The sequence below is a fragment of the Trichosurus vulpecula genome, chromosome 5, assembly GCF_011100635.1.
Source record: "Trichosurus vulpecula isolate mTriVul1 chromosome 5, mTriVul1.pri, whole genome shotgun sequence".
NCBI lineage: Eukaryota > Metazoa > Chordata > Mammalia > Diprotodontia > Phalangeridae > Trichosurus > Trichosurus vulpecula.
In genome coordinates, this window is record NC_050577.1 from 276,016,240 (window position 1) to 276,126,319 (window position 110,080).

The 110,080-nt window shown below is 43.6% G+C and overlaps 2 protein-coding genes across 6 annotated transcripts; one reads left to right on the forward strand and one right to left on the reverse strand.

Moving 5' to 3' along the window:
* Window positions 1–12,542: 12,542 nt before the first annotated feature.
* Window positions 12,543–91,419, forward strand: FMNL3 (formin like 3). Of its 3 annotated transcripts, XM_036761360.1 has the most exons (27): window positions 12,543–13,123; window positions 58,744–58,827; window positions 60,469–60,549; window positions 60,819–60,895; window positions 71,064–71,147; window positions 73,230–73,385; window positions 75,249–75,357; window positions 75,704–75,780; window positions 76,100–76,193; window positions 76,724–76,798; window positions 77,832–77,942; window positions 80,139–80,288; window positions 80,836–80,937; window positions 81,613–81,889; window positions 82,400–82,468; window positions 82,834–82,958; window positions 83,168–83,370; window positions 83,803–84,037; window positions 84,200–84,268; window positions 84,383–84,463; window positions 84,571–84,700; window positions 86,863–87,023; window positions 87,953–88,054; window positions 88,372–88,464; window positions 88,949–89,072; window positions 89,240–89,357; window positions 90,105–91,419. In XM_036761360.1, the coding sequence occupies exons 1-26, from the start codon at window positions 12,998–13,000 to the stop codon at window positions 89,329–89,331; spliced, it is 3,087 nt and encodes a 1,028-aa protein (XP_036617255.1). In that variant the 5' UTR covers window positions 12,543–12,997; the 3' UTR covers window positions 89,332–89,357; window positions 90,105–91,419. The 3 variants fall into 3 exon arrangements, with proteins under 3 accessions (XP_036617255.1, XP_036617256.1, XP_036617257.1); XM_036761361.1 differs by lacking the exon at window positions 89,240–89,357 and having other exon boundaries at window positions 12,747–13,123; XM_036761362.1 differs by lacking the exon at window positions 73,230–73,385 and having other exon boundaries at window positions 12,748–13,123.
* A 372-nt stretch (window positions 91,420–91,791) lies between these two features.
* PRPF40B (pre-mRNA processing factor 40 homolog B) lies at window positions 91,792–108,858 on the reverse strand. 3 transcript variants are annotated; one of them, XM_036759785.1, is made up of 26 exons: window positions 108,679–108,858; window positions 102,901–102,981; window positions 101,871–102,014; window positions 101,294–101,359; window positions 100,577–100,604; window positions 100,314–100,339; window positions 100,099–100,209; window positions 99,659–99,731; window positions 99,472–99,496; window positions 99,065–99,241; window positions 98,723–98,837; window positions 98,563–98,627; window positions 97,947–98,111; window positions 97,722–97,830; window positions 97,205–97,355; window positions 96,255–96,388; window positions 95,659–95,773; window positions 95,417–95,508; window positions 95,017–95,133; window positions 94,433–94,570; window positions 94,153–94,239; window positions 93,823–93,909; window positions 93,491–93,665; window positions 92,932–92,993; window positions 92,591–92,737; window positions 91,792–92,455 (listed from the first exon to the last, which is right to left on the reverse strand). In XM_036759785.1, the coding sequence occupies exons 1-26, from the start codon at window positions 108,679–108,681 to the stop codon at window positions 92,363–92,365; spliced, it is 2,586 nt and encodes an 861-aa protein (XP_036615680.1). In that variant the 5' UTR covers window positions 108,682–108,858; the 3' UTR covers window positions 91,792–92,362. The 3 variants fall into 3 exon arrangements, with proteins under 3 accessions (XP_036615680.1, XP_036615679.1, XP_036615681.1); XM_036759784.1 differs by having other exon boundaries at window positions 99,611–99,731; window positions 108,679–108,720; XM_036759786.1 differs by lacking the exon at window positions 108,679–108,858 and adding an exon at window positions 105,473–106,106 and having other exon boundaries at window positions 92,363–92,455; window positions 99,611–99,731.
* Between the last annotated feature and the right edge of the window lie 1,222 nt (window positions 108,859–110,080).

Sequence of the window (110,080 nt, forward strand, 5' to 3'; positions counted from 1 at the left end):
AGACTGTAAAAATTGAAAGAAGTTAAGGTATACTCATGGGAAAAAGAAACTGACCTGGAAAACAGATCAAGAAGAAAAATGTAAAAGAATCAGTGAATGACCTGAAAGCCATGAACTAAAAATGAACCTGGACATTGTATCTCAAGAAATCATTAAAGAAAACTATCCAAACCTCTTAGAACCAGGGGGCAAAGTGGAAATAGAAGGAATTCACTAGTCACTTGAAAGAAACCCCAAAATGAGAACTCCCTCAAATATTATAGCCAAAATCCAGAGCTTCCAGATCAAAGGAAGGTGACCAGAAAGAAAGATTTGAAGTACGGAGGAGTACTAGTCAGAATTATACATGATTGAACAACCACTCTACCATAAAGAAGCAGAGAACTCCTAGACACTTGAATGTGACTCTGATCTGAACTGATCAAAAGAGGAAAGAATACATATGTGTATACACACACACACACACACAGACACACACACACACACACATACATACACGTACATACACACAACTGGTTCCAGAATATATTTCACTAAAGAAATAGGAGGGAAACAAAAGGAAAAAGGGGAAATAAGTAGGAGGGTGGTACTAAGCAAAACAAATTCTAAAGATGTTAAAAAATATTTATAGCAGCAATTTTTTGGGGTGGCAAAGAACTGGAAACTGACAGAGTGCTCATCACTTGGGGAATGGCTAAAAAGTTATGTTATATAGATGTGATGGAATACTATTGTACTATAAAAAATAATGGAGATGATTTTAAGAAATTTGGGAAGATTTCTATGAACTGATGCAGAGTGAAAGCAGCAGAATCAGAACAATTTATGCAATGACAACAAAAAGTAGCTAAGCGGCTCAGTAGAAAACACCCTATACCTGGAGCCAGGAAGACCTGAGCTCAAATCCAGCCTCAGACACTTACCAGCTGTGTTACCCTGAGCAAGTCACTTAATCTCTGCCCCAATTTCCTCAACTGTAAAATGGGAAATAATAATAGCATTGATCTCCCAGGGTTGTTGGGGAGAATTAAATGAGATAATGTTTGTAAAGTGCTTAACACAGTAGGTGCTTTATACATACTTTTCCTTTCCTTTCCTTTCCCTTCACTTCCCTATTGTAAAGACAAATAACTTTGAAAGACTTCAGAACTATGATAGAGCAATGGCCAACCTCAATTCTGGAGATCTCTTGTTGAAACATGATACTCCTTCCTGATAAAGAGGCGAAGGATTTAGAATACAGAATAAGACATAAATTTTTGGATATGTCCAGTAAGAAAATTTGTTTTGCTTGATTACGCATTTGTAACAGAGTTTTTTATTTTCTTTCTTTCTCAATTAGTGGGCACAGGATGAGAGGGAGAGCCGGATTTTTGCTGATAAAATAAAATAGAATTTTAAAAAACCCAAAAGATTCATATAGTCATAGCAGGAGAAAGATATTTAATGCATTGAGATTATTCAGTTGAATGAAGCTACCCTGCCTTTGAGTTGCCCTATGTGGTCTGCCAGACAAACCTCAGAGTGCACCTAAAACTCTGGCTATTTCAAACTGTGTTCAGGAAACCAGGAAGAGATGTCAGTCCAGAGACTTTAGTCCCCTGAGCCTTTCTGGTCTCAAGAAGAGTTTCAATATCTTTTAAGAATGTTACCTCACTTACATGGGATGCTGGGGTGGGGGGTGTTAGCTTATTGCTCCCATAACAAAAAGGATATATAGCTTATGAATTTGGAGAACAGAATTCAGAATAGACAAGGAGGGAAGAGAAATAAGGGTGAAACAAAGGAAAACTTAGAAAAGGGCACCACCAAAGGATGTTTATTAAACTAAGGTGTGTAAGGGTGGAAATTTTGAACCATATGCTTAGCTGGGCAAGGAAAGAAGAATCAAAAGAGGGGGCAAAATGGACAAATAAATAAAGTTAAAGATACATTAGTTTAAATAAAGTGAAAGAACTTGAGATAAATGTTGAAGAAACAATATTAATACTATATTCTGTGTTTTAGGCACAAATCTGTGAGAAACAATTCTTATTAAGTGTATAGCTAGGGAGGTGCATTGGACAGTGTTGGCCTTGGAGTCAGAAAGATTAGAATTCAAATCCTGCCTCAGACAGAACCTAGCTCATCAGTAAAATGGGGGATAATAATATCAACTCTCTTACAGGGTTGTTATGGGTATGTAATGAGATGATGTATGTAAAGTGTTTTGCAAACCTTGAAGTGCTATATAGATGCCCCCTATTATTAGTAACATTATTCTAAATCTGAATATTTCTAGTTTAGTTTCTCCCCCAAGACAATTTGAAGTTATTATTAGCAATCTTGAATAAGTAAAATGCCGCAGAATGTCAAAACCCAGTTTGGGGTTAACATTCCACTTCATCTAATAGAACAATAGTTACTTAATCTTTTGGAACACACCTGCACAACAATCCTCCTGCTTGGACCACTCCCCTCACTTAGTCACAAGTGACCAGACCTAATCAAGAAGACCACTTCTACCTGATCATACTCTAATTCCCTTCTGAGGTGAGGGAGGAGGGGAACACCCACACATGGGTCAATAGCCCCAGTCACCTCCGGCTAGGGAAGGCAATGTTAAGGAGATGTGAGATATTTCTCCTCAATTTGGTTACCACCTTTAATTTATATTCCCAGGATCATAGCCTTTTTTTTTTAAACGTAAAAGGGTTTTAGGCTAGAGAAATATTTATGTCTTAATATTTTCAGTTGAACTAAAAAAGGAAGCTTTGCTTCCACATAGGTAAATGAGAGCAAGAGGTTTTTCTTCCACATAGGAGCAAGAGGCAAGGGAGAGAGCTTGTGGAAAGGGCATCAGTGTACTGTAGTATAAATAAAATGTAATGATAAAGCGTGCCTAAAAGATAAAGGGAATAAAATTATTTAAATAGGAAATAACCTAATAATGTGTTGCATGCAAGAAACGCATCTAAAAAATACATATGGAATGAAAATGATAAGCTGGAAACAGGAGGTTCCAAAAAAGCAGGAGCTGAAGTTATGCTATCAGACAAAGCAAATATATGGTCAAGAAAGATAAACAGGAAAATTATTTAATGTTAAAAGTACCATACAGGGAGGCGGAGCCAAGATGGCAGCTGGAAAGCAGGGACTTGTGTAAGCTCCCCACCAGGTCCCTCCAAAAACCTGTAAAAAATGGCTCTGAACAAATTCTAGAACTGCAGAACCCACAAAATAGCAGAGGGAAGCAGGGATCCAGCCCAGGACAGCCTGGATGGTTGCTGGATGAGGTCTATAGCCCACGGAGCTGGGGGCTGAGGAGAGGGGAGCCCAGTGTGGGCAGCAGCAGGACCAACCAGACCAGGAGTTGGGCGGAACAGGCCCTAGCACCCTGAGTCAGCAAGCTGTGGCAGTTACCAGACTTCTCAACCCACAAACACCAAAGACAACAGAGAAGGTTAGTGGGAAAAGCTGCAGGCAACAGAGTGAAAAGAGTTCACAGTTTGGCCACTGCCCCGGGGGAAGCAGTGGTGGTACAGCTGCAGAACTACAGCTGCAGTTGCTTCGGGCCCCAGGCCTACCTGGTGGGAGGAATTAAGTGGCAGATCAGAGCAGGAGTGCACAGCCTGCTTAAGATCCCAGTCAGGTCCTGGCTGGCAGTTATTAGGGAAGGAGGAGTGCTGGTGTGGCAGAGCTGGCTGTATAGAAATAGCTCTGAAAACAACAGCGCATCTCCCCAACCTTGGAACAAAGTACCCTTTACTCTACAAGCAATCATACCCTGACAAAAAACTCAAGGGTCAAGTACGTTGGCTGGGAACATAGCCAGGCAGTGAAAAAGCTCTCAGATTCAGACTCAGACTTTGGAATCTTTCTTTGGTAACAAAGAAGACCAAAACATAGAGCCAGAAGAACTCTACAAAGTCAAAGAGCCTACATCAAAAGCCTGCAAGAAAAACATGAACTGGTCTCAGGCCATGGAAGAGCTCAAAAAGGATTTGGAAAAGCAAGTTAGAGAAGTAGAGGAATAATTGAGATGAGAAATGAGAATGATGCGAGAAAAACATGAAAAACAAGTCAGTGACTTGCTAAAGGAGACTCAAAAAAATACTGAAAAAAATATTGAAGAAAACAACACCTTAAAATATAGACTAACTCAAATGGCAAAAGAGCTCCAAAAAGCCAATGAGGAGAAGAATGCCTTGAAAGGCAGAAGTAGCCAAATGGAAAAGGAGGTCCAAAAGACCACTGAAGAAAATACTATCTTAAAAATTAGATTGGAGCAAGTGGAAGCTAGTGACTTTATGAGGACTCAAGATATTATAAAACAGAACCAAAGGAATGAAAAAGTGGAAGACAATGTGAAATATCTCACTGGAAAAACTACTGACCTGGAAAATAGATCCAGGAGAGATAATTTAAAAATTATTGGACTACCTGAAAGCCATGATCAAAAACAGAGCCTAGATATCACCTTTCAAGAAATTATCAATGAGAACTGCCCTGATATTCTAGAGCCAGAGGGTAAAATAAAAATTTAAAGAATCCACAGATCACCTCCTCAAAAAGATCCCAAAAGTACCATACAACAAACATCTACTTTTTTTCTGGATTAAACTTGTGATTTCATTGGCATAGAGAACACTCGATGAAGAGATTCCCTTTACCAATACACAGAAGTTAAGTGACCACAAAGGGACATAATATGTCGAAGGCTCAATTTGAGCCCAGGCCTTCTTAATGCTGCGGCTGGCTATCTCTCAACTCTAATCTACTGCTTTTCTAAACATACATAAACCTAATGACACCGCACCTAAATTCTTAAAGAAAAGGCTAGTAGGATTGCAAAAAGACACAAAACAACACAATGTAATTATAGAAGACTCTAATGTTCCCCTCTCAGAATAAGATACATCTAAAAGAAAGATAAACAAAAGAAAATATGGTGCCAAAAAAAAAAAAGATTGGAAGAGTTAGATTTAAAATGCTTATGGTATCTCCTGAATGGGAACATTAAAGAACAGACAAATTTCTCTGCACTAAATTGTACCTTTACAAAAATAGACCATATGCCAAGGCCCAGAGAAATTAGAAATATATGTAAAAAAAAGCAGAAATGCTAAATGCATCCTTTATAGATCATATAGGAGGATAAGGACCAAACCTATGATTTCATTGGTATAGGGAAATCCCAAATAAAGAAACTCCATCTAGCAATGTGATCCACATATGCTATGCAATTTATAGTCTTTGAGATTTAGGCACTGAGAGGTTAGGTGATTTAGGGTCACACAGCTAGTATGTGCCAAAAGCGGTATTTGAACTCAGGTTTTCCTGGCTCCTAGGGCATCTATCTACAATGCCAGTCTGCCTCTTGGACAATAATGTAACAAACAAAGATAGTAATTAATAATACATGCATAAACAAAAGATATAGACATAAAAGGATATGAGGGGAGCTGTGATCTAGTCTACAATATTTCATTTTGTTTCAATGGCAAGCACGGACACTGAACTGACTTGAATCAATCCTGGCCCAGAACAAGTTGATTCTTGGGTATTAGTCCCTAAACTCTAGAAAAAAGTTAAAAAGAATGTTGACTGTGGAAGTAGGGGACCTGATTTTGAATCCTGTATTACTTACTACCTGTGTTATCTTAAGCCAGTCACCCACCACACCTGTGTTTCCTTATCTGTAAAATGAGTCCTAAAACTATGATCCTATAAGTTGCTGAGGGTTTAAATGCTTTGTGGCATTGTCAGGATAGATTGTGGATGGTGTAGAAGGCCTCCTATAGGGAGAAACACACCCCAGCAGCTAGTTGGCCAGTGACTCAATTCCAACAAAGGCAATGGACAAAGGCCCATGGACCCAGCTGTTAGTCGACCCTATGAAAAGTGACAGCGACCTTGTAGGGGAGGGAGACATGCTTGCTTACTTGGAGAATAATACACTGAGTCCTGGGTAAGACATGCAAAGCTAAAGATAGAATTGCTTGAATAAGACTTTCTCCAAAGGCACCAAAATTAATAATTAATTAAAATAGTAAAACACTTTCTCCCCCCACAAGTGGCTGCACCCAAGGTAAAATCTTCTCCAGGGTGGGCCATGCCCTACTCCTTTCCGTGGTGGCAGTTTTGTTGGCTCAGAGACTGTCTCCTCACAACAGAGTGGTGTTCCAGGATGCCTCTTACCACAAGGCTTTGTGTCTTGAGGTATGAGGTTTCTCCCCAGGATCCATTCTCTCCTGTTCACTTAACTGAATTTTTCTTAAAAGTTTACTTTGAGAAGATCTTTTCTGCTGCTTGTCTTGGATGCCAAACATGCCACAGAAATGAGGCAGAAGACGAAGGCAAAGAATGTAGGATGCTAATACAGAGCCACAGGGAAAACACCTTTGATATCCTATGTACCCTAAAGATACAGTGCCCTAAAGAAAGAGTAATCTAATGTTTGTGGGTACTGAGGAGACAATTTGATGACACTATGATTGCAGAGAATAACTATGTAAAGTTCTTAACCACCTCCCAACAGGAGGGAGAAAAGGACACAAACATTTTACTAAGTTTGAAAAGGATGTTTTTAAGAATAGTAATCAAAGGGGCAGTGACTGTGGATCTCGCGGAGTAAGCTGGCCCAAGTGATCAAGGGGATGCTCATGATGAAATGTTACATTGCACATAATGCTGTGTGAGCATTGAGAGCAGAGCTGGTGTTATCAGGGAGGAAAGTGGAGATTAAATCAATGGTCAGGTTAGGGAATAATTTAGAAGTCTAAACACTTTGATTAAAAAAACAACAAAGAACAGAGCAATGAACTGGACAAAAACTAACAAACCCAGAAAAGTAACAGATGAAAAAACCCTAGCCATAAAAACAGAAATTCTGAAAGACAGAGATAAACAAAATTAAAAATACTCACAAAAAACCCACTGAATTAATAAATAAAACTAAGACCTGTTTTTTTTTCAATAAAATGATTATTTTATGTAGTGTTAATACAATCCTTAATGTCAAAGCTCATTTCAAAGAAAGCAATCTTCCAAACTAATGCTTCATGGCCCTAGGAACAACACCAAATAGTGAGAAAAGCACTAGATTGGGAATAAAAAAAGAATGGGTTTGGTTTCCAACTCTGCAGCTGACTGCCTAAGTAACTTTAGAAAAGTAATCTTATGACCCTTAGTCTGAATTTTTCCATCTGTAAGATGGTGGCTCTAGATAGGGTGGTGACATTCCTCCTAGCTCTCAGTACTAGGATTCTTGATCCACCCTTTATTACAATTCCTTGTCAACAAATCTGTCTTGGAACAAAATTAGGAATTAGAAAATTTTTTCTTTATCACCTGCCACTTCCTAATACCTTTCAATTCCTTCAATTCCATTCTGGGTCATCTCCAGTCATCTTGATGACTATCTGGTCACTGGATCCAGGTGACTCTGGATGAGAAAGTGAGGATGGTGACCTTGCACATCCCTCTCTCCCTCAAATCAAAGTCAACTGCATCATTTCCCCGATGTCAGGATTGTCTTCGAAAAGGAAGGACGAACACAACCTGTAAGTAGACCGAGCTGCCTGAAAAGGGGACCCAGCTAGTCGAGTAACTCAGCTCTTCCTCTTCCTCTCCCTTCTCCTCTTTCTCCTCTCCAAAGGAAGGTAAATTTGGATGGCCAGAAGCTGCTCACTTGGCGTTTACTGGCTAGATTTCTTTCTTTTTTCTTTCTTCCTCCCTTCCTCCCCCCCCCCTCCCTCTCCCCCCCTTTTTCTTTCTTTCTTTCTTTCTTTCTTTCTTTCTTTCTTTCTTTCTTTCTTTCTTTCTTTCTTTCTTTCTTTCTTTCTTTCTTTCTTTCTTCCTTCCTTCCTTCCTTCCTTCCTTCCTTCCTTCCTTCCTTCCTTTCTTTCTTTCTTTCTTTCTTTCTCAAAACCTTAAACCCAGTTCACTCTGAAGCTCATAGATTGGACCACAATAAGTCTCTGCACAAGCTCCACTTAATGACTGTATTTTGGGCTCTCCTGCCTTAGAGTGAACGTCAGTGGTAACTGTTTCTCTTTGGAACAGCAACCCTGAGAGTCTTCCCCTCCCGGAAGCTGGATTTTTTTTTCCTTTTTTTTCTAATTAAAGGGGCCATCCCTTGACTCACTTCTTAAAGAGGCCTATTCACTGGATGGGCATTACCTCACTCTAAGTGAGTACACGAAAAGGCCTTAGCCTAAAAGGGCCAGGTCTCCCATTGCATCCTGGGTCATCTCCAGTCATCCTGATGGCTCTGGAGGAGAAAGTGAGGCTGGTGACCCTGCGCAACCCTCTCTCACTCAAATGAAAACTGGCTTCAAGTCAAGTCATTTTTCCCTGATGTCATGGTCCTCTTTGAAAACGAAGGACAGACACAACCACCTTACTTCTTGACCCTAGTGAGCACATGTTAAACCCCCAGATACCCAGAGATTATCAAAGCCCAGTGTTTCAGACATTTCACTTGTTTCCTTCCCTATTACCCTCATCAAAACCTATCTACTTTTCCTAGGGCAGATGTTCTATTAAGAAATCGAAACATTGATTCGGCAAACTGTCAAGTACCCCCATTTCCTTTTATGTTTGCAAAGCTGACTTTTTGAACCCAAACTTATGAATTTATAGTGATCCCCATTAAATGTCATCCTCCTAGATTCAGCCTGAAGTTCTTTTTGAATTCTCGCTCTACTATAAAGTGTTAATCATTCATCTCAGTTTTGGGTCATATGCAAATTGGAAATTTATACCTTTATCCTAAGAAATGTATGCCTAAATCCAAATAATAGCAGTGTTAAATAGTGATAGGGCAAATCATAGATCCCTGAGCCACTTCTCTAGATTCTTGCTTCCAAGTCAACATTGAATCAATAATTACTATTCTTTTCCTACCACTCTTCAGACAGTTAAGAGCTCACCTGTGTACTATTGCATAATAACTATATTTCTATCTCATGCCTAAGAATAGCAAGAGTGCTTTGAATAAAAATTTGAATAAAACCTTGGCTAAAGTATTCCTAATTTATATCTGCACCATTTCCTTGTTGATTTAGTTGAAAACACATCAGAAAAGGAAATTATTCTGGTCTGATGTGCTTTGGGTGAAGGAAAAAGAACGACTTTGTCATTGTTATTCATGCTTACCTTTCCATACAGTTCACTACCATCCTTTTAACAATGCATTCTCAATTAATTAATTCTCAATTAATAGAATATTTTAATAGAGAATTTAAATAACCTGGTATCAGAAAAAAAATTGAACAAGCCCTGAAGGGACTCCCAAAGAAAAAGAAAAGCTAGTACCAGATGGATTTAAAGTGAAATCTATTAAACATTCAAAGAATAATTAATTCCAAATTATATAAATTCTTTGCAAAAAATAGGGAAAGAAAGGATTCTACCAAACTCCTTCTAGGAGATTAGTATGGTCTAGGGGCAGCTAGGTGACACAGTGAGAACTAGGAGAACCCTAGTTCAGAACCTGAGTTCAAATGTGATCTCAGATAATTACTAGCTCTGTGACCCTGGACAAGTCACTTAACCCCCATTGCCTTCCCCCCCTCAACCTCCCCTCCCAAAAGATTAATATGGTCTTTTATTATTTTCATTTTTCAACATTTACTCCTTGCATCAGTCTTTGGATTTGACTGAGCTTCTAGTAAGCATAACTTAGGTTTTGATTAAGGGTCTCTAAACAGCAGATAAATAGGGGGTCATTTCCCAGCCATGCAGGGCTAGGTTCAAACATGCAATAAGGTTTTCTCCCAATTCTCGCAAATGAATAAAATTTTCCCACAGGACAGAATTTGGACTAGACCCATAATTGAATGGAAAGGGAACTGAGTTAGCTCCAGAATTGAGTCATAAAATGGAGTCAGTGTGGTTTACCCAATTCCCATAATTAATCACTTGCTATCCTAATTCCCTCAATTCCCTCACCAGCAGTAACAGTAGAGTGCCTGTCCTTGTGTCCTTCTGCTATTGTCATAGTTCTAGGGCTGGGGACTTGCAAGCTTCTAGTGCCTCTAAAGTCGTATGTTTTGGGGACAGTTCTGTTCATTGCTTTCCTGGTCTGAGTTGTGCAAGTTCTTGACCCAGGTTTGGGGCTATTGGCTTGATTCTAGTTGGGAGTTTCAGTAGATTTCAGCTAGACTCAGCTACTATTGGCCTGCTAGGAGGCTCTGAACTGTCGACTTCTTTTTGGTCTGGGACTCTGCACTCTAGTACTGGGATTGGAGCCACACACACAAGTAAAGTTTGCTTCCTGAAACTTGTTTCATGTTCAGTACATAGCTAGGGACAAACCTCAAAACTACTCCTTTCTCTCCTGGATCTGTGACCTGGAAATGAGTAGCGGGTGACAGAATTGCCAGATGGTACCTTTCCTATACCCAGTAATTGCTTAGGGGTTCCCTGGGATCTTTTTTTTTTTGACCCAGTGTTTTCTGCACTGCTACCCTGTCTTGGAATCCTCTGCAAACACAAGGTGCACTCCTGGCCAACTGCAGTCCCAGGATCTGCCTGTAGATTTCTCTATACTTTTCCCTAAGCTTCCTTGGGGTGGAAAAATGATTCATTGTGACTTTGTCTTAGGTTTTCTGATCATAATTCCATCTGTCTCATTCTTTAGTTAGAGGTGTCAGAGTTGTGGGCCTTGACCTGGCCCACAAAACTGAGTGGGCCCCAACCAGATTAAAATGTAATTGGGAAATGATTAACAAAATAAATTAAAAAAAAACAATAAAGCCTAGATAATTTTAATATGTGGTTTTCTAAGTCAGCATGCAGTCTGGGTCTGTTTTTATATGAGTTTGCTCTAGATCTTTGTCAAGATGATGTTTGTATATGTGTGTGTGTGTGTGTGTGTGTGTAGGGGGGGAGGAGAGGTGTTGGTGTGAGCCAGGTTCCAATGCTTCTTTTCACTCTGCCATGTTTATTCTACCTCCCAATTTTGCCTTTATATCATGGGTACCTCCCACATAGCTTGTTGCCTGATTGGCAGGAATAAAAGAAAGTCAAGAAATGCTAAGCTGGGTACTCAAGATCAAGTTATTATGAAATAATGTTTCTTATTGTCTTTGGGTGAATTCTTTGTTAGGTGGATGTAACAACAATTTGGCCAGCAGTTGCTGTTGAGGTGTAAGACCCAAGAAGGCCAGCAACAAGAGCTGCCAGTGAAGGTTCTTTGATCTGTTTTACTAAGGAAAGTAACTTTAAGGGGTTAACAATCTCACTTTAATCAAACATACAAATATAACTCATTTAGTTCAGGAGGAAAAGCCAGCAACCTGAACTTCAGAACAAATACAAACAAATTGCAAACATACATTATATAAACAGAGCAAATACAAACTAAAATCTGGGTTAGCAAAGCCGGGGGGGGGGGGGGCAGTTACAACAGCTTGCCCAAAGTCTCAACACTCCTTCCATGAGTGAGCCCCAAAAGAAAAAACACCAGCTTCTGAGTTTACACATTCAACTCAAACCCACTCAAATGAAGCTCAAAGCCTAAAAGCTTCTGGCCAAAACATGTGACTCAAACCCATGTAAACTAGGCTTTCCCTTGAGGCAAAGAGGTTATCAAAGACTCCCGATTTAATCAAAGAAACAAAGGCTGGAGTTGTAAAGGCCACTTGATTAAAAAAGTGCTCCAAAAGAGAAAACAGTAAAAAGGTCCCACCTTAATTACTGATACAGTGGATAGGCAGAAAGGGGTATTCTAAGTTGTTGGAATGGGGTGAGATGGTAATAATTAAGTCAAAGGAGTATGAGAGTGAGCAAATGTTATCTGGAAGATAGTGAATAAAGCACTCTGGTTGTATTAGAGAATTTTTGTTGTGGATTGTAGGGAGTAAAATTGGAAATGTAGATTGAGGACAGACCACGAAAAGAGTCTGAACTCATTCTGTAGACAGAACCAGAAGAGTTTAGATTACACAGCTTTCATGGAGGAGATGAGTGTTGAGGAATTTAGAATGTAAATAGGACAAGGATCACTGGGGAGAGCCGGCAATATCAGAGATGACCTGGTTTGGAATCCCCACTTCTGCTATCTCCTCTAGGTAAATAACCTTTCAAGGCCAAAGTTTCCTTTTCTATGCAAAAAGAGGGGATTGGAGCTTTAGGTTCCCTTATTGCTTGAAATCTTAGTATTTTGTTAGAGAGATTTGGGGACAAGATTAACCTAGTGGTAGTAAGTATGGATTGAGGGGCCTGGAAGGAGACTTCCATCTTCTAGGCAATTTTCAGATATAACGGGGCTCCTGCAGCGGCTTTCCCAACAGACGCCGCCAGGGCGCGCTCCTGGTCCCCTGGTGGGAGGAGACGGGGGTGGGGTAAGGAGAGATGGAAAGGCTTTATGTCCTGCGATTGGCTAAGATTCTAGTCAATCAGCTACGAGAGGTGAGACGATCCGTCCAATGACCGAGGGAGGGAGGTGGACCTCGTATGAATGGGTGGCGAGTGGAGCCAGGCTTAGAGTGGAGTGCTAGGGAGGCTGAGTCTAGACTGAAGTGGGTGGGAGAGAGGAAGGGGAGGGCAGGGGAGGGGAGGGGAGAGAAGAGGAGAGGAGGGAAGGCGTAGGAAGGGAAGAACCCGAGGAGGGGGTGGCGGGGGGGCCTCGCGCGCACGGATGCGGTGCTGGGCTCCGGCGGGGAACCCCGGGAGGCTGCGCATCTGAGCGCGAGCCCGGAGCCTCGCGCCCCTCGCGCCCCTCCTCCGTCTTCCCCCTCCCGCCCGGACCGTCCGCGAGCCGCGGGCGGCGCGAGCCCCTCGCGCCCCCACTTCTCCTCCTCCCCGATCCCGCCGGGAACCTCTTCGCGCCCCGCCCGGGCTCCTCAACCTGAAGGGAGCGAATCTGCCCCCCTCCCGTCCACACCGCCCGGGACCTGGCTGAAGAGACGGCGGGGACGGCGTGGGGTCTGGGCACGGTCGCCGGGGACCCAAGCACTTGGGGCTGAGGATTCTGAGTGGAGTGCCAGGAGCTGGGGGCTCCGCCGGGATGGGCAACCTGGAGAGCGCCGAGGCCGGGCCGGGAGAGCCGACCCCGGTGCCGCTGCTGCTGCCCCCGGGCAAGATGCCGATGCCGGAGCCGTGCGAGCTGGAGGAGAGGTTCACCCTGGTGCTGGTGAGACAGACAGACCCCCTGCTTGCCACCCCCCCGCTCCGACCCTCCGAGTAGAGCCTTGCCCTGCGCTCCCGCCCCACCAAGTCAGCCTTCCTCCAGTATGAACAATCTCAGCACACCCCCCGCCCCCATCCTACTTCCAGGGGAGCCCGGGGTCGGGGGGAGTCCCTCCTTTGGCCAGCCCTTCCCTTCAAACCTCCACCCGAGTCCTAAGGGTCCTCCTCCATCCCTAACTGCTGGGGACCTAAGGCAGAAGTGTGGGCACCTCCCCCTTCCCCCCCGGGATCCAAAGATAGCCTTCACTAACCACTTCCTTCAGTAGCCTCGATTCTCTCCTCTCTCTCCTCCCCCTTTGCCGCCCCCGTGCTTCTTCCATTAGATCCTTAGGCTTTTACTCATTTAAGTTCAACCAACTTTTATTATTCACCCATTTTGTGAGAGGCTCTCTGCTCCAAACAGATGCAAAGAAAAGGAAAAAATATAGAAGATAGATTCCCTTGGACCTAAGAAGCTTCCTTCTCTCCCTAATTTGGGTTGGGGTATTGAGAAGCCTAATCCCCAGTCCACTTTTCTGGGTTATTCGGGTCACTTTGACTGGATCAGTCTGCTAGATGGTAACATGGAGGTTGTCAGAGTGGGCCCCCTCCCAGTTTGAGGGAGGAAATGGAATGGATGGTATTGCTTGGGGATGTGGGAGAGTGGAATGAGGAAAGATGCCATTCTGCCTACAATCATTCTAACTTTTTAGCAGTTTTGTCCCCAAAAGATTGTGCATGTGGACCAACTTAGACTTTTCCAATTGAAACAACTCCGTCATACATCCCTCTTTTTCCTTCTTCCCTTAGGCCTGTTTTTTTTCTTTTATATTTATTTTTAGTACTACTGTAGAGATACAAAAGTAGATGGGGCAGAAATTGGGATTCTACCCTGGTGGTTGCCCAAATTCCTGGAGGCTCTCTGAACTAGAGGGCCATTAGGAAGGGACTGGAAGCTAGATTCAAGTTCAACATGGAGCAGTGAGAGTGTTTGAAAAGTGAACTGGAAGATGGAGCAGTTACCAATTGAAGCAGGAGCTAGGGGAAGTAGGTTCTAGTTCACCTGGGGTCCTGGGTGGCTGCAGGGCAGCTCTAAATCTTGTATTGATGGTCCTGCTGGGCAGACCTTTGACCATGAGTGACAAACTATGGGGTTAGCAGCCTTGATTACTGTCAGGCTTGAAATAGGGACAATAAATCTGGTGATTTACAGTGGAGCATCTAGAGACCTTGGACATCCAATTGATATAGTTCAGAAGAAATGGGTTAGCTTGGCTTGGATGAAAACATAGCATCAGTCTGTTTGATAGCAGAGCCAGACCAACGAAGGCCCAGCCCATTCCTAAAGGGAAACAATATATGTAGAATTAATTTACTTCATCTCCCTACCTTTTAGAACTAAAAAAGTGGCATAAGGACACTGGGACTGCCTCACTATATCTTCTGGTCCTCCTTATTCTTACCCCCTCCAACCCTCTTCCACATCCCGGTTTCCATAAGCCAGTGGGATGACTAAGTAATTACTAATGTCCTGTGGCCATCTCAGAGAAGGAGAGACAGAGACTTCATGCCCAAGAACAAGAGCTCAACTGTTGGGGAAAAGAATGGGAGGGAATCTGAGCTCTTGGGTGCCTGGAAATCCCTCCTATGCTGAAATAGGGTATTACCCTGAGCAAGGAACTTGGAATTCAAGGAACCCAATACATAAACTTCTAAAACTGGAGGAAGAGGATGGGCTTTAAAAGGATGGACTTTATTAGATTAGGGGAATGCTTTAAGAAAGTGACCATCTGATCCAACCTCTTTATTTTTACATGTGAGGAAACTGAGAGGTCCAGTGAGTTACCCATCATCTCCAGCTAGTTTATGGAAAAGCTAGAACCAAAACTCAGGTTTTAAAATTACATTTCTGTGTTCTTTCTAGTATATTCTTCTGCTCAGCGTATACAGATTTCAGCAAGGCTTTTGTCAAAATTTTGATATGACTGACTGTAGACAAAAGAGAGAAATGCAGGTTGTATGATATTTATAGTTTGTTGGATTCATAGCAGATTTGAGCAGCATTATCCCAGGTTGTATTGATAAGTGTATCTCATCCTGGAGAGACATCTTTAAGGACTCTATACTTTCAAATTAGAGAGCAACCAAAATAGTTAAAGGACTTGAAACTTATGTCGTAGAAAGAACAATGGAAGGAAATAAGGTTATTTAGCCTGGAGAGGAGAAGATTTAGGACAAATATGATAGCTAGCTGTGTCTAAATATTAAAAAAAATTTGTCATGTGGAAATTGGGAGATGGAGATTATAATTATTCTTTGTAGTTCCTGAGGGGAAATTTCAGAGTCAGACTCTTGGCTCAGTATAACTTCCTACCAGAACTGTCTAAAAATCGAATGGGCTGCTTTGAACACTCTAAGTGTTCAAGTAATAGATATCCACTTGTCAGGGCTGTTGTAGAGGGGATTTCTGTATTAGATAGGATTCTCGATTGACAATGTGAAAAAGACAGGAGAACCAAGATTTAGTCTGTAACTAATTGCTTTCTGCAAATTGCTAGTGTTGGACTAGATCAGAGGTTCCTCACCTGGGCTCCTGGAACTTAAAACTTTTTTTTGATATGACTTCAATATAATTGGTTTCCTTTGGAATACTATGCATTTTATTTTATGGATTTAAAAACATTATTCTGAGAAGGGGACTGTAGACTTCACTTGATCGCCAGAGGGGTCCATAACCTAAATAAAAGTTCTTGGAATAGATTATTTCTTGGGTCCTCTGTAATTCTGTAATTCCATAGATGTCCTCTAAAATTCCTTAGTTCTTTAACACAGGGAAGGGAGTGGGTGTTGTGAAGGGATGGTCATTTGCCTGAGAAGAGTATGGAATTTTTCTTAACCTTACTAGCCCAGAAAAATAGTAATTTCCTGGGGTTTTGTATTCTCTTTTCATCATCAGGAATTCTCAAAGTTTCCTCTGGCGGGGGGCAGTGAGAGAGCTTTAATAATTGTTCTAAAATAGGAAAATTAAGATATAAAGTGATAAGTCATTAGGTGATAGAACCTATACAACAGAGCTAAAATTCATCCTCAGGAGTCCTGGTGTGCCACCTCACTCTAATCATTAACAAATATTGCCGAGCGAGAGTTAGATGTTTGTGTTTATTGGCTCTGAAATCTCTGCAGATGCTTCCTTCTTTGTCTTTTTAAAAGTATATTTTTATTCTAAACTTAAACATTAAAAATCTGTCCATTTCCATATACAAAGTAGAACAGAGAGGATTGCCTATGAAGTCACAAATATTGCATACATCTTGCTTTTTAAAAGTGTATATATTCAACCCTCATTTTTGAAGCTGCCCTGGGTTTCTTTTTGAACTTCTTTCTGTTATCTTCTGAGCACTTAAAAATGTTTCATTGACCCTCTTTTTTTGGCGAGGGAGAAGAAAAAAAAACCCCTTTTAGCAAATAAGTACGATGAAACAAAACAAATCTATACATTGGCCACGTCAGAGAACACTGAGTCCATCACCTCCATCCAGAAGTAGGCAGCATGCTCATCATCTTTCCTTCGGATAGGTCATTGTATTGATTAGTGTTAAATCTATCAAAGTTTTTCTTTACAGTGACGTTCTTGTATAATTGTATAAATTGGTTTCCTGTTTATGCTCACTTCCTCCTCCATCAGTTTATTCATGATTTTTCCCAGGCGTTTCTTAAATTGGCCCTTTGATGGGCATCCTCTTAACTTTCCGGTTCTTTCTTATAACACAACAAAATTGCTATAAATTTGGAACAGATGAATCCTCTTCTTTTCTTGATTTCGTTGAAGTATAAGTCTAATAGTAATATTACTGAGTCAGAGGGTAAGTAACTTTTTGGGTATAGTTTCAAATTGCTTTCCAGAATAGACATAGCTCTATCAGCACTGAATGCATTTGTGTGCCTGTCTTAACACAGCCATTCTAAAAACTGTCATCTTCCTTTTTTTTTTTTAAGTCATCTTTGCCAATCTGATGTGAAGTGGAACTTCATAGTTGTTTTAATTTATATTTGTCTTGTTAGAGGTAAAGTGGAGCATATTTTTCCTCTTATTGTCGATAGCTTGCCAATTTTCTTTTGAGAATTCCTATTCGTATTTGTCTATTGGGGAATCAATTCTATTTTGGATAGCAGCAAGTCTTTTATCAGAGAAACTTGCTTCAAAGATGTTTTCCCAATTGTTTCTCTTCTAATTTAAATTTATTGCTTTTATTGGTGGAGAATCTTTTCATTTTTATGTGATCAAAGTTTTCCATTATATCTACTTTGATCTTTTCTATTCCTTGTTTAAGCAAGAACCTCTTGGTCCGTTAACATTCATTAACAGGCTCCCTCTACAGAGTACTGAGAAAAGGTTTCTCAGCCTTGGTTCTTTACTTGGTCAGTTTCTTTGGGAATCATTTGGCCTGAGAAGACAGTTTTTGGTGGGTAGGGGTTGGTTTCTGTGGTATCTCTGAGGTCACTTATGTTCCCTAAAAGGAACAGAAGTCTGAGTGAATCCACTTAGCTTACTACTTAGTGTCAACCCCCTGCTTCCCTTTGCTGGGGAAATGGAGGTGTTTGGTTGAGGTATCTGCCACCCTAGCTCCTGGACTAGCCCATTAAAAACATCCTTGTGATGGGAAGCAAGAACAAGCACGGGTTCAAAACCAGAGTACCCTTTCTGTAAAGGTTTGGGGGTGGTAGTGAAGAATGTGATATAATAGCTATATGCTGTCAGTATATGTGTGTATATATATATATATATATATATATATACACACACACATACACATATATATGTATATATACACACACACATATATATATGTGTATGTATATATATATACTATATCAGTATATATATGTGTGTATGTATATATGTATATATATATACTATATCAGTATATATATATATATGTATACTATATTAGTATATATATCAGCAAAACCTGGGTTCCAATCCCATCTCACACCCTCTTTAGCTATGCGGTCAACGGCCTAGTCACTTAACTTTTCTAGGTCCAAATTTTTCTCATCTGAAAAGAGGAGGTTGTACTTGATGACCTTTGAGAGGTTCTCCTCCAAATCTAAATCTATGGTTCTGTAATTCTTCCTAGCTCAGAGATATGCTTCTGATCCTCTGAGTCAGGGAGAGTTAAGTAGGAGAAACTGAGGTAGGAGTTATTTTTTCAGGGTTAACCTGATATCACACAACCTCCTAAGATTCCTTACTCCCATTTTGAACAACACCTCCCCATTGTGTGTCTTGATCTGTTGAGTGTTCAGTCATTTGGGGTATGGGTGTGGTTCTTTGGCCCTTTCTAACCCTTCTCTTGTCCCAGAAGGAGAGCCATTCTGCGCTCCCAAGTTTAGGAGTGTTGATTCCAGCTGGAACAGTCTTACACTGGCCCAGTGCAGAGGCTAAGATTATGTTCATCATTGAGCATGCTATAATATTAGTATAAAGAAGTTAGAGGGGCTTATAAAATCAACACTTTGGAGTGATTTTCACCTTTACTAAGTGCCTTGCAGACTTGAACTTGAATCTGAAAACCTTGAAACCAGGCAAAGACTTAGCACTGCCTCTATCAGGAAGATTCGGGAGCCATAATTGGGGAGTACACTTGCCAAGACCCTAGCCTAGCAAGGTTGAGATCAGGTAACCTTTCAGAAGAAAAGAAAGCAATGTCGCTGTTACTCCTAGGTTCATACAACTTTTAGTACTGAAAGAGACCTTCACATCGTCTAGTTCAACTCTCATGTTATAGATGAGGATACTGAGACATAAAAATATTATAACTCTTCCCAGCATGATCCATTTAGTGGTAGAAATGGGAGTAGAAGAGAGGTCTCCAGATTCCCAGTCCAGTGTTCTTTCCCATGCCCAAACTATACACACTGCCTTTGCACCATACATACTGCCCTTTGGTTGGCCAGAGTGGGAGGGCACAGACCTCTCCTCAACTAGAACCTGGGATAAAGATCAGTTTCCAAATCTGCATTTTGAAAATTTATTTCCAGCTGTGGGGATTATAGTTGGTTGAGATAATGCATAGTGGGAAAAGGACCTTGACAACATCTTATTATAAAGGATCCCCTTTCTGGCCACAGACCTCACAAGGAAGTAACTTCGACTTTAGAGAAAGCCCTTCTATTCCTTTAATTTACAAGTCTGACACAACTTTAGGCTTTAGTCAAGAGTTATTAGGTTGTGCAGTGCGATGGGTTGGTATTGTTAGAGGTTGACTCATTCCTGTTATTTGCAAATTTTTTTTTTGCTCAATATTGTATTTTTGATTGAGATAGAGGGATTTCTGTCCTATAGGAACTGTCCAGTGTGGTTCTTTCCCCCTACCCCCCACAAAGCCTTTTCTGAATCTATGGGAATTTCCATCATACATCTTGTCTTTGCTTTTGCTTGTGAAGAAAAAATTTGTTTTAGCTTCTGAACAGTTGGGGTGAGTATACTGGACTGTAGCCCAGGCTGTCCAGGTGAGCTGCTCTTTCACAGCTCCCCCCCTTACCCCACCCCCAGGGCAAAAAAAAAACAAAACAAAAAACACAGCCCCAGCTGGTGGGAAAAGGAACTTATCTTGGCAGAAAGACCTAATCCTTTCAGTGGAGTGACAAAGGAAGCTGAGGTGGAGAGGAAATTAGATTGCAGATATCTTCCCCTGTTCCATAGAGTTGCCTGGGGAGGACAGAGCCTGTGCTCCTTTCTTTTGGAGAAGGCAGAGTCAACTGTCACCCTCCAGAATGACAATGGAAGTAACAGACCTAGGGACAGGAATTGGAATCTGATTAATCGTATGTGAGTTTTGCTGTATTGGTCAAAGCTTAGGATTTCTTCGTGATTACTTTTAGTTTTCCAGAAACTTTGCATCCAAAATGAAATGAAGCAGGGTCAGAGAGAAACAAAGGCATCATTCCAATTTGGAAATGAGGAAAGGAAGAATCCTTGCCTTCTGGGATGAAGGAGAACTGCGTCTGTACAACCTCCCTGTAATAACATAATAAAACTGCCGTTTGCATAGTAATTTACACACATTAGCACCTTCACCACAACTCTGTAAAGGGAGGTACTGCATCTGTTGTTACCCAGTTTTCCATATGAAGAAACTGAGGCTTAGAGTGATTTGGCCAGGATCATAAAGTGAAATCCATGTCTGTCTGACTCTAGACCCAGCCCAGGATCCAGTCATTCTGTTGCTCCCCCTTTGCCATGTACAGCCTCCTTGCCTATTGCCTGCATGCCAGGGGGGTGACCTTAAGAATCCTGAAGCTGTGGTCCTGAGCTGTGGTCCGTGAAGAGGAGATACAGATTTGGGAATAAAGCCAATCAGAGGGAATCAGAATTTCAGAAGATTATTTTCAGTTCTTTTTTTGGTTCCCTCAGACAAACCTTTTCTGAATGACCCACTTAGCCTTCTTGCTGTGATTGAGGTGGAGAATAGCTTGAAGGGAGGGGAGGGTGACTGCTTTGATTCAGGTCTTATAGGTGTTGGATTCCTAAAGCTCTGGAGCTCCTTCTGCCTTATTTCATTTTATTTTTATCTTCTTGATTTTTTTTGTTTTTATTATCTTCATTTGAGATGAAGAGAAGGGGAGAATAGGAACTCTGGGTGAATGGCTTTTATTAGAATATATTGTTTAAAAAAATGTTGGTGATGAGTGAGGCAGGATCCTAGCTGAGAGAGTAGGTAGTGGGAGATGTCAGTAACATTTATTAACCACCTGCCATGTGCCAGGCACAGGGTCAAATGCTAGTGATCCAAAGAACGGTAAAAGATAGTTCCTGCTCTCAAGGAGCTCACAGTCTAATGGGGGAGACAACGTGCAAACTATGTGCAAACAAACTAAACAAGATAAGCTGGAAACCATCAGTGGAGGGAGGCCGCTAGAATTAAGAGGAATGGGGAAAGGCTTCCTGTAGAAGGTGAGATTTTAGCTGAGACTTGAAGGAAGCTCCAAAGAAGAGATGAAGAGGGAGAGCATTGCAGGCATGGGGGACAGTCAGTGAAAATGCAAGAGTTGGGAGATGAAGTTTCTTGCACAAGAAACAGCAAGGTCATTGGCTCAAAGACCTTGGGTGGGTGGGTAGGGTGTATGGATGTTTGAGGAGAGAAGAGAAGGTTTGAAAAAGCCATGTAAGGAGTGGTTTAGGGATTGAATTAAGGAGTAGTAAAAGGATAACCTTGTTGTAGTGAAGACTTGAGCTTAGATGACAAGATTCCTCCATTTCAGATCAGTAGCATGTAAGTAGGTGTTCATCACCATGAGTTATTAAAAAAGTGCAAAAGATTAGTTAATCAAAAGGAACTGTGTATAACTATATGAAATATTCTTGTATGAATGTATGAAATATTCCTCAGTCAGTGAAGGCCGTGTTAGGGGAAAGAGGGTAATATAAATTATTATGGTTTTGGAGGAAAGGTGTTCTATGCAGTTCCTTCCTGTTTCACTTCCCCTACTTCAGATCCTGGGGAACAATTATTAACATATACAAAGTGTGCTCTGAGATCCTTAAAAAGGTATGTATTTGTGAGGTGATAACTCTAGGGAGAGTTATTTATATTGATTTTGCAGCTGGGAGAAGGAGTCAGACTGAGGTGACTCATTGATGGTTCACATCCGTAACCCTGGAGCTTTACAGGTGTGTGTGTGTGTGTGTGTGTGTGTGTGTGTGTGTTTGTCATGGAATCAAAAAATCTGCTCTGGAAAGAAATGAAGCTTGGTTGTGGCAGCTGCTCTAGAGCTTTTCATTACCCTGATATGCTTCCTTGCCCAGCTTTGTTTTGGGCCTTCCTTTCCCAGCCCCAGGTACTCCCAGCTTCTGTATTTCTTGGGACTTAAAAAACCTCTTCTTTACACCTTGCCCCGCTAGAAAGTGGAGAGAGGATAGGTACAACTCCTGCATCCTTCTTTCTTTGTATTCTCCCAGTTCACCAGTACACCCTCTTTGTCCTCACATATTCATAGTCCTTAACTTCAGGCTTGGCTTGTGTGTTAGGTCCCAGACTTTTTTAATCAGAGGTAAGATGTCATAGGTAGTAGCTAGCTGGTTCAGTGGATGGAGTGTTGGGCCTGGAGGTCAGGAAGACCCAAATGCAAACTTGTGTTCAGATCCAGCCTCACACACACACATGCACACACTTACTAGCTGTGTGACTTTGGGCAAGTCACTTAACCTCTGTTTGCCTCAGTTTCTTCAAATGTAAAATGAGGCTAATAACAGCACCTGCCTCAAAGGGTTGTTGTGAGGGTCATATGAGATGATAATTGTAATGTGCTTAGCACTATATAAATGCTTATTCTCTGTGTTGACTTGGTTTGCCATCGACAGTGATAATTTTAGACCCATTAGGGAGTCTTAGCAATCATCTTTTCCAACCCTTCTAATTTTTCAGATGAAGAAGCTAAGAGACTTGCGTATGGTCACACATTTGATTAATAGCATGCAGTACAGTACTTCTTAAACTTTGGGTTGCCACCCCATAGTTTAAGAAGTGCTGAAGGGGTTGCGAGGGGAAAAAGCCAAGCAGTAGGACATAAAATCTCATTTGTCTTATTCTGCTCCTCTTTCCACAATACCACAAAGTCCCCAACAACAGTGCTGTATACTTGATAGGCATTGTTTTTAATTTGTAATAAAGAAAAAAAAAGTTTATTCTCTTTTTCTGGAGGAAACTGTTGGAGAGATCAAGTGACTTTAAATAGACTAGGTCAAGGGTTCTTGCCATTTTTTGCATCCTGGATCCCTTTATTATTGTCTGTCTGGGGAAAACCTATGGAACCTTTCTCAGAATTATGTTTTTAAAAGCATCAACTAAAATACATAGTTACAAAGGAAGCCAATTACTTTGAAATACAGTTATCAGAATTTATTTTTAAAAAGCAAGCTTTTTGGACTTCAGACTAATCCTATAGATTAGAAGTGTCAAAATTGTATCCTGTGTCTGGAGTATGGGTAAATTGGGAAATATTTAACAAAATAAATAAAAATATAGTACAACATAGATGATGTTAATTTGTGGTTTTCTAAGTCAATCTGTGGCCTGCAGGGATCTGTTTCTATTTGAATTTTACGTCACTGGACTAGAGGAACTGAGAATTTGAGCCATGTGAGGGAGGCTAGGTGAAAGGGATGGTTTAAACTCTAATATGAATGTAGGATTTTTACAGTACATAAAATGCTGATGATACTAACCAATGTTAACAGATGTGAACTTTTCTTTGTACACAGTACAAAGAAGAAAAGAAAAAGAGGACTGTATATGAAATATAAAACTGAATCTCTATTATATATAACTTGCTTTAAAAAAGTGTATATATACATATATATACACACATACATACATATATGTATATATACATAACAAAAGTATCCATCTTGCCTTGCTTATCTGAGTCCCTTTCTGAACTCTGCTCTTTTCTATTTTTATTTCTATTTTTAAAATGTTTCATTGACATTCTTTTCTTTCTTTTTTTTCCATCATCAATATCACTGCCTCTTTTCTCTCCAAATAGAGGTCCTCCTTCTTAACAAAAAAGCATAATCAAACAAAACAAATCCACACATTGGTTGTAGCTGAAAACGTATGTCTCGTTCTGCACCTCTAGTCTATCACATCTTTGCCAAGAAAAGGGAAGCATGCTTCATCAGTCTTCTTGAACCATTATTAATGAGTTCTTAATTCTTTCACAGTTGTTTTTCTTTACATTATTGTAGCCATTAAAGAAATTGTTCTTCTCACTTCATTTTGAATCAGTTCATACATGGCTTCCCATGTTTCTCTGAATCCAACCCTTTTGTCATTTTTTTCACAGTGAAATAATTAATATTCCATTATAATCATATTTGTTCAGCCATCACCCAATTAATGAAGTTTCCAATTCCCTTAGTTTCCAATTCTTTGTTGCAACAGCAACAAAAAAGTTCTATAGATATTTTTGTACGTATGTATCCTTTTACTCTTCATTTGATCTTTTTGGGGTTTATGCTGACTTTTGGGCTATAGTTCCAGATTGGTTGCCAGAATGTTTGAACTACTTTACGTTCTACCCCCAATAATTGTCATTTTCTTTTTCCGTTATCTTTGCCAATGTGATGGGTGTGAATTCATATCTTTTGAACCTTATGACTTAACATTGACTAAATAGGCATCTTAGATGCTATCTCTATGCTAAGTGGTCCTATGGGATCACTTAGAGAAAGGAGCTGAGGTGATATCGATAAGTGAGAAGAACTTGGTGTGATTCCCTTTTGGGGGCAGGCCACATTTTTCCCTGATGGGCAGGTGTTAGAGGAAGGAATTTCAGTCAATTTTCTCTGGCACAGTGTGATACTCAACCACAAATTTCACTTTAGAGGATACATAGCACAGCTTTCTAAGTTCTTCCTCCTTCCAAAGGTGTGTAGGTAAAGTGTTGTTATATACTGCTCCGGAAAGGCCCCTACCTATGATGGGTGCTTGCTTGCCTGGGGTATCTCCCTGAGGTGAGCTTCTTTATTAAGCTGCGTATCTATCTGAATATAGCCTGACCCAATTCCCAGACTACTACAGTCCTTACCTCCTTACCTTTGGCTATCAGAATCTAGGTGGGTATGGTCAGTAATTCTGGCAAATACTGATGGTGCTTCAAGAATTGTTAAATATTGTTAAATCTCACGTGTGCTACATGTGAATGCCAAAATATATAAACATACAAGTCCAATAGACTGTGAAGTCATTGGCTGGGATAGAAATGGCCACTGGAAACATTAGTCACAGGGTTGATATGGCTTGAGATCTTTATATAAAATGCCTTTTGTTTGTGGCCAGTTCTAGAGAATTGGTTGGCATTTAGGATGCACTCTCAAGGCTACCCACTCCGTGTTCCCTAGACTCATAGGCTGTGTCTCAGGATCCCTCGACCCAGACTTCTTTCTAACATGGCTCTTGTCTGGTTACACAGATTGGAGGATAGGAAAGAAAAGTAACTGGGCTGTCCTTTCTTTTTCTTCCTTAGTGTATTCTTTCTTGCCTGAGTAACAGTACTCTTATTTTCCTGGGAAAGTGAATAATTTTGTCGACTGACACCACCCTTTGCAGGGCCAGACTGAAGTGAGACAGGATCTGCCCAAACCAAGATTGGGTGTCAGGGTATGAGTGAGATGAGATTTGAAACATAAGGTTGGGGTCAGGAGGACCTTAGTGTTGCTTTCGGGAAGGATGATTCTCAAGTTAGGTTCAGCCAGTGCTGCCTGGCCTGGAGATGAAAGATAGTTCGGTCAATCCATGAGGTAAAATGTGTGCTAAGGATCTCTTCTCCACCATCTCATCCCAGGGATATTTTTTGAGGCATTTCAGAGGGCCCTCATGGGGATGACTTGTGAGCTGGTTCTGTGAGTGATTATACAATCCTTCCCTTCTAGTTATATGGGGCTCTCCCAGATAATTATAATTTAGTCTCGGAACCAGTAATCAGGGGGCACTGCCATTTACCCTCCTGCCCCTCTGTCCCCTTTGCCCTTCATCTTGTTCCCTAACCTATAGGTTCCCCTTAGGGCAAGGCCTCCTGTTGTTTAGCATGCTATGGCTTAGACTTCTGCTTCTGCATAGAGCTTCTGCTCTATGGGTTATAGTATAGCCTCATATACTTTGCTTGTTTTTCCTCTTTAGCTCTGGGTATAGAAGCATCAGTGGGCATGAGGTTTTTGAACCTCTCTCTTTATTGCTCAGAACTCCTCTTGGGACAAGGCCTCTTTTTCTTTTATTGTACAACTAGGAATTTGTCCTGGGGTTTCTTTGGCCAGGTTACCTTCACCATCATGATGTGCTGTCCAATACTGCACCATGTCCTGCACCCCAGGGGTGTCCATTAGAAACAAATGAGGCCTTAGGTAGGCAGAACTCTTACCAGGAGGCCCTGGATCTTTTCAACCCTGTGGTGAAGGTTGGATTTATGATCATATCTGGGAATTTTCATAGATCTAGCCCCACTATCCTAGTTTCTAAAGGAAGGCTGCTTTTTTTCAGGGATTAGTTCACTAGTCTAAGTTCAGGGAGAAAAATCTCCCCTTTGGAGCCATTGAATTATTAATGATACCTCTTAATATTGGAACAGGGTGAAGATGTATATAAAGCTTGTTTGTACCTAATTGTTTGCATGTTGTTGTCTTTGCTATTCCATGAATAATACACTTCATCTCATCGTCTGGCATTTTCTCTGTCTTTTCCCCATATCTGGAATGCTGTCCTTTCTCTGCTCAGACTGCTGACCACCTTGGCTTCCTTTAAGTCCCCACTAAAATCCTACCTTTTACAGGAAGCTTTCCCAAACCCCTCTTAAGTCCTCTTTTATTGATTTTCTATTTATCCTCTATATAGTTTGCTTTGTATATAATGTTTGCATGTTATCTCTCCCATTAAAGTGTGAGTTCCTCCACGCCGAGGCTGTCTTTTGCCTTTCTTTGTACTCTGAGTTCTTAGCATAGTGCCTGACACAGAGTAAGAGCTTCATAAGTGTTTATTGACTAATTTGTCTGTTGAAGCTGTATTAATTTGGTGTGCTAAATTTGAAGAGGCACCAAAGAATATTAGCATGCTCAGGTATTTAAATTCTCTAATTTAACATGGCTTGTACTAATGTTGTTCAGTTGGAATCAGTAGAAAAACCTCTTTGCTGGACCGTGTTGTAATTTACTTTGCAATTGGCTCAGTTCTTTGGCAGTGGGATACTCTGCCATCACCCTCCCTGTCTCACTGGATTGGTGCCTTTCCTGCTCAGTGAGTTATTTGGTGCTATTGACTGGGCAGGTTTCTTCAAAGCCCTTTACAGCCTAGCCCTCTCATATCCTTCCAGTCTTCTTATACTTTATTCCCTCCCTCACACTCTTTTATCCAGTGACAATGGCCTCCTTGCTGTCCCACAATTAAAACACTCCATCTTTTGGCATTTTCTCTGGCTGTCCCCCTTCTCTTGGAATGCTCTCCTCCTCATCACTGCCTATTGCTTCCTTTAAGTCCCAACTAAAATTTCATTTTCTACAGGAAGCATTTCCCAGCTCCTCTTAATTCTAGTGCCTTCCCTCTCTTATTTACTTATTTATTCAGCTTGTTTGTACATATTTGCTTGCTTGTCTCCCCCATTAGAGGCAGGTAAGTGGTATAGTGGATAGATCTATCCGTGAGTGTGGCTACCCTCTTTGCCTCCATCTCTTCCTAGGCCTTTTCCTTCCAGGCTATGTTTTTAGACTTGATGAGGCACACTTCTTAGTCTCACTCTTGGGATTTACCCCTTATGGTCTGTGACTTTTGGATACCTGGATAGCAGAGACCCATGTCAGACCATCTTAGCACTTGAAGGTGTCTCTTCCTATTGCTCCCCTTCTAGAACCATGAGGCCATTGTACCAAGGCCTTCTCAAGGATAACATTCTGCTGTGAGAGGGAGTTTTATTCTGGAAAAAACATCTTTATTTGCAGTAGATATGGTTGTAGTTATAGGGGAGATATCTATAGAGTATAGCTCCCTATGGCCTTCTTCCCTACAAAGACACTAAAGGATTCTTCCCTCCACCCACAAAAACAGGAGAGACCACATCTATTCAAGAGCATCTTATGCCCCTCACTCTCACTGCAAGGAGAGTAGGTAGGGTAGTCCTTAGAGACTCTTGGGGGAGGCCTCTCCCTATTACATGATTGCTGGCCATAGCCACACCTGTGTCCCGGGGCATCTACCTGAAGAGTTGCTTATTAACCTGAGCTGTGTTTCTGTAGTGACCTGACCCAATTTCTGGCCTACCACAGTAGGTATTCCCTACAGGAAATATGGAGAGAGGCCTTAAGAAAAACCTGGTTTGATTCTCATGGAAGCTATAAAACAGCAGTCTTTCTAGTCATCGAATCCATATTTTAGTCTTTTCTTTTTCTGTTTTACTAAATCCATTCCTACTTTACTCATCATGAAAATGACTGGGGTAGTTTCTCTGTGGGCCTCTCTTGTCTGAATCCCATGTTTATATGCTTCAGAACAATTTCACTTCATACTGAGTGAAGTTCTCAGATTTCATCTCTCTTGGGAAGGAATGTCACAGCTCCACGTAGCTGAGACCCTTGACAGCCCCTCCACCCTCCAATTTTTAAGAACTTAAAAAAATTAATAAGTGTTTTTTCTGTTTTCTTCCTATTTATCAGGGGGTAGGGGAAGGAGGGAGAAAAAAAAAACTCTTGTAACAAATAAGCAAAGTCAAGCACATTGGCCATGTCTAAAAACAGATTAGTACATTGGCCATGTCTAACAATGCATTTTCTCCCTTAGTCTGTTTTTACAGTATCTCATTTCTGTGTCAGAAGGTGAGTAGCATGCTTCGTCATTAATATTCCAGAATAGTGATTGGTCATTAAGTCGATCTTTTTTGAAGTCATTCAATTCTGGTTCTGCTCATTCCACTCTGCACCAATTCATATGGTGACTTTGCCTTTTAAGGGCAGAGGAGTAGCCATTGATCAACTCCCCTGTGTCCAAGAATCACTTCTAGCCTCCCCTTAAAACCAGGGATAAGGATGCAGAAGACCAAAAAGGAAATGAGGTGTTTTTCGGTTCTCATTGGGAGACAACAGTCCAGAGGAATCTGACCTCACTAGAGAGGGTCTAGTCTATCTTGGACATACTCGATGGGGAAACTTAGTTGAGACACAGATCAAATTTATTACCTTTCTTTTGCCGACTGTTACGTATCATAGTTCCGCCAGGATTGTTTGGGGGTGTTTCCTGGTCTAGAAACAAAATTCATTTAAAAATTAGTCTTAGTTTCGCAGGCAGAATCATACCCAAAGTTGAATAATTAAAGTATAATATTATGGTAGAGCATCATATCTCAGTATTCTTTCTCTTGTGTAGGTCAGGGAGTGGAACAATGTCCAGTTACATATTCCTTCCTTTCTACTGGCTTTGCCTTTTGGCTTGGAGCCATATGGTTGGAATAGGAAGGAACAGGTCACAAATTTCTGTTTGTTACAAAGCAGAAAGGGATATATCCATAGAGAACTTGGAGAAAGATATGTTCCAAATCTTATCACGTCAGTTTGACTCTATTCCTTCAATATGTGTTGAACACTTCCTATGTACTATTGAAGCAGAGAAGTAGGAGATTTGATTCCCTGGATTGAAGGAACTTTAAAACTAGATGGAGACAAAATGTATATGCTGTATATAACTATAGAACCCAAACCACTGTGTGATATTGTACATTGTACAGTGTATGGTCCTGTCATGTGCAGAGAAAATGCAAAATAAAGGAAGGAATGTGTCAGGGAAGCCTTCTGAAGGGCAAAGGACATGGATGGTCAGAGACAAAGGGGGTGGCCAGTCCCTTTAGCGTGAGATGCTGTATGAACTGAGCAATGGTGGGAATAAATAAGATACATGAAGAAGACAGAATACTAGCTTGGTTGGAGCATAAGCACCTTAGTGAGATGAGGCTGGCCAGATATGAAGAATACAATGTTTTTCTAAGGTTTGACTTGACCTAAATGGTGGCAGCATGTAGCTCCAGCCAGTATTAAGCAATAATCTCTGTCCAGATTTTCCAAGGATACGAAATTTGGTTGGCAAAAAGTGCTGAAATTTGAGGTGGTGCTATGATTAGGTCCTATGACTAAGATAATCAAAACAATTTTAAACTTTTCTTTTATGCCACAAAGTGAACAAACTTGTCCCAGTGCGACAGATGTGGAAAACTGTCAAAGCCATTTCGCCTAATCTTTCAGATTTCTTAGACTGATTCTTTCTCTAGTCAGGGCCCTGCTTTCCTCAGCCCTCACCTGCTCAGCCCACGAGGTACAAAGAACTAGTCTCTCAACTCTGAATGCGTTTCATATTTTGTATTCCACAGTGTACATACAGTGTAGTGTTTCATAGAGATTGGTTGGAATAGAAATGTTATGTGGACTGTGTAGAATTTTATACCTTATAGAGTATTTGTATCTACATTATTTCATTAGATCATCACAAAAATTCTGTGAGGTAGATCGGTAAGTAGATGTTACTACCTCCATTTCACATATAATGAAATAGATAAAGCTTAAGTAATAGTTCACATAATGCCTTATGGTTTACAAAGTACTTCCTTACAACCGTACTATGGGGTGGGTGGTACAAACAGTATCATTCCCACTTTATAGAGCAGGAAACTGAGGCCCAGAGTTAAAGTACCAAAGGTAATACTGCTCTTCTCAGAGCTGGGACTCGGAGTCTTGCCAAGTCCGTCGCTTTTTCCATCATACTGTGTTGCCTTTCACACGGAAAAATCCATGAGATGTTCCAGTTGTGATGAAGGTTTTGCAAATGGTCTCAGAATGATTGTCTTCCTTTGCTTGTGAAGATTCTCCTCTGGTTCTCCCTGGACCCAGTTTTGGGTAACTGCTTCCTGTGCTTCAGCAGGTTCAGCCCTGTGCTGAGCTGCTCTTGCTCCTGCTTCTGCTGCTCAAAGGCCAGAGCAAAAACCAGCCTGGCTCCAGGATTTGCCATTCCGGCTCCCCAGACTTAACCTATAATTTTGTGGTTTGGCCGGTTACAAAAATAAAAAGTGCAACCTGTAACTAAAGTAGAATGGGTTCAGCTGAGAGGGAGCTTTTAATTTGCAGAAGTTCAGGGCTGTATTTAACTGGATAGAAAACGTGTCTTCTCTTTAGGCAGAGTGACTGCTTCTGTTTTCTTTCTCTTATACCTGGCTAGGGCTCTGGGCAGAGCCAACACCAGTAGTTTTGTCAGGAGGAAGATTAAGGGAGTTAGGAGATTTTTGGAAGTTACCAGACCTGCATAGGTAGGTCAGACTGGGTGTCACAGAAAGAGCTCAGTGCCCTTAGCTTGAATCCCATTTGGCCTCCAGATTGAGGAGCCCAAGTTGGAGATTTTCTTGGGAGCTTTGATGATCAAGATGAGAAAAGGAGAAGTACTAGAGAGTGTTGCATGGTTTGTGGATCCCAGAGACCAAATGGGTCATACTGTTTGAAAGAGCTTAATATGCAGTCCTGCAGAACTGTGTACTGGTAGAGTTAGCAAAGGTGGTCTTGCTTGGGCTTAGGCCTTGTTTCTGTATGTCGTCTGGGCACTTTGTTGTCTAGTCCTGGGTTACTGATTTTCAGAGTTGCCAGTAATGTTTGTAGGATGTTGATTAGCTGCAAAGTTACCAGTTTTTCAAAGGTTTGTTAAAAGTAATTATCTCTTTTTAAAAAGAATCAATATGCAAAACTTTTCCTTATTAGAGGAAAACCCCAGAAAAAGGCAATTATGTGTTAGATTGTGAATCTCTATTACATTCTTTTTTTAAAAAAGTTTCTAACAAATTCACATATTAGTTTTAAGGCTATCTTACTTCTCTTTATTTTCCTCTAAACTTCCTTCTTTTCTCTGAATTTGAAAAAAAATACCCTTTGTATTCTTTAAGTATCACTATCACTAATACTTTTATTCCCCTCCCCCCAAAAAACCAAACCCCGCCTTGTAACAAATAAGCATGATCAAGGAAGACAAATGTCATACATTGGCTGTGTCTAAAAACGTGTGGCACATGTGTACCCCAAGAATAGACCATCACTTCTGTCAAGAATATTTGCATGCTTATCTAGTAGTCGTAGTTGGTCATTTGTAAGGTAATTTGACAGTTATGGGGCAGTCTGTGGTCTCTTCCAGTGGGTTGCTACAGTGGGCTATGGTCAACATCACAGTGTGCTGGACATGGGGCCTCATCCCAGTGTGTGAAACATCCCATGGCTAACTAGATTTGGGCTCAGTCCTCCAACTTGCTCTCACGCTAGAAGTTCTAAGCTCCCAGAGAGACTGTCACCACATGGTTATATTTAGGGTCCTAGTTGTTACCCTTTTGAGGGGAAAATACTTCCCCTGTTTACCATGGCAGTTTTTTTTTAATTAAGATTTTTTTATTTTTAGTTTACAACACTCAGTTCTGCATGATTTTGAGTTCCAGATTTTCTTCCCCTCCCTCCCCTCCCCGCTCCCCCCCAAGATGGCATGGAATCTGATATATCTTACCATGGTAGTTCTGAGCTCCTCTGCTGCCTTCACTTCTTGCTAGGTTCCTCTTCTTTCCCCCAATCTTCTCTTGCTCTTCTGACACTCTCTTACTGTAATAATTATAGTTCGATGGCTTCATTAAGACTCTTCTGCTCTCAGCAACTTACTTTTTATTTAAAAAGTCACAACTCCCCAAATTTCTCCTAGCTAATTGACAGTCTTTTCAATTATACCTCAGTCTCTAAAGGTTTATATGATTTCTCACGTTCTTAAGTTTTATACTTCATTAGTCAAAGAACAGTCGCGTGCAAACCATGCCTCCTCTCAGGTCTCCACAATGCTGTTTGTCTCATTGGATAGCCTCTTGAAACTGTTTCTTTCTTCACATTCGCATTTCTCTAGTTTTTTAAAAAATAAAGATATTTTTCAACATTAAACTCTTCTCACACAAGTAAAAAAGGCCTTAAAGAGATAATGTACTTTAGATAGTAATCAGCATTCTTAAGTATTTCAAATTTTTTTTTTTACAGTGTTGTAGTCATTGTTTAGATGGTTTTCTTGCTTCTGCTCGCTTTATTCTGCATCAGTTTGTATAAATGTTCCCAGATTTCTTTGAACCCTTTTGTCATTTCTTACAGCATGGAAATTTCCTTTCCATTCCATTCCATACATAATAGTTTGTTCATTCATTACCCAATTGATACTTTGATGATATACAGGTAAATATAGATTATCAATATTTATGATACATAGATAAAACACCCATTTTATTTCCAGTTCACTACTGCAATAAAAAATGTGTGATAAACATTTTTATATATGTGGGCCCTTTCACCCTTTAAAAAAACATCTCTTCTGGTAGTGATATTGCTGGGTCAGAGGATATGCATAATTTAGTGACTTTGGGGGTGTAATTTTAATTCCTGTAATACTCTCCATCCCTTTCTTTGGTCAAGAACTCTTCTATCAATAGTTGGGAAAAGTATCTCTTCTGCACCTCTAATTTGTTTATGATATGACCCTTTTATATATCTAGGTCGTGTATCCATTTGGAGATTTTTGTGGTATATGGGATGAGATGTTTACCTAATAATTTCTGCCAGACTGCTTTCAGGTTTTCCCAGCAGTTTTGTTGAATAAGGGGAAGTGCCAAGCACTGTGCTAAGCATGTTACCTGTATGATCTCATTTGATGATCGCATTTGAAAAAGTAAGTCTCTAACCCAGTAGTTGGGCTCGCCCAACATTGTGTCACTGTTCTTTTGCTTTTGGATCTTGTGTACCTAATCTGTTCCACTGATTAACTTTTCTGCTTTTTAACCAGTAGCAAATAGCTTTGAAGATTTCTGCTTCACACAGTGTCGTTTGAGATTTGGTACTGCTAGGCCCCATTTCTTCCTTCTATTGTTAATTCCCATGAGATTTTTGACCTTTTATTCCTTCAGCTGTCTTTTGTTATTTTTTTTCTAGTGCTATAAAGTAACCTTTTGGTAATTGGTATCACACTGAATCTCTAAATTAGTTTTAGTAGAATTATCATTTTTATCGTATTGCCACAGCACAACCATAAACTGTCTCTTCAGAAATATGTCTTATTTTATTTCTGTAAAGAGTATTTTGTATTTGTGTTCATATAACTCATATGTGTGTCTTAATAGGTGGACTCCCAGATGTTTTACATATTCTATAGTTATTAGTATTATACAGAAAGGCTTAATATTTTTGTTGGTTTATTTTATATCCTAGTCTTTTGCTAAAGTTATTGTTTCAATTAATTTTTAATCGAACGATATAGTTCTCTAAGTAAACCATCATCATCTGCAAAAAGCAAGAATTTAGTTTCTTCTTTGCCTGTGTTTTTTCTCTCAGTTTCTTTTTCTTATTACTTTAGCTAGGTTTTCTGGAACTATATAAAACAGTAGTGGAAACAATGGACCTCAGTGCATTATCCTTGATCTTATTGGAAAAGTTCCTAGTATTTCTCCATTACTGATAATATCAGCTCTTTGTTTTAGATAGATACTAAGTAGCATATTAAGGATAGGCTCATTTATTGCTCTGCTTTTTAATGTTTTTACCAAATGGGTGTCGCATTTGCTCAAAAAATTTTTCCTCTTATATTTATATAATCATGTGATTTTTGCTATTTTTATTACTAACATGGTCCATTATGATGGTAATTTTGAGCCAGCTCTGCATTCCTGATGTTAAATCCATCCTAGCCATCATGAATAATCCTTTTAATATGTTGTTCCTTTGCTAATATTCCATTCAGTATTTTAATATTGATATTCATCAAGCATATTGGTCCATAATTTTCTTTCCTCTTAATCCCTCCATTATAGCCTTAAAGTTTGCTGTCCTTGTGTCTGTTTTCCCCTTGACTCTATCTTGACTCTAGCTGGGGTGCATATGCACACTGTTCTTTATGGTTCAGCTAAGAGTGGGGTTCATGAGGTGCCTGCTGTCTCTGTGCCACTCTCTATGTTTGTATACTTCGCGTGCGTCCTGGTTATGAGAAATAGTAAGTTGCTCCTTCTTCTTCCTCATTTTTTAGTGTATTCCTTTTCCTTTACCTTTTCTTTTTTCCCCTAAAACCATCAAAATAGAACAAAACCATTCCCAGGCCCTGTGCTTGTCTTTCTTAACAGTTATAATAAGAGTAGCATTTATATATTACATTCAAGTTTGTAAAGCACTTTACATATGCTCTCACTTGATCCTTAAAACATCCCAGTGAGATACATGCTATTTTTATGACAGTTTTACATATGAAGAAACTGAAACTGAGACAAGTTAAGTGACTTGCCTAGGGTCACACAGTTAATTAGCATCCGAGCAAGATTCGAACTTATTTTCTTGACTACAAGTCCTGTGTTTTATCCACTACTCTACCTTGTTGCCTATTAACTCCCCCTGTAACCCTTGAAGAGGGTGAGGTTCTTAAGGGATGCTTGTCTTTTCTCCATTAGAATGTAAGTGGTTCGTCAACATTTATTCTCTTCTAGTTGCTCAGCTATATTTACCTTTCTAGATTTCTCTGGGCTCCTGAGTTTACATTTCAGCGTTTCTGCTCAGCTCCAATGTTTTCATTATAAAATTTTGGAAATCCTAATTGTAATGACAAGCATGTGAGACTTTTTGCTGTTTTTTTTTTGGAATGCTTATCGGCACTAAGGCAATCAAATGCCTTTGATTGAGTCTTGCCTTTGTTTCAATCAAGAGTCTTTGATGGAATCAAGAATCTTTGATAACCTGCTTAAGTCACAAGAAAGCCAAGGCACATGAGTTGAGTCACATGGTTGTGATGCCCTCTGATCCTGAAGAAGTATATACATACACACACACATACACACACACACACACACACACACACACGCACACACACTCACTCTGAGGTTAGCATTTTGCTTCAGGGGCTCACTCATTGGAAGACTGTTCCTGTGATTTGGCCAAATGAGACTCTGGGTAGCATTAAGGAGCCCCCCAGCTTTGAAAACTCAGATATTGGTGCTTCTCTGTGGTAACTATGTATATATTGCTATGGTCAGACAGAAGCCTGTCTGTTGATTTGTATTAATTTCTCTGTTGGTAATTTCTGTTTGTATTTGCTCTTTTCCCCTGAACTATATATATTTAATTAAAGTGAGATTGTAAACCCCTTAAAGTTGCTTTGCTTAGAAAAGCAGATCAGCGAACCCATGCTAGCAGCCCTCCTGTGTGCTGTTGTTATTGGTCTTACGCCTCCACAGCAGCTGCTAGTAACATTGTTCTTATACTAATCTATTTTATTTGAAGGTTAATTTTTCCCTTTGTAGGATTATACTCAGGATAGTTATTGTATCAGCAAGGCAAATCTAAATTGCTATTACAGTTACTCTTGGTATTAAGTCTTTGTTTTTCTCCTTTTGGATCCCAAGGATTTTCTTCCCATATCATAGTTCCAGCATGTTCATGTGTGATCTTGACTGTGGTTTCTTGCTACTTGAATTTTCTGACTTGTCATAGTAGTATTTCTTTGACTCAGAAGCTCTGGATTTTGACTATGACATTCCTGCACGTTTTCAGTTTGGGATTTCTTCCTGGAGGTGACTGGTGGATTCTTTCCATTTTATTTTTCAGTTTTTTTTACTTTGTTCTAATATTTCTTCTTGCTTCATAAAGTCATTATTTTTGTTGTTGTTCAGTTGTCTCAGTCGTGTCTGACTCTTTGTGATCCCATTTGAGGGTTTCTTGCAAAGAAACTGGAGTGGTTTGCCATTGACTTGCCCAGAGCCGTACAGCGAGGAAGTGTCTGAGGCTAGATTTGAACTCAAGAAGATGAGTGTTCCTGACTCCAGGCCTGGCACTCTCTATCCACATGCCACCTCACCGCTCATCACTATTTTGTTTGCTGCATTGTATTTTGTAGAAAATACCCTTACTTGGGCAAGATTGTCTGTTTTTAGTTCTAAGCTATTTATTCTCCTTCTAATTTTTCTTTTCTTTTTTTCCCCTTGCATCTTTTCTTCTAGGTACTCTTGTAGCCCTGTGGCCAAGTCATTTTTTTTTTCTCAGAGGCTGTGCTTGTTCTGGAGTTATTCTCTTTTGAGTTTACCTCTTGGGTGTTTCCTCCCCCAGAATACTTTTTCATTGTGTTGGGAGTTTTCTTCTATTTACTTGTGTCTCTAACTTCTCAGTTCCTGGCTTGAGACTGTATGGGGCCTACACTCAAGCCCTTTTAGATCCTGTCTCTGATTTCCAGTGTTCCTCCTTCTGGCTTCCCCTTCCCATGGCATGTCTAGGATCAGAACCCTGGCAGGCTTCAGATTCCCTTTAGATTGTCTCTAGTCAGAAATTTTGGTCTCCTAGGGAATTCTTGTCTGAAGTGCTGTGGACTTCCAGTCCTCCAGAGCAATCCCAGGCACAGTGCTGTGGGCTTCGAGGCCTCTCGAAATATACTCTGTTGGAACAATTGCAAGTTTTGGCCTGTTTACCTGAGTTCACATTGGCTTCCCTGTTGGGACCCATCAGTTAGCACCTATAGGCTTTTGGATATCTTTGTGTAGTGCTGGGTTCCTATCACCTTTCATGTTGTCATCTTAACCGGAAGTCCCTCTGCTAATTATCTCAAGATTTCCTAAAGTCACTCAGCTTATTTTCTGCCAGGGGAGGAATTCAAAGGCGTTGGGAGTCCAGGAATAGATCAACATCAGTGAGGTTAGAGAATATTGAATAAACCAGAAATTCCAAGACTGTTAGCTCAACAAGGACAGAGTACAATTCAGAAAATAAGAATTTTTCTGAAAGCCAATATGATAGTAAAAACACTGGAATGGATGCCCAGATGGTGTCTGACTTGTTCTCCCCTCCCCTGAAGTTGGTCCCATTTCTTGTGTTTCTGAAAGATTTATGTCTCCACTGGCATAGGCATTTGGGTTTGGTGTAATCCTGGGTACAACTGGTTTTTCCATAACATGGTGAACCTCTGTTGCAGTCATTGAAATCACATGACTTCTAGTAGTCTTCTGAACTAGAGAACAGAAAGGGTACCTAGTCCAGGCTGATAACCTTGGCCTTAATCTGGGGATTCTGAGGCTTGGAGGTGGAAGTGGAGAAGAATATTGTTGGCCTGTGTAATTGTATCTCAATGTGGTACTATCATCAGTTGACAGTCTCATTTTGGAAGAGAGAGATTAAAAGTAATGAAGAAAAGGAACCTAAAAAGTATCTTTGTACCTGCTGTGGCCAGAGTATGCCTGGGACCTTAACTTTATGTTCTTCTGGGGTTTGGGGAGTTTTAATCAGTGTTTAGCAAAATCAGCATCCTTATAGACACAAATTGTGTTTGCGTCCTTGTAAGGCTGAGCATTGGGTGAAATCATATTTCCTTTTGAAGTGCTCAGGTTTGTAGATTTATTTTCTGATACATCTGGCATCAATACTTGGCCCGATGATTGTTTTTGCTAACTATTAAATGCTTCCTATGTGCTTGGCTAATTACTGTTGTCTTTGTGACTAAAGAATTAGGTGACTAGAATTAGCCTTCTCTTGGGTATTGCAGAATAATAGGTCCTGGTGGGATCCCAAAGCATTTAGTTATCATTTCCCCAGAATCTTTTAAGAATTGTCAACCCAGTCTCAAGGAGTCAAGAGGCATGCAATGTTGACAGCATGTTTCTTCCCAGTGGATTTCCCTTAAGGATCAAAAAGAGAACCATCCAGTGCAGGTTGTCTACAGATGTTTGAGAAACAGTAAATGCCATAAAATTATTAAAGCAATATAAGCTGCTTGTGTATATTATGGAGGCAAGGGAGGAAAAGATAGTGAAGGAGATCTGATACTTATTTCCAGGGAAAAAGGAGTGCAAATTCATCTCAGTACTTTGGTAAGGTTCTGGGATTCTGGAATCACAGAAGGTTCTTCTCCTCCCCTCCTGCCCCTCCCCTGAACTTTTAAGGTCTCATTTTTGGGAAGTGTGGTCTTGTTTGGGCAAGGAAAGAAACGTGATCTTTGAAGAAGTTCACTGGAAATGCAAAACCAGTACCTGCTCTCTGTGGCAGGATAAGTAGTGAGGTTTGAGGCCAGACCATTAGCATCTCTCTGCAGTTGTGACAGGTCTCTCTGGAAGAGACCATTGCTTTTTTGGTCCCTTGCTTGGAGGCAGTAGAGACCCTTTCCAAAGGAAAATGGTACCTGATCTGGAACAGGCCTCTTTTCTTCTCCCTTTATACTGGTTTTTTTTTTGTGATCTTCATGCAAAAGATTCAGATCTATTTGTCTACCTGTAACCTCTCCAGTAAACTTCCAGACTTGCATCTCCATGTTATTGGATATATCAAACTACATGTCTTATAGACATCTTAAGTTCATCTCCACAAACCCTTTGGGGTATCTAAGTGGCACAGTAGATAGAATGTTGGACCTTGAATCAGGAAGACTCATCTTCCTGAGTTCCAGTCTGGCCTCACATATTTCCTAGCTGTATGACTCTGGGCAAGTCATGTAACTCCATTTACCTCAGTTTACTCATCTGTAAAATGAGCTGGAGAAGGAAATGGCAAAGGAATGCCAGGAAAACCCCATATGGAGCCACAGAGAGTCAGACACGACTGAAACTACTGAACAATCACCACCACAACAAATCCTTTCTCTTCCTATGTTCCATATTACTGTCACCATCCTCCCAGTCACCCAGGCTTGCAACCTCATTATCCTCAACTCCTCACTCTCTCACCCTGTCTCATATCCAATCACTTGCTAAGCCCCATTATTTCACCTTGGTAACATCTCCATTCATCCTCCACTTAGCTGTCAAACTGTTTTTTTTTTTGAGTTGTGTTGCAAGAAAGTTTTATTGTTGGCACTTAGTGTCGGGGTTGGGATGAACACAGGTCAGACAGGCAGGAAGGCCCAGCTTCTTCTAGTCATGTTTCAGGCTCAGCCTCTCAGACAGGTACTCACCCAGGTCAGCTTAGGGGCCAACTTGCATGTGGCACAAGCTGGTCAAGTGGTCGCCCAGATGCTTCAGCAGCAGCATCTCCTCTCCCAGGTAGTAGCTTTCCAGGAATGTCGTAGGAGATAGAGCACAGGGCGTGCAGCTTCAGTAGGGCCTAAACCAGCTTAGAGGCTATGTCCTTTTCCAGTCTCAGGGAAGCCTCCAAGTTGTAGCAGTCCTCATCCTGGGCAGGTTTCTGCATACTTTGGAGAAGGACATGGCCTCCATGCTGTTTCTGGAACCATGGAAGGCTCTTGGCAACCTTCATGTTTTTCCTTTGCCAAGCTCACAGAAAAAGTCTGAGACTCTGGGCAAAGCATCATCATCCAGGTTGAAATAAAAACTGAGGGACCGGTAGGGTAGGTAGAGATTGACTAGGTGGTTAACAAGTGACTTGGCTCTGCCAGGAGAGGCTTTATTGATTTGGGAGGTGGAGCTTGTGACACAGGAGGCAGGAGGCTGGCAGCAAAGAAGGTGGCTGGTCTCAGAAGCAGGAGGCCTGTGACAAAGGAAGGAAGCACCTGGTCCAAGGAGTTGGCAGGCTGCAGAAAAGCGAAGGTCAAGAGCGAGGAGCCCTGGGGGGCCCTGTCCAAACACTGTTAAAGCAAGAAACAGAAACTGGGTGATGTGGTCTGTAAACTGATCTTCTTAAAGCACAGGTTTGACCATGCCTCCTTATTGCCTCCTGGATCAAACATTAAATCCTCTTTTGGCTGGCTTTTAACACCTTCCATTACCCGGCTCTTTCTAAACTTTTTAGTCTTTTTACACTCCTCCATGTAATCTGGATTAGATGACACTGGCCTCCTTGCTGCTCCTGGTACAAGGCACTCCCTCTTTTGACTCAGCATTTTCATTGCCACCTGTCCTCATCCCTTAGCACCCTGGCTTCCTTCAAGTCTTAGCTAATGGCTTCTTTCTAAAGCCCTCCTTAATCTTCTAGTACCTTTCCTTTGAGGTTATCTCTGATTTACCCTGTATATATGCTGTTTGTATATAGATGTTTGCATGTTTTCTCCCCCATTAGACAGAGCTCCTTGAGAGCAGGGACTATTTTTTGCCTTTGTATCCTGAGTGCTTAGCAAATAATAGGGGCTTAATAAATGCTTGTTGACTGACTTTCCATTTTATGTTAGGACTTTCTCCCTCTCTTTACCCTTCTCCTTCCCTCCCCCCGCCCCAATTTTTCAGCAGCTTTTGTGTTTTGTCTTCTCCTATCAGAACTAAGCCCCTTAAGTGTAGGGATTGCTTTTCTTTCTGCTTGTATTAGTATTCCCAGGGCTTAGCACAGTGCCTGGAACATAGTAGGATGCTTAATAAATGCTTGTTGATAGACTTAATTTGATCCTAAAATATCAACCCCTGACAAGGAAGTTGAAAGGACACCTAAGTTCAGGTGAGAAGAGTAGCCAGACCAGACCAAGAATATACTAAAGAAACCCAGGCTGGAGCTGGCTATATCTTGAAAGCATTGAGAGATGGATCTGTAACAAATTTTTTCCCATTTAAAATTTCTGAATTTAAAAAAAACATCAATTAAAATAAGCACTTCCATATAAACAATAGAACAAAGACAGGGTTGTACATGAAATTGCTTTTCTTTTAAAGTATATAATAAATTCAGCATGCTTCTTTTCAAGCCAACCTACTTTCTTCTGTGCGTTTCAAAAACGTTTTAATGGTCTCCCCACCCCCCCATTTCTTGGACAGCCCTATTTTTTCCTCTCCTCTTCCCTGCCTTTGAGAAAAAAGAAAAACAAAATCTTTGTAACAATAGTAACAATTGAGCAAAACATTCTCATATTGGGAATATCTGAAAATATTATATCTCATTTTGCAGATTGAATTTTTCACCTGAAGTTCCTCTGGAACTGTGATTGGGAGCTATGGCTTCTTTTAAAAGAAATCTTGGTATTCCCTCAGGGAGGGGAAGATGCTAAAAAAAAATGGGAAAATTGCAGATGATAGCAGAACCTAAAAAAGCCAATCTAGAGCACATCAATAACTATTGGCCAATCTGCCTAATTTCTCATATTTACTTAATCTTTATGAGAATAATCTACATAGATCTCAGAGGTATTCTTCATGAAAATGTTGAAAAATATTGATGCTGTACTTTGCTATTTAGACACAAGTCTGTCAGAAGCATTTTTTAAATTTAATATCCTAAATCTGAGCATTTCTAGCAAAAAGAGAGAAATGTGGAGACTAACGTAGCCCCCTCAGGCCCTCTGACATCTCTGTACCACAAGACAATTTGAGGAAACAGAAATCTTGAACAGTATGTTAAAATGCAGTTTTGTGTTAACATTCTCCTCTATCTAATGGACCAGAATGTTAGATATTTAATCTCATCAAAACCACTCATTTCTTTCTTTGACCTTTCATCTCAAGGGTTCTAAGGGACTTCCTCCCCATAATCATTATCCTAATCTCTTCAGAATGGGGGAAAAATGGTATTGTCCTTACTTGGGTCATAACTGATTCCTTTAGTGTAGAGGTGTCATAACACGCTATGCACTATGGCCTGAACCCAATTAAAATGTAATTGGGAAATATTTAACAAAATAAATATATAATAGAACATAATATTAGTATGTAATTTTCTAAGTCAATATATGGCTCACCAGGGATCCTTAAAGTGTGGTTTGTTGCTTAATGTACGGCTTGTTTCTATTTGAGTATGGCATCATTGTTTTAGGGGATGAGAAAGGCTGTGATTTGGGGGTATTTCTTGTCCTGAGTTGGCTACCACATTTTAATCCATTTTTCCTGGCTTTAGCTCTTTTGTTCTTGACCTTTTATACTTTCCTAAGAGAATTGGTTTGAGTTTAAAAGAAGAGGAAAAGGCCTGGAAAAGACACTAGAGTAGAGAAATAATTGCTTCTTAATATTTTCAACTGTGGTTTTTAATATGCTTCAACAAAGCAGCAAAAATGGAACCGGCAAGTTTTTAAATAAAAATATCTTATTTTATTGATATACATATTTTTACATGATATTAATATATGAATATATCCCTGATTTCTCCCCTCCTCTTAACAAAAATCCAAAAAGAGAAAAAGCATTTCAGTAAAACTAACCAACACATTAACTATGTCTCTGACAGTATATACACTATTGTATATCCATAGTCTTGCACCTTGCAATAAAGGGAGTTTCAGTTTCCCAGTTCCTTTCCAGGGTCATTCTTTTTTTTTTTAATAATTTATTTATTTTTAGTTTTCAGCATTCACTGCCCTAAGTTTTAGATTTTCTCCACTTCCCTTCTCTCCCTCCTCCCCAAGATGGTGTGCAATGCGATATAGGCTCTACATATACATCCTTATTAAGCATAATTGCACATTAGTCCTGTTGTATAAAAGAATTAGAACAAATGGGAGGAGCCTTGAGAAGGAAAAAAACAAAGCAAAACAAAAAGAGAGAGTAAATGGTATACTTTGATCTGCATTCAGACTTTCTTCCTCGGGTTGGATGGCATTTTTCATCATGAGTCTTTTGGAGTTGTTTTAGGTCCAGGGTCTTTCTTGTTCATTATAATTATGTAGCTTTCAGTATTGTTTGTCATAGGGTTACATTGTTGCAGTCACAGATCTTGGGCAACTAGTTGGTGTAGTGGGATAGAGCACCAGGCCTGGAGTCAGGAAAATTCTTCTTCCTGAGTTCAAATGTGACCTCAGACGCCTCAGTTTCCTCATCTGTAAGTTGAGCTCGAGGAGATGGCAAACCACTCCAGTATCCTTCCCAAGAAAACCCCAAATGGGATCACAAAGAGTTGAACATGTCTGAGTGTGTGTTGTTTCCATCTGCTTGTTTCACATTCCATAGCAAGCAGTTCATACAAATCTTTCAATGTTTCTCCAAGTTCTTTGTATTATTTCTTATAGTGTAGTAACATTCTGTTGCATTCATATGCCCTGATTCATTTAGCCATTCTCTTTGTTTCTAGTTTTTTGCTTCTTTAACAAATATTGCTGTGAATAATTTGGTGTTCTTAGGACAGTTTTTTGTTTCTGTATTTGGTCTTTGAGTTAAATGCCTTACAGTGGGCTCTCTGAATCTATAGACATTTTAGTCACTTTCTTAGCATCTTACCAATTGCTTCACATAGCAGATGGACTATTTCACAACTCTACCAACAGCATATCAATGTACACCTACCTGTCTTTTTGCAGCTGTTTCTGCTATGACTTTTTTTTCAAAAAAAGTTTTTATTGATATTTTCTGTTTGCTATATCACCATAGTTATCCCAAGTATCCCTTCTGCTCCCAGAGGGCCATCCCATATGACAAAGAGTATATTTTAGAAAGGAAAATATATCAGTACATTGATTGATATGTTGCAAAAGTCCAAAAACATATGCAGCGTTTAATACCTGTAAATTTGCCACATTCACAAAGGGATAGGTTGAGGGGTTCCTGTCATGTTTCTTTATTTGAGTCCTGCTTGATCTTTATAATTTTATTACATTTACTTTTGATTTTTTTTTGGTGTACAGTTCTTTCCTTTAACATTGTTGTCCTACTCTATATATTGTTTGACTCTGCTTACTTCACTCTGTATCAGTTCATGTAGATCTTCCCATGCTTCTCTGTATTCATCATTTCTTATAGTAGCAGAATATTCCATTACATTCATGTACCACAATTTGTTAGCTGTTCCCCAGTTGATGGGCGCCTATTTTCTTTCTTAACTATCACAAAAAGTTTTGCTTTAAATATTTTAGAGTATATGGGGACTTTCTTTTTATCAGTGACTTTCTTGGGGCTCAATATTGGAACCTCTGGTTCAAATGGTACAACATTGACTTTTCTTTCTTTGGTCATTTTCCCCAGTTTGCTGGATATGAGGTAAAACCTCAGAGCTACTTTGACTTGTGATTTGGAGCAATTTTTAGTGATTCGTATGTTTGTTAATAGTTTGTCATTCTTTTGAGAATTGTTTGTTCTTATCTTTTGGCTACTTTTACATTGGGGAATGTCTTTTAGTCTCATATTTGCATTAATTCCCTGTATATCTTGGATAAGATCCATATTGGAGATATTTGATGCAAAGATTTTTTTACCCAGTTAAGGATTTTTCTTCTTATCTTTGCTTCCATGAATTTGTTCATACAGAAGCTTTTCAGATTCATTGAATTAAAATTATCTACTTTATCTTTTGTCATTTCTGATTGCTAGCTTGGTTTAAAAAAAATTTCCTTTGAGTCATAGTTTTGAAAATACCTGATTCAATTCTCTTCTAATTTTTCTTACAACTTTTTATATTCAGGACATATAGCCACCTTGAATTTATTATGGTATATGGTATAAAATATGGTATAAAATAAAAAAATAGTAGGTACTGATGTAGTACAAGATTCCATGATAAATGAAATCACAGAAATAATTCTGATCTTCAGTCACCGTTTGATTATTAATGTCAAGTGAGGCATAAACTGAGGAGATAACATACTTGCAAAACGTATTCACCTCTGTTGTGGAAGATGTCCTATGTAGGGTCCAAATGGAAGATGGATTCCCCATAGATAGTGAAGTCTTTTAGATGTTCCTATTTTGGGGTGATATTGCACTGATTGCATTGAGCCCATTACAGGGCCTCCAGTGAAAATTTTGATTAATCAAAAGAGAGAAGCCTAACAACCCACACTTTCATAATTCAGTTTTCTTTCTTGTTAATATCGTATTCAACTGTGGAATGCACTGGGGTGGACAGTCTACTGTTTTGTATGTATCTGAAATAGGTAGTGTGGATGAATGATCATGTGAGCCCATGGAGAAGAATGGAGAAGAAACAGAACAGTATAAATTGTTCTTGGAAAATTGTGCAAAATTCCAGTTTTCTTCCTGGCATGGTGACCCTGGGAATGCTGTACAGTTGCAAATCTCAGAGTGCTAGTTTCTAAAGAATCAAAGTTGTAGGTAACCGAATTATGGTGGGTGCAAGTAAACTGCAGCATGTTTCCAATGAAGACATGACCCAGGATCCCACTACTGGGCATAGACTCCAAGGAGATTAAAGACTGAAACAAATTTCCAATCTACCAGAACCTCCACAACACCAGTTTTGTGGCAGCGAAGAACTGGAAGCAAAGTGAGTACCCATGGATTAGACTGCAGACCCCCATTACAAATGTGTAATGAATCCAATGTGTTTCTGGCAGTGCTTGCCCGTGTTGCATCGCACAACTTCACTGCAGCCTTGGTTCTGAATACACGACATGCGCACTTTGCACTGTGCATGCTGTCATGCCCATGCAGCTCCAACGAATGCTGCCAAAATGTGAAAAGGGGCATGAGTGGAAAAAGTTTAAGAAGCCCTGGACAAATGAACAAATCATGCTATATCCATGTAATAGAATGCTGTTTGCACAGTAAGAAATGAGAAATTTGAGGAATTCAGAGAAACATGGGCAAATTTGTATGACCTGATAACAGAGTGTAATAAGCAAAACCATAAGAATGATATATATGATGACAACAGTGCAGATAAAGAACTTGCTAAAAGGAAGCCAAACTCTTAAATTGAAAAACCAGTAACCACCCCAGAGAAATGACGAAGGAACATGGTTATGTCTTCTTGATAGAGAAGTGGGGGACTATGGTGGGCAGAATGAACTGTGGTCACTGGTTTTTTTAAATGTCATTACTAGGGAGGGTTCAGTTCTGCTATGCTGGGGTGAATGGGGTCTGTATCTAGAAGTGACAGGTGTAAAATCAAGGCATAAATGCAACTTATTTTTCTTAAAAAGTGAAGGCAGTAGGCAAGAGACTTAAAAAAAGACTAGAATTTATGGAATGAATCAAAGATTACGTTTGAAGTCCAGAAAGAGGAGTATGCATTTACTGGGAAGGTTTTAAGAAAAGGAATTGACCCTGGCAGTAGTAGCATTTTAGAATAACTAGGCCTTGTCACTAGGTTGGCAGTGGGATGATAAATTTTTTCAGCCATAGCGTCTCTCAAAGATGATCTAATAAGGCATAGAAAAGTTACTCTTTGTGTTTTTGGAGAAACACCTTATGTGGATAAAATCACAGATGATTAATATATTAAATGAATGAAAAATGTAACAAATGAATGAATGAAAGGAAGAAATCAAAGGTGACTAAATGTTCAATCGCCTCTTGCCAATGACCAGACACTTTAATAATGCAATACCAGAGCCAGTGCATACTCTAAGTGGTCTTTCTCCTTGTTGGGGTCCTTTGCATAGGACCACTGCAACCCCTTGGGAAAGATGATGACACTGGCTCGCCAGTGGGGGAATGGCCAAATAAACTGGTACATAAATGTGATGGAAAATTACTGCACTGGGGAATGACAAATATGAAGATATTCTGAGATACATGGGAGAACTTTGATGAGATGACATGGAATCTCGAGCCTAGAGCCTAAAGAACAATATACTCTGTTACAAAAACAATGTAAATGAAGTCAACACTAAGAGGCAACAGCAGGTAATGGCAGTGTCATTCTTTCAGATTTAAAGCACATGACCTTCCTTTTTCTTAACAATTAGTAAACTACAAAATTGGAAAATGATATAATTTTTACTATCAACACAATCACATTAGGCAATTTTACTTAATTGTTCTTGGATAACTATAAGGGTTTTGTTTGTTCATTGGGCAGTATCTATTAAAACAGAATGGATCAATACTTTTTTTGGTAAATAGTATTTTATTTTTTTCCAATTACATGTAAAGATAGTTTTCAGCATTTGTTTTTTATAAGATTTTGAGTTGTTCTCTCTCTCCCCTTCTTGTTTCACAAGACAGTAAGCAATCTGATACAGGTTATACATATGCGATCATGTTAAACATATTTCCATGAATCAATACGTTTTAGAAAGAGAAAATCTAAGGTTCTTGCCACAAAGACTTTGAGAGTTTAGTTCTCCTTAGATGATTTGTTTCCATTGTGAGTAACTAGGAGTGTGCCTTGGTCTGGTTAACCACCAGTCTGAGGCATCGCCGTGTTGAGAAACCAGCAAGCAGACCACGTTCCTGCAGTGGCTGATCTGCTGAGCCCTGTGAGTTTGGAAGAATTAACAAGCTTTTTCCATAACTGAGGTTGTTGGTTGTTGATGAGCGCAAGCAGGGCTGATACTGCTGGCTGTTCTGATAGTGAATTGTTGGGGGAAAATCAGGATCCCGTGCAGATGATAAGTCAGGGTTCAGGAGTCACTCATCTGAGGTTGGACTTAATGAAAAAGTAGCCGAAAGCACTTTGTGAACATCAAGTGCTACAAGAATTTAAAGTATTCTGTCTTGTTTTTGCTTGGATATTATATTTATTTTGTAGTACTGGCCAATGCCATTTCCCCATGCTGTGTTCCTTTGCATTGTCCAGAAGTGGCAATTGGTTTGTTCTTGTCCCCTTTTCTCTTCCTGCTTAGGACTCCTGAGAGGGACAGAGGAAGCTCAGCCCTATCTGAAGAACAGAATGATGAGCAGAACCATATTGCTTTGCTCCTAGCTTGCCATAGAGAACTCACAGACCCATTGAATGTTAGGGCTGAGAGAGAGCGCTGGTAAAACAAGGAGGCAAGAATACAGAGTCCGAGGTTTAAAGTGGTTTTCCTTTGCCTATGGTCCTAACAAAAACCTAGTTTTTTCCTGCATCTTGGTTTCCCTTGTCTTTTTAGATTCTAATGGAAGATCCTGATAATGGCGCAGTCACCCAAATGGATCCATTGTTTCCTCTCCCAGATCTCTTGGTGACTTGTGCAATAACTGCTCAACAAGGGAAATATTTAGGTCACAAATCCAACAGTGACCACATTGATAGGGGCTTTGATCCTACTGGAGGCGGCTGTTGAGTTAACATTTAGCACCCAAATCCTGAGGTCTCACTCTAGAAAGCCATGATCCAGGGTTGTGTTGATTAACTATCAGTGTTCAAGGCAAGGAGTCACCTATTTTTAAAATAACTTTGATCAGAGGATGCCTTAGGTATTTTCCTATAAATTTGGAAGTCTTGCTGACAGAGAAGCTGTGTCCTCTCCGTTCCACAAAGGGGCCCCAGGGTGGCTACTTCCTTAGGTCTTGTGATGTATTGGGCATATGGAAAAGTTTTGTGTACCCATGGAGTTACTGGCAGCTCCAGACAGCCACAAGGAGCGTCCTGAGTGTCAAACCCTTTTAGAAGTTGTTGCCTTCACTTTTTAAAGCCTTTTGGTCTGGGGAAAGCTGGTTGATGAGAGTCACAGTGCCCTGCTTCCATCCTCTCTGCAGTAAGCCAGGGGCTGGATCTACCTCTGGCCAAGTGTCATTAGCTGTTCCTGCTATTTCCTTTCTGCCACAGGATATAGTTCTCCCAAAGGCTTTTAGTAATTGACTCAGTCTCATTCCGGGACTGTCTGTCTCAGATTCTCTTCTCTAAACTCAAACTCCAGAGGTGGGGGTTGGGTAGTAGGGAGAAAGGCAGAAAAAGCAGCTTTGGTGTGCTTTGTCGTCATCGTTGACCACAGAGTCAGACTGCCCGGAGATCACCCAGTCAATAAGCTTAGTCCTCCCCACACTCCCACTCCTGGCAGTTACTGCCCGTAGGCTGGAGAAAAATGTGGGTGTTTTGGGGGGAAATATGATTTTTGTTTGGACGTAAAATTTTGGCTCTTTACCTTTGATCAAATTTCTTTATCACACAGAATTGCATTCTATTTAGGAGTTAGGAGGAGCTAAGCAGAAACAACAAGATAAATAAACAGTGAAGGCAGTAGTGTGGGCTATGAGCCCTCTGGGAGGGCTGGGTGGAGGAGGACTCCCGCCCAGCATACAAGCCAGCTGGCTTGTGTTAAAGTCACTGGCTGAAAATAACCCTCATTGTCTGGGAGCTGCTACTGCTTCGGGACTGGCTGTGGCCTCAGAGGGGAAGCAGGGCAACATGAATTGAGCATCCTGCCATCTCTAGGTTGGTTCAGGGAGGGACTTAACTCATTGAGAACAATGGCCAGAGGGACCCAGCCTCTTACTATAAGTAAGACATATTAAGGGTAATTGAGACTCTTCCGCCTCTTCCATTGGAATTTGGGAATGGGACCTGGTGTCTGGGATTACCCATTTGGTGGCACCAGCCAGCCACTGGCCTGGAGTATAGGGTTTGCCTGGTTCTGCCAAAGACATGGCCAGTTCTGTATGGTCACAGAAAATATGGTTCATTTATATTGTAATGGCATTTTGCCAATGGCTCAATAGCATTAATAAAAGCATATGGTGCTCAGAACAATGTCCTGTTTCATCTTCTGGGGAATTCTAGGCTTAGTTCCCTTGGATGGAAGGCTGGACTAGGCTGCAGGAGAACTTTCCTTTAGGGGGACTACAGCAATACTGGTGGGAAATTTCAGAGACAGGAATATTTGGAGGAGTGGGGAAGGAGCTAAAGAAGTGGTTTCTTACAGCAAAATAGTATTTTATACTCAGGCCTCTATCTTAAGATTGGCCTCAAAGTGCTGTATTTTGAGTCAAAATACCTGGATTTGAATCCTGGCTCTGCCACTTACTACCTAGGTAACTTTGGTAAATCAGTTCCCTTCTCTGGGACTTAGTTCTTTCATCTCTAAAATAAAGGGGTTGCATTAGATGACTTCTGATCTATTCTTTTTTTTTATTTTTATTTTTTTGGAGAGAGGAAGACAGGACAATTGGGGTTAAGTGACTTGCCCAAGGTCACACAGCTAGTAAGTGTGTCGAGTGTCTGAGGCTGGATTTGAACTCAGGTCCTCTTGACTCCAGGGCCAGTGCTCCACTCACTGCGCCACCTACCTGTGCTTACCCCTCCCCCCCCCACCCCCGTTAGATGACTTCTGCTAAATGTATGATCTTATAATCTGCTCAAAATAAGCCCATTTCCTGGGCCTTTCTCAAAGCCTCCCAAACCATCTGACTGAGAAAGTTTTGAACATTTTCCTCCTTTCCTTTTAAGCTTTGCCATTTTTGCCTCCATTCCTGGCATTACTATGATTGGTATAAACCTAAACCAGTAGCCCTTTAAAAAAACAAATTCTCATTTCTATTTTCTGTTTGGATTTTTCTCGTCCTAACTCAGGGGAGTAGATAAAGTCAAAAGCAGAGACTAAATCCTTGGAGAAATCTCAAGCCCTTCTTTATTTGTGATGGAGGGCAGTGAGGAACATAAGGCTAGGATCTGACCACAAATCATAAGATCACAGTTTTAGAGTTTGGGGGAACTTTAGAGGTTTTTAAGCTAAACTCCCCATTTTACAGATGAGAGGTGAAGTGTCTTGTCCAAAGTCACACAGATAGAAAAGAAGCAGAGTTGGCACCTGAAGTGGGGACCTCTGATTGCATATGGTGCAAAGCTAGGGTTTCAAACCCAGAATCTTTGATTCTAAACCAGGGTTCTTAAGAGGTTTTCCTTAAATTAGCTTAGTTATCTGTTCTGGGCTGATCTGTGATTGAGGTAGAATAGCAGTTTTAGAACTTAATCCAGAAGCATCAGTGCCATTTCTGCTTCTTTCTTATTATATAGATTGTGTAAGTAGCATTAGAGATTCTCCCCCCACCCCAATTTTCCTATCCATTCTATTTCCAATTTGATTTTATTTCCCTTCCTACCCATTTTTCTGTTCTGACCATTTGGCTATTGCCTTTCTCCCACACTTCCTCACTAGGGTTTCCATCTTCTTTAAGATCACAGCACTCAGTTTAACTAAATGTTTGATCAAAGCCCAGGGAGACAGTGAGCAAACAATTGGTGTGGGTAGCTCTGCAGGGCTTAATATTAATAATAACCAGCATTAATATAGTGCTGTAAAGTTGGCAGACTGTTTTGTAGATGTTGTCTCATTTGATCTTCACAACAACCCTGGGAGAAAGGTGCTACTACTAGCCCCATTTTACAGGCGATGAAACTGAGACAGACAGAAGTTAAGTGACTTGTCCAGGGTCACACGCAACACACATGACCTCCCACAGGTGACTAGCAGAACATCAGGCGGACAAATTCCGGACCAGAGGTTGAGACCTGACTGATTTAGAGGCTTAGTACTGCTGATTTCCTTAGGTAGATGCTCCAGTCAGTGACTCAGTTCTTGCAAGATTAAGAGCACTACCTCACATTTATTCAGTGCTTTATGGTTTATGAAATGGTTTACTGCACAACAATCCTGTGAGATTGGTGTGGTGTATTATCTCCATTTAACAGATGAGGAAATCGAGGCTCAAAGTTTGTAACTTCCACGAAATCACAAAGAGTTACAATTTCTACTCAAGTCTTGTGACCCCAAATGCGGTGTCCTTTTTGCTTCCCCATGTGGGGTGGGAGTGGGGGCATGGTGTTTCTAACTGCTTGAAGAAACAGCATATAGGGCAAGTATCTGTTTCCAGACCTTTCTAAAAGAAAATCTTAGTTCGGCAAGAACCCAGAGGAGAGACTGCGAACAGGACAACTTGCGGCCCAGGCTGACTTGCATTCCTGGCACTCGTCACACATTTCCCCAATTCTGTGTTCCCTTAATTCCTGAGGAACCAAAGCTTGAAGGGATCCCATGCTTCACTTCTTCCATAGGCTTAGACCCAGGGCTTCCATAGTGAATGGCTTTGCTACATGAATAACACAGTTGGGACAGAATACATGTTCTCACCTGAGTTGTAAAGTGGCCTGATGCTCAAGAGGCTATAGAGTGACTCAGCTAGTGTTATGGTGGCCAGAAGGAAGATGTCTTCCTGGTATAGCCAGGAAGTGATGACCAGCATGAAGGTGCAGATGCACTCCTCCCCCTCTCACCAACCTCTTCCTCCTTGGTGAAGTCAATCAAAACCTATTTTCATAACTTATCCTTAAGGGTAATAGCCAGACAGCTATGATATGCTCAAGATATGCTGAAGTTCATGGGTTGGTTTGAAAGAGCACTAGATGGAGAATCAGGAGACATGGGGCCTAGTCTCAGCTTTGCTACTAATTAGCTGTATGCAGATTATGTTTGTTATGCAGTATACTTTTATTGCTCTGTTACACTGATTGATTCTTATGCTAATATATGATATTGTATATGTATTACTGCTCTCGTGCATGTTGCATGTTTCTATACGTAAGATATATTCTACATATATGTGGGCATATTATACATACATGGCAGTCAATAGAGTCAGGAAGACTCATCTTCCTGAGTTCACATCTGGGCTCAGATACTTACTAGCTGTGTGACTCTGGGCATGTCACTTAACCCTGTTTGCCTCAGTTTCCTCATCTGTAAAATGAGCTGGAAAGGGAAATGGCAAACCACGCCAGTATATTTGCCAGGAAAACCCCAGATGGGGTCATGAGTCAGACACGATGGAAAACGACTGAACGACAATATGCATATGTATGTATGCGTGTATGTATTCTACACACATATACTTGGTCACAAATGTAACTTTTCTATAATATTTTGTACTGTGTTGAGATTTGTATCCCTAGTTTAATGTCATGTTATAGGTACCATATCGTTCATATATATGATATAAATATATAAAATATATGCTCTGTGTGTGTGTGTGTGTGTGTGTGTAGTCATCTATTTATCAGTATTAGTTGCATGCGTACATTAAGTATCTACGTGTAAATGACTGGTGGCTGCATCATCTCTTATGGGGGTTATTCCTTCTACCAGCTTCAGGACCACTTACTAGTCTTCTAGGGTATAGTGGATAGCTTCTCTCTGATAAGGGTGGGCTGAAAGCTGTTTAGTCATAGCCATTACACCCATCTAACAAAACCTAAGCAGAATGCCCTTCAGCTAAGGTTGCCTTTTCTTTTTTACCCTTTCTCTTTATCAGGGTTAGATATTCTTAAGATATTCTCTGGGTTAGCATGCAAACAAATTTGAACCAGGGCAAAAGGAAACTAAGAAATAATGCCACAGTTCTCTGTCAAATCCATCTTAAAAATTCTAAGCCAGGCTTATTATTTAGTGACAGCAGTAGCGGCTCACCCCTCTGCCCATCCTTCTCAAGTGTCCTAGCTAATAGAGCTGCCAGGCCAGGCGTAGTTGTTCATAATACATTGTACTTGGTCCCTATGTTTCCATGGAACTTCTCTAATTATAGTGCTGACATTCCCTCCCTTTGGCTTAAGGATATTCTTCCAGAATGACACACCCCACCTCACCACTACGATGTGGGCAATATAATTTCCCAAACCAGGGGCGTCAACATCTGAGACTGAACACATCCAAAATCAGAATTCGTTACCTTTCACCCAAACATATCCCTCTCCAGAATTTCCCTACTGCTGCAAGGGAGCCACCATTTTCCTGGCCAGTTGTCCATCCTTGCAGCCTCCCTGCCATCCTTGACTCTTCACTCTGACTCATCCCACAGTCTTAGTCTGTGGCTAAGTCTTATCATCCCCAGTTTCAAAGCATCTCTCACATATTTCCTTTTCTCGCTCATAGCAGCCACCACTCTCATTCATTTCCTTATCACCTCCTCTTTGCACTATTGTAATAGCCTTCTGGCTGGTCCCCCCTCCACCTCAAATCTCCCCACTCCTGTCCATTTTCCACTCAGTTGCCAAAGTGAAGCTCAGGTCTGACCATGTCACTCCACAACTCACCTCTCTCTGCTGCCCTGATTCAGTAAACTCCAGCAGCACCTTTTTTCCCTTCAGGATATAATAGAAAATGCTTCTCTTTAGCATTTAAAACCTTTCATAACCTGTTCCCTTCCTGTCTTTCCAGCCTTCTTATACTTTATTCCTTACACACACACAAGTATGTAGGCACACACACACGCATGACACAGCCAGTGTCTTTTCACTGGTTATTCTTTATGCCTGGAATGTTCTCCCTTTTTATCTCTGCCTCCTGGTTTCTCTTACTTCCTTCACAATTCAGTTCCTGTTCTACCTTCTACGGAAGCTTTCCCACTCTTCCCTACTGCTAGTGCATTACCCCTGAGATTACCTCCTATCTGCTGTCTCTTATGTGGACCTAGTTGCTTACATGTTGTCTCCCCGTTAGAATGTGAGGTTCTTGAGGGCAGAGACCAAGTTTTTCTTTCCTTTACATCGCTGAGCTCTTAGTACAATGCCTTCCACATATTAAGCACTTAATAAATACTCTATTGACTGATTGTGTTTCACTCTCTCTTCTCCAGCTCTTACTCTTCCCTTCCCAAGTTGCTCTAGGTCTAGAGTAATGAATTATTATCAAATCAACTCTGCCATTTTTCCTGGATGAGGTGTGTCATTCTGTTCCCTATCTGTGGCCCCAGTCATCATCTCTAACTTTCCTGATCAAAATGCCCCTCCCTGATTAGAATTTCCCTATGGGTTGTGTCGCCTAATTGAATATAAGCTCCTTCAGAGCTGGGAGAACATTATGCACAACCACAGATATATGGATTCTGTGACGACTAACCCTGATAGACATTGCTCTTTTCAGCAACACAAGGTGCAAAGAGAACTCCAAAGGACTCACGATGGAGAATGCTGTCTACATCCAGAGAAAGAACTATGTTGTCTGAATGCAGATTGAGGCACACTTTATGCTTGCCTTCGCCCCCCTCCTTTTTTCTCTTTTTTTGTTTTTGGGTTTTTTTTTTTTGGTTCTGTTTCTTCTTTCTCATGATTCATTCCATTGGTCATGATTTTTCTTCACAACTTGACTAGGGTGTTATAAATAGAAGATATATCAGATTCCATGCTGTCTTGGGGAGGGAGGTGTGGAGAGGGGGAAGAAAACCTGGAACTCAAAATTGTGTAGAACCGAGTGTTGTAAACTAAAAATAAAAACTCTCAAAAAAAATTTTTTAAAAAGGGGGAAAAGAAAAAGAATATAAGCTCCTTGAGGGCAGAGACTATCTTTACTTTTGTAAAGTACTTCACTAAAATAAATAAAATACAATAAAAATAAATTCAATAAAAATGCTTTTATTTTTTACTTATTCTGCCCATCTAACCCCCATACCATTATGGTATTATGCCTCTCTATCAGCTGCTCCCTTCTATTGTTTTGGTAATGTATTTGGAAGAGGAAAAACCTCATTCTCCATTTAGATCTTTTCAGTTCTAGAATTCTCTGGGATCATGCAGAAGCCTGGGTCAGAACTTCCTGTTTTTAGTGTTGATTTGTTTGGTTCTATTGGCATCAAATCAGTTGCTGCCTATACTGGAATGGAAACTTAATTCTTGAAGGATTCTGCTTCAGTTTTTGGGTTTCATATGATGAGGTCCCATATGACTTCAGGCTTCCATATTGATCCTATCTGTTCTGTTATCCAACCTTATCCTATCATTGGTCCTTAATCTGAAGAGTTATTAGTTTGTAGGTAGTTGCCCATTCTATTTCCATTTTCCAGCCTCTCCCTAGTTTTACTCAGTTGGAGAATTTATTAAACTATTCAGGCTCCATAAGTCATATGATAGGGAGAGAACTTATTAAGCCCTCTCACTTACCAAGAGGGGGAGGCAGAATGGTAAGGGGGAAAGATACTATCTTCCAGATAAAATTTTTTTTCCTTTTCCAAACTATAAGTGCTATGTAGAACTGTTAGTAAAACATGTATTTCAGGTGTTGAAGAAAAAAATTATTAATACTGTATTCAGTGTTGTAGGTTCAGTCTTCTAGAAACAGTTTTTACTAATTTAACATTATTCTAAATTGAAGCATCTCTAACTTAGAGAGAGAAAGGTCCAAACTGACATAGTCCCCCATGCTTTTGGAAATCTTTCTACAACAAGACAATTTGAAGTAACATTTATAGAAATTTTGAATAAAGAAAAGGTCATGCATGGATAGATTAAAATACAGCTTTGGAAGTAACATACTACTGCATCTAATAGAATGATCGTCACCTGATCTTCTCCTAAGACTACACAATTCTTTGCCAGCCTACTGTTCTTAAGGACTGAAAGGGCTTCCTCCCTATGACCAATACCCTGTCTCCAGTGACTTCATGGGATGGAGAATGCAATGACCTTAATTAGACAAAAAGTGCTTTTTTGTTTTACATTTTATCACCTTTAATCCATTTTCCTGAGGCATTAGTTTTGTTTTGATTTGACCTTTGGTTCTGACCTTCTATTCTTTTTCCAAAAAGGAAAAGTCTGGGAAAGGTTAAGCTGGAGAAAAAATTTTTTCTTAATATTATCCATTGAATTAAAAGGACTCTAAAAATATGCTTCCACAGAGGTATACCATGGGTTATAATAAAAGAATTTTGTGAGTTGTTCTGATACCCTAATTATCACATATAATACTGTCCCTGTGTTTTCTAAGTCCCAAACAGCTGACATACAACTTTTCAGTGCAGTGATTATGAGTATGCTGTATATGTGTGTGTGTGTGTGTGTGCATTGGAGCGTCTGCTATGTTCAAGGCCCTCAGCCAGGTACTATGTGTTATACAAAGTTAAGTAGGTTTGCCCTTGAGGAAGTCACAATGTCTTGGTATTGTCAGGTAGATACAGTAAATACAGTGTAAGACAAGAATGTTGTGTCATAAGTACAGATGAAGTGCTATGGGGGCTCAGAGGAAGAGGTTACATTTTGTTCGGAGGCAGGTCACATTCATGAAGGAGAAATCATTTAAGATGAACCTTGGAGGATGGTTAGAAGGGAGAGCATGATAAAGTTTTAGAGAGAAAGCGTTAGGCTTTTTCGGGAATAGCAAATAGCTCTGTTTGACTGTCACATTAGATATTTGAAGGGATGTAGTGGGAGAGGAGTGTGGTAAAAATAGGTTGGAGGCATATTTTAAGAGGGTTTTGAGGCTTGCTGAGATAGGCAATGGAGAGCTATTGAAAGTTTTTGAGTATGAGTGTGACATAATTGGAGCTTTACTTTACAAAGTTTAATCCAACAACAAGGTAGGCAAGAACTAATTTAGAGGCTGGGTTGGTAGTAATGGGAATGATTGTAAAATTGGAGACTCCCTAAATATAAATATATAGGGAAAATAAAGATAGGGTCTCAAGGAGATCAGTGACAGTAATAAACACCAAAACATACAAGAATATTAATAGCATTATTTGTGGTAGCAATGTATGTCCAACCATTAGGGAAAGGCTGAACAAATTGTACTATGTGATTGTACCAGTCTGCAAGGAATAATGAATATAAAGAATTCAGAGAAACATGGAAAGACTTGTAAGAAGCGAAGGGGATGAATAAAGGAGAACTAAAAGAATAATGACAACCATAACATAGAGACAACAAAACTTGGGTCAAATGCAGGGGAAAATGTGGGTGCCAAGTTAATAAAATTAAAATAAATGTGCATTCTGTTAACAATCAATATGGGGTAGGGACTGAACCCATGATTTCACTGATACAGGTAACCCCTAGTTGAGGAAAATAACAGTTAGGAGTTTCTCGTCGGCTGAAGGAGAATAGAACTATTAGGGCGCCTGAGGCATGTCTAATGCCATACAAGACTTCCAACCAGACGGGGTCTGATGTGGAACAGAAATGGCCCAAAATGGGCTACAGCAAGGGAATATAGGCAAAAGTGAAGTACTCAGAGACCGGAGTAACTTCTGGGATAGAGGTTAGTTTACAGAAGTCCTTAGGCCTGGTAGGATTTCTGGAAGCCCAGGGCTAGTCAGATTGTTTTACTCCACATGCCTCTTTCCCCTTTTCTCCCCTAAAACCTACCAAGAAGACCCCATAGGAAAGGGGGAAAGGTAGATGGCAGTGCATCAGACCTTTCTAGCCTTTGAAGTTTAGATGATTTGGCCTCTTTTTTGTTAGTGAAGTATCTTTGTGGACAGCATGGTGTGATAGAGAAGGCTGCCTTAGAGTCATAGATCTCTTATCTGCTACATTCTGGTTGTCTGACCTGGGACAAGTCTCTAACCCCCTCAGGCAACTTTCCAAGACTCAAGACTTGGAGAAGAGCTGTTAGGCTACACTGATAGAGGGTGTTTCCTTGCCGTTAGTTCCCTGTGCCAGTGAAAAATGACAGGTTCACAGACCTTCTTCTTCCACTTGTCTCCCTCCCATCTCCCAAAGTACCTTGAGGCAAAGTCAAGGGGCCCAGGAACAGCAAAGAGGTGGCATGATCTATTTTCCGTCCAGTCGCCATCCCCTAATAATCATCGACTCGTTTCTTTCTTTTTCAGAGCTCCATGAACCTGCCTCCAGACAAGGCCCGTCTCTTGAGACAGTATGACAGTGAGAAGAAGTGGGACCTCATCTGTGATCAGGTACGGGGGTCAGCAAGAACAGTAGAGAGAGGAAAGGGGCGTTACGTGAGCTAGCCAGGCGGGTTTGCTGCTCCAGAACCTTGAGGAATCCATTCCTGAGGCATCTAGCTTCTGGGACTTATCATTCATGTCCTGGTAGGACACTTACGATAGGGATCTAGCCAAGTGGCAGACGTGCTTTTCAGTTTCCACAGTGACCTCTGTTTTTTCTTGATTTCTGCAGAAAAGCAGTGACCTAGGAGGCAATTTATTGGAGTCAGGGAGTATAGTCACCTCTAGACAGATTGGACTTTTTCAGCTAAAATAACAACAGCACTCAGCACTCAGGGAATTCCTGGGTCAGAACCAACTCCTGAGTCTTTCCCAAGGTAGGGGAATAGCGGGGTTAGGCTCTTAACTGACTCCTTGAAATTGACAGGACCTTATAAATGATATTTTATCCCTTACTCTGCCCCCAGGCAATATTATCTCTGACCTGTGCTAGGTCTAATTGTTAACCTGTCTGATATAGGGAATAATCTTTATGTTCTGTCAGTTTCCTGACCCAGTATCTTAGCACCTTCCAAGTCCAGAAATTCTTTATGACATCCAACCCTCTGCTTTGGTTAAAAAATCCATTTCTTCTGCTCTGAGAAAATATGGAGAAGACTTGATCATGATTCCCTCCATTACTGAAGATGGCTGTTTCTCAACACTATTATCTCCAGTCCAAAGAAGCTTGGTTCTTTTACATATTTCTCATAGTTATAAGTCCTTTTTGTTTAATTTGTCTATCTTTATTGTTCTTTCCCAGTTTTTCACATTTCATAGTGAGGGAACCTAAATTTATCCAAGGTTGTTAAGGATTTGACTAGCACTGAATAGTTTAAGATAATTTTTGTAGTTGCCTTCTAGGAGGTTTTATTTCTCCATGATCATTTAGAATTACTTTGACATGTGCATGAGGAAGCACTGTGTTCTAAGCATAGCACTAAGAATCAGGAGACCTGGGTACAAATTCTGGCTCTGATATTTACTACCTGTGGGTGACTTGGAACAAATGACTTATAAGTGACTTGTAGAAAGGGGGTAAGAATACTCCAGAACCTACTGAACAGGGAGGTGGTATGGAAAGCACTTTCTAAGCCTTGAAGTACTACATAAAGAGAGATAGATCGATTGATCATATGAATTTTCCTCTTTGGATCCTCAAAATAAGAAGACCAGGATCCTCCCTCAGGTTTCAGAGCTTGGAAGGCTTGTTTAAGAGATGAGATCTTTGTATACTAAGCCCCATTTTTCTCTATCCTTCAGATACAGGCTGGCCTTGAAAGTGTTGGGAATTCATACAAACTCTATTGTCAGTCAGCAGTATTGATTGAGCTCCTAACGTGTGTAGAGAATTGTACTAGACGCAAATGTTTTTGGTTTGGCACCTCAATTTTAGAGATTAAGCAAGAAAAAGGCTTTAAAAGGGTCTTCTGCTGGAACAGTTTGCATAAAGGGGCATATTGATGGGGAAGGGGAAACAACATTTTAGGGTAAATATGGTATGAGAAGGGGAGAGGAAGAAGACTAGAGAATGGGGAAAATGAGTGATGCAGGGAGGACTGATTCCCGCAATGATCACTATGACTGTTGTTTCATGCGCTGCCCCTGCAGGAGCGATTTCAGGTGAAGAATCCTCCCCACACTTATATCCAGAAACTACAGAGCTTCCTGGACCCCAGTGTGACTCGGAAGGTGACGTACCTTTTACTCGGAATTTTGGGTTTTAGTTTTTGTGCCCTTAGTAATCTTGTGCGGTTAAAAGAACATTTTCCTTTGGAAATGGGGGTGGTATTGGGGGTGGGGGGATTGATCTGCCTCTAAGGAAGAGGAATTGAAATGCTGTTATACTTTAAGACTCACCTTAAGCTGTGGGCCTGAAATGCTGTGCTTCCTGCATTGCTTTTGTTCTACAAAACTGGGGTGAGGTCCTCTGGGAATGACTGAGAATTTGATGTTTGTAGAAGTTCAGGAGGAGAGTCCAAGAGTCGACCAAAGTGCTGAGGGAGCTAGAGATCTCTCTTCGGACTAATTACATCGGGTAAGTTGGATTGGTCCTTAGTGTCTGCAAGTGGGGCTAGCTGTTGCAGGTGGATGAACTGGCTCCTTGCTCTCCTCCAACCTCTACTCGGAGGAATGGACCTATTCCTGTCATGGCTTTTTGCTCTGGACTCCTTATGGTTACAGGCTGTTCATTTTCTGGCTTCTTTCCCCCATCAGTTCTGCCAGCTGATGACTAGATCACACTGACAAGCTGAGGCCTTTCTTGGACTCTTCATCCTGTAGCTTTGTGTTTAAAATATTCCGCCAGCAATAGAGATTGAAGTTTTTCCTGTGGGATAGAGGCAAGGCTTCAGTCAAGGGAAATCCAAAGAAGCCTCAGGGAAGGTTCATTTCAATTGGGCTAGAAACTATGGCCTGGCTCTTGGCTGCATGTGCTCCAGGAGGATTCTGAGAAAGCAGATCCCCTTTTTGACAGAGCTAACCCTCCTAAAGAGAGGTTATGTTTCAGGCCCAGGAAGACTCTTCATACAGAGCGGGGAGAGGTTCTGACTTCCAGACTCTGTTCTGCTAACTCGCTGAAATGGCACATGGGCACTGAGTTAAGTGTGGGCTTTTCAGGCCCATGGGAAATAGGCAAGAGATCCTGGAAATAATGAGGATGCACAGCATGATTGTTTTAGGTGAGTGTGAGATGGAAAAGTGCACAGCTTTACTGAGTCAGACCTAATGAGAGGCTAGACTGGGAAGGATGTGTAACAGTCAACCCTGGGGTAGAGCTAAAGATAACAAGATAAAATGGAGAATGGGAGCAAACTCTTAGCCTTACTTAGGTAACAGCTGTAGACTAGAAAGGCCATTTGGTCTGAGGCCATTGATCTGAGTAGAATCCCTCTGTAACATCCTTGATAAGAGATTGTTGGGCCTCCTGCTTGAAGACCTTCAGTAAGGGGGGAGCTCACTGTTTCCCAAAGTTCCATTTTTGGATAACTCTTAATTTTTAAGAAGTTTTCTGTTATACCAAGCTGAAATTTGCCTCTCTGCAACTTCTGCCTGTTACAGCTCCTAGTTCTTCCCTCTGGGGACAAGTCGAACAAGTCTAATCCTTATTCTGTAGGATAGCTCTTGAAATGCTAAAGATGGGTAAAATGTTCCACATCCCCCAAACATTATCTTCCCCAGACTAATCATGCCAAGTTCTTTCACCACATCCTCACATATGAGACCCTCCATCATCCTGGTCACCTCCTTTGGACATTTTCCTGCTTGGCAGTTTTAAACATTATCCTATCTACTCTGAACAGCCATCCATTTTCTCTTTGAATGCTTATTTTCTTTGCCCTCCAACAAAGCTAGAAATCATTTCTATTATCCTTAGCATTTATAACAAGCCTCAGATCATTCTGGGCTTTTTTTCAAATATGTGGGGAGAAGGGGCACACTTGGGGCCTAAGGGGAGACTCAAGTAGAACTATTGCCAGTTCTATATTCCCTGACTTCCTGTGAGTGGCAATGGAGAGAGCAGAAAACAAAGCCCAGTGATGTCCAATGCCTTTTGCCTCTTGTCTGAGCTGGATGTTGGCAGGTAGCCACCCTCTTATTTATCCACACTACATATGTGTCTGGGTGGCTAACTCTGCCCACAGTTCTTGGCAAGAGAGGGTGGGAAGCAGGCAGGACACCTGTAGAGAGTCAGTCGAAGCAGTAACAGGAAAGACCAGCAGAGATATTTCTGTCCTCGGTAGCTGCTGTCTTACCTATGTGATTCCCCACTCGCACTGTCAAACCAAATATTCAAAACAGCTTTGGGGAAATTGAGGATCTTTATTTGGTGGATTTTTTAGTGTTAGGTAGGAGGAAGGACCCAGGTGGTAAAAAGAGAAGGGGCTTGAGGTTGATGTTTTTGACTGGGCCTAATCACTGGAAGAGATGCAGAGGACTTTCACAGATCTGAGCCCCCATGTGCGTCCTGTCAAATCGTCAGAGAATTAAGTAGCTTGTCACGGCCTGCATTATTTCAAAAAGCTCTTCCCTGCCCAGGGCTTCACCTGTAGTTCTTATCCTATTGTAGTAAAAAGCACAAGAAGTAAAGGCCATAGAGTAGTAAGTAGACTTTGTTCCCCCCTAATTTCTTCTATCTAATAACCTTCCTGGCTAGAAAGGAGCTACAGCTACAGCAGTATGGCATTTGACCCCTTGTGAATTCTCTGCTTGTCTTCTGGACTCAGGATTTGCCAGGAGTTGGTGGAAGGGCCATACGATCTACACGATTATAACCTCTGGAACACTGGGCTCTGATAATAGAACCTTCTCCAGACCATGGCCCTGTTTTCTCCTCCTACCACTGGAATGTAGATGCTGCTTGTAGGACTCTGGGCTCCTCTAGGTTAATTTTCGTCTGATTTTGCCTAGAACCATACTGTTACCCCAGTTCTTAGACATTTGCAAACCGTGAAGCTGTGTGAATACTCTGGAACTCCCTTTCCCCTTTCTAACCCAGCTCTCCTTTGTGTACTATCTTCCTCTTTAGTTTCTTTTTGTATTCTCAGTATTTAGCAGAGGGCCCAGCATGTAGTAAGTGTTTCTCCTTTTCGAGATACTGCTCTCTCTTGATTTTCTTCCTACCTGTTTTAACTGTTCTTTCTCAGTCTCTTTTGCTAGATCATCATCCACAACAAGCCCCCTAACTGTAAGAGTCACCCAGTGTTCTGTCTTGGCCCCTCTTCTCTTCTTTCTCTTGATGACCTCATTCACTCACATGGGTTTAATTATCACCTCTGTGCTGATGATTATCTATATTTACAGCCTGGGAGGGGGAAGTTAAGTGGGAGAGGGGAAAAGAGAAAGATAGGAGAGGGAGACATTTTTCTGGCAAGAGAAGGCCTCTCAGAAAGAGGCTGAGCATAGAGACACTTGATATGCTGGTCCTCCCCCTGCCAGGGATTATTCATGGAACTGAAGGAAGAAATTGAAGTTAAAAAGAAACAACCTCGGAGGGCGGAGCCAAGATGGTGGCTGGAAAGCAGGGAATTACCTAAAGCTCTCCCCCAGGACCCTCCAAACACCTATAAAAATGGCTCTGAACAAATTCTAGAACTGCAGAACCCACAAAATAGCAGAGGGAAGCAGGGCTTCAGCCCAAGACAGTCTGAGTGGTCACTGGGTAAGGTCTATCGCACCATGCTGGGAGCGGAGCAGAGTCCAGCATGGGCCTCGCCCGGACCAACCAGGGCAGAACAGGCCCTAGCACCCTGAATCAGTGAGCTGTGGCAGTTACCAGACTTCTCAACCCACAAACACCAAAGACAGCAGAGAAAGTTAGTAGGAAAAACTGCGGGGACAGAGTAAAAGGAGCTCTCAATTTGACCACTGTCCTGGGGCTGGCGGAGGTGGTACAGCTCTGAGGCTGCTTACAGAGCTACAGCTGCAGTTGCTTCAGGCCCCAGACCCACCTGGTGGAAGGAATTAAGTGGCAGATCAGAGCGGGAGTGCAGAGCCTGCTTAGATCTGCATTTTGGTCTGGTTTGGTGGTTCTTGGGGGAGGAGAAGCACTGGTATGGCAGAGCTTGCTGTGTAGAAATAGCTCTGAAAACAACAGTATGGCCCTTCAAGCTTGGGACAAAGTACTCTGTACTCTACAAGCAGTCATACCCTGACGAAAAGCTCAAGGGTCAAGTAGTTGGCTGGGAACATGAACAGGCAGCAAAAACGGACTCAGATTCAGACTCAGACTTTGGAATCTTTCTTTGGTGACAAAGAAGACCAAAACATACAACCAGAAGAAGTCAACAGAATCAAAGAGCCTACATCAAAAGCCTCCAAGAGAAGCATGGACTGGTCTCAGGCCATGGAAGAGCTCAAAAAGGATTTGGAAAAGCAAGTTAGAGAAGTAGAGGAAAAATTGGGAAGAGGAATGAAAGTGATGCGAGAAAACCATGAAAAACAAGTCAATAACTTGCTAAAGGAGACCCCCAAAAAATACTGAAGAAAATAACACCTTAAAAAATAAACTAACTCAAATGGCAAAAGAGCTGCAAAAAGCCAATGAGAAGAAGAATGCCTTGAAAGGCAGAATTAGCCAAATGGAAAAGGAGGTCCAAAAGACCACTGAAGAAAATACTACCTTAAAAATTAGATTGGAGCAAGTAGAAGCTAGTGACTTTATGAGAAACCAAGATAATATAGAATAGAACCAAAGGAATGAAAAAGTGGAAGACAATGTGAAATATCTCATTGGAAAAGGCACTGACCTGGAAAATAGATGCAAGAGAGATAATTTAAAAATTATTGGACTATCTGAAAGCCATGATCAAAAAAGGAGCCTAGATATCATCTTTCAAGAAATTATCAAGGAGAACTGCCCTGATATTCTAGAGCCAGAAGATAAAATAGAAATTGAAAGAATCCATAGATCGCCTCCTCAAAAAGATCCCAAAAAGAAAACTCCTAGGAATGTTATTGCCAAATTGCAGAGCTCCCAGATCAAGGAGAAAATACTGCAAGCAGCCAGAAAGAAACAATTTGAGTATTGTGGAAACACAATCAGGATAACACAAGATCTAGCAGCTTCTACATTAAGGGATCGAAAGGCTTGGAATATGATATTCCGGAGGTCAATGGAGCTAGAATTAAAACCAAGAATAACCTACCCAGCAAAACTGAGTATCATGCTTCAAGGCAAAATATGGATTTTCAACAAAATAGAGGACTTTCAAGCTTTCTCAGTGAAAAGACCAGAGCTGAATAGAAAATTTGACTTTCAAACACAAGAATCAAGAGAAGCATGAAAAGGTAAACAAGAAAGAGAAATCATAAGGGACTTACTAAAGTTGAACTGTTTTGTTTACATTCCTACATGGAAAGATAATGTGTATGATTCATGAGACCTTTCTCAGTATCAGAGTAGTTGAAGGGAATATACTTATATATAGACAGAGGGCACAGGGTGAGTTGAATATGAAGGGATGATATCTAAAAAAATAAAATCAAATTAAGGGATGAGAGAGGAATAGAGAGAGGGAGAAAGGGAAAGATAGAATGGGGTAAATTATGTCACATAAAAGTGGCAAGAAAAAGCAGTTCATTGGAAGGGAGGAGGGGGCAGGTAGAGGGGGAATGAGTGAATCCTGCTCTCATTGGATTTGACCTGAGGAGGGAATACCATACACACTCAGTTGGGTATCTTACCCCACAGGAAAGAAGGAGGAAGGAGATAAAAAGGGGGGATGATAGAAGGGAGGGCAGAGAGGGGGAGGAGGTAATCAAAAACAAACACTTTTGAAAAGGGACAGGATCAAGGGAGAAAACTGAATAAAGGGGGATAGGATAGGAAGGAGCAAAATATAGTTAGTCTTTCACAACATGAGTATTGTGGAAGGGTTTTACATAGTGATACACATGTGGCCTATGTTGAATTGCTTGCCTTCTTAGGGAGGGTGGGTGGGGAGGGAAGAGGGGAGAGAATTTGGAACTCAAAGTTTTAAAAGCAGATTTCAGAAAAAAAGTTTTGCATGCAACTAGGAAATAAGATATACAGGCAATGGGCCATAGAAATCTATCTTGCCCTACAAGAAAGTAAGGGAAAAGGGGATAGGGAGGAGTGGGGGGACAGAAGGGAGGGCTGACTGGGGAATGGGGCAGTCAGAATATATGCCATCTTGGAGTGGGGGGGAGGGTAGAAATAGGGAGAAAATCTGTAATTCAAACTCTCGTGGAAATCAGTGCTGAAAACTAAAAATATTAAATAAATAAGTAATAATTAAAAAGAGAGAAACAACCTCAAAATATAGAAGATGCTTGTAATGATAGATTAGGCAGTCAATCAGTAATGCAAAGGACTGGGGATCCAAAAAGTGGTTAAAAAAAAAATCCCTGTCCTCAAGCAGCTTATAGTCTAATGGGAGAGACAACATGCAAATACATACAAAGCAACCTATATATAGGATAAATAGGAAATAATTATAGAATTAAGAGTGGCTGGGGAAGGCTTCCATAGAACAGAGCTGTCCAACCTTAGGTTATATTAGGGCCACATTAAAATAAGATGGAATGCATCCCACAGATCAATTGAAAATTCCGTGTGATATAATACTGCTTAAAAACACCAAAGAAAATTAACATCAATTAGATTATTAGTGATGGAGTTTAAAAATCTAGTACTCATTCCATGCAAATTATTATTTTTTCGCTCGTGAAAGTTAAAACCCATAGGCAGGCCTCATAAAATCGCACTGTGGGCCGTATTTTGGACAGCCCTGCTACAGAAGATGGGATTTGAGTTTGGACTTAAAGGAAGCCAGGGAAGTCAGTAGTCAGAGTGGAGAAAAGAGAGCTTTCCAGGCGTGAGAGACAGCCAGAGAAAATACCAAGAGAGGGAGTGTCTTGTTCATGGAACAGCCAGGAGGCCAGGGTCACTGAGTGGAAGAGTATTTGGTGGAGGGTAAGGTATAAAAAGACTGGAAAGGTAGGAGGGGGCTAAGCAGAGGATTTTATATTTGATCCCAGAGGTGATAGCCACTAGAGTTTATTGAGTAGGGGGGTGAGGATGACATGATCAGATTTGTGCTTTAGGAAAATCACTTTAGTGGCTGGATGGAGGTTGGATTGGAGTGGGGAGAGACTTGGGTCAGGCCGACCCACCAGCAGTGAGGTGATGTGGGCCTGCACTGGAGTGGTGGCAATGTTAGAGGAGAGGAGGCTTATTTAAGAGATGTTGCAAAGGTGAACTTGACAAACATTAGCAACAGATTGGATGTGGGAGGTGAGAAATAGTGAGGAATCCAGGATGATTACTGGGTTGGGGGACTGGGGGGATGGTGTTGCTTTCTACAGTAATAGAGAAGGTGGCGTGGGTGGAGAGGGCTTAGGGGGAAATTTAGTGAGTTCTGTTTCTGATATATTGAGTTTAAGAAGGCTACTAAACATTACTTCAATTTGTCTCTTGGAGATGTGAGATAGGAGGTCATTGGAGAAATTGGGAAAGGATAAGGAGATATGAGAATCATCAGCATAGAATTGGTATTTAAATCCATGGGGGCTGACAAGATCACCAAGTGAAGTAGTGTAGAGGGAGAAGAGAAGAGGATCCCCAGTGAAGAATCCTGTGGGACAACTATGGTTAGACTTAGATGAGTTTCCCAGGAAAGGAGACAGAAGAGACTGTCAGATGAGTAAAAAGAGAACCAGGAGAAAATGTCCTGAAAACCTAGAGAGAAGAGAGGGTCAAGGAGGAGAGGGTTATCAAAAATGTCAAAGGCTGCAGAGAGGTCAAGGAGAATGAGGATTGAGAAAAGGCCATTGGATTTGGAAACTAAGGGATCATTGGTATCTTTGGAGAAAGTAGTTTTGGTATAATGAGGAGGTCGGAAAGAAAGTGGAGGCAGCTCCACTTTTCAAGGAATTTAGCCTCAAAGGGCAGAAAAGGTAGAGGATAATAGTTATGGGCAGGGAGAGAAAGAAGGATCAAGTGAGGGCTTTTTGAAGATGAGGGAGACAAGGTCATGTTTGTAGGTAGTAGGAAATGAGCCAGTAGAGGGGAGAGATTGAAAATAAGTGATAGATGTAGTGTGGATGACAGAGAGTACAGTCTGTTGGAGGAAACAGGGCTAGCCTTGGTGAGGACATCTTGTCAGACAGGAGTGAAGGAAGAAAGAGTGGCAGAAAGCATCTGAGTGATAGGAGTTGAGGAAGGGGTACGAAGAGGGAGTACACAGCAAATGGTCTTCATTTTTTTCTATAAAATATGAATCAAGGTTCTTAGCTGAGAGAGTGAGGGGAGGGGAAGCCATAAAAGGTTTAAAGAAGGATGAAAAGGTTTGGAAGAGCCGCTGTGGAGAATGGGATAGTGAGCTGATTAAGGGAGGTGTGGTAGGATTGCCAAACAGCAGTGAGGGCCCACTTGAGGATATGTAACATAAATTTGTAGTGGACCAAATCAGAATGGTTATGTGATTTTCTTCACCATCATTCAATAACACATGTTTAGGGGCAAAGGTGACAAATAGGGGGAGTAGTCCAAGGCTGAGGCTTGGCTGGGTGTAATCAATGAAATGAGAAGGAGGCAAGGAATTCAAGAGAGGAGGACAGTAAAGAGTAGAATGGGTTCACCAAGAGGTCAAGAGGAGGGAAAGAGGAGAAAGCAGTTAGTGCAGGGGAGATGGCCTGGGAGAGAATTGAAGGGTCAAGGGATTGAAGGTCTCAGTTCAGACAAAGAGCATAGGGTTTTGTGAGAGAATGTAGAGGGAAAGGTTATTGTTGGATAAGACTATTTCAGAATTCTTGACCATGGAGGTGGTAGATTTATGGGTGATGGCAAGATCAAGGATATGACCATCTTTGTGTATAGCTGAGGTGGAATGAAGGAGTAGCTCATGGAAAGTGAGTAGGTTGAGGAGCTGACTGTTTGAAGGAGAGTCAGTATGTATGTTGAAGTCCCCTAGAATGATTCTTTAATGATACCATTTCAAATTGGTGATCTTTTAATTAACCATTCTCAAGATAAAATCCAAGAAATGTTCTAAAGTTAAGAAAAACTTCCAGAATGAAATTCAATCATTAGAACATTTTAGGATTAAAATTAAAGCTGCTGAAAGAACTGATTTGAATATCCAGTTATATGCAAACTACAACTTTGGACTTCAAATCTAATAATCTCACCATTATACCATGGAAGGTTCCCTGGACAGGACAGGACCTGGGATGGTTTGTGTGCAGAGAAGTGGTAATCCAAAGACAAGCTTTTGGCTCCCTGACTAGCACTTCAGGAGTCTGACCTGTTACTCTGTCTTATCCTCCCTGTGTCTTGGGCTAGGCAAGTATAAGGTGGTACCTAGGACAAGAGAACAAAACTCAGAGATGGGAAGAGGAGAAACCTGGTTGTCAGTACCCAGTGAATCAAAGGCATGACAGGAGGAGCATCTGAGTTGAACTGCAAGAAAGCACTTCACACCTTGAGGACACCGCAAGCGACAGAAAATGGCATTTCTGAGCCTCTCTTATTTTGTTCCTTGCTTAGTGTGTGCATTGGTTTCTCTGCCTTGCTTGGGTGCCCTTTAACCTCTTCTCAACATGTCAAGGGCCTGAAAATAGCACTGTGGATTCAGACAGGAAATGAGATGGGGGTGGGGAGCTGGAGAGCAGACAGACAGGAAATGGGAGGCCTGTCAGCCCCCAGGAGAGGAAGCTAACTTGAGGCAGCTCCGGTGTCAGCTTCAGCCTGAGCCTGCTGCCAAATCTCCACCAGGCCTGGCTTTCTAGGCCACAGCCTGCTGTTTGTAGCATGAAGGGTGTGGTCTGCCGTCATGGTGCCTGGTGTCCAACCTGTCTCCCCCACCCCAGCCTTCCCACCAGAGAGGAAGCTTGATAGGGATTGTCTTGCCAGAGTGGACAGAAAGTTACATATACATCCTGAATGAACAGAAAACCCCAGAGATAGGGAGATGAATGTGTCCACTGTGTAGGAGTGATTCTGTCCCACAACTTAGGTGTGTCCAGGGCTCCTGGCTTTCAAGGTGGCATATTTTAGGATTGAAAAAAGTAGGATGGCTAAGGGGTCCCTGACACTTTGTTGGTATCATCAAATTTTTATAGAGTTGTTAGTTTATGGCCACAATGATTAGACATTTAAGGTTATATGTCCTGAGCCCAGAGATAGGGAGAATAGATTCTCCCATTTCCAGGACATCGAGTAGGTCTTAGGGCTACCTCTTAAGGTCTTGGCTATTAGAAACCTTCATCATATTAGAAACCACCTCTTTCCCATGGTTGATTACTCTGGGTTGATGTGACTGGTAAGTGTCCTTAATTCAGGTTTCTGTGTTTTTGTTCATCCCTGGCCAGTGGAAGGCAGCAGTCTAAGAGCATAGGTGTCTGAGTATGACCTGAACGAAATTAAAATATAATTAGGAAATATTTAACAAAATAAAAATACAAAGAACATAAATAATGTTTCTAAGTAGGTATGTAGCCAGCAGGGATTTTAGTAGTCCTTGTTTCTTTTTGAGTTTGACATCACCAGTCTAGAAGCCTTCTGGGAAAGGGGCTGGTTCCTTCACTGATTTCAGGGGCAGTCTTTCACACCAGTGTCATGACTCCAGGGAGACCTTTGAGAGGGTCTTGACTGTTGTCACTGATGTTCCCTACTCCACCCTCACAGTGTCCCAGCTTTATGAAGAAGAACAATGCTGAGTGTCTGCATTTCCTGTCTGCAGGTGGGTCCGAGAGTTTCTGAGTGATGAGAACAAAGGCCTCGATGTGCTGGTCGATTACCTGTCTTTTGCGCAATGTTCTGTCATGTGAGTACAGTATTGAAGTTAGCGTTGAGAAAAGTAGAGGGAGTAAGCAATCACAATCTGGCCTCTTGGTTTCCCTCTTTGACTTAAACAGGGGGTGACCTCTGGGCCTAGGGATAGACTGGATGGAGAAATGCTTTTGTGGTTAAGTTCTAGGTTTTTTTAATTGGGAAGAGAAATGCCATTGCTGAAGAAACTCTCTGCTAGCCATTTCAATCTTAAAAGTTCTTATGGAAATTAGAATATAGAATACACATTTGGAGAACTAAGCCTATATACAGGTAAGCAACCTTTGTTTCTCTTGAAGTGATTGAGTGCACAACTTGTTATTTGGACTTCAGAGATCTTTGGAACAGTCTTTAGAGGGGGTTAGAAGTACCTCTTATTGAAATGAAAAGGAAGCTTGTAATTAATTACCACCAACATTAGGAATCCTTCCTTAAAGCTGGCTGGAGGTACATAGTGACCGTGGAAGGAAAGTTGCTTGTTTTCCCTCCTCTTTATATTCCTTTCAGAGGTAGTTCAATGGAGAAGGGCCTGAATCTGATAGTCTGAATGGAAGACTGTTGAGTATACATTGACAGCCCTACCTAAGAAGTGAAAACCTACCTGGTAACTGAGAGATAACTAATAAAAATGATGATGATGATGGTGATGATAACTGGATTTTTAATAGTACTTTAAAGTTTGCAAAGTGCTGTATATGTTATCTCATTTAATCCCACAATAACCCTGTAAGGTAGGTACTATTAACACCCCCATTTTACCAATGAAGAGCCCGAGGCCAAGAGAGGTTGTGACTTCTAAAGTTCTTCATTTGCCAACTTAATCCTGGGCTTTTATCCTTTACAGCCCACCCCTAAAAGTCTGATCAGTGTTGGGATGTATATTCCAATGTTCTCCCTGTGTCATCCCTTCAACCTATCCTTTTCCCACTCACTCTTAAAAAAGAAAAGAAGAGTCTAATCTGCTTAACAAAATACTTGTCAGCAATTCTCAGACTAGTGGCTATCCTTTTCCCCTATGGACATTTCAATATTCAGAGAAACCCAGACCTAATCTGCTTGACTTTCAAACTTTAGAAGACTGCTATGTCTTATGTACTCCTGTCCCTTAAGTCTCTAACTTTTGTTTTGACATTGGCATTTGCCCAACTAGATTCTAAGTTCCTTGAGAGAAAGGAAAGAACTCCCTTATAGTTGACCATATTGTGATGATTTGTTGTTACTTAGTCATTTTTAGTCGTATCTGACTCTTTGTGACCCCATTTGGGGTTTTCTTGGCAGAGATACTGGAGTGGTTTGCCATTTCCTTCTCCAGCTCATTTTACAGATAAGAAACTGAGGCAAACAGGGTGAAGTGACTTACCCAGGGTCACATAGCTAGTAAGTGTCTGAGGCTAGATTTGACCTCAGATAATCCTGATTCCAAGCTGGTGCTCTATCCACTGTGCCCCCTAGCTGCCCATTGTGACCATATTGCCAGGCAAAGTCCTCTCTCCCACATAGAGGCCACATGTGGCTGTCAGTCATGATGGCCCTAAGGAATTCTAGCAGCTCCCCAGCTCTGTGGCCCTGTGGACACATGGTACCTTCATCACCCTGCTATGCCCACAGGCCAGAAACAGCTAGAAGAGGCAAATTCCAGACCCCCCCCCCCCCCGGGACTGTGGGCTGCAGCCATACTTGGAGCTCCCACTCCCCACCAAGGCGGTTGATTCCACCACAGGATCATAGCTTTTGATTTAGAACAAAAATGGATGTCAGAGGCCGTCTAGTCCATCCCCCTCATTTTACAGATGAGGAAAACGAGGCTCAGAAAGGTAGGGTGATGTGCCCAAGGTTCCACAGGTAATGAGGAACAGTGCCAAGGTTTGACCTCTACTGTTTGTGCCCCTTGATGCTGTCTCCCCATCTTAATTAGCTTTGCTCCCTTCAGCCTGTGTGTTGCTCTCTGCTCTCCTGGCCTTTGCTCCTTGTTGCTAGGGAGACGTGAATCGTCGAGGCTGTCTCTGGGAGCCTTGTCTGAGTCTCTTCTCTGTGTGCGTGCCTATGTGTATCTGGTGTGTGTCTTTCCATGCTCCAGGTTTGATTTTGAGGGTCTGGAAAGCAGTGACGAAGGTGCTTTTGAGAAACTGCGATCCTGGAGCAGGTCTATCGAGGATCTGCAGCAGCAGCCCAGTGCCCTGTCCGCTCCTTTTGCCAACAGCCTCGCTCGCTCTGCACGCCAGTCTGTGCTACGGTATGTATAGGTCTTGCTGTGCGTGCCAGCCTGCTTTCCTTTTCCTCCTGCTGCTCATCCTCCTCCTCCTCCTCCTCTCCACTGCGAGCCCAGAGCCTGGGTGGGGGCAGTGAGTACTCACGGCTCTCCCTTTTCTCTCTCCGTCTCTCCGCTTCCAGGGCTCGGCTCTCTTTCCCTCTGCCTGACAGTCTGTCCTCTGGTTTGTGCTCTCTCTGTCCCCCTGGCTCTGCCTAGCAGTTTTGTCTTGGGTAAGTACTTGTTCCTATGGCTGTGCCCACCCTGTTGTGGAATTCTTCTCTCCTCTCATCTTCATCCCTGGGAAGTTGTTTCTTTCCTTAAACTCTTTTTTTTTTTTAAATCCTTTCATAACCATCTCACTCCGGGGAGGAATCCATCTTTCATGCTATTTCATTTTCAAATATACTTGTGAGTTCAGGGCCCCTTTTCTGTTTGGTGTTTTTCTTCTGCTGGCTAGCATATGTCCTTCATACTGTTCTGTGTTGGCTTCTCTGGATGTTTTTATATTCCAAAAGCTTCAGTAAGAACAACCAATCTTCCTTTAACTTCCCCCCTTCCCTTTGTTTTTTCTTCCTTCTTTGGGGGACTTTTCTCCCCAAAGTACTATATATACACTCATGTGTCTGGGATATTTTGAAGGGCCATCACATCTAGAGACAGAGTGGCATAAATGACAACTCAAAATCCCTTTTAGCCCAGTGATTTCTTGCCTTGGTTTCTTGTTTCTCTTTTCCATGGACTCTACCCGTCTTGTGCCCATACCACTGTCCTATGTTTTTGGGAGATTGTTCTCCATGTTCGATTAATTCCAACTATGCCTCCAGGCCTCCTGAGTCTTTCCCTGAAAGATGCTATATATGCTGTCAGGTGTTTTTTTTATGGAATACCTTGTAAGATATTGGGTTTCTGGCCCTGAGGCTGAGGTCTTGCTAAGGAGGTATATGGACACCTAGAAAATACAGGTCCAAGTGTGTAACCATTGGGATGCCTGCCTCTGGTACCTCAAGTCAGTGCTTAGCTCTGTCTTTCTTGGGATATCAGACCTGAGGTGACAAGCAGGAAATTCAAAACCTAAAAAGGCTGTGTAGAATGTGTGATAATGGTGAGTTTCCCTATAGATTAAGTTCTGGGAAACTAATCTCACTAGGTTAAGCAAGTTAGTCATTGGGAGTGAGAAGGTAGTAAATTGAGAAATAGGATTATTCTGTAGATTTAAGAACACATAGCCCTGGAAGCTGTCTCAGCTCTTCAGCACTCTTAACTCTTCAGAGATGGCTGGTTAAGAAGTCTTTAGGAATTGAGATGTCCTGTGTACTGGTAGCTGGGCCTAGACTCTAGGTTGGGAAATTAGGATAGTCAGCTGCTAGAGAGAAATTGGAAGGGTGAAGGTGAAGAGGTGTCAGTTGCCTCATTCACAAATGGCCTGGAAGATTAGCCTGCTGTCACTGATGTAGTTTGAGGTTCCTGGAGCATCACCTGCCAGTAATTTCAGCTTCAACACTAAATGTTTAAAGACTAGACTTTTCTGTTTGGCTTCAGAAGGTACAGCCAGGGATACTGGGTATAAGTGGCAAAGGAACAAAGATAGGTTTGATGATGGGAAGCATTTCCTAACAATTAAAGCTATAAAAAAGTGGAATGGGATGCCTTGAGAGGTTGGGGGAGGGGGTGGGGAGTTCCTGCATATCCTTAGGGGTCCTCTGGAAGAGGCTGAATAACCACTTGTTGATTAGGTATATTATAGTAGGATTTTCTTTTGCGTATGAGTTGAACTGCTGTATGGCTGCTGAGGTCCCTTCCAGTTTTCAAATTTTGTTATTTTGTAAAGCCTCCTCTCCTCCCCAGGTACAGCACTCTTCCTGGGAGAAGGGCCCTGAAGAACTCCCGCCTTGTGAGCCAGAAGGATGATGTCCATGTCTGTATCCTCTGCCTCAGGGCTATTATGAACTACCAGGTACTAAGAAGGCAGCTCTGACCTGCTTGGTGTTGTGATACCCCTTGGGACAGGGGGCCAGAGCCTACTTTGCCTTAATGGGGAATGTTTGTCAAACCAAAATTCTCCTTTGAATCCCCTTCTTTCCTCAGTGATTTGGAAAGGTATGGATAAGTGCCAAGAGGTATTATCTCCCCAAAGTACACTGCTCTGTAAACACCCTCAGTGAACCAGCCCTTTCCTACCTGATAAAACTCTACATTTGACTATAGAGTTATATCCTTCCTCATATAGAATGGAGGAAAAGTGGCTCCTAGCTGAGCATTCCCTTCGTGGTCTACTGATCCTTCTGTTTTTTTCCCGGCAGTATGGATTCAACCTGGTCATGTCCCACCCCCATGCTGTCAATGAGATTGCCCTCAGTCTCAACAACAAGAACCCCAGGTGAGAGCCCTTGCCAGTCCAAAGTTGTAGAGACCTGTATACCTACCTGTCCCTAATAAGGAGCTCTGCTTTGTGGCTACTGTGACCTCACCAAAGACCAATGACTGATTTGGAGGAACTTTTTTCCATGCTTGGGATTTTCCCTTGTTCTACAGTGGCTTGGTGTGAGAAAGCTGGCCTTCCTGGCCTGCTGCTTTCCAATAACTCACTATCTCTGGGTTCCCCTGCTCTGAATTGCCAGTGGTTAATATGAGCCTTGGATGGGCTGGTCCAGAGGTAGGGGAGTTAGGACCTGTGCATGTCTGTTTCTTGCCCCCAGGACCAAAGCCCTTGTTTTGGAGCTGCTGGCCGCTGTGTGCTTAGTGAGGGGAGGCCATGAGATCATTCTTGCTGCCTTTGACAACTTCAAAGAGGTCAGCCTACTGCTTCAGCCTGTGGGTGAAGGATGGTAACGGGGGTGGGGGGGGGGGTGAAAGGGACAGACAATAGCTGGGCATCATCCTTTATAGTATGGGGGTCATTTGACTGTTGGAGTTCTTGTATAGGCATCAGCTGCCACCTAGAAAATGGGCCTTACCCTTGAGTAGGGCAGAGAAGCTATCTTGGGTCTTGCCTCTTTTGTGCTGAGGATTTTGTAAGCCAGCCTTTCCCAGGCCTTGCGAGAGAAGTTCCTGACTAGCTGATGTGGGCTGCCTTGGGAAAGCTAGATCAAAGCCTGTATGCTCAGGGAAGATGAAGTAAGAGAGCAAACATTCTGACCTCAGGTTTCCTGATCCAGAGTTTTCTTTATGTCACCTAAACTGTTTCCCCTCAGAATCGCCCATTTCAGAGAGAATCCCTTTAAGCCATGTTTCTGGGGCCAGCTTCCTTTGAACCAGGTAACTAATGCTTGAGTGCCACAGTGGGTGGATCCTTGCACTGAGGCTGTGTTTGTTCCACTCAGGTGTGCAAAGAGCTCTACCGCTTTGAGAAGCTGATGGAGTACTTCCGGAATGAGGATAGCAATATCGACTTTATGGTGAGAACCTGAACCTGGTCAGGCAGAGCCGAGTGTTCTAGGGAGGTCCAACATGTGCACATAGCATATTCCTGTAGGTCCATAAACATTTGAAAGGGTGGAGACTGTCTTCTATTTTTATAAATTCCTTAGTGTAGCACTCCACACAATGTGACCTAAGTGGTGCTTTCAGATTGCCTGCTCCATTGTGCTTTCAGAAACCTAAGGATAACATGGCTGAACTCTCCCAGCTCTGTCTCTTCCTCTGTTTTTGTAGCCTTGTCTTCTGTGGTCCTGGTCTCATTGGAATAATTTTCACTTCATTCCTTCTCATTCATTTATATTCACTGACCCAGATTCCCATAATATATAGTGAAATACAGAGTTGAGGACATTTGGGCCCCATTTCACATTATCACTTTCCAACCAGCTTTAAATGTCATTAGTATAGTTATCTTCTTTTCCACTCTTTTGACCATCTATCCTCCTCACATCCTTTCTTCCATTTTTTAGGCCTACTAATCCCATCTCTATTCCTGTCTTCATTTCTCTAGACCTCCCTCACCAGTTTTCCTTTTACTTAACTCACATGAACCTCTTCTGCTCTATAACTCCTCTTCATCCCATGCCCCTCCCTTTCTGTCTGTTATCTTCTGAAAATTTTCCTTGATGTAAGAGGAATGAGGAGAGATTGGATTCTCAGCTGCCCCTGAAACAAAGCAGCGCAGCAGCTCTTAGTGGACGTCTGTCTCGTCTGTCCCCTCTGATGGTGAGGATGACAGCTAGCATTGATTCAATTCTCTAGGCTTTGTAAAGTGCTTTACAAACATCCCATTTGATCCTCCCAACAGCCCTGGGAGAAGGGCACTCTAATTCCTATTTTTACAGGTGAGGAAAAATGGCCTCTGTTAAAACGTGAACATATTAATTTAAATTAAATGAATAGGAACCCTAAAATGATTGCGTGCCTCCTCCTCTCGCTCATGGCTTCTCTCATCTCTGTTTTGTTTTCCTGCTTTTATCTTTCATTTGGTCTCTTTTCCCCCTTCTCCAGGTGGCCTGCATGCAGTTCATCAACATTGTGGTACATTCAGTGGAAGATATGAATTTCCGGGTCCATCTGCAGTATGAGTTCACCAAGCTTGGGCTGGAGGAGTTCCTGCAGGTGAGCCTTGTGGAACTTACTCTAAACAATCCCTCCCAGCCAGCCTTCTTCCCATTGCTTCTCTCACAAGATACTCAGTCTTGAGGGGTCTGCTCCGGTCCTTTGACTGACCTATATGTAACTGGAGGCTTTGCATCAGTTTGCAATAGAAGGTTCTCCACTCAAATAGTCTGACCTCAGTCTGACCTAAGTTTTTAGGGATGCAGAAGGAAAGAAGGAAGGAAACAAGCATTTCTTAAGTGCCTGCTATGTGCCAGTGCTTCACAAATATTATCTCTTTTGATCTTTGCCACAATCCTGGGAGGTGAGTTCCTGACAACCGGATTTTATGAGGCCTTTCATAATTAACAAATTCCTCCTCTTCTCTCTCTTCCTATCATGTTCCTTCCATCTTCTAGCACTCGCAGAGGCCTGGCTACCCCCAGCGATGTAGCCTATCTGGCCATTTTTTTCAGTTGTTCACATCTTCTCTCATAGTCCCTGACTCCATGGCCCCCAGAGGAGGAATTAGAGTGGATAGAGTGCTGGGCCTGGCATTACTCCTTGTTCCCTGTTGCTTCTCTGCTGCCATCCCTCACCAACCTCTCCTCCCGTGAAGTTCACTCTATCCAAATTAATCACCCACCACAGATCTTGGAGGTTGTCTACCACCCCCTAAGACATTTTGATTTCTTTCTCAGTTCAGTGCCTGGCTTCATAGCCTTCCTCTACTCTGATTCTCCTTGTTACCTTGAGCACCTCAGTGTACTCAGCTCCCATGATCTCTGCCTTTGCCTGTCACACACGAGGATGGTCACATCCTTGATGTTGCCATCACCTACAAATGTTCTAATTCCGTGATCTGAAATACCCTATCCTTGATCCTTGAACCAGTTCATTTCCGCTGTTCTGGACTCTTAAATCTGTTGTTCCTTTCCCCTATTGATGATTGTGCTTTTCCACACCTCACTCTGCTTCTTCTCGTGTGCTACTGAACAGAGCCGGAGAAAGTCCTTCAGTGATGCTGACTGAGCCCACTTATAATTTGTCCTCTCATCTCAACTGCACCATTTCCACTTCTTTCATTACTCCTTCATCGACTCCTTATATCACTCACTGTTGTAAATTTTGTCCTCTCTCAGTCAGTCAAAAAGCACTCCAAAAAAAAAAGCACTCAAAAACACTTTATGTGTTTAGCACATAAAAGGCAAAAATGGGCAGTCTCTGCCCTCAAAGAGCTCATGTACTAATGAGGGAGACAATGTATAAATAACTAGGTATAAATTAGGTATAGTGAATAACTAGGTATAGACTAGAGCTATTCAGAATAGACCAGTAAAGGTCTGCAGAAGTAGCATTGGAGCTGAGTCTGGAAGGAAGCCAAGGACAGTTAGAGGTGGAGTGTGTGGGGCAGAGCCTTCCAGGGATGGAGGATAGCCAACTGCCAGGTATGGAGAAAGGAGATAGGGTATCAGATTCAAGGAACACACTTCCCACACCTCTCCTTCTCCAACTCTTGTCCAGTAAAGATCTTGCCTCATACTTTGTAGAAAAAATTGAAGCCATTTGCCACGAGCATACCTCAGAACTCCTTGACATCAGCCTGCACTATTTTCTTTACTCCAGTTTCTGATTAACAGGTGGGACTTCTCTTTAACAAGTTGAACCCTTCTATGTGTGCCCTTGATTCCATCTCCTCCCGTCTTTTCCAGCAAATAGCCTCCACAATTAGTCCTCTCTCTATAAACTTCAATTTCTCCCTATAGACTAGTTTCTTCCTTGCTGCCAACAAACATGCCCAAGGCTCCCCCATCCTTAAAAACACATCACTAGACCCCATCATCTCTACAAGCTGTTGTCCTTTATCTCCTTTTTTCTCAGCCATCCTCCTTGAAAAGGGTGTCCCCACTGATTGATTCCATTTCCTTTCCTCTCACTTTCTTCTAAATCCTCTGAAATTTGGTTTCCAACTTGTATCTCTCAACTGAAACTCTCTAAAGTTACCACGTGTTATTTCTTAATTGCTATGGCCTTTTCTAAATCCTGATCCTTCTTGATTAAGATTCCTGGACATCCAGCCAGGACTAATAATCCTTCCCTGCTTGTCTCTCTACTCCAAACATTTATTATTCCATTTAGGACAGCTTCAGGACTTTTCTTGTCATTCTTCAACTCTATGCCTAACTCTACATCCCATATTTCCTGTGTCTTCCCCAGAAGTCCAGGCATACAGAGAGCGAGAAGTTGCAAGTGCAGATTCAGGCATACCTAGATAATGTATTTGATGTTGGTGGATTGCTGGAGGATGCTGAAACCAAGAATGTGGCACTGGAGAAGGTGGAGGAGCTGGAGGAACACATTTCCCAAGTAAGTGCCATCTCCTTTGGCTGCCTGAGACAAAGCGATGGAACGTTTGGATTTCAGTAGTTTCGGAGTAAAATCTATCTCACAGCCATCTTAGATTGAAATAGAGCCCTGGAGGTAGCTCCAGGAATAGCCTGGTCTCTGTCAGACATCTTCTACACTAGAAAAAACAGAGACCAGGCTTAACCTCCTGGAGCTGTCTCAGACCACAACAGATGACCGCAGCTATGGAAATGAACCAGCCTTTGGGTCTGTTAGGGTGTTCAGTTCCAGCAAGCAAATGACCATTCATGCCAAGATCACCCATATGGTTGTGTCAGGGCTGTTGGTCATGGGGGGAGATCTTTGGGGAAGCTTAAGGACTTGAGTCCTGTGGACACTTTTCTCTCATGCTTGTTTTGGGGAAGTGAACAGCACTTGGCACTGAGTGACAGATTTAGGATTGTAACTCAATTTTATCCTGGGGATGACAGAGGCTGTGGGTATTATTTTTCAATTCAAGTTCCTTTGAATCCCCAGTTCTACAGGAGTCAGTTTTTTTCTCCTTTAGTTATCTGAAAAGTTGCTGGATCTCGAAAATGAAAACATGATGCGTGTGGCAGAGCTGGAGAAGCAGCTGCTGCAGCGGGAGAAGGAGCTAGAGAATATCAAGGTATTGGGGGTTAGTGTAGGAGTAGTCAGAAGGACCCAGGAATCCTTTTGCATGTTGGTCACCCTTTTACTTCCAAGGAGCTTTTGAATCCTTTTATTCTCTTTTTTCCTCTGAGAGAAATAAAACCGTCCTTCAGTTGGAAGTCCAGGCCTAGAATGGGTTGTTGTGGGACTCTTTCACGTGATAAGTCAGTGATGGAAGTAGGGTTGAAACTCAGTTACCAAGTTGTCTGATTCCCAACCTAGGACTCTTTCTAGTAGGCCACACTGTTGCCTCATCCTCCGTAAGCACCACCTAGAGCTGTTTGATGAGCTGGGGTGATAGATGCCACTGAGTCTAGGGGTCATAGATGGAAGTGGCCTTGCCATTCCATTTCAAAGTGTGTCTCTTCTGTTTTGCCACCTATGTTTATGCCGATTCAGTTTTCATTAATTTTCACAAAGCTATGAAGTCAACTCCACTCTTTTAGAGTGTAATGTTTGTTTCCTTTTCCTCCCTTAACTCTGCTCTAGGCCTTTCCTATCCCCATTTCAGTAGCTTTGCTCCTCTGAGTACCTGATAGAGACTGTTTAAGAACCTGTCAGGTAGAAAATCCCTGAACTGGGGCATCCCTTGCCCTAATGCGGGTCCCAGAGGCAATTTCTCCCCACCTCATTAACTCTGTCTGCTATGCAGGAGACCTACGAAAACACGAACCATCAGGTACACACTCTTAGGAGGCTTATCAAGGAGAAGGAGGAAGCCTTTCAGCATAGGTGCCACCTAGATCCACATACTCAGGCCTTGGAATCGACGGGCAGCGATCTCACCAGGGTGGGCCCTACCGAAATCAGTGAGAGTGCATTCCCATCAGACCTCGACCTAGTAGCCCCACCCTCACCCCCGGAAGAGACACTGCCCCTGCCTCCGCCGCCAGCTCCACCCCTTCCACCTCCAGCACCCCCACTGCCAGGTAACATGTCCTTGAGATGTGGCGAGTTCCATTGTTTAGAAGGGCGTCTAAGGCAGAGAAGCCAACTCAGTAATGAGGATCTATTATTCATTCATATAAGGATCCATTATTCATTACTTTTTTAAACAAACAAAGTAGACATTGCAAAAATGGTGAATAGGTTAGATAATAGAGCTCTGAGGAGAGGGTGAAGAACTAGAAGCCAAACAGCTGAGTGGAGGACACAACAGTTGTCTTTAAGGTCATCAAAGAGATTGGCCTGTTACCACTCTTGTGAAGAAGAGGGAAAGGAGAATTTAAGCTGGATACAAGGAAAAACTTCCACATTATCCTAGAGGGAATTGATAGAATGTGGGTCAACTGAGGGTTGCTACAGAGTCTGTTTATCTAGAAATCTTAAGGAATAGTAAAGGGCCCTCCAAGGTATAGCTGAGTTAGGAGCTGTGGAGAAGGGAAAGACCGGAAGACATTTTTCCCATTTTTCTATTCTTCTTTCTATTTTTCCCTTAGAAAAATGCCCTCCTGCCCCTCCTCTCCCTGGAGCTGCACCTTCTGTGGTCTTGACTGTGGGCCTGTCAGGTAAGAACCATCAGGACTTTTGGTGGTGGGATAGGAAAGGAGATAGATTCTTCATGGGGGGGCAACAGGAAAAATGGCTTTGTTGTTATTCATTCATGTCCAATTCTTTCTAACCCCATGGACCATCCTGTCCATGGGGTTTTCTTGGCAAGGCTACTGGAGTGGTTTGCCATTTCCTTCCCCAGTGGATTATGGCAAACAGAGGTTAAATGACTTGCCCAGGGTCACACAGCTAGTAAGCGTCTGAAGACGGATTTGGACTTGGGTTTTCTTGACCCAACACTCCAACTACCAAGCCATCTAGCTGCTCTTAAAAATGGCTTTAAATTTCTCCAATGACTTTCCCTGCTTCTCATCCATCCTAGCTATCCGTATCAAGAAACCAATCAAGACCAAGTTCCGTCTGCCTGTATTTAATTGGACAGCACTGAAGCCCAACCAGATCAGTGGCACTGTCTTCAGTGAACTTGATGATGAAAAGATCTTAGAGGTGAGATGGGGCTTGGGTTCAGAGGGCCCCAAAATACTAACCTTGCCTGATCTAATCCCATCCCTCCATCCAAGCCATTGGTCTGGGAGACGGTCATCACTTGGGAATGGTGCCTGATAGCCCAAAGCTGTGTTGAAACTTGGAGGGCAGTGGGGGATCCAGGACAGCCAGACATCTTGGGGAAATAGCATCTCCCTTGTTTCCACCAGGATCTGGACCTGGACAAGTTTGAGGAACTGTTCAAGACAAAGGCACAGGGTCCTGCTCTTGACCTTGTCTGCTCCAAGAGCAAAACCTCACAAAAGGCAGCTAGCAAGGTCACCTTGCTGGAGGCCAATCGAGCCAAGAACCTGGCAATAACTCTACGAAAGGCAGGCCGCTCAGCCGAGGAAATCTGCAGAGCAATCCATACGTAGGCCACCACACCGCCTCGTCTTTTCTCCTTTTCCCTCTCCCCACTCCACCCCTTCAGTCCTTGGGGACTCATGATTGATTCCCTTTCACATCCCATCCGAGCTAAGTCAGGTGGAGCAGGTTAGAGCAAGCCCAGGATGCCAGGAAACCCTCTGCCCCTCAGCTTTCTCCTTGGGCATTCACTGCCTCCCAGGCCCCTGATCCTTTAATGATCCTAGAACTTTGCCTTGCCCACGTCCCAGTGGGGCTTACCTGGACCTAGTCCTCCCAGGGTTTGGTTTACTGTTCTCTCCCCATGGGCTGGGGTAGGGAGGCACTAAAGTGTCATGGGAGCAAGGGGTGGGACAGATGGAAGTTTAACCTGAGAAGGTGGTAAAAATGGTGGGTGGATCCAAGGGGCCCGAGACCACCTTCTCTTCTTCGGCGTCAGGTTTGACCTGCAGACACTGCCAGTGGACTTTGTGGAATGTCTTATGCGTTTCCTGCCAACGGAGGCTGAGGTGAAACTCTTACGGCAGTATGAGCGGGAACGGCAGCCCCTGGAAGAGCTGGCAGCCGAGGACCGTTTCATGCTGCTCTTCAGCAAAGTGGAGCGGCTTACCCAGCGCATGGCTGGCATGGCCTTCCTGGGCAACTTCCAGGACAACCTGCAGATGCTCACACCGGTACCACCTCTTTCCCAGCTTCTGCTCTCATCCCCCATTAAGCACCTTCAAACCCTGTTGCCATCCCAGAACATCCTGTGCTGCCTGTCCACTAGGTCATTCCACCCCAGCCCCCTCTCTCCAGCTCTGCAGTTCACTCAGCTTCTCTGTCCTTCCTTCCAGCAACTCAACGCCATCATCGCAGCATCCGCCTCTGTCAAGTCTTCTCAGAGGCTGAAGCAGATGCTTGAGGTAGGCTGAGGCCCACAGGCTGACAGGCAAGGGGGAAGCGGGGCCTGGTGTGGACAAGGTAAGAAGAGGCCTAATTGAGCAGGGCTTCTTATCTCCTCTGTGGCTTCTTGGCAGATAATCCTTGCTCTGGGGAACTACATGAACAGCAGCAAGAGGGGTGCAGTGTACGGCTTCAAGCTGCAGAGCCTGGACCTGGTAAGGATGGAGCTAGAGTAGGTGGAGGCTCCAGGGGTACATGATGGGAAGAGGTTGGGGGTCCTGTCTGTGCTCAGCACCATCATGGTCAACTCTATCACCCATAGCTATTGGACACCAAATCTACTGACCGGAAGCTGACCTTGTTACACTTCATTGCATTGACTGTGAAAGAGAAGTACCCAGACCTGGCTGGCTTCTGGCATGAGCTGCACTTTGTAGAGAAGGCTGCGGCAGGTGAGAAGAACCAGGCTTCCCTGAACCCAGCCCGTGAGCTCTGTGATGCCTCCCCTGCTGTCTCAGCCCCAGGACAATCCCAGGAAGTGAAGAGGAGGGGGAGCAGGGGGCACTTGTAGCTCCTTTGTTCTCTTTTCTCTTTTCCTTTTGACTACTTCAAAGTTTTTGCAGGGGCCATGACTGGGGCTGCCCGAGGGGGAGCCTTTCCTCCAGGAACAGGGCCCTGACCCAGCCCTTCCTAGCTTTGTAACCCAACTGCTCCCAGGCTTGGCTTGGTAGATTTGGGGTTTGTTTTTCTAATGACGTATGTGAAAGTGCTTTAGAAAGGTTTCAGGTGCTGTTCCAAATAGAAGGTAGTTTTAAAAGTTGTCTTTCCTTGCCTACTGTTCAGATGGACTTGAACAGAAGAGCAGGCAAGGCTGCACTCAGAGGTAATTATCTCAGAGCCTCCTGGAAGGGGCACTAGGTTTGGAGTCTGAAGCTGTGGATCCACTTCTCATCTCGGTAACCCTGAACAAGTCATTTTATCTGCTGGCCTCACTTCCCTTATTGGAAAATAGACCTAAATCCCTGAGGATATGATCCTATTCCCTCCTCAGAAGAGGTCTTCTTTCAGAATGTAGGTGGGACCAGGGCATGAGGTCACTGCCCCATATAATTTCTTGCTTATTAAGGTTGACTTGCCCCCAGTTAGAGCCTGGTGGCTTGGCTCTCAATGGTGGTTCCCAGATGTGGCTGCAGGGGCCAGTGTCTAGGATGGATGGAAGCCAGGAAAGCCCAGGATTGATGCCTCCCTGCTTCCTCTGGCTAGGTTCTTCAATTAGTCAAACAAAGCTTTTATCAATACCTGCCATGTGCCAGACCCTGTACCAGAAGTTGGGGGGACAAAGACAAAGACAAATGAAACATTCCTTGTCTTTGAAGAGCTTACATTCTGTTGAGGAGACCGAGTGTACATATCTAAGTGTGTGCAAAATAAATAAAAGGGATGTGTGTGTGTGTGTGTGTGTGTGTGTGTGTGTGTGGGTGTGTGTGTGGGTGTGTGTGTAATCAGGAAACAGGCTTGTAGTTATTGATCATTGGATCAATAGATCTTTATGTGGCATTATCTCATGCCCCATCATCAAACTAATTTGACACTTTGGGATGCTCTCTAATTTGCTGATGCCCTTTTAAAATATAGTGCCCTAGACACTTCAGATGTAGTCAGAGTACAGCAGGCTGACCTCTTTTCTTGTTCTGGACACCCGTCTTTTAATGTAGCCTGAGCACAGGGACTTTTGTTGGGCTGTTTTATCTCTCTGCTGATTCATTTTGAGTTTTATAGTCAATCCATTTAAGAACCTTTCCCCTCCTTGTTTTTGGAAACTTGATTTTTTTTAAGACCCAACTGTAAGATTTTGCCTTAATTTATGGCTATTACATTTTTGGATCCTGACTCTCTCATATGTTACTTGTCCTTTCTGGCTCAATGTCCTCTGCAGATAAGCATGCCATCTTTGTCTTTACCCAAAGCATTGTTAAAAATGTTACAGAAGAGGGACCTACTTGTGGAATCAGTTCTAAATCCACCAAAGTGTCCTTTCCTCCATCTTTGAGGGAGGGGGACCAAGTAGGAGGTTATTGCAGTAGTTTAGGTGAAAGGATTAGAAGCTAGAAATCCGGAGGGAGACTATGAGGCCATTTGCATGTAGATGATGATTAAACCCATAGGAGCTGATGAAGTCACTGAGAGCATAGAGAGAGAAGGGAAGAGGGCTCAGGACAGAGTCTTGGGTCATATTCATAGTTATCAGGTATGAGATAGAGGTGATGAAGCTGAGAGAGGGGTTAGACAGGTATAAGGAGAACCCAGAAAGAGCAGTGTCATGAAAACCCAGAAAAAAGAGAGTGGTGAGGAAGAGAGGGTGGTGAGCAGTGTACAAGGGCTGCAGGGAAGTCAAGAAGGCTGAGGAATGAGCAAAGGCCATTCAGTTTGGCAGTGAAGGTAACTTTGGAGAGAGCAGTCTCAGGTGGATGAAATTGCAGAGGTCTTAGGCGAGGAAAGTGAAGGCAACAAACTTTGAAGACAGCTTTTCCCCTCCAGGTGAAATGGGCTGGGCAGGGAGTTGGGAATACTGGTTCTTACGTGGGTCCTTAGCCTGGGGCTCTGCTATCCACAGTGTCCTTGGAGAACGTGTTGCTGGATGTAAAGGAGCTGGGCCGAGGAATGGAGCTCATCCGGCGTGAATGTAGCCTTCATGACAACAGTGTCCTCCGAAACTTCCTCATTGCGAATGAGGGCAAGTTGGACAAGCTTCAGCGAGATGCCAGGACAGCAGAGGTGGGCCTTGGGCAGGGAAAACAAGATGGTGGAGGGGAGAAGTGCTTATTTTTCATTTCATCATCATCAAAAAGCATTTATCAAACACTTTGCACAGTCTTTTTTCTTTTATTTTGTTGGGGGTGGAGGGTTAGAACTCTACAAAGTGTGCTGTCCAGATACAGGGCCCGGCCTTGCAGGGCAGACACAAAAATGCAAAGTACGGATAGGATAATAATAATGTTGATAGCTAACATTTATCTAGCACCTAGTGTGTGCCAGAAACTGACAACAGTCCTGGGAAGTAGGGGCTGTTATTATCCCCGTTTTACAGATGTGGACACTGAAGCAAATAGGTTAAGTGACTTGCCCAGTCTCTGAGCTGGTAAGTGGCTGAGGTTGGATTTGAACTTAGGTCTTCCTTATTCCAGCCCAGCACTTTCCACTTCGCCACCCAGCTGCCCTAATAGGATTCCTCTATTCTACAGGGTGTCCCCAGAGTCTGGGCACATAGGCAAAAATGCGTATTTTGAAATATGTGGAATATTAACAGACCTTAGCACCTTTGACTTCGTTTTCTGGGGTATGCTAAAGGAGAAGGTGTACTCAATGAAAATCACCGATGCAACACACTTGACTGAACACATACAGTGAATGTGCTAAAATTGACAACAGTGTGGAGTAATTGCAAAGCGCATCAACCTTTGCATCACAAATGATGGAAATTATATTAAAGATGTTATTTGTTAATATTCCAATTAAATAAAATGTTGAAAATTTCATTCATTTCATTTCTTGAAAACATGCCTTTTTGCCTATGTGTCCAGACTTTAGGAACACCCTGTATTTTGTCTCACGGTGGGTCAGCATGTATTGCTTTCCATGCCTGAGATTTGTCCTCCTTGCTGCCCACTCTGTGCTCACCCCATTTGTCCTCTTCCTTTTTCCAGGAGGCTTATAATGCAGTTGTACGTTACTTTGGTGAAAGCCCCAAGACAACCCCTCCTTCTGTATTCTTTCCAGTATTTGTTCGATTTATCCGCTCTTACAAGGTATGGAGGAAGAAGACTCCTTAGTGAGAGGGAAGCCCCAGTTGGAGGGGCAGGGTGCTGTGCTTCAGCTCTAGCTCCTCCTCCATCAGTGGGCTTGGAGGTGGGAGTTCCACACTGTCGAAAGTCCCCTTGGCTAGGGAGTGGTGGGCTGGGTGGGGACCCAAGCCCTTCCTGTAATTGTTTGGGGCAGGAAATGCCCCTTAGTGGGTGGCCACCTGGGGTTAATGTGGTACAGCCAGCATCACCAGCAGCTTCCACCCCAGCCCTCCCCACTTCAGCTCCCCTCACCCCCAGACCTCAATCCTATTGGTTCCCAGGAAGCAGAGCAGGAAAATGAGGCACGTAAAAAGCAGGAAGAAGTAATGCGGGAGAAGCTGCTGGCTCAGGAGGCTAAGAAGCTGGATGCCAAGGTGGGTGGGGCAGAGCAGTTTTGGGGGGGGTGGCGTTTGTTTGAGTGGGGAGGGGAGGAATAAAGTATCAGAAACAATGTGGGACAAAAAGCCAGGGGGAAAGTAAAGGAGAATGGCTAAGACCAGGACGGTAGAGTGGGCCCCCCAGATAGTCTAGGGGATCAGAGTTTATTGAGGGAAAGGGATCATAGAGCTGGAGCTACCAGGGACCTCTCATCCGCCTTAAAGGTCATCTATTCAACCATCTCATTCTTCAGGTGGAAAAATGAGGCCCAGAGAGGGTTTAAGTAACCTGCCTTGGGTCATGCAGGGACTAGATAAAGGGGAAGGGGCTATAGAGATTCCTGAATCTTGCCATGGACCATGTGGGTGGGGTACTAGGACAAAAGGGAGTCCTGGTTACTTCTCAGACAGTTTTGGGCAGGAGGTTCAGGCCAGGTCAGTATGATGGTTAAGATGCCTTTCCTTAAATTTCCTCTCCCAGACCCCATCCCAGCGGAACAAGTGGCAGCAGCAAGAATTGATTGCAGAGCTTCGGCGGCGCCAGGCCAAGGAGCACCGGCCTGTCTATGAGGGCAAGGATGGCACCATCGAGGATATTATCACAGGTGAGACTCCTTTCCGTTGTAGGAGGTCTTCTGCCCAGGGTGCTACGGAGAGCTCAGAACTACATGAGCCAGTACCAAACTGTACCAGAGTCCAGTCCTTCCTCTGCCCATCTACCTCCCCATTCACTTGGAGTCTGATCAGTGTCTCTTTCTCCTGCTGGCTGCAGTGCTGAAGAGTGTCCCCTTCACAGCCCGCACTGCCAAGCGGGGCTCACGCTTCTTCTGCGATGCAGCCCATCATGATGAATCAAACTGTTAGCCCCCAAGGCTGGGAGCCCCTGACAGGTACTGGGCACCTAAGCTGCCCAATTCTGCATGACCATCCCTTGGAGATGTCCGCTGCATGACTCAGATCCCAGCTGTTAAGATCACTCTCTGTCCCTGCCTGTCCCTCTGCTCTGGGCACTACTTTTTTCCCTGCATGCTTTCTTATGATTGGGCCTCATGGGGGGGAACAGCATCTCTTCTACCAGTGCTGTCATGGCTTCTTTGAAACTCTGAGGAAAAAGGGTCTTAAATTCTAGGGTTGGGACTTTGGAGCTATGTCACAGGAGATAGCATCAGGAAGTTTCTTTTGACTGGTGAGGCAGAGGGGCCTAGTGGCCAAAGGCAAGCATTGTATTGGGTGGACAAGGGAGTTAGGGACCCATGGTTTAACATAATAGCTTCCATCTGGAAGAACAGATAGATGCCTTCTTGCTGTCATGGTCCCTGGCATCTATTCTGTGCGTGGGATTTCCTTACTGATTCTGTCTCTTAATACTCTCTTGTTTCTGTCCAGTGGCAAGAACGATTCTCCCTAGTTCTACTGTCCTTTAACCATAAAAATTCCTCAGTAGTCTCTATACTACTTCTTCATCTAACGCTGGTCCATCCTGGCCTGTTGGTCTGCTTAACAAGGTAACAGCCCCCTGAACCCCTATAGAATCTAGTGAGACTTGTCTGTAGGGGAGTGGGGATCAAATGTATGCTTCTGAAGGTGGCACACCTTTGCCATGGCCTGCTTGGTAAGATGCTTCTCTCCATCCACAGGCCTGCACCACTGGGCCTGGAGCTATGCCCCGGCCCGAGCCCCAGGTCCCCACTGAGGCATCAATCACGGAGAAGGAAGCACTTCAGGCCCTCAAGCTCGTCTCTGCAAGTTGAAGGGGTTTGATCCGGAGCCTTGGAACTGGCAGTGGCTCCCAAGCTGGGACTGCCACATTTATCCCCTCACTTCCTGTTCCCATCCCAGGCCTTGAGACTGGCTTCCCATTGGCTTCTGGTCCAGAAAGGGAGACAGTAGTCATCTTCCCTGTGGGAAACAGATTCCCCAGGCTGAGTCCCTGCCCAGGACCGAGGAACTATGCATTGTCTTTTACTGCACTTTGCTCGTAAGGCCTCTAACCACCTGCCCTGCTAGGGCATTCTTAATCCCTTCAAGGCAGCTCAGCCCCTTGTTAGGAGTGGGCACAGCCCCTAGCAGGATCAGGGTGAAGATGTCAGCTTTAGCACTTCCTGAGAGCTTAGGCTCAGGGCCCTAGGCCTCAACCCAAGGGCATGAAAAAGAGAAGGAACAAGCAGTAGTGGATAGATCCTGATTGGAGGAAAGGCAGAGACAAAGCCCAGAGTATGAGCTGATGGGGAGAAAGTCCTAGAGTTATTTTGGGTTTAGATGGCTGCCAGAGCACTGGGGGCTGAGAATAATATTCCTCCAGTGCTTGGGGCCCTGCCCAGGCTAATAAGTAGGGTAGGTTGTTAGGCCAACTTCTGGGCTCATCAGTATTGGTGGTGGAGGCTTTTGTACTTGTCCAAATCTGGTCACTGCCTGACCTCTGAGTGGAGACCAAGGACAGAGCTGGGGAATGAGGAAATAATTGGGATTGCCTGACCTATTGAAGGTAAAGAGGGGAGGCATCTACAGCAGCAGGCTAAACATTGGAATAGACCAGACCTGTGATTTTCTAGTGAGGAAATTGCTAATTTAGATCTGCACCTGTTTTGCAACTTAAAAGTCTTGAGTGGCAGAGGCCCTGGGAAAGTAAATGACTTGTCACAGTCACGCAGCCAGTAAAGAACAGTCAGACGAAGGTCTTGCCTTACTGCCTCTGTAAGCTAAGTGTTAAGGGAAGAAAACAACAGAAAAGCCTATGCACTGCTTTGCCAGGTTAGGGCTTTCTGTTTGAGCCAAATATCTCCTACTTGTCCTAGCTCCCTCCCTTTTTCTATCCCCTGGAAGGGAATGTAGGTTATCCATCCTGTTTTGTATATGGAAAGCATCCCATCCCTACTTGTCTTGTGTGTCTGTGTATATATCTCTGTCTATCTATATATGCTCCCCAAACGCCAACAAAAGCTTAGAGCATCACTGTGTGTCTGAGTTCTTTACACTCAGGGTTGTGGGTTGGCCCAGGGATGTGGTATTAGGGGCAGTACCCTAGAGTCCTTGGAGCACAAACTTCTTTCTGCTCAACACAAAATAAGTGGTGAGAAGCACGAGCCCGTTAACAAGGAACTGAGGCTATGGATGGCTGACTCCAAATGGTGCCTTGGTCTGGCCATAGGGTTTGAGATGCAAAGTAGCACGTTAGGTTGGTCCATGATGCAATACTCCCCCCTGCTGGCTTTAGATGGTATAGCATCCTTGAGTCTGTAGGTCACATTCTAGACTTATTGACCAAACCCTCTCTTCCTCTCCCCTGCCACCCCGCCTTAACCATTTAAAGACAGGAGTCTGTAGCCATGTTATAAATATTATCATTATTAATCATTAAAAAAAACACTGAGTTCCCAGGTTGGAGAGAGGAAGAGGTAGCGCCATTGGGCCAGGGTAGGAGGGGTAAGGGGTAGAGAGCTATTTTGAATCGCCTAGAATGTCTCCCTCCTCCCCCCCTTCCCAACTGGCTCAGTGCCCATTGGCAGACTGCAATTCTCTCACACAATAACCCTTCCTAGGGAAAGAGGTAATGACAAGTAGTAGTGGCACAACTCCCCCCTACCGTACCTCCTGTCATATTGGCGCTGCCTAACCCCATCAGGCCTGGACAAGGGAGTAGGGGTGATGCCAGGGACTATACTGGATGTCCAAGATGATAAGGGGCGGGGGGACTTCTGAAGAGCAGCTGGGGCAACCTTATAGTGCTGATGCTGGTCTCTGGAGGGGTTTTGCCAAACAGGAACAGGGTGCTTTAGGGACGATGGGCATTGACCAGACTGAGGAAGGAATCCTGGGCTCGGGAGCTTGGCTAACAAGGGTGGTACTAGGAACACAGGCTTCACACAGTCCCACAAGGGGACAGTGAGTATCAGGGTCACTGCTGATCATCCAGCTGCTGCAGAAGTGTCCGGCGGCGCCGTTCCAGTTCCCCTTCACTCAGCTCACTCTCTGATGTGTCCCAGCCTGTCTGTAAGGGCAAAGGCACTGACTGACTGGTGACCCTAAGCTGTTAGGGCACAAGCTGACCACAAGCAGAGAAAGCACCGCATGGTACGATGGTAAAAACGCAGAGAGCCCTGATGGGGGATCCCTGCCCCCTCACCTTCTCTTTCTTAAGTCCAAGGCCAGGGGACCGATTCCGGGGCTCTGGCCTCCGGGCCTCCCTCTCTTTGTCCCGTTCTCGTTCTTTCTCTTCCATCTCCTTGCTTCCTTTCTCTTTCTCTCGCTCTATTTCACTCTCGGGACTGTTCTGTAAGACCACACCACATTAATTGCTCAGTTCCTAGTGAAGGGCAGGAATGAAGGGAAGCCCAAAGAGAAGACACAGAAACTGAGTCTAGGGCAGGAAAGGTGGTCTGGCTCCAGGGGGAGGAGCCAGAGGCACAAAGGATTTACTACTGAGAACCACTGCCCCTGAGCCTGCAGTCCCCCTTCCCCATTTACCGACTTGTGCCTCTTCTTCTTGCCTTTCTTCTTCGGCTTCTTAGACTTCCGGAAGCCATGATCTAGGTTTGGAAGAGGGTGGCTCAGTATCCCCAACCTCTCTTAGGGCCATCTCATCCTTCTCCCTGCCTCCAGGAAGAATGTTCCTACAGCCATTCCAGAGATGGGTCCTTCTAACCCTAAAATGTCTCTAGTGAGGCCTCTCAGTCCCATTTCTTCATTTGTTTCACCCATATATAGTAGTAAAGTTCCTTCTGCCTTCTAACCTCAGATTGTCCTATGCAGTCTTGGCCCATCCTCCCTTTCCAACCGTCAATAATAACAAACTCACATTCATATAGTGTTTTAAGGTTTACAAAGTGTTCTACCCTCAGGGGATCTAAAAAAACAGTGAGCCTTCTCCCCTGAATGAATTCCACAGCATGGAACCCTGTCATTGGTTCCCTCCTTCAGCTTTCTCTTCCACTGACAAACATCTTTTTTATTCCCCCTTTTATTTCATACAGCTATTCCTAGGGTTCTCTACTCCCCCACAATAGGCTCTATTAAGTGACTTTGCCTGCTCCAAGAGGGGGGCGGCTGGAGGGAGAGCCCCGGCCCCCAAGAGGGCCACCCCCACTCTCAGCTGAATCGAGTGAAGATGAGGGTTCAGAGCCTGACTCAGAGGGATTCCATTTTCTTCGTTTGGAGGGCCGAAGAAGGGGTAGTTGCTCATCCTCTTCAGATTCAGAGCCCTGGAGAGAGAGAAGGGAAGGAAAAGGCCCTCAGAAAACCTGAAGCGGGAAAGGAGAAGGGTGGTAGACAAATAAGAATATTTGTCCTACTTTCTAAACAATCCCTATCCCACCCGCTGAGTTTTTGCCTCGTCCCACACGTTTTCCAATAACTCACCGAGGGTGAATGCGATCGCTTTCGATGATGTTTCTTGCCCTTTTTGCCGTGTTTTCTGCCTTTGATGTGAAAGTGCTGGTATTCACTCTGATGGAGAAGGAGGAAGAGAGAAGCTCGAGAAATACCTCTCCTCTGTGTCACAATGACCTTTCAGCCTTAGGACATGTTCTCATTCACTTACAGCACCTACCCACCCATCTCCCCGTCTAGTTCCCTGAAAGGCTTTGAGGATAAGAAGTTACTCAGATTAGCCTTGGCAAGGTCAGGGGTAAGGGCAGAGCCGGAGAACCAGAGAAAGACAACACAGGCAATGCTTTTCGCTGCCCTCACCTGTAAGAACTCTCGGAAGAGGCGTATCCGCTCTGACTCCAGAGTGATCTGTTCAAAGGCAGAGTCACACACGAAGCGCTCTCGGACCTTGTTGGAGGAAATAACAGAGCCAAGCATATAGATGAGAGCGCAGAGATTCAAGATCAAGCAAAGATTGGTGGAGGCAGAAAACGTGAATAAGGGGCTGGAGACCGAATCGATATCTTTGAAACAAGGAGGCATCTTGGAAGTCATGTGATATAACCTCATGGAAAGTCTGGTGTCCAGTTAGCTTCCTCACCTCCTCCCAGCCAGTGCCAGGCTCCAGGGCAGGGGCAGCTTGCCTCAGCATGCTCCGAAAGGCAGCTTCCCTACGCCGAAGTCTCCGTGCTTCCTCCTTCTCCCTCTCCCGCTCTCGGGCCTCTGCTTTCTCTAGGAGCTGAAGGTGTAAAAGATACCGAATAGGGTCACTTAAGATTCCTAGCCAGGCAAAGCCTGGAGGGGCACGCAGAAGCATCATTTGGGGGAAGAAAAAGGAGGGGCAACAAAAGTAGGGGGTGGGAAAAGGTGTAAGAGGTATAAGGCAGGGTCTCCTTTCCCATCTATCACAACTCATGAGGGGCCTGGGCTCACCTCTGGGAATCTGGGCTCCTCCCACTCGCTCAAGCTACTGGGAACCACAAGCCCTGAAATGCAGCTGCCTCAAAGATGAGTATATGAGAATGGGCAATAGGAAGGAAGAGGACTAGAAAGTATTTGACAGTTGTGCCCCAGCCTTGCCCCGAGAAAACAACTCTTTCTCATTTCATCTTTCACAACCTAATTAACTTCAACTGTCCTGTCCTTGGCCCCCATTTTGCCCCTACCCCAACCCTGCCCCCTCACGCTGTTGAAGGTCAGCTTGATATTGCCAGCGTCCAGTGCAGCAGCCCTCTTGTCAAAGCTGATAACATGTGCAAAGTCCTCAAAGGCTGTGTTCACTTCCACACTGAAACCCCGATCCTATCGGTTAGGTAGACAGAGGGCATGGAATTAAAAACTAGGCTGATATGCTGGTCCAAAGTTGGCCAAAGACTGCTGAGAAGGGCCCTTTCCCCCTCAAAATACCTCCTCTGCCCAATTCCTGAAACTCCACATTAAGAGCTTTATTCCTTTGTCTTAAGGCTTTGCACCCCTGCTAAAAAAAAGTACCCCCAAGAAGGATCCCTTAAAGCATTATTAGTTTACAATTTACTTGGTAAGTTAGAATTGGGTCAGCTCTAACACATTCCCAGGTCCCTCTTACCTTAAGGATGTCCTTAATGATTTTCTTCTCATCATGGAATCTGGCCTTCAGATCCTCTACATAAAACTTGAAGAGATCCAGAGGAGTGGAGCCTGCAGAGGAGGCAGGGAGGGGGGAGGGGGCCCGGCTGGTGGCACCTTCCTGAGGTCTAGGGAATGAAGTTAAGGGCAGGGCAAGGGAGAGGTGGTGCAGAGAACCGGTCAGGGGCAGGGAGCCGGGGAGGGAAAGCCCGGCTGCCTTACCCGGCTGGCCCAGCATGTTGGCAAAGCGGGCATCGGTGCTGACCGCTGGGTACAGCTCCATCCAGGTAGACATGGAGTGCAGCTGCCCTGTCTCGTGCAGCTCGTCCAGGAAGGTCTGAGCAGGGAAAGGCCAGTTATGGGGACAGGGACAGAGACAGAGAGAGATGAGGAGATTGAGAGAGAAATGGAGATAGATAAGAGGAGGTAAGGGGAGAAAGATGGGAAAACAGGTAGAGAGAGGATACCTAGAGGGTGAAATGCAGAGGTAGAGAGGGAAGGAAATTTGAAACCTGTCTGAACCTCACACACCCCCACCAGCTCCCTGTAAGCACATCCCCCACCTTGCCACCCGGAGATTACCAACAGCCCATCAAAGACTCCCACTGCCTATAAAGTGCTCCCCTTGTTCTAAGCCCATGGTCTTTGGTGCTTATGTGGGCCTCTGCTTCTAGAGAAGCTGAAACAGCAAGAACAAAGTTGGGGGTACAGGGGGATCCAAAGAGCAGAAGGAGCAGAGCAAGAAGCAAAGCAGTAGCTTGAAGGTTCCCAGGGGTCAGATGTAGGGTCCATGCCCATCGTGAGGCCAAGAGGGCTACCTGGAAGGCTTCTCGGTTCTTGCGATGCTGGCGCCTCTCCCGAAGTCGTGCCCGTTCACGCTCTTCCTCTTCCTCTCGCTCCAGTGCTCGGATATGCTCCTCAAAGCAGATCAGCGCATCCTCCTTGTCCATGTCTGCCCGCAGGGAGCAGGCTCAGCAGACATTGCAGGGAGGTAGAGGGCACCCTCTTAGAACCCAGCACCCCCAGTACTACAAGGATGCTATCCCCACTGTTTCCCAAGGGCACCCAGGGTGGGGAAAAGTGAGACCCCAAGAGGTGGCAGTGACAACAGGGAAGGGTCTGGGGGGAAAGGCCATTGGGGTGGAAAGGAACTGTTCATACATGAAAAAAAGTCCAGGTATTTGACCCTGTAAGAGGGGCTGGAGCAAAACAGTAATAGCAGTGACTGAAGGGGCTTCACATAAATTAGTAGGATGTTTTTATGGAACTGGTTTAAGGCTTTGCCACTCCAGAATGTGGTACTTGTCATATCATCAGGATATTTGCCAACAGCAGTTTGTATTAGGTGTGGCTAATAGGGTCCATATTGTTAAGCCAAGTTAAGATTATATTCATCTGAGCTACAAAAATCATCATCATTCAAGTATTCTTGAATGTCCCAACCTAAGGCTCTTCCTACTAGGCCACATTGCCTTCAGGGCCATAGTGAATCTCCATGGAAGGGAGAAGGATGTCCCAGGGTATCTTGGAAAGAATTTGGGAGCCCTGGAGTCCAGGCAAGTACAGGGGAATCTCAGAGGGTCTGAGGGCACTAGGGATATGGAGGGTGCTGGGAGTCCCAGGAAGTGCAGGACATTAGGGGCTCCTGAGAAGTCCAAGATAAATATAAGAGGTTCAAGGGAAAGAGGGCCAGGTGGATTCCAGGGGTCCCAGGAGGTCCTTGGGGAAGGGGGAGGGGCATGTAGGGGTGTCGAGGCCCTGGGCTCACTCTGCAGCTGGTGGTCCTGGGCAAAGCTGGGGTTGTCCATGAGGTGCTGTTGAGCTTGGGACCAAGTAGTTTGGAAGCTGACACTGCTCATTCCATCCAGGATGCTCTTTAGAGCCTGGATATTGCGGCGACGCAGTTGTTTAGCCTGCTCCTAAGATGGTGAAAGAGGAGGGAACCATTAGAAAATATGTCTAGGAGAGAGGAAATGGGAAACCCTAGATGGACAGATGGGTGGGTTGGGGGCCAGGAGACATAGGGATAGAGACCAACAATTTATTTTCCCAAGATGGATAGCATGCTCTGCTTGGGACCACAAAGGATGGAAACTAAAAAGGCTTTGGTGGATACTATGAGATACATGGGCTGGAGGCTGTCCAAAACACACTTATGGCCTATGCAAAATATAATACAAATGAGCAGCCATTACTTTTGAGTCGAGACCTAGAAGAGGACTGGAGAAGGACTAGAAAAACTAGAATGAAAAGGTGTTGGAAGGATCTCAGCTGATAAATGTTACCTTCTCCTTCTTGGCAAGGAAGAAGAGGACATCATCATATATTTCCTTACGGTCCCGCTCAGGTACTACAGCCCAAACTTCCAGTTCCCCAAACGTTTGCTCAGCTCGCCTAGAGTTATGCAGGTAGAATTAAGATGGCAGAAGGCACTGTCCCTCTGAAACAGTACGATCTAGATACAGTTCATCCCCTGGGAATGCCCCAGCTTTGCACCCCTGGACCCTCACCGGTATCGGGTGGTAGAGGTCATACGGTCATGCTGTTCCAGAAAGTGCTGAAGGGTCTGCTTGGCCTCTTTGGCCCTCAGACGGGCCTCTTCCTTTTCTTCTTTCTCCCGCTGTGCTTTGTAGGCATTGAATGCCTGTTTTTTCTCACTTAGTTTTGGCAGAGCACTGGGATGGAGAATACAGGGTTTGGGTAAGTCAGCCCAAACCACCTGCATTGCAACTTGCAACTCAGGAAGCACTAGCAATTGACCCAATAGTAGGTATGAAATCATCCAGTAGCAGGGGCCATGAGGGGAAGGGGACACGTGGAGGGCTGAGGTACTGAGGGTAGGGATGCCCATTCATTTCAGTGGTGATAAGCCTTTGCCAGGTCCAATCCCCTTAGTCCCCATAATCCTACCTCCCATCTCTGAATATTTCCTTTTTATCACCCACATCTCCTGGGTGTCTCAGTCTTCTTTTATCCCCTCTCCTGCCCATCCCAGGCTATTACCTTCCTGACTCTTGCCCATTCCAATCCCTGAAGGGAACGAGCATCTCTCCAAGTTTCCCCAGCCCTCTTGTTCCCACAGATAGGGTTTAGGGGATGTCTTGACTCCCCCTCCCCAAGCCCTACCTGTAGCGAGGGTCAGTGACCACCATCTTCATGGCTTGTTCCCATGAAGCATTGGAGGGGACAGCCTGGAATTGAGAAGGTGGGTGATTAAGGGTTGTAAACTTTCACAAATTCTCCCTAGCCCTTAGCTGAGAAATCTTCTCATACAGAGTTGTAGTACCTTGTCCCTTAGCAATTCCTTGAATGCCTGCTTTGCCTTTTCTCGGTTGCTCCAGCTGAAGCTTGACCTCTCTGGCTCGAGCTTTGGCTCTTCCTCCTCCTGCCGCCTAGCAGCACTGGGAACCAGATAGGATTCAGCCCAAATACCCTCATCATACCCCTACCCTCCAGCCTCTGGGTATCCTGCTCCCCTCCTCCAGGGCATACCCTGGGATCCAGGTACTGTTCTAGATCCCTGGCAGAGGCACCAAGGTTGAGGATGCTGGACACACAGAAGAAGGTAGAGGATGGCAGATATGCCTCAGGGGACTAGATATAGCTGACTGAAGTGTTGCTAGTTTACCTGCTTGTGCTTTCCTCCTGATGCAGAAGCCCCTGATCCAGAGGCTGGGTAGGTTCTGACAGTTCACAGTCTTCATGCCCACCTGGCTCAGGTTCGATGAGGCCTGAAGGGACTGGGGCCGGTCCAGGAGTAGCAGGAGGTGGCTCAGGCTGTGGCTGTGGCTGTGGCTGCTGCTTCCTGCAATGACCCCAGCAGATAGTAGAGCAGGGGTACAAGATAGGCATGAGGTTAAGGACTAGGGTGATCCTTCTACCATGGGCAAGACCAAGGGCTGAAAATGGACTGTCCTGAAGTGATAAAGGGAGCTCTCTCCACATATATAATAAGAGGTGGGGGGCTCATTCAATACTTCATACCCAAGGCTCCCACCAAGCCCACTGGCCCTGAGGATAGGTGGCCTCACTCACCCTGCAGCCTCCTGTTTGACCAAAGCTGCAATTAGGGAAGAGAGTGTGTGGGTCAGAGCACAGAGAGGGCAGGGGCTCCTGGTGCCCCCTACACCAGAGCCCCCAACCCAGCCCCCACCCTGCCCCTCAGACCCCTCACCCTCCAGTTCATCCAGGTCCTTAGGCCGGGTCCACCGGGACTCCTTACTCTGGTTGTTGTAGTAGTAGGGTTTGCCAGTGTCTGACTTGTACTCTTTCCAGGGGCACTGAGACAACAGCAACTGTAGGAGTATGGTAGGAATTCAGGGATGAGGTATGCATCAGAAAACGTAGGGGGTGGTACTCTTTAAAGGATGTTAAGGGAACCATCAGAGTGGAAACATGAGTGATTATTAAAAGGCGAGCCAGGTTCAGAGAGCAGACTTCCTACCCAATTAGTGGCTACACTGAAGACTTGGGTCCATAATATGCATGCTCAAGGAAAAGAAGGAATATGTGTTCAGAGAGCTAAAGCTATCCAGTCATAATGGTGTGTCACACATACAAATGGGTCAAGGAGATTAAAACAAAAGTTGAGACAAGCATGAAGATCACAGATATGGAGGGGTCAGGGCTGTGGTGGCAGCCAAGGACTCAAAGCTCCTTCACCTCAGCTTTGGACTTGAGGACGCTGGGCTTCTCCCACACAGACTGCTTGTCATCTGCATTGTAGTAGTAGATTCGCCCATCAGGAGCCACATGTTCACTCCACAAAACTCTCTAGGAAGCAGAGAAAGATTTTTCAGGCTCTCCTCCCAATGCCCACCTCTCCCCACTCCTTTGCTCTCAGGCTTCTCTCCTTCAATCCTTCATGGTGCACTCACCGTAGGGTCTGCTCCAGCCACGACAGCTGGAAAAGAAATTGAAAAAAATATCTAAGGCCAAGTTCCAACCCTGGCCCAATACCCCCCAGATACCTGGTCCCCCATCTTCCCACCCCTACCGATGCCCACCCTGGCCCAGTCAACACCCCAAATTCCCTGGTACCCCAACAGGCATGATCCACGGCAGGTTCCAGACCACCGTCCCCCTCCCCCTAAGCCCCCAACCTCCGAGCCTGGGGGGGCCAAGCCCCCAGAAGACTCACAGCTGGCGGTGTCCACACCTGGGGCCGTCTGCCGAAGAAAGAGGGGGAAGGGTCGGGGCCAAGCCCAGTGGTCCCCAGGACCCTAGGTCCTGGGGGAAGGGGAAGCAGGCCAGGCCAGGACCCAGGTGTCTTGGCTTTTAAGTGTTTGTACTTCTTAACCGGTTCCCTCCACCCCCAATAGCTGGAACCTTGGGATACCAGGGGCAAATCCCACAGATGCTTCTTTCTTCTCTTTCCTTGGGTGGAAATGCTTTGAACAATCAAATCCCGTGTCTCATTTCCCTCACTGGCAGACACAAACCCCGCATCCTGCCCTGGCAACTTGATTTCCTATTGGCACTGATAGGCACCAAAAGAATGAGTAGGATGCAGTTTGACAATGCCGCCTCCTTCAATGGCATTAGCGTGTATCCAAGTGGGTGTTTGTGAATGTGAAAAGCAATGTGCATTATGTATATATGCACATCTAGTGAAATAGGAGAGCAGAAGAAAATGTATGTGACTTCAGGGTGATGGGGAATTTATGCAACTAAATCTGCAGTTCGTAAGCATACATGAGGTGACTGAGAGGGAAAGTTGATGGATGAGGATGTGAACAGAGAAAGTAAGAGAGGTAAAGTGAAGAGAGAGGGTGAGGGGAATTACCCCTTGCTTTCAGTCAGACCCAAAAGGCTGCAGGACAAAGCTCAGATGCCTAGGGGGCCCCCCAACGCTTACCGCTGCAGTGACCGGCACCGCGGGCATCAGCATCCCTGGCATCATGGGTGGTACCATCCCTGGTATCTGAGCACAAACAAGGCAAGAACCAGCCACAGATGTCAGGATGGACATGGACTGGGTCCCAAATGAGGCAGGGGGGGCAGGGAGACAGGCCATCACTTAGAGCATTTGGCACAGGAAGTCTTGGTCCTTGGACTCTCAGCCCAAGCTGACAGTTCTAATCAATCATTCAGCAGTAAAAGCTGCACGAGTGTGCCCCACCCCTTCCCAATTCCCAAGATGCTTTTGTTTTCCAGTGTTCCCTAGAGAATACCAGTGTCTGCTGTCTATACCCTTAAAGTTTCCCCAGAAAGAGCCCCACAAAAACCCCACAGAGAAAATTCCAAGAGACTGGGTATGTTCAATTTCCATTAGACTCAATGTCTAATTTCTACTAGATTTAGGCCAAGCCCATATAATTTCAACTGAAGTTCTTTCTGCCTTTCCCCCCATTCTCATCCCCACCTTCAGGTAAACTGACGGGCCTAAGAACACCTATTTGTAGTTCCGTAGGATGAAAGGAGAGGAGTATTACCTGTGTAATTGGTGGTGGCCCCCCCATTGGTGGTAGCATCGGGGGCATCATGCCAGGGGGGATGGGAGGGATGGCAGGTGGTCTCTGGTTCATGGGAGGCAGCCCCATTGGGGGGAAGGGCGGAGGGATCCCTGGAGGGGGCATCTGGAAATGAGGGGAAAGGGCACTGAGCAGAGGAGGTATTATCCTAGACATGACTACCTACTCCCACCTCTAGAGTCAGGTGAGGCAGGCAGGAGCCTGGATGCCAACCCCAAACTCAGAATACTTGTGGATGATACATAGTAGGTAGTACCCTCCCTTTCCCTGGCCTGGAAGGTCACCAACAATGACTGTGACCCATAAAGGGGAACTATGGGATTGACATGAGATCTCGCTAGAGTAAAAGGCTCTAAGTCATGCTCTAGGACTAGGCCTAGAATTCCAAAACCCTTATCTAATAAACACTGAAGCCTCTTAGGAAGCATGGGGAAGTGAAATGAAACTGGATGGGGAAAACGAAGTCATAGGGGTGGTCTTCTTTCTAAGATCCTCTTCCCCAAACAGTCCCCCTGAGAAATGGAGACAAGAAGTGGTACCCAGCTTCCCCTAATCATCTGCCTACCTCCCATACCCTCAGGCCTGATTCATGACAATTCAGATGATATGCCAAAATATAAGGAAAATGAGAGAAAAGAAAGGAAAGCTCAGCTCCCTTCTTGCTCCTGTATGCCCTTAGTCCTGTTCACCCTTACAGCCCAACCATGTCCCCATATCAAATGAGGGACTTCTTCCTCACCTTTCCTTCCCTGCCCCCCACCTGTAGTACCTCACTTAGAAGGGGAAAAATCACCCATATTTTAGACATAGAACTTGTCACCAGCTTTATCTCCCATAAACACACCAGGACCCTCCCCTTCTTGTCCCTGGGCCAAGGGGCGGAATGATGCTATAGGAAAACCATGCCCAGGAGGCACCAATGGTCAGGGGAACACAGAGTTGGGGGCTGAAGACGGGAAGGGCCATCCACAGGGAAAGACATTAAACTTACGAAGGGTGGTGGCATCATGGGGGGCCCCGGTGGGAAAGGGGCAGGTGTTGCCAAGGGCCTGGGGCCAGAATCGGGAACCGACTGTTGAGGGAGAAAAAAATGGTCATAGGACCTAGGATAGGTACAGAGATGGGGTTCAGAAATCAGGCAAAAAGGGGGTGAAGGAGGAGCATAACAATTTGGGGAGGATGGACTCCAAGTCAAACCTCCTTTCCTACCCCAAGCTGATATATAGTGATACTTTCTTCTCAAACTAGCCTCATTTCTCCCAGAGCCATGTTGAAAGTGCTATACCAATACAACTTTCAAACCAACAGTTTCCACCACATCAAAAGCCACAGGGGGGTGGTGTTAATAACAAACTGAAGGAACACAGGTGTAAGGCTTTGTACCCCCACCTTAGGGCCTGTTTATGGGAGGAGTGGGAAAGAAGTTGAGGTCAGGGGTTGACGTGGTTCCAGGGCAGAACTGAGGGTCCAGACAGCCCAAGAAGCCCCTGATGCTGCCCAAGTTCCCATTTTCACAAACTGACCACTCAGTATTGGAAAATGTTTCCTGATATCAAAATGCAGGCCCTCCCACTAAACCTGCTTTCCTCTGACCCATTTCCTAGGGGAATGTAGCCCCCACTAAAAATATCTTCACTCTAGTCTCAACTTTGGTCTACCCTTGTCCAAAGGCTTTCATCTTTCGAGGTTCTTCAGCATATTGGGGCTCAGTCTCAGGCAAGGACCTACCAAACTGTGGAAAGACCTGAAGATTCTCCTCTTTAGACTTTCCTGTTATACCGCTGTGTGATCTTTTCTGAATCCACCCAGGTCCTTCTCCTTAACCCTAGCACCTGCCAATTCTTCCTTTTGAACTCTCAATCTTAGCAGACCCCTCATAATTTAGGAGGGTGTTAGGGCACTCTTAATTACTTCACTAAGACATTCAGATGCCCTCTTTGAGACAAGTCTTCAGTACTCCTTTTCCCTCAAGTAGCTAGCCGATGGGAAACAGTGCTCTATTTTTCACTCTAGTACGCCATCTGCTCCTCTATCCCTAACTAATTCAGATGTTGTGCCAGCCCTACCCCTGAAATCTAAAGTGGGAGAAAAGACTAGAAAAGGAAAGCTTAGCCACCTTTGTCCTGTGTCCTGGACACTGCTTATCCCCATGTCCTAACTTCATCCCTTTATTAAGTATCTAGATTTCCTTATCATCTTTCTTCCTCCCAAAGCAACAATGGGAAAGGGAAAATCACAAACTTTAGACACAGCGCTTGTTATCGGCTCCATCCTACCCCACCACTCCCTATAAATACACCAGCATCTCCCTTCCTGTCCCTAATGGGCAAGACAGTGTCATAGGAAGACTATATCAGGGGGCAGTAATGGCCAGGGGAACACAGAGTTGGGGGCTGCAGATGGAAGGGCTATCTGTCCTTGATAAAACAGGATCACAGAAGTCATCTATAATGGAACAGGAATCTTTTCTACCAAAGGAAGTGGTAGAAAATTCTACCAATTCCAACAGGAATCTTTGCTAATAAGGGGGTCATTCAACATCCACTTGAAGGCATTCAGTGATATTAAATTCACTACTTTGGACAGTTCCAATTGTTAGAAAGGGCCCAATAACTTCCCTGCTTAAGAATTATAGTGACTAGCTAATGCCTTCCATAAGAGGGTGTAGTTAGTAGAGGTAGTTAGTTGCTGGGCCTTGGAGTCAGGAAGATGTTGGTTCAAGTACTGCCTCTGATACCTACTGGCTGCGTGAACTTGGGCTAGTCACTTAAATTCTCTGTGTCCCAGGTTAACTCTCTAGACTATAAATTGAAGAGAAGGTGCTGATCTGCATTAGTAGAAGCACTTTCTTACCAAGATCTCCCTACGCCAATGAAATCATAGATACATATATGAATATATTGTATTTACTATTTATATAACTATATATGCCCATATATCTACCCATAACAACTCCATAAATCCTCCCTCTGTATTATTGCTCCTCACAGCTCCGTCACTTCCTTTGAAACCCAAATTAAAACTTACCTCTTCCCAAGGCTTCTTTTTCCCAATAGTTCCATTTCATCCCCATTCCTATATTCACTTAGTACATACTATATTGTGGTATTTTTGTACTTTATATGTTGCTTTGTAATTGGTCCCTAGTTACTTCACATGTATGTCTCTTCCAACAGAAAAATTTCTAGAAGATACAAATTCTTAGGTTCTTTTTAATCCCACAAATAGGGCCTATAGATAAGCGCTCAATGAATACTTAAAATTCTGCCCCATCTCTGTTGGATAGCAAGTTCCCTCAGGATCTGAACAATCCCATCTTTGATGGAGAGCCTAGAATGACGCGGTCCCACTCTCCTTATCTATGGGGCTGGGGCACCAACATATAAAATTTTCAGCCCCATTTATTTCCATCCATTTTCCATTCTTCCCTCATCATTGAGAAGAGGGCCAGGAGAAAATGGGCAGTCATTCCTGTCTACATGGCTTCTTGCAAACAGCTCTAAGGAAAGGCAGGGTTGGAGAAAGAGGGGGAAGCAATAGGTTAGGTGAGAAAGATGGATTACTTATGGATTTCCATTATCCAGAGACCTCATTCCAGGCTGCCAAAATGAGGACTCCCTGGGAAATAAACACAGATAAGCCTTATTAGCACTGTGGTATCCGTGGTCAACATTCCATTATCTGGACTAATGGAGGGCAGCAGAGGCACAGATTAAACAAAAGAAATAATTCACAAGTCTTTGCATTTGATTAAGGAATACAGTGTGAGCTATATATGTACATAAACACACATAAAATAACACACACACACACACGTATAATGTGACAACTTTGCTTTCCTAATTATTTTTCACGGCCTAGGATATTTGGTTGCAGCAGTGCCGACCTGGGGATAGGTAATTCAGAAGAGGTCCTGAAACACAACCATCCATTAATGGGATTAGAAAGGGAAGGAATGTGTTCTGGGGATGGAGGGGTATACGTCAGAACATAAAAATTAATCTGTTTAATGATGTGTTCACAAACACTAACCACTATCAACAGTATCATTTTATACAAAGGATGGCAAATACATGTATGCATACGTATATGTATATACACATATATATCCCTCCGCTTTACACAAAGGATGTGTCCTTTTTTCTAAAACGGAATTAAAAAAAAAAATCAAGGCATACCTTTAAATGCACCAGGAAAAGTCATTATCTAAGTGAATCCTTTTGTAAGGTGAAGAAAAAACCCCGATTTAGAGTTTCATAAATTTAAACTTTCAAAAGTTGTTTTCTTAGACACACTTTTAAAAAACATGCACATTTGTATTTGTTAAAATTATCTGGGCATACTGACTGGCCAAGGTAGTAGGAGATAGTAACAATAAAATATATGGTTGGTTGGGAAAAGTTATTTTGAGATCAAATATGGCATATTGTCTTGGACAATCAAGATAAAAACTTCTGCATAGGGCATTCAACAAGCATTTATGAAATGCCTACTAAGTACTAGGGGCTGATGTTAGCCAAGGCTTGTTTTGGACACCTCCCTGAATGTGGGAGTATATATAGCAAATTTCAGCAAAATTTTCAGAGTTCTCTCTGCGTTTCACATTTTCCCAAACCATATATCCTACGTGTCCCTTCTACTTTCTAACTTCTAAGTACTGTAGAAGTTACACTCATGAGTGGCAGTCTGATAGGAAGTTATATTGAACCATACTAGGTGAGACAGTTATTGAGCTAGAATAAAAAATGCTGGGGTTTCCATCAAATAGATCTTGGGTAAGGGTGAGGAGAAAGGACAGTTGAGCGTCACCCATCTCCAATAATGTGTTTACAGGGGAAGCTGTCAGGAACACCTTCAAGACAACAAATTCATCAAAAACCCACTGCTAAGGGGCAAAGGTGGGGACTCCAAAAAATGAAGGAACAGGAGGGAGAAAGTAAATTGATGGAGGGAACTCCAATAGAGTCATGCCACAGATGGTATTTCTTACAAGGCCAATTCCCCCCATACCTGCCCATGCTCCCCATCTTACTCCTATGACCCTGAGGGAAAGCCAATCTTGAAATCCCAGTGGACCTAGAAAGAACTCAAGAGTCTTATTCAAGCAGACAGGTAATAAGGGCCAGACTAGAAGGTTTCTGGGTCCCTCTGCTCCTACTCTGCCATCTTTCTGGATGGACAGTAGAAGATGGAGATTTGAGGGACTGAAAGTCTCACAAATAAATAGCTGCTTCAAAAGGAGGCAGAATGAAAGCTTCAGGACTCCAAAGTCAACTGCACTGTGGCTCTCCACTTTTACCTAGTTCTAAGTCTCTTCCCATTCTAGGCTGTTCTCCACTCAGCTATCAAGGTTGTTCCTAAAGCCCAAGTCTGATCGCATTACCCCCTCCCCCCAACTTAACAAACTCCACTGGCTCCCTATTACCTCCAGGATCAAATAGAAAATCCTGTTGGACTTTTAAAGCCCTTCCTAACCTGGTCTAGTATCTTACACCTTTTCCCCCTCCATATACTCTGTGATCCAGTGACACTGGTCTCCTTGATGTATGCCTAAGACACTGCATTTCACAAGTTGAGCCTCATGCCTGGAATTCTCTCCCTCCTGGCTTCCTACAAGTCCCAAATAAAATACTACCTCCTTTAAGCAGCTTTTCCAGGTCTCTCTTAACAACAGTACTTTCCCCCTGAGATTATCTTCAATTGATCTGACCTACTTCTATATATCTTATTTGCACATGGTTGTTTGTCCCATTAGATAAGAACTGGTTCTACCTTTCTTCCTATCCCCAACACCTAACACAGAGAAGGCTCTTGATCAACGCTTGCTGACTGACTCCCCCTCCTCCAGTTTCATCCATTTCTGGCTAAAACCCGGCCACTCCGATCGCTTCCTTTTCCACTAAAAGAAGAGGGGTGGGGGTGTTCCCCTCCCCTCTCCATCCCCATTCCTCTCTCCTCCTCCATCACCTGAACCATCTTGGCTGGCTTCGTCGCTCCCACCCCCACCTCTAAGTCTCTTCTTTCCCTCCAGTGACTCTTCTCAAGGCTCGGTCCGAAGGCCTCCTCTGCATCCTCAAACCTCTACCTTGGTTTCTGGTCCCCTTCTCCTTGGCTTCCCTGTCTTCACCCTCTCCCATTTTCTTGACTTTTCACCCCCTGCTCAGGGGTGCCCATATCGGGGCCTCCCCCGCGGGAGGGAAAACAGTCAAGCAGGCAAAGACTGGGGAAGAATGGGGAGGGGATCCTAGGGGAACCCCAGCCCCTGAAGGGCTGGGAAAGGGGGCCAAGGGAAAAGGGGGGAGGGAGAAGGAAAGGGAGGAAGGGGAGGAGTGGAGGAAGGAAGAGGGGAGAGGGGAAGAAGAAAAGGGAGAAGAATGGGGGGGGAGAATGGGGGAGGGGAGGGGGAAAATAACCTGTGACTCCCCGTATTTCCTTCTCTATTTTTGCCTCACGCATCCCCCAGCCCCACTTTTCCAGTCTCTCTCCCCCTTTTGTTGACCCCCCCCTTCCTCTCCCCTCCCCACAGGCCGCCCCCACCCCTACTCTCTCTCCTCTCCTCCCTCTCCCCCGAGCCCCACTGCCGCCCCTCCCCCGTCCCACCCCGATGTCTCCTCGTCCCCAGCCCAGCCTCTCCCCTCAGGTAGGCCTTCGGGACTTTGCGGCCCCCCAGTCCCTCTCCCCCCAGCCCCCACCGCCGACCCGGGCCGCAGGGGGCGCTGTGGGACCGGCCCAACCCCCCCCACCCCCCACCCCCGCACGGGGACGTTACCATGCCAGAGCCTCCGAGCAGCTGGGCCGGCCCGGCCCACCCGCCAGTAAAAGCCTCTCTGATTGGCTGGACCGTGGGCAGGAGGGTGGGACCAGCGGGGTGAGCACCCTTTCAGTGCCGGAGCAGAGGCGGCTTCAGCGAGTCACGCCTCCACTCCTCCCCCCTCTCCCTCTCAGCCCCGCCCCCGCCCCCGCCCAGGATGCTGGCTCGTGCGGGAAGCGCGCGAACAGAGCTCCAGAATGACAGACTGGCAGCCCGTCCGTGGCCACGCCCACCGCCTCCGGCCGCGCAGCCGCCTGGGCGGACCTCCGGGCTGGACTCGGGTGTGAGGCTCCTCCCTCCTGCCGCCTCCTCTTGCCTCCCCACTCCTGCCTCCCTCCCTTCTTCGCTCTCTCTACAGCCTCCGGGACCGAAGTCGTATATTCCTTTTACAGCATCCAAGCTCCGCTGGAAGCCTTTCAGTGACGGGGACCTCAGTACCTCTCCGGACAATCTCTTCCGCTTTGGGCAGTTTAAATTTGGCACAATACCTGGCGCAGAGTCCCCTGGTTCCTGCCTCTCTCCCTCCCTGCCTCTGCAGCGCCCCTGGGACCGAAGTCACTGATTTTCTTACAGCATCCAGGCTCCGCTGGATCCCCTTCCGTGATGGGCACCTCACTACTCATGGAGACAGCTTTAATTCGGCAGAATGCTTGGCACATTAGCACGCATTTAACAATCTAATCTATCCATCCACAGTGATTAGGGAGAGCTTCATTTCCCCCCCTTACCCTGGGATCTCTAGCTGTTTCTCCGGGTGCAACGGAAAACACATTGGATTCGCTCCCAGAGGACCTGGGTTTGAATTCTGGCTCTGGTGTGTGGCCTTGAGAAAGGCAGGTACTGCTTTGCAAAAACGGGGATAATAATATCACCCACCTCCCTGGGTTGTTTGTGAGAATCAGATGAGATAATTGGAAGGCTCTCAGCACAGTACGGGACCCATAGTAAGCTCCATGTAAATGCCAGCCATGACAATAATTAACGCAGTTATAACACAATGGTTACTGTTATCTGGAAAATGTGAGGGTTGACTTAAGGGACCTCTACTGTCCAAGGGCCATGCAGAATAATCTCTCTTCAACTCTCCAGATCCTGTCCCTTCTCCCCGTCCCCCTTCTTCCCCACTAAACCCAGTTGGAACATTGGGGCTGGAGGAAAGACCATAGACATCCGACCTTATTTTACATACGGAAAAAGTAAAGCTCAGGGGCCATCACTTGCCCAAACTCACGCAGTTAGTGGTAGAATTGGAATTGCAGTTGAGACTGTTTAAGCCAGTAGAACTCTGAGGACAGTGATTGTTTTGTTTCTCGTATCCCCGGTGTCTTGCACGTAGTAGGTGCCTAAGTGTGTGTCGAAT

What these genes read in the sequence shown, in the direction of transcription:
- FMNL3 (XM_036761360.1), top strand. Translation starts at nt 12,998, where the DNA reads ATGGGCAACCTGGAGAGCGCCGAGGCCGGGCCGGGAGAGCCGACCCCG. An exon ending in ACCCCAGTGTGACTCGGAAG is followed by an intron (nt 60,550 to 60,818) that starts GTGACGTACCTT and finishes TGATGTTTGTAG; the next exon opens with AAGTTCAGGAGGAGAGTCCA. An exon ending in TGTAGAGAAGGCTGCGGCAG is followed by an intron (nt 84,701 to 86,862) that starts GTGAGAAGAACC and finishes TGCTATCCACAG; the next exon opens with TGTCCTTGGAGAACGTGTTG.
- PRPF40B (XM_036759784.1), bottom strand. An exon ending in GGACCTGGATGAACTGGAGG is followed by an intron (nt 99,497 to 99,610) that starts GTGAGGGGTCTG and finishes CCCTAATTGCAG; the next exon opens with CTTTGGTCAAACAGGAGGCT. An exon ending in TCAAGCTGACCTTCAACAGC is followed by an intron (nt 94,571 to 95,016) that starts GTGAGGGGGCAG and finishes TTACACCTTCAG; the next exon opens with CTCCTAGAGAAAGCAGAGGC.